Genomic DNA, 144,179 nt, shown 5'->3' with positions numbered 1-144,179 from the left:
GCGGGTATCTCAGCCATATGGAAAGGGGCGACCACTCGGTCCCCCCGAACGTATGGCAGAGTGCCTCGATCCCCCCGGGAAGCCATTTTGGGCGGGAGGCGCGTCTCGGCTGGTATGCCCGAAGCGGCGTAGCCGGGGCGCGCTTTTTCCCGCCCTAGAGTGGGCTGGCCTAGACACTGACGCGGCCGGCCACGCCCTCGGGGCAGGCAGGGGCGGGTTTACGCCCGCCCTGAAGATGGATAAAAAGGGACGCAAGACCAGAAGACATCCTCTTGTTCCTGTGCTCTGAAGCTGCACCTCCTCGCTGCACGTGAGCTCGAGACGGAACGAAAAGCCAATTTTGACCCACCCACCAGCCCCTGAGGACAGCCAGTTGTTTTAATAAAATTGATCAATTATTCTATTTCGTTTACAGGTTATTGTAGTGTTGTGTTGATGTTGAATGTGTAATAAAGATTGGTCTAATTTTACAAGTTTGTGATTAAAGAACTTCGGATGTAAGGTCCAGTTATAAACAGGCTTTTCGGTCATAGTGGCCAATGTAGTGTCGTTTAGTTAGCATTTGTCGTATTTATTTTGGTCGGGCGGTAAGGTCATGATCGGTGAGCACTAATTGGAAGATCCCTATGAGTGGGCGTCACCCAACACGGATGGGAGCGCTCGGGGGAGGTGGCCTTTGGCCCCTCAACGGGGAGGCGGTCCCTTCTAAGGATGGGTCGCCGAAAGAAGAGGAAAGGCGGTCAAGGCCCCTTCCTGTGTAGGAGGGGTTACAGCCCCCTCCTGGGGAATTTCCCGGGGCCAGTGACATCTGCGACGGCAGATGCGGTAAGTTGTGTGGGGTTGGGGGGAGGTCTACGATACCTTCTAGATACCTCACACGAGTCTTCGAACGACCTTTAACTGGCGTCGAGTTGATAAGTGCCCCCGTCAAGTCAAGGGAAATTGGTAGTAGTTGCACTCGAGTACGCCTCAGTGCTGTCGCCCCTCCCAAGTGGGGGGGGTATGTCTGGTTAGGGATCTTGACACCGGTTACGACCTTGCCGTTGGCCCTTAAACGTTAGGATGTACAATTTCAATATTTCAAGTAAATGTTTTGTAGGATGTTAGTTCGGCTAGGAGAACCTCTGTATTAGAGAATCTGTTAAGGTTAGCCAAACATCGCAATGTGGTATGAAATTGTACATTAATGTTTAAATGTTTCTAATTTTTTGTTTTAATAAATACGGCCGGGAGGGTCACTCCCTCCCACTTCCAAAAACTTCAAGAACTGTTTCCAGTTTCCCTCCTTTGGGGATTGTGTTGAGAGGGGGTGGCGGGTATCTCAGCCATATAGTCTATTGGCAAGAACAGATGTGAAAAACTTATAATCCGCATTTAAAATCGAAATAGGCCTATAAGACCCACAACTTGAGGCTGGTTTCCCTGGTTTCAAAATCAAAGTAATAGAAGCATCATTCCACGAATTAGGGAGAGACAGCCCTACCTGAAAGATCTGATTAAACAGCGAAGTTAAAGGAGGAACTATTATTGTCAGCAAGGTCAAATATAGCTCTGAAGGAAGGCCATCGGGACCAGATGCCTTACCCTTCTTGCTGTCTAAGATGGCACGGCTAACCTCTTCCTGCGTAATAGGTCTATCTAAGGTGGCTCTTTGTTCAGCTGAAAGAGAGGGGAGAGACACCCTATTTAACCAGTCGTCAACCTGACAAGCCTCAACATGTTTGTCCTCGTGATAGATGTTCTTAAAAAAATCACAAAAGGCACTTCTAATGTCAGCATCTGCTGAGTAAGTCGCCTGATCTACGTTGATTTGAGCTATGTTATTTCTAACTCGGTCAGTTTTGGCTTTCCAGGCCAGAAGCTTGCCGGCCCCCTCTCCATATTGAAAATGTGCTAGCTTACTTGCCTTCCATCTCTGAAGGACTCGAGTATTTAAAATTGAGCCCAGTTCTCCTTTTAGGGTAGATAACTCATCTTGCCAACGTTTCATAGTTTCCGGAGGAACAGCCGGATGTAACAAGATTCTCTTTTGCACCCTAGCCATATCAGATTCCAATAAGGTGACAGATTCTCTATAGATTTTGTTTTTATGTGAGACCTTGTTTGTTATTATGCCTCGCAAGGAGGCTTTAAATGTGTCCCAAACACACCCGGGGGAAGCGGACCCAATGTTGTTATCAAAAAAACTTTGTGCTTCAATTTTTAAAGCGGTAATTTCATCGGGAGCAATAAGTAATGAACGGTCAAATGACCAAACTTTAGGTGTTTTTTCCAGCAGCCCGCCCAGTTCTAGAGAGATGGCCGCATGATCGGAAAAATGGAATGGGAGATGAGAGATGTTTTGTACCTGTTTAACTAGTTGCTGACTGATTAAGATATAATCTATTCTCGACTGGTGGTGGTATTTATAGTTGTGAAATGAGACACCTTGTTGAAGCCCCGATCTTAATCTCCAAATATCTACATAGCCAAATTCCTTCATTTTGTCAAGTAAAAGGGCCCTTGTTTTTGAGGGGATTACTGATCTATTAGTAGGGGATTTATCCAGTATAGGGTCCAAAATTATATTGAAATCTCCAGCCAGTATCGTGGGCTCCGAATACGCAAGCAGGTGAGAAAATACCGTATTCAATACCGAGGGGTCATCATGGTTGGGACCGTAGTAACCTACTATTGTAATCGGAGCCCCTGCCACCGTCACAGAAACAATTACCCATCTACCTCCTGGATCTACGAGTTTATCAATTAACCTTGCTTTTAAAGATTTTTTGAAGAAGATCGCCACGCCTCTGGAGGTTAGAGATTGTGTAGTAGACACACAAAAATCTACCCATCTATTTTTTTTAACAACAGAGGTGATCTCAGTCTCTGTAAGATGGGTCTCTTGGAGTACAAGAATTTGAGCGTCTGAGTCTCGCAAATACTGCAATATTTTCCATTTTCTGGGACTAGTGCGTAGGCCATTTATATTCCAGGAGAGAATTCCTATCTTCTTCTCCATAGGAACATCCACCCCATCACCCCATAACCAGCACCCAGAGTAAAAGAACCCTTAGTATTAAAGCTAATGTATGCCATAGAATATATGGCTCTCCCCAACAAGGACATAAAAAGTAGAACTGAGCAAAAAATTAGGACTTTTTTAAGAAATTTTCCCCCCTGCCCCCCTCCCGTAAGCACCCCAGAACCCTCCCCCCACCCGTGGGAAACCCCTACTCTATCTATCTGGATATACCAGAAGATAGCACCCCTTCTGTGCTCCCGTCCTATCTGTATATAGACCTTTAATCATGGCCAAAAAGAGAGGAGGAGATAAAGAAAAAAACAATAAAACATAGGGCTATTTCAAGTGGAAGGGAAGGAGGATTATAGATATTAAATTTTATATTAAGTTTGTTAATTAATATATTGACATAACCAATTGTGCAAAAGTTTTTTCCCTTTTTTTTCTTTTTTTTTCTTTCTTTCTATTAATCCTTTCCTCTCCCCTTTTTTTTTTCTTTTCCATTTCTTTTCTTTTTTCCTTTTCTAAACCTCCTTCACCAACTCATGGTTTAAGCGATCTTACCTATCCCAAATATACAAATCTCCTGGGGACTAATAGATTAACTTGAAGAACCCTAGTTTTTATCTTTATCTTTTTCTCTGCCCAAGGACAGCAGGAGTTCATCAGCTGCCTGCACTGACCTGATGTTATGCATTGTGTTATTATGCATGACTTTCAAGGCCGCCGGAAAGACCAGATGGGCTACTGCCCCTAGGCTCCTGAAAGCTTCAAGCCTTCTACCAAACTCCCATTGTTTGTCTAGTGTTGCCCTCGAAAGGTCGGACCTAATTTGAAAGTTGAATCCCTTCCCGCTTAAGGATTTTTGCTTTAGTGCCAGACCTAATATAGATTCGTTGAGAGTATAGGTGTGGAAATGTATTAATATTTTCCTCGGCTTGGTTCTTTGAGGGTTCCTTCTGAAGGGATCTTCCACAGATTGATCTAGTTTCAAACAGTCTTTTAACAAATGAATGATATATTGCTTTATGTCGGACCCCTCACTGCCCTCTGGTACGTTAAGAATACGGAGGTTGCTTCGACGTGCGTTGTTCTCCAGTGACTCCAATCTTTCTGACAAAATCTGGTCCTCCTTCTTAAGCTTAACAATATCTGTCTTGGCTTCATCCAGATGCAATGAGAGACCCGACACTGTGTCTTCCAGACCTTCTGTTCTTGATGCAAGAGTGCCCACTTTCCTATCCAAGGCCTCGCAAAAATTCCGAATGTCCGATTGAATGGAAGCGGAGTCCTCAAAGCCTTTCTTAATGTCAACTGACAAAGATGAAAACATTGATTGCAAATAGGAGGTCAAAGCCGGATCAACCCCACTACCGATGTTAAAATCTGTAAGGGCTGTTGCCCCCCGCTGCCCATCTTCTTCTATAGGCGCATTTTTATTTGAGAGCCCAAGTTGCTGTGAAGCTAGGTGAGGTTCCAAATGAGATTCAAGCAGTGGTGTAGCTGAATATAATACTGGTGAAGGTGAAAGAGGTGCAAGAGTCAGTGACCCAGAGGGATGCAAGGGCTCCATCACCTGAGTAGTAGTCAAAGTTGGGGCTAAGGTGCCAACCTTAATGTTGACAGACCCCCCCTCAGTTTCAGCCATAATCGCTGCTCCATCTCCATCTTCAGACCCATTGTTACTAAGGGCACCTCCCTCTGCATTAACCATTATATCTTGCATCTCGTTTACTGTAGAGGAAGCTATTTCTTCAGTTTCAGGAGTAATTTCGAAAGTAGTTAGTAGAATAAGCCCCGGAGACTCTGATGAAGCCATTAGAAGAGGAATATCCTCGGAAAGCTGTTGGTCAGGGAGGTGCAAAATCTGTGGGACCGCCTTAAAATAGGACCGCAATGACGGTGTTATTTTGGATCCAGAGTTGGTTGCTGATTTGATGTTTTTAGTGCTCTTTTTAGCACTCTTTGCTGGTTAGGAGGTAAAGGCTCGCTTACCCTTAACTTCTCTGGATAAATATGAGGACAGTTTCTTCTTCTTTGAGAGGGCCCCCAACGCTATCTGACATGGAGCTTGAGACTGGTGGCTACTATTGCTACTACAGGGGTCAGGGCTTATGCTAGTCTCGAAGCCTATTCTCCCAGTGTTTTTAGTCTCTTCTCTACTGGGATCCGGTGCCCCCCTTGTGTCTACCTGCTTAAGATTAAATTTGAGAGAGTTTTCTAAGACTAGCAACAGACCAGGATCCTCCAACTCTCCGCATGATGACTCACAGCTTTTAACAACTTGACCCACCTGCTGACTCTGAGCCTCAAGTAGTGCAGGTAGTGCAGCTCTAGTCGTGCCTGCCACCTTCTCAAGATCTGTCTCGATATCTTCCTCTTCCTCCACCCTCCTCAGCCGCCCCTTACCGGTGCGTGAAAAGAAGCTGGAGCCGGAGTCAGAACCGGACTGCCCTGAGCCGCCTCGGGGTCCTGGGAGGAGGCTGCGGGTCCTTCTCCCACGACGGAGCTCCAGCGCTGCCGAGTGCCAATGCAGCAAGCCAGAAGCAGCCTGCCGCGTACCTTGCGTACTTAGAGCAAATATCGGCGCTTGCAATACCGGTTGCAATACCGGTGAAATCGTCAGCAGGCTCCGAGTTGTGGCCGGCTTGAATCCAGTCTGGAACAGCTGTTCGGGCTGAGGGAGTGGAAGAGGCGCGCCTGAAACGCCGTAAAACTCCGAGCAGGACCGGCACGCCCCATCAACGCACATGACCCTCTGTACTCGCGAGCTTCGCCGTGTAATTACACGAAGCAAAGAGAGCCTCCAAAAAGCCTCACAAGTTCATAAATTGTTCATAAATTGGGGGAGAACTTAGCTTGCAATCAAATCCGCCGCATATTGGGATGTATGAGAGCGTGCTAATGCCGGTAAACGAAAGACGAACGGGAACACAGATCGGAGCGCCGCAGCAGCTCAGCTAGCTGCCGCCATGTTTCCCACAACCGTTCATCAACATTACCCTGTCTTGAATATGGAAGGTTTTCTTGTTCCATTACCCACTCACACTCATGAAACATGTTATATCTTTTGCACTTGTTGGTTGATTATGATAAGCATGTAGGAGACTTGTGATTACAGTCATGTGATTCCCAAGGTTTGTGCTGGGACAATAATAATCGTGACTGACACACCTTTACAAGGTACTTTTCCTGTGACTTGCCTCTTTGTATTATCTTTTCCCTTGATGGTACATGATGGATTAGGCTTGAGAGTATCCCAGGAAGGATTCATTTGGGCACACTTTAGGTGTACTCCCTCTTCAGTTGGTAGGGATATAGGGGACAACCTATTCCGTTCTTTTAGGGATCCGACAGCCCTGACAAATGCCCCAGACCTCTTTGGCACTTTGTGTGTGCAGAGGGAGTCTTCGTTGAGCTCTGTTCTGTGTGGCTACGTTTCGGACGTGCTCTTGTGAAGGATCCTCCCACCTCCCACTTCTCACGCAGCGCTTCACTTCCGACCGCCGATTGCCGTATTCTGTCTCCCGTTTTGGACGCCGTCATCGAGAGCTGCACTGCCGGAGCTGCATTTAAGTTCTGCACCAGAGAGCACTTTAACTCGCGAAGCTCAGCGAGTTGGGGAATCAGCTCCTTTCATCTTTCCTTGGAAAAAAAAAAACCCCGCCATTAATGCGGTAGGGCGTGCTGTAGACCAGGAGCCTAGTAACGGGCGGTGTGGGAGCTGCGAGGCTGAGAGGCAGGCTTGTCCCAGCAGCAGCCACAAGGGGACAGAGTCTGAATATATCCTATTGAGAAGACGGAAAAGCGAATGCTGAGAGGCGCATTTTATTCTATGCAACTGGCAATGTCTGAAGACTTTAAGAAATGAAAGGGTAATTGGCACCCAGCTGCAAGATATAGTTATAGGCGGTGAAGTGCAGTTAACCAGAGTCCTTTTGGTCTAGAAGCAGACTGAGGGAAGTAGGCTGTATATTGAGAAGTGGTGGAGGCAAGAGTGCAGGCCCACAGAACAGAGGTAAGTGGAAAATATCTTTCTTCTATCCAATATTAATAACAAGGGAACAATAAAGTGCACAGGGGGACCTGGAGCTGTAGTGCACACAAAGGGTAGCCGGAACTCTAATGATAGTGAAGGAAAAGGACTTCTTAAAAGCAAATACCCCGGAGGAAGGAACAAAGAAGAAGCAGAAGTAATGGCCCCAGGAAAAACCAAAACCCGGAAAGTCACAAAAACCCCAAAGAAAGCAGGAAATAAAAGCCTTGAGATTGTGGATATGACTGATCTACCAAAGGGTTCGAACAATCAGCCGGGGGAGATGGTGACTTCCCTCGGAAATAAAACACCTGAGAGGGGGTCTAATTCTAATTCTAATTTAAAATACTTATAGAGCGCAGCATACACCTTGCGGTTTCTTGGCGCTGAAGGTTCAGTGGCTGAGGGGAAGGAAGACCGGGGAGGAAATTTAGGCGGGGAAAGCCTGGCTAAATAGGAAAGTTTTCAAGTCTCCACGGAAGGAGAGGTACAGAGTTGCGGAACGGAGGTTATCAGGGAGAGAATTCCAGAAGGAGGGGGCCAGAGTAGAGAAATTGGATCCACCCCACTTTTTGCGCGAGAAACGGGGGATCAGGAGAAGGGACTTGGAGGAGGACCGGAGATTTCTTGCGGGGACGTAGGGTTTGATAAGTGAAGTGATGAAAGCAGGGGCAGTGCCCTGACGGGCCTGGAAGACCATGCACCCGATTTTAAAGAGGGAACGTTGTTTCACAGGGAGCCAGTGGAGTTTCTTTAGGAGGGGGGTGGAGTGGTGATAACGTGGGAGGCCATATATCAGTCTGGCCACCTGGTTCTGGATGGTTTGGAGTCTACGCAAACTGTAGGCAGGGATGCCATGGAAAAGAGCGTTGGCGTAGTCCAAACGCGAGATTACCAGAGCGGCCATAATGGTCTTGAGAGCCTGAGGGGTGAAGAAGCGGGAGACAGAGCGGATGGTTCGAAGAGTGAGGAAACAGGAAGAGACCACGGAGCTGATGTGTGAGTGAAGAGTAAGCTGATTGTTCATTTTAACACCCAGTGTTTTGACAGTGGTGGAGGGGGAGGGTGCAGGGCCAAGGGAGGGGGGCCAGAAAGAAGAGTTCCAGGGGCTGGACGAACCACCAGTGAGAACCAACTCAGTTTTATCAGGGTTCAGTTTGAGATGGTTGTGATTCATCCAGTCCCTGATGAATGTCATAGTAGACTGGAAATTGGAGACCGAGAGAGAAGAGGGGGACAGATCAAAGATGAGCTGGAGGTCATCCGCGTAGTTGAAGACGGTGACCTCCAGCTGCTGGAGAGCAAAGATGAGAGGAAAGATATAGAGGTTGAAGAGAAGGGGGGAGAGAGAGGAACCCTGGGGAACACCGCAGGTGACAGGGAGGGGGGTGGAGGTGAAGTCGCCTAGACGGACCGCCTGGGTGCGGTCCCTCAGAAAGGAGGAGAGCCAGACAAGGGCTGATCCCCCGATGCCGGCCGCCTTGACACGGGTGAGTAGGATGGTATGGTCCACCGTGTCAAAGGCGGCGGAGAGATCGAGGAGGACCAGTGCCTGGTGGTTGTTGTCATCCATGCCCTTTCTGAGGTTGTCTAGGACGGCAACTACAACCGATTCTGTTGAGTGCCTGGGGCGGAATCCTGCCTGACGAGAAGCCAGCCCCCCATTAGCCTCGATGTGAGTGCTCAGAGCCGCGGTAACATGGCGTTCCATCACCTTGCCCAGAAAGGGCAGCAGGGAGATGGGGCGAAAGTTGGACGAGATGGAAGGGTCCGAGCCGGGTTTCTTCAGCAGGGGTACTATGGTGGCTGCTTTTAGTACCGGGGTCACCACACCCTGTGCCAAGGCGCTGTTGAGGAAGGCAATCGGGGGATCAGGGCAGCTAGAATAGATTTGCTGTAGGATGCGTGCGGGGCAGACATCCGCCGGGGACCCTGATTTAACTTTGGGGAGAATCGACAGAAAGGATTCCTGAGTGAGGGGAGGGATAACAGTGAAATGATTTTGTACTGGGGGGGGGGAAGGATCGACGAAGGTAGGCGAGGGTAAAGGGATATTGGCCTTGATATTAGTGATCTTGTCCACGAAGTAGTTGTTTAGTTGGTCGCAGAGAAGCTGGGAGGGAGGGATTTGGGGCGAGGCTCGATCTGAGAACGCCAGGTCGTTTACGATGTCGAAGATAGCCCTGGGTTTGTTGGCGGCCGACGTTATTTTCGTGGAGAAATAGTCGGTCTTTGCAGCTAGAATTGCTGATTTGTAATCAGCCAACAGTGTCAGAAAGTGGGTTTTTAATAACGGGCTGTAGTCCTTCCTCCACTGCCTCTCCGCCCTCCGGACGCTCAGTTTAAGTTCTTTTAGGTGGTCGTTGAACCATCTGTTAGAGTCCTTAAGCCGGCGGATGGAGATGCGTCGTAAGGGGGCCTCTGAGTCGCAAGCTCCAGCCAGCCAGGTGTTAATGGCCTTGGCCTGTGAGGCCGATGGTAAGCCGGAGAGGGGGGGGATGGAATTGTGAAGCAGGGAGGTCAGGGAGGGGAGATCCAGCCTGTTCCAGTTCCGCGCCCAGGTGTTTTTGGCAAGCGGGGTTTTGGGGGATGAGTTGTGGGGGATGGAGAAAGAGATGAGGGCATGATCGGACCAGGGGCAAGGAGAGACCGCCACCGAAGCCAGTGGGAGGTTAAGAGCCCAGACCTGATCAAGTGTGTGCCCGTGAGAATGAGTGGGGACAGAAATGTGTGGGACAAAGTTGAGGGAAGACAGAGATTCGGTAAATTCTTTAGAGGCGGAGCACTCGTGTGGATCTGAGGGCCAGTAATTAAAATCCCCCAGCACCAAGACCGAGGCAAAGTTGACCGCCAGATTTGCCAGCAGGTCTTGGAAGGCAGGTAGAAATGAAGGCGAGGGCTGAGGGGGGCGGTACATGAGGAGACAAGTGATGGGAGGGGCGGTCTGGAGGGAACGGACCACCAGGAAGTCGACAGGGGCCATAGGGGGAGAGGGAAGTGACTGGAAGTGCAGATCTGACCTAGTAATTAGCGCGACCCCACCGCCCGCCCTGCCGGCCGGTCGATCGGCACGTAGGGCCACGTAAGACGGTGGAAGGGTGGCCAGGAGAGCGGGAAGGGAGGAATCGCAATACCAGGTTTCGGTCAAGAGCAGTAGGTCAGGTTTCTCGGTGTCGAGTAGGACGAACAGCTCGTGGTGATGCTTGACCGCCGACCTGGTATTGAGTAGAATAGCGGACAGAGCTGGGGTGGAGGGGGGTGGGTCGGGGCAGGGGAGGCAGGGTGGCAGGGGAGATCGCGGCGGGGAATGCGGCGGTGCAGGGAGGGTGGGGGCAAGGCCCAGTGAATAGACGAGTCTACGGACAGAGTCCGGGAGTGGCCAGGTGCCTTGAAGGGCGATAAGGTCTTTGGAGGAGTATGATATAATTTGAGCATGGCGTCGTGCCCCTTGCCCCGTTCGGCCGCGGACGGGCGCAGACGGGCTTGACTTATGCGCGACTTCGGCGCGTAGTCGGCGCTCCCGCTGCGCTCGTCCGCTGCGCGTTCTGTATTGACACATTAATAGAGGCGGCCGTAAAGGCGGGAAGGGGGCGTGGCCTGGAGGTGGGCGTGGCCAGCCGGCAGGAGGGCGTCACGTGAGCGATGGATCCGCTGCACGGAGCCCTCGATGTGCAAAACAGCAGGTAGCAGCAAGGCAAAGTTTTAAAATCACAGATTACACAGTAAAACACAAAGCGTCTCCCGGCTTCCGCCTCAGGAGCAAAGAACCTAGTGAGCGCTCGGTAGCTGGCGCTTAAGAAGGGCGGGAAGGGGGCGTGGCCTGGAGGTGGGCGTGGCCAGCCGGCAGGAGGGCGTCACGTGAGCGATGGATCCGCTGCACGGAGCCCTCGATGTGCAAAACAGCAGGTAGCAGCAAGGCAAAGTTTTAAAATCACAGATTACACAGTAAAACACAAAGCGTCTCCCGGCTTCCGCCTCAGGAGCAAAGAACCTAGTGAGCGCTCGGTAGCTGGCGCTTAAGAAGGGCGGGAAGGGGGCGTGGCCTGGAGGTGGGCGTGGCCAGCCAGCAGGAGGGCGTCACGTGAGCGATGGATCCGCTGCACGGAGCCCTCGATGTGCAAAACAGCAGGTAGCAGCAAGGCAAAGTTTTAAAATCACAGATTACACAGTAAAACACAAAGCGTCTCCCGGCTTCCGCCTCAGGAGCAAAGAACCTAGTGAGCGCTCGGTAGCTGGCGCTTAAGAAGGGCGGGAAGGGGGCGTGGCCTGGAGGTGGGCGTGGCCAGCCGGCAGGAGGGCGTCACGTGAGCGATGGATCCGCTGCACGGAGCCCTCGATGTGCAAAACAGCAGGTAGCAGCAAGGCAAAGTTTTAAAATCACAGATTACACAGTAAAACACAAAGCGTCTCCCGGCTTCCGCCTCAGGAGCAAAGAACCTAGTGAGCGCTCGGTAGCTGGCGCTTAAGAAGGGCGGGAAGGGGGCGTGGCCTGGAGGTGGGCGTGGCCAGCCGGCAGGAGGGCGTCACGTGAGCGATGGATCCGCTGCACGGAGCCCTCGATGTGCAAAACAGCAGGTAGCAGCAAGGCAAAGTTTTAAAATCACAGATTACACAGTAAAACACAAAGCGTCTCCCGGCTTCCGCCTCAGGAGCAAAGAACCTAGTGAGCGCTCGGTAGCTGGCGCTTAAGAAGGGCGGGAAGGGGGCGTGGCCTGGAGGTGGGCGTGGCCAGCCGGCAGGAGGGCGTCACGTGAGCGATGGATCCGCTGCACGGAGCCCTCGATGTGCAAAACAGCAGGTAGCAGCAAGGCAAAGTTTTAAAATCACAGATTACACAGTAAAACACAAAGCGTCTCCCGGCTTCCGCCTCAGGAGCAAAGAACCTAGTGAGCGCTCGGTAGCTGGCGCTTAAGAAGGGCGGGAAGGGGGCGTGGCCTGGAGGTGGGCGTGGCCAGCCGGCAGGAGGGCGTCACGTGAGCGATGGATCCGCTGCACGGAGCCCTCGATGTGCAAAACAGCAGGTAGCAGCAAGGCAAAGTTTTAAAATCACAGATTACACAGTAAAACACAAAGCGTCTCCCGGCTTCCGCCTCAGGAGCAAAGAACCACTCCTTCGGGCGCATGCCAACAGAAAACTCTGACAACTTCTAAGACTGTATGTGCAAAAGGTGGCTCAGCAGTTTCAAAATCCATTAAAGACTTTATTGGCAAGCACTTTAAACCAAAGGAGAGGTCCGATAAGGAGATGAGTGTGATAGAGACTCCGCAAGTCATAGAGGACGTTGTAGCTATAAGTGCGGAGTCTTTGAACCAAACTAACTTTGATATCGCTGAAATGCCGATAGAACCACGTCTATCTTCCTCACCGCGGTTATTCCAGTCATTATCTATTTATGACAAGGAAATAGAGGTAGAGGAGGTAGAAAGAGAAAAACAGTGTAAATCCCTGGGTGAGGAAGACCTTGCCCGGAGGGTATTCAGTGTGAGTGGGAAAGCAAACCCGGGCACCCCCAAAGCCGCCCACTCAGAACTATCAGACCTTCCGCCTCATAGCTTGGAGGTTACAGGTTCCTCCAGTGTGTCTATGCTCGAGGTAATGTTGATGCTGCAGAAAACCTTGCAGGGTATTTTAGAAGTCTCTGTTCTAAACAATGAGATCTTAAAAACACAAAGTATACACTTCAGGAATGTAATTGGGGAACTGACACAGATCAAAAGTCTAATGCCCTCCCTAGTAAGATCAGTAGAAATACAGGAGGAAACAAATGTAGAGGGGGGGCGGGGTGGTAAGTGTGAGCAGTCCGAAGGAAGACAAACCTTCAGTATATATATCCCGATGTCCCATGATTATAAAGAGATACGGGGAAAGGAGGGCTATAAAACAATATATACGGGGACGAAGCAGGGAGAAAAAGGCTAGTCCCAAAAACCAATCCAGAAAGCTACAGGAGAAAGGAAAGGGAGTATCTTTAGATCAAAGGCCAAGTGTTAAGGTATTGGCCAGACACAAAAAAACTAACATTTGCAGAAATAGGAGCGAGTACCCATAGTCCTGAAGGACACTCAAGATGGGAATCAGGAAAAAGGAAATACCTAGGAGAAAAGGAGGATGGAAGCCATGAAGGGGGGTCAGAGTCGCCTGGAGTTGCAAGGCCTAGTAACCCAATCCTCGGGGTGAGGCGTAGGAACATAGGCAGAGAAGAAGTACCTTACCAAGGTAGAGAAGTAACGCCAGAGGAGAGTTCGCCAGATAACCGGCTAGTTAGTTAGGCCCTTAGATACCTGGCTATTTGTAGAACCCATAGGACAGGGAAAGGGGGGGGAAAGAGTTAAGAAACTAAACCCCCTAAATCGGTCCCAGCTCCTCTCTTCATTTGCAAAATGTCCCAGTCTAAGATACGTTAGTACAGAAGATCTAAAAGAAGTGGGGTTCCTAACAAACATCAAAGGGGAAGAAATAACAAAGGTTTTACTTCACTCGGCACTAATAAAAGTTGCAGTGGAAAAGGCAGAAGCAGAGTTGCAAAGGGAAGGAATTAGGCTAATAAAAAGAGAGGATGTGATGATGGATAAACATGGGAAATCTTTCCTTAGGAACCATGCGGGGCTGGGAGAACGGCAAATAAAAATGATCAACTCAGGACGCGGTATAAAAGAAGCCCTCAAAATCACTATAACCCCTAAAAATCCAGGATGGGAAGATATAGATGTTCTAGCCGGGAATAGATACAGAGAATTAGCCTATATAGATGGTGAATATGGCTGAGATACCCGCCACCCCCTCTCGACGCAATCCCCAAGGATGGGAAAACGGAAACAGTTCTGAACTTTTGGAAGGCGGGAGGGAGTGACCCTCCCGGCCGTATTTATTAAAATATGAAACAAAATCAAAACATTAAAATAACAGTTTCATATTATGTACAATTTCATTTCCACATTACGATGTTTGGCTAACCTTACATATTTCTAATACAAAGGTTCTCCTAGCCGAACTAACATCCTGCAAAACATTTAACTTGAAATTGTACATCCTAACGTTAAGGGCCAACGGCAAGGTCGTAACCGGTGTCAGATCCCTAAACCAGAATTACCCCCCCCACTTGGGAGGGGCGACCGCACAGAGGCTGTACCTCAAATGCATCTACCAATTTCCCTTGACTTGACGGGGGCCCCAATGAACTCGACGCCATTTAAAGGTCGTTCGAGGACTCGTGTGAGGTGTCTAGAAGGTAGCGTAAACCCCCTCCCCACCCCACACAACTTACCACATCTGCCGTCGCAGGTGTCCTGGCCCCGGGAAATTCCCCAGGAGGGGCCCGTAGCCCCTCCTATCAAGGAAGGGGCCTTGACCGCCTTTCCTTTTCTTTCGGCGGCCCACCCTTAGAAGGGACCGCCTCCCCGTTGAGGGGCCAATGGCCACCTCCCCCGGGCGCTCCCATCCGTAATGGGTGACGCCCCCACCATAGGGATCTTCCAATTACTGCTCACCGATCATGACCTTACCGCCCGACCAAAATAAATACGACAATTAACTAAATTACTAAATTAAAGACAACCATAACTACTTCACGTATGATTACTGATCGATACTAGTGCAAAACTTTATTTGAAAAAACATACTCTAGATGATCATTCTCTTTATTGCATACACAAATAACACGTCCATCATCGCAACCTGTAAGAAATAGAGTTACCACATCAAAACTTTATTTAAAAACCACTTGCTGTCTTCAGGGGCTGGTGGGTGGGTCAAAATCGGCTCTTCGTTCCGTCTCGAGCTCACGTGCAGCGGGGAGGTGCAGCTTCAGAGCACAGGAACAAGAGGATGCTTTCTTGGCTTGTTGCTCCTTTTATCCGTCTTTGGGCGGGCGTAAACCCGCCTCTGCCTGCCCCCCGGGGGCGTGGTCGGCGGCGTCAGCGTCTAGGACAACCCACTCCAGGGCGGGAAAAGGCGCGCCCCGGCTACGCCGCTTCGGGCATACCAGCAGAGACTCGCCTCCCGCCCAAGATGGCCTCCCGGGGGGATCGGGGTACTCCACCATACGTTCGGGGGGACCGAGTGGTCGCCCCTTTCCATATGGCTGAGATACCCGCCACCCCCTCTCGACGCAATCCCCAAGGATGGGAAAACGGAAACGGTGCTGAACTTTTGGAAGGCGGGAGGGAGTGACCCTCCCGGCCGTATTTTTTAAAATATGAAACAAAATCAAAACATTAAAATAACAGTTTCATATTATGTACAATTTCATTTCCACATTACGATGTTTGGCTAACCTTACCATATTTCTAATACAAAGGTTCCCCTAGCCGAACTAACATCCTGCAAAACATTTAACTTGAAATTGTACATACTAACGTTAAGGGCCAACGGCAAGGTCGTAACCGGTGTCAGATCCCTAAACCAGAATTACCCCCCCCCCCACTTGGGAGGGGCGACCGCACAGAGGCTGTACCTCAAATGCATCTACTAATTTCCCTTGACTTGACGGGGGCCCCAATGAACTCGACGCCATTTAAAGGTCGTTCGAGGACTCGTGTGAGGTGTCTAGAAGGTAGCGTAAACCCCCTCCCCACCCCACACAACTTACCACATCTGCCGTCGCAGGTGTCCTGGCCCCGGGAAATTCCCCAGGAGGGGCCCGTAGCCCCTCCTATCAAGGAAGGGGCCTTGACCGCCTTTCCTTTTCTTTCGGCGGCCCATCCTTAGAAGGGACCGCCTCCCCGTTGAGGGGCCAATGGCCACCTCCCCCGGGCGCTCCCATCCGTAATGGGTGACGCCCCCACCATAGGGATCTTCCAATTACTGTTCACCGATCATGACCTTACCGCCACAGGCCGGATAGTTGACCGGCTATCCGGACCCCCCACAACAACTCCTGCCTAAAGGTCATGTTCTAAACTCTTTAGCCAAGCTATGAGGTCTCCTATGAGTAACTCATTCCCCACCCGGGACAAATGGACCCCATCTCCCAAATACATACTGTCCCCCTTGATACAACCATGCGGAATAGAATGCAGTGTACTTGAACGAAACAATCTACCCAACTTGTTATTTACTTTCTTCACTGAGTGATTCAGAGCAGAAACCGAAATCGCCCCCCGCCACACTTTTCGTGGAATCATATGGGACCATGCAATTGTGCACCCTGGAACTCTTCTCGCCAACCAACTTACAGTGGAAAGCATTGCCTCGAGAAGCAGTCGTCTACCAGTGGTCACCAAATCATTACCCCCAAGATGGACTATGATTATCGACGGCGGTGACCTCGTCCGCCCTAACAAACCCTCCATAAAATTTTGAAACTGGTCAATACAGAGCCCGCCCCTTCCGTAGAAGGTCACCCTGTACCCGTATTCCCCAGCCACGTGAATCATGTCACCTGCTTTGAATACGTCCGCGGCACGCCTCACGTATGAGTGGCCCACGACCCACACCACTTTTTCCGCAGCCGGTGATGTTTGACCGCTGGTTCCCAGGTGTCGGGTCGACTGCACAGTCCGCCCCGCCTCGTAAGCTTGCGAAACTGTAAACCAAACAAAAACAAGAAGCGTGAGTACATGATAGCAGCTTCACAACATGTCCAACCGCACATACCTTTTGTAACAATTCGAGGACCAACGCCCCAAACGTTTCACTTTTTCTATACTCAGACCCCTGGCTGTAGCCTCAGTAGCAGCCCCTATCCGAAAGGAATGGGTCCCAAACTCGCCGGGGTTCAAGCCCGCGGCCAAAAGCGTCATTGCAAGCACCCGCTGGAACTGAAACCTCGTCAGTGGGGTGGCATCAGCGTGCCTCAACAAGGTCCCCCCCCCATGATGACGCCCTCTGCGCTAAATATTCCTCTAAGCAACCAACAGGGCACATGGGAGATCCGGGAATCCGATGTATTACTACACAATCCCCTATCGCACCCTGATCGGCCTTGGACCTGACAAACGAGACAGTCATTGTCTCCCTCTTTACCTGAATGTGCTCTCGGCACAGTCCCCCCACCGTATCCCGCTTGTTCTTCGCCACCAGTTCGCTTACCCGCATTGCCCCATGGAATGCTAACGCAAAGGCGGCCCGGAATAACACTGTTTCATACCAGGATGAACATGTCGTAGGGAGTACGGATAATAACAGGGCCAACCTATCCAGACCTATCGGGTGCCTCTCATCTACTCTGCGACCCTCAAGGCGTTGCCACCCCCGTAGCGCTTTCTGTACCACAAAAGACGCTGTCGGGTCCTGGATCCCATGAGCCCTTGCCATAAAGGAAATGGCGGCCCGATGCCTCTGGGCCGTAGCTACTGATTTGCCTGCCTGATGTAAAGACAGCAAGAATTTTACAACAAGCTCTTCCTGGCCCCAAAGCTCCCCCCTAGCAGAACCCAAAAAGGACCAATAGGAACGGAACGCCCCTTCATATGCCTTCCTTGTCCTGGGTGCTAAACTCTCTCCCACGAGGTTTTGTAGTTCGGGGCACCGAGAGACCAGAGAGCTTCGGGAAAGGGTGCCGCCACCGGGTCCGCTGTGGGCAGAAAACCCCAGAAGGCCTGCATACAGAAACGAGAAAGCGCATCAGCCGCTTGGTTCAGCACCCCTGGGACATGTCGCGCCCTAAAGATCACATTCAACTGCATACACAACAATACAATTTCTTTAAGCAGTCTCAGAATCCATTTGCAACGTGCTGCCTGACTATTGATACACTCAACCACAGTCATGTTATCAGACCAGAACACCACAGAGTGATCTCTGAACCCCTCAGGCCATGTTTTCAGGGCCACCAAAATAGGGAAGAGTTCGAGGAAAGCAATGTTACTTGTCAGCCCGCACTCGTGCCACCATGTCGGCCATTTCTGAGCCGACCATTGCGTACCGAATATGGCGCCAAAACCTATACTCCCCGCCGAATCAGTCCACAGCCCCAGCTCCTCGGAGGACACCACCGGCTTGTTCCAGACAATACGACCATTGAAATCCGCCAGGAATGCCAACCAAATGCGCATGTCCTGGCGAATCTCTGCCGAGAGCCTCGTGCGGTGATGTCCCTCCTTAAGGCCGACCATGGCTTGTGCAATCGAGCGGGAAAAGGGGCGGGCCATTGGGATTACTCTAAGGGCAAAATTCAACTGGCCCACCGTTTGTTGCAATTGATGCAGGTTCACTTTAGTCTCTCGAATACATGTTTCAAGGGATGCCCTGAATTTCAACACCTTCTCTTTGGGCAACCGAAAACAACCTTCCTCCGAGTCGAGCTCGATCCCCAGAAACTCGAGTGAAGTCGAGGGACCCACAGTCTTACCTGGTGCCAATGGCACGCCGAAGTGATTCATGATTTGGGTACATTTATCGAAAAACCCAACCTGTGCAACAACTGAGTTGTCTCCTGCAGATGATGGAGCACCTTCTCTGGCGACTCCGCTTTGATCAGCCAGTTGTCTAGATACAGAAACACATGTATCCCCGATCTCCTGAGATGAGCTGCCACCACCGCCATCACCTTGGTGAAGACTTGAGGCGCAGTAGTAAGACCAAACGGAAGAACCACAAACTGGTAGTGTTTTGACCCCACCGTAAAACGGAGATACTTTCTGTGCGACTTCAGGATGGGAATATGAAAATACGCATCCTGCAAGTCAATTGACACCATCCAGTCTTCTTCCAGCAGCGCTTGAAGAACCTGTTCAAGAGTGAGCATCTTGAAATTTGCCTGTTTCAGGTAAAGGTTCAAAATCCTGAGATCCAGGATAGGCCGAAGCCTGCCATCTTTCTTGGGGATCAGGAAATACCGGGAGTAGCACCCCTGACCACTTTCCTTCTCTGGAACCACCTCTATCGCACCTTTTTTGAAAAGAGCCAGGACTTCTTCCTGCAGGCGAAGCAGGTGGTCCTCCGAACAATAACCCTGGCAAGGAGGGTAATTGGGAGGGAATTCCCGGAAAGGAAGTGCATACCCATTCCCTACAAGATTGAGAACCCAAAGATCCGATGTAATTAATTCCCAATCTTGTAGGAAATGAGTAAGCCGACCCCCCACTGGGCCCACATGATCCGGAATGGCGGATCTAGGGCTGCTTTGCTGCATTGGCTGGGGGTTGGGAAGGAGAGGAGGAGGAGGAGGAGGAGGATTGACGACCTCTAGGGCGGGATCTTTGTCTTCCCCTGTACGACTTGTACAGCGTATTTTGTTGCTGCTGAGGCTGCTGCTGGGAAGGTCTGTAAGAGCGAAAAGAAGATCTTCCAAACCCCCTGAAGCGTTTACCAGTAGTTCCTCTGGACTGAAGACCCAAGGACTTTGCAGTAGCCCTACTGTCCTTAAAACGTTCCAAGGCAGCATCAGCCTTCTTCCCAAACAATCCTGAGCCATCAAAAGGCAAGTCCAACAAAGCAGACTGGACGTCCGCAGAGAACTCTGAAGACTTAAGCCAGGCGGCCCTCCTGGTGGCCACAGATGAACCCATGACCCTTGCCACCGAATCAGCAGTGTCCAGGCCACTCTGAATCACCTGTCTCGCAGCTGCTTGAGTGTCTGAAATCACCTCCTGAAAATCCTTCCGGTCATCTTCAGGAATTTTCGGAACTAGCTGCTTGACAGAATCCATCAAGGCATGGATATACCTCCCCATCAGGCACGTTGCATTGGTTGATTTTAGAACCATACTGGCTGATGAGAAGACCTTCCTGGCACCCTGATCTTGCTTCCTGGACTCCTTGTCCCCAGGAACCTGCGGAAAAGCTCCAGCAGACTTCTTAGAGCAAGCAGCCTGCACCATCAAACTCTCAGGCATGGGATGAATAGATAAAAATGCAGGGTCCTCAGGTGCCACTCTGTACCTCCTTGCAACTGTTCTTGAAACTGCAGGAGCAGACAAAGGCTTCTTCCAAACCTCATAGATGGACTCAGTCAAGGCCTCGTTGAAAGGTAACACAGGCTCAACTACTGACGAGGGAGAATGAAGAACCTCAGTCAAGATGTTAGGCTTATAGTCAGCAGTAGGAAGAGTAATGTTCAAAAGGCTTGCTGCTTTTTTAATAACAGTGTGATAAGGCACCACATCCTTTGATGGCACATTAGAAACTGAAGCCAACTCCCATTCAGGTGAAAGTTCAAGCCCACTGGCCTCACACAAATCCTCAAAAGGATCCTCAGAATCCCGTAACTCTCCTTCCTCAGTATCTGAATACTGATACCTATCTTCTTCCAGTAGTCTCTGAGCCCTTCTCCGAGACCTTTCCTTCGCAACCGAAGCCAACGGGTTCGGAATCGACTCCGACGGCGCGGATGCCGGCGTCGAACCCGACGTCGGACGAGGCTTCTCAGCTCGAGGTCGGACAGAATCTTGCCTCGGAGTCGTAGGCATCGGCGTCGATGTGACTGGCGTCGACGGAGTCGGCGTCGAGCGCTTCGGCGTCGACGACACCGGAGGTGTCGGAAAATGCCAATGCGGTGGTATAGCCGGCATAAAAGGCATGAAGGGCGCAGGGGCGTAAGCTTGGGGAACACCCAAGTTGAAAGCCATAGGACCCGTGGGAACAACAGGTGCACCAGACAGGAACATTGCCCTAGAGTAGACACCAAACATGGCGTTCAGAAACTGAGATGGATCCTGACCTGGAGCTGGAAACTCAGGATAAGAATCTCTTGGTCGTTCCTGAGGAGGCAGAGTCGAGACGACGTCAACCTCTTCAACGAGTCCTGGAACCGGGGTCGACGAACCCGCAGGCACCAGAGCCTCGACTTCACCAGCCCCCTTCTCCTCACCTTCATCCTCCTGACCAGAAGGATTGGATGGAACTGGAGAATGGACCTGCTCCTGTGACTCGGGCGAGCCCGGTTGTGAAGCCTCACCCACAGAGACATGCTCCGACTCCGAAACCACCTCTTTACTCAGGAGCTTAACCTGGGACTTCGGTCTCGAACCAGAGTCTTTTCCGGAATGATGACGTGACTCGTGGCCCCTCTTCTTGTGCTTCTTCCTTGAAGACTTCGAAGCGTGAGCTGAAGACGACTCCGAGCGTGACCTCGATCGAGACCTCGACCTCGACCTCGAACAATGAGTTCGAGACTTCGAAGATTTCTTTTCCTTCTTACTCTTAAGCTTAGCCACAAGCAGTTTCGCCTCTCTCTCTCTCAGCGCCTTCGAAGTCATCTTCTTGCAGCATGCACAGTCCTCGACGTCATGGTCGGAGCTTAAACACCAGACACAGCAGTCATGTGGATCGGTGATGGACATAGTCTTGCCACATTCGCCGCAAGCCTTGAAACCAGTCTTCTTCGACGACATCTCGAAGAATAAGAAGTTATACAGAATAACAGGTAAATAGCAACAAAGTTACTGAAAAGCTACAGCACGATCCCTGAAAACCGTTAGCGTCGACGACGCGGAAAAAAGGGAACTGATGTCATCACGCCGGCGTGGGCCTATTGTAGGCGTCGGTGACGTCAGCGGAGTCGCGAGCGGAGCCGTGTCTCTGTGACGTCCGCGTCCACGTCGGCGCGAAGCTACAAAAAGAATTTCCGAATGTTGCTGACGCAAGGGGGATATTCACAAGGTGAGGAATCCACACAGCAGATGTATCTATCAGAAGAAAACACATGATGCATAAACCTACATTCAGCGGTGTAAGGAAAGCAACTTTGTACATTATATATAACAACACATTCAAAGGTACCAGAACACAGGGTGCGCAAAACATACAACACACAGTACATTTCCGAGCACCCTAAGAAGCACATAAATCACAACAAAGTCTAGGTTGCGCCACTGCGCCAAAAACCTAAACGTAGCAGCTGCCCACTACTTGCTGGGCAGCTAAGGACAGGGACAGAACAGGGCCTAAACCCTGCAGCTGGCACTAAGTGCTGCGCAGCTGAGGAAGGCCAGGGTAGGGATGAAGGAGTGCGACTCACTCCCGAGTCCAAAGTACATGTGTCCCTAAAAGAAAGAAACCTAAACGGTGCAGCTGCCCACTAATTGCTGGCAGCTGGGAATCAAGAACTGCGGCATGGGCTCTCAGTAGCCCTTTAAATAAAGTGCGCAACAGGTTGGAGCCCTCTAGGCTCTCCAGATAAACATGTGTCTGGGAGCGCTCTGGCTCCTGAAATAATGTTGCGCCCCAGAAGGGGAAGAACTGGCCCCCTAACTACTGTGAAGCGCGCTGGCGCTTTAAACAAAATATGCCACCAAAGTAAATAGGCCCTTCGCCCCTCACGGGGACTCTATGACCAATGGTGGCTAGAAGGAAAGAGGACTTGCCCCCAGATCGGAGGAGCCACACGGGGCTCTAGAAATAAACTGGCCCCCAACGTGGGAGTGTTTTAGCTCGCACTCACTGGGGTTTTAGAGGATCTCTGCGGGTGCTGTCTCCTCCTCGTGGCTCTCTGCACTGTTGTAAGGCCCGGGATCGGCTGGAGAGCCCCCACTTCTCCTCAGGGCGGGGGACGATGCTTTTTCTTTCAGTAGTACGATGTTGGGGGCCGGTACGCTTGAAAGGGCCAAAGGTGCGATGCTGGTACGCTTCAGGCGTACGGCGCGTACTCCAGGATACTTGGCAGGTGCTGTGCGAGTCGTACTCGGCTGCTAGCTCCAAGCCGGTACAACGCGCAGGATCTCAGTGGGCATTCAAAGGGGTACGCTTTAGGCGGACGGTGCATTCGGGGCAGGTACGGGCCAAAGGTGCGATGCGCAAAATATGAACTACAGTGCCAATGCCTGTTTTTTAATTGTTTCAGAAAGAATTACCCCACCGGTTCCCGCTTCCCCTTCCCTTTGTAGATGTCCTGATGAAGACCCCGACAAAGGACTCAACATAGCCTATAGATAGGGGTCGAAACGTCAACTTTTCTTTTGGACTTCCGGCACATGCCCCCGATAATTTTGAATGTTGTATGTGACCGTCGAATGTCATTTGTGTATTAATTTCTAATGTACGCCTTTATTTTGGCTGGCTGTATCATAATCTCTATGACCTTTTTTGCAATATTGTAATTAGTCTTCACTTGAAACTTTGTGTACTTTTCCTTACCTTACACACCCTTGAGCACTTCTTTTCTCCCCCCCTTCCGCTTCCTTCCCTCCCATCTTGGGGTTGGTCAATTTTTGTGATTGTTAACTGACATTGTGTTTTGGTATTGTTGAATAAATGACAATACCGTAAAATCACCTTTCGTTATTTCTTTGAAAATTCCTGAAAATTTTAAGTGTATGTAGTTTTACAATACGCCTTCATTGCGGGGACACCCCTATATATGTACTAGCACAGAGGGGGCCGGCACGCCGGTATGGGCCCAAGGGTGCGGAGCTTTCAGGAGAGTTGAGGCGGCAATGCTACACGGAGAGGCCAGTAGGCCTCGTACAGGACAGCTCCTCTTTGGTGCCGCGCAGCCTCGGGGATGTCTCCTGGTCAAGGGTTGGTCCGGAGCGAAGCAGTCATGTAGAGGCGGCGCGGCGGCACCCCGCAGTGGGTACGGCATGTACCGGCGGATCAGTGGGTGCGGCGCGGCCTCAGTAATAATGTACAGTGCGAAGCAGTACGCTTTCAAGGTACGCACCGTACTAGCTTCACAAACGGACCCAGAGAGCTCGCAGCGGCTGTCAGGCGGTCAGTGCGGCTTCGGCCTTGTTGGGAGGTTGGAGCAGGGTGCCGGGCGGCCTCAGGGAGACACGGTGTGGCGGCAGCTGGGATCAGCGGGGACACACGGGGTCGGGCGGCCACAGCACGGCTCTAATCACCTCAGGGCGGATGATCTTTACAGGGCGCACTAAATGACAGCCTTCAGCGGGCCGTGAACTCAGTAAGCCCAGCAGCTTTGCTTGAAGAGGGGAAAGAGCCCAATGGTCCTGGGGCAAGGAAATGGAGCAACCAGCTCCTCAGCGAAGAAAAGTCCTCCAGGCATCCAGGATATCCAGGGGCTGGGAAGGGCCCAGGTAGGCAATCCTTTCTCTGGGCCCCAGCAGCAGCAGCACGCCCCTGGTAGTTTCAAGTATGAAAACAAGAACATTGAACATGAGGTCACAGCCTCCTTTTATACAGACAATTCCTTTGTCTAAAGGTGCAGGCAAGGGGCAAACCAGAAACAACTGGATCCTGAGCACTTTGTTTTTGCTCAGCCCCTCTGCCTGTTCACAGCATGGGTCAGGTACATCAGACACACCACAGGGGGTGGAGCCAGCATTGTGAGGGGAAAGCCCAGCCCTATTCAGGTCCCAGATGCAGCCCGTCTCTCACATCAGCATGTTAATCTTAACACTCACCACCGGGGCAGACCCATCCTGACTCCTGGAGCCAGGCTCACCAGCCAGCTCCAGCCAATCACATGCCAGACACAAATTAAACAAACATGCCGACTTCTAGAAGTGGCACTTCCACACTAGACACATTCACGCCGCACACATCATTGCGCAGCATTTAATCACACGAGTCCGCACATACCAAACTCGCACCTGCACTCCCCACGCATCAGGAACAACCAGGGACACACACATTCCCCATGCATTCCTAGGGGAGGGCAAGCCAATCTCACACATGCACTCAGGGAGCGCACGCACTTTACACTGCGCCACAGTGTCAAAGTGCGCAAAGACCAGCAATCACTATAATTATTTAATAATACCAGGCAAAAAGTTCAGGGGTGAACCTGCCAGAAGGACCAAGTCCAACAGGGTCAATCATCGATATAGGGTCCAGAGGGCACTTAACAACATGACAAGAAAATCTCTGGGGGTCGTACGCCTTATGACCTCCTGTTTGGTGTGAGAATGTGGGTACCAGACCTCGATAGTGTCAGCAAAGTGGAGGCTGAAACACCATTTAACATCAATGAATGTTTGGCTGTTTTACAGGAACTCAGTTAATTGCGGGTTTTACAAAGAAAGTAAAACGCACCACCACTGGGGAAGTAAAGGTAGGACCAGCAAGACCTGCTTGGGTCCACACGATTGATCAAGAAAGAATTTGGGCCTGTACCTGTCCTGGCTGTTGAAGGTACCAGTACTGTACTTCTTCCACCTATTGCAAACTGCTGAGCCAAAAGGTTTATCTCAATTGATCTGATCAAACCAGGCTATGTTGCCAATTCTCAACAGTAGGCCATGTGATCTCGGTAGCCGCCGCTCTCCACTCGCTGCCATGCAGGAAGTTCAGATGTAAGCTTTAATAATGACTGAAGACTCCACTCTCCAAAGAGAAGTTGTAAACAACAATGAAATTAGCCTTTTCCCTGTTGAAACAACTGCAACTGTACAATCAACGAGTACAGAAATCTCAATTAAAAAAAACTGACAACATTTATGTAAACATGCCACAGATCGAGCCATCTGTCAGTTTTGCAAAACCTGCAGAGCTGCAAAGAATTGACTGGACGATGTCTGGCTACTCTGGCTTCTTATACCTTGTTCACGCCCCCTTAGAGATGGGGTTTTTAAAGATGGTGTCTCTGCGTCGGCACATGGTTGGAAGATCTTGAGGGGATCACGAATTACTCCCGGACAGTCTGCAGTCCACTACTGCAAATCATTTATTTTCCTATTAGTGCGTAATGGCGCCAGAGTTACCTGGCTCCACCACCATAGGGAGTCATTTTGAGGTCAGGCTACCCTTAATGTGGTTATATCTGTTTTTTTTATTTGTCTCCTGTCTTTTAGTTTACCCCTGATGGGAACACAAATTACTTTTGGACAGTCTGCTGTCCACAGACACAAAAGCATTTCTTGCACGTAATCGCACTGGAGTTGCCTGACTAAGTCACCGTTGGGAGCCATTTTGAGGTCAGGCTACCCTTCATGTGATTATATGTGTTTTTAACTTTGTTACCTGTTCTTTCAGTTCATTTAAATTTACCAATTTTTGTCTCTGGTAGGGTAGCCTGCCAGGAGGGAGAAGAGTTGCTGGGCTTCAGTTTGCTTTTCTTCCCCCCTGTTCTCAGCATCCTTCGCCTTGACTACGCCCCCTTATAGGTGGGCATTTAAAGATATTGCCTCTGCGCAGCTGTGTAAATGCAAGCCTGTCTGCTCCTGTTCGTGCCTAGACACTGCCAGGGGGCAGGACCCTTGCTTGTGTGACCTCAGCTGTCACGCAATACTCTCCAGCAGTTCTGAGGATGTTAGCAGTCTTGCCCCACTGTGCCTGCCATCAGACTCTAGACTTGGGTTGCAGGAGCGGGCGTATGAGAGCTGTAGCTTTGAGTTCTCAGAGCCTCTACCAGCAGTCCTCAATGTAAGCACTGACTGGCAGTCAGAATCCACTTCCTAGCCCTTACCCAAAGCTTCCTTCTTCTCCTTAAACTGTCCCTCCTTAGTGAAACAAAAACTTAAAATATTGGATTTTATATGTTATCATGAGCATAATTATATCTTCCTAACTGAGACATGGCTCTAAGAAAACTGCGAGCCTGACATTTTTGTGGTATTTCCATCAGGTTATGGGCTAGTAAGGTTGGATAAGCAACTTAGCAAGGGGGGTATCGCTATTGTGTATAAACAGTCTCTGAAGTGTAGATTCAGCACAATAGGTATAGCTGGCTGTGAGGTGGCACTTTTCTCCCTGTTTTTCTCAAATATCCTCACCTTTTCAGGGATTTTAAATTCTCGGCCACCAGGGCAGGCTGACAGTTTTATATCTTCTCTACAAGATATTCTGCCCCACCAATCCTACACTATTCTACCTTCACTGTGGTTGGGAATGGTAATCTTCATTTTGATGATCTGAGGTGCCCTTTAGCTTCAGCTATGGCAGTAGACTTAGCTAATCTTCAAACCTCCAGCTGGTTTCTGAGCTCACTCACAAGTGTAGACATACGCTGGATCCTATTTTTCCAATCTTACAGACTTGGTGGTGAGGTGTCCCCTGTCACTGGTCTGGTCTGATCTTATGGGTATTCCCTTCTGAATGTCTCAGAACATCCCTTCCAAAGCTCCTTCTGGAGTGAAACGGAAAATTCTAGATGGGCTAAGGTTACCTCACCGATTCTTACTACAATACTGGCTGCAAACCGACCTATACTTGACTGCTGTTCCACTACAGCCAATAATCAGGTTGACAATTGGATCTAGGGAGCACTGGATTCCCTTGCACCTGTGGTGGAAAAAAGTGCTCACAGAACCAATTCTATGATTCATTGGCTCAATGAGGAGCTGGCCACACTCAAAAAAAGCTTTAAGCACTGTGAGTGCAAATGGCGTAGGTCTTTTGACCAGACAAGTATGAAGGCATATCGCTCTGCCCTAAACATCTATCACGGTCGCATCAGGCAGGCAAGTGTGAATTCTACTCTAATAAAATTGAGATGGCCCAAAGGTCTTCTAGCGAGATCTTTTCTATTGTTAAAGTATTAACATAGCTGGATCGAGTGTCTGCAATAACGTCATCATCTAAGGAGAGCTGCAACATACTGGCAGAGTTTTTCTCGAACAAAGCCACCACCATTTATACCTCCTTTTCAGAGGCAGCTGGAAATGTTCGCTAATGTGACACTGCCTGCTCCATTTCAAACCTATTGATGAGGCTGAGTTGAAAGGGTGCATGTCTTCTATCAAGTCAGGTTCTCCTTCTGACCCAGCCACCACTAGTATCCTGTAGCAAGGCACTATGGAACTTCTTCCTGTATTTAGGGAATTGCTTAGCAGCTCATTTGAAGCAGCCCGGGTACCTTCCAAGTGGAAGCATGCCTTTGTTGTTCCTGTGCTAAAAAGCCCTTTTTTGACCCTGCTAAGCCACAGAATTATAAGCCCATCTCCCGCCTTCCCCTCTTATCCAAAGTAGCTGAAAAATATATCAACCAGCAAGTGTTAGGTTTCATTGAAGAAAGGAAGAAATGGATCTTCTATATAGTACACAATCTGGTTTAAGCCTCCAATACAGCACCGAGTCGGTCCTTACGAGTCCATGCACCAGCGATGGACAATGGGGATACTGCAGCTGTACTGCCACTGGACCTAAGTGCGGCTTTTGACACAGTGTCCCATAGCTGTCTCGTGGATCGGTTATGGAGTTATAGTGTCGGCCATAAAGCCCTGAAGGGACTGGCATCTTTCCAGGAAAACCACACTTCCCAGATCTTCCAGAAGCCTTTCTGCTCCAAGGTCGTTCCTGTGCCTTAGGGAGTTCCAGACGGCTCCTCGTGTTTTACTTTGTACATCAGCCCCTATCAGACATCATTGTGGGACATGGCTTTGAAATAATATCCTATACCAATGACACTCAACTGATTGTCACCTCATTCCATAACTTAGCTGTTGCTGCCATGGCTTTGAGGGCCTGCTTGTCTGATGTATCCCACAGGATGAACCTTAACTGCTTAAAGTGAAACACATGCAAGACAGAGGTCCTGATTCTTGACAAGCAGACCTGGGATCTGGTCCTCATCCTAGTGGCCAGAATCATTGGTTCCTTTTCCTTAGCCTCTTCATGAAACCTTTAGTGTTTGATGATAGACTCACTTTTGAGAGTCAAATCACAGCATTAGCGGGCAAGTGTTATGACATTATTAGATCTCTAAAATGTGCTATCCATCTCCTACCATTTTTGATCTCTCAGGTGGACTACTGTAACATCTTATATCTGGGAGCATCCCAGACTAGGATCAAGAGACTCCAGTAAGTGCAGAACTCAGCGGCTGATCTCCTTTAAAGTTCTTTGCTATTGTTATGGGATCCAAAGGAAGGTTGGGCCCACATACATCCACTCTCTTCTCACTCAATATTCCCCTAGGAGGCACCTCAGGTCCTCGGAGTCCCCGGAATCATACTGCTCAGCGCTGGGACACTCCTTACAGGACAAGCTATGCGCTCTATAAAACATGTATTTATTAATATATATTTTTTGTCTACTTCATTTTAACAGCACCTCAACTATTTCACAGTAAACAGTAATGGTGGCAATTTCATTTCAAACAATCCAACAGCCAGACAATCAGAGCAATAGAAAGACTTGCAGGAGTTTCTCGCTCCCGCAGGGCATGAGGCTCATGGGAAATTAGGCCTCTTGAACAATCACGGAGCACCCTCAGAGTGTGACCGTCATCTTGATGCTCATAGCCATGAATGCCTTTTCTTTAACTGGTTGGACTTCTGATGTCCTGTACCAAACCAGGTATAGTTGACATAGCAAATAAATTATGTAAATGTATTTATTTAAATCACATCATCATTCCTAAGCATGTGTAGGTTAGATTCCACTTCTCTGGTCCTGTAAACTTGGCTAAGATCTGGTTGAGCCGTACAAGGCATGAAACATGTTGACATGTCGCGGAATGACCCGCGGACTCTCAGGAGCCCAACTGCCAAAATATACAATTATTTTTCATCCATAATATGTCAAAAAATACTGAACGGATTTACACCAAATCTGCGGAACAAGGTATTTTTTCCTGCTGAATTTGGTGTAATTCCATTCAACAGTTTTTTCTATCACCTCTCTTAAAGAAGTCTATGGAAAATACATGGAGATTTAGCATTTTGGGACCCCCCATTTTTGTTAACTCCCCCCCTTGTTGGAGACCCCAAAATGTTCCAGGAAGGAGCTAAGGTGAATCAACATTTTTGGGAATATGTCTTGAAAATTTTTCTAACAGGGCAAAAGTTATTAGCAAACCAAAAAAAGCTTGGTGTATGGAAAAACAGACCTACTGTTGTGCAGTTCCAACTAATCCGTAAGATCTGCTTATTGTTTGGACAACATAAACTAGGGGCCTGGTGCCAAGACTGATTCCGGACACCCTGCAAAATATGTTGGCTTATAGACCAGCTAGCTCACAATGTCACTGTAAACCCCCCTAACCTATCAGGGAGCTAATAGTTTCTGGCAACCACTCGCCATGACAACCCTGTCCCCTCAGGGATCATGGAGGAAACAGTACAGAACCTTATGCTCAGTCACTCGTACTCACTTATTCTCAGAGAAATTACAGAGAATACACAGTGGGATGTTTTCAATAAATTAATTGAACCAACTTTTTTCTTGCATAAAATACGTGTGCTGCAATGATTAATAGACATGAGGTAGATAAACATGACCACAAGAATCAAAAGCTTAAATAGTAGATCTAGTTTGACCATTGTGCTAAAGCAATGTATATATGCAGGCATATAAAACAAGGCAGTATACGAATCCTACTCTAAATGCACCTAGTGTGCAAGTCGGGGTAAAGCCAAGAATCCTCCCAAGGGGCGATCCAACCCCATTACTTGATGGGATAGAATGAATAACAATGTCTTGGTAACAAACTGTACACCCCTCACGAGCAAGATGTCAGACCGCTGCATGGTGATTTCTCAGCATGCAAGGACCTCTGTGTCAGTGGAAGTGTTTCCTCTATTAATCTATCAGGACAATCATCTTTTATAATAGAAAGCAGCCTTGCGGTGTGCATTTTGATTATTGATGTTATGGATATGTAGATAGCCCTGTTGCCCCAAGGATCAAGATAGTGATAGTGATCACATTGATACTTACTGAGAAATAAGACATTGTACATGATGTTCAGGGATTTGTGATAATGTTGTGCGAAGCTAGAAGTGTAAACAAGATTGGTTTTAGGGAAAATAATCCAAAGTTGTTGTGCACACAAATATGCGCAAAAGTTCACAGCTGAAAATGTTATCTGTGAAGACAATGTAAGAAATAGGCAACTTTGCTACAAGTGCCTAACCCGAGATTATAACACTCACTCCTCATACCAAGGGTCGATATCTAGAAATCTATCTAAAAAGCCACCAGACAATTTTAAAAATGTTAAAAAAACTAATCTTAAAGGTATCTTAAAAGTGGGCTTCACAATACATTTTTTATTTAAAAGTGATTTGAGATCCCAAGCCTTCAGAAAGCCATAGTGCCTAGAAAAAGAAAAAGCTGTTTTGTTCATTTGCAACATTTCTGTTGCCCACAACCACGGACGTTCCCAGAGGCGCACCTCATATGGAGCAAAGGTGATTCCATCCAGTTCCCATAGAAGCCACTGAGGGAAGGCGTTGTATCCCATAAGTTCTCTGCAAAGCCGTTGTTCACATCACTATGAGATGAAGCTTCCAAGGGTGGCTCTAAGAATGCAATCATCATCAATGGAATACCCTGGTGACAGCAATACACATGGGCCTTTAAGGGGTCCATCAGTATTTCAATGTCCGATGGTGCAACCAATTCTGATCTAAGATATATATACAGGAAGGATTTATGGCTGCAAAGCAGACAGCAGAAGACAGGTTGTTTGCAGTCAAGCCAGACAGGCCTGAACGATAAGAACATTTTTTATTTAGTTCTTGAAGCAGTGTACCATGCGCTCAAGGCAAAGCAGCACTAGCAGTGATGTCTACATTCAGAGTTGAACTGGGATGCCCATTGTGGGGCAGAAACAATTAAATTAGGAATCCCGCTGCAAGTAACAGAATAAGCTTCCCAACAAGAAGCATATGAAAGATAGTGTAACTCTGAAGGTCTTCTAAAAAGTACTAACAAAACCAGAGCCAATACATTTGAAAAGTGCAAAATTCCTTTTGTATCAGGTATTTTAAAGATACGATGGAACAGCTCCCCAAAATGCAGCGGGAGTTAGTGTGAAGTGGCGTCTGCATCTCAGACAAAAACCCTGCAACCTAGAGATCAAACGCCTCTATGGCTGAAGTTAAGACCACATCCTTTTGCAAAAAGCAGGGCTTTCAGTTTGCTCAAGAAATCAAATTTTATATTGGAAACATTTAGCAAAGCCCAAAGTGTTGCTTCCTTAACTGTGCGGGCAAGAGGAAACAGTACTTGTGTTCAGCAAGGGACTATGGAATTAACCGTCACCGGATAAGCGATGCCTGGTTCCATTATACAGCAACCTTGATCATTCAGCATCAAATAGCTCGCATTCGATATCAGCATGAACACAGGATAAATTACAGCAGCTGGGGTACCCTTCCGATTACAAGACAAGTTAGCTACTGAGGAATTGCATGCCTCGTGGAGAGAAATGTACTTGCAAACTCAGGAGCCGCTTTAAGCATCTTCTAAGTTTGCTAAGTCTGAGCAACTAAGAAAAACTTTTGTGTCCCCCTTCCTGCATCTAAACCTGAATGGTAATTCCCAACACTCATGCACATATCCTTCACTAGTGCTGCATATCTGCCTACCTGTTGGTATTGGAGACAATATTTGAATTGTAAAGTTGTGACCTGTAGGGTGATGTAACCATGGATTATCCAGTCAGTGGATAGTGTCTCAGCCATGGTGAAAGTCATTTGGTTTGATTTTGTAATGTGCAGCATGGTATATTTTGTATCTCTGTGCACCATTAATATCTGTATTTCTGTTAGATCATATGTTGAAAACAGATTTGTACTGCTGATATAATGCCATTGCACGTGACCAGAACGTAACGTTTGTAATGTCCAGCTCAGTATTACTATTGACCTTAATTGTGACTGCCCATGTTGTAATACAGTGGTACAAAAGGGAGTGTGATGGACGGAGGATCTGAACCAATCAAACACTCAAACCCAATAAACAGATCTTGTTTTAATCCATCACCGTTCTTTAGCCCACTCTGCCACCCCAGTTCAGACATGGCCATATGCAAATCAGTCTGACCCTGTGCCTCTTGGGAACAGTCCAGCCCAAACTGCCAAGCCATGCATTCCCTGGAACGGAATCAAGCTTCCTAGGAATGGTTTCTGGCATTACAGCTGTCTTCAGCCAGGCTTGCTTAAATCCAGTGGCAAAGTGAGCAAGGGACTCAACATCTGAGCATACCCTGCCAACTTATGGCAAACAAAGTGGTACAAAAGGGGGTGGTGATGGACAGAGCATCTGAACTAATCAAACAATCACACACAGTCAACAGATCTGGGTTTAATCCCTCACTGTCTTTAGCCCATTCTGCCACCCCAGTTCAGACATGGTCATATGCAAATCAGTCTGACCCTGTGTCTCATGGGAACAGTCCAGCCCGATGACCAAACCATGCCTTCCCTGTACGGGAATCAAGCTTCCTAGGACCGGTTTCTGGCATTACAGCTGTCTTCAGCCAGGCTTGCTTGAATCCAGTGGCAAAGTGAGCAAGGGACTCAACATCTGAGCATACCCTGCCAACTTATGGCGAACAAAGTGGTACAAAAGGGGGTGGTGATTGACGGAGCATCTGAACCAATCAAACACTCACACCCAATCAACAGATTTGGGTTTAATCCATCACTGTTCTTTAGCCCACTCTGCCACCCCAGTTCAGACATGGCCATATGCAAATCAGTCTGACCCTGTGCCTCATGGGAACATTCCAGCTCGAAATGCCAAGCCATGCCTTCCCTGGACCGGAATCAAGCTTCCTAGGTCCAGTTTCTGGCATTACAGCCTTCTTCAGCCAAGCTTGCTTGAATCCAGTAGCAAAGTGAGCAAGGAACTCAACGTCTGAGCATTCCCTGCCAACTTATGGCGAACAAAGTGGTACAAAAGGGGGTAGTGATGGACGGAGCATCTGAACCAATCAAACACTCACACCCAGTCAACAGATCTGGGTTTAATCCATCACCGTTCTTTAGCCCACTCTGCCACTCCAGTTCAGACATGGCCATATACAAATCAGTCTGACCCTGTGCCTCATGGGAACAGTCCAGCCCAAACTGCCAAGCATGCCTTCCCTGGACCGGAATCAAGCTTCCTAGGACCAGTTTCTGGCATTACAGCCGTCTTCAGCCAGGCTTGCTTGAATCCAGTGGCAAAGTAATCAAGGGACTTAACGACTGAGCATACCCTGCCAACTTATGGAGAACAAAGTGGTACAAAAGGGGGTCGTGATGGACGGAGCATCTGAACCAATCAAACACTCATACCCAGTCAACAGATCTGGGTTTAATCCATCACCATTCTTTAGCCCAATCTGCATATGGCCATGTCTGAACTGGGGTGGCAGAGTGGGCTAAAGAACGGTGGTGTATTAAACCCAGATCTGTTGACTGGGTGTGAGTGTTTGATTGGTTCAGATGCTCCGTCCATCACCACCCACTTTTGTACCGCTTTGTTTGCCATAAGTTGGCAGGGTATGCTCAGACGTGAGTACCTTTCTCACTTTGCCACTGGATTCAAGCAAGCCCAGCTGAAGACGGCTGAAATTCCAGAAACCGGTCCTAGGAAATTTGTTTCCGGTCCAGGGAAGGCATGGCTTGGCAGTTCAAGCTGGACTGTTCCCGTGAGGCACAGGGTCAGACTGATTTGCATATGGCCATGTCTGAACTGGGGTGGCAGAGTGGGCTAAAGAACGGTGTTCGCCATAAGATGGCAGGGTATGCTCGGACGTGAATCCCTTGCAAGCCTGGCTGAAGACGGCTGTAATGCCAAAAACCGGTCCTAGGAAGCTTGTTTCCGGTCCAGGGAAGGCATGGCTTGGCAGTTCGAGCTGGACTGTTCCCGTGAGGCACAGGGTCAGACTGATTTGCATATGGCCATGTCTGAACTGGGGTGGCAGAGTGGGCTAAAGAACGGTGATGGATTAAACCCAGATCTGTTGACTGGGTGTGAGTGTTGTATCGGTTCAGATGCTCCGTCCATCACCACCCCCTTTTGTACCGCATGTTGTAATACAGACATGTATTTGCTGTACTATGCCAACTGCGGAAGACACTATGTTGCCCAGTGAATACATTCTGGATGATAATGTGGTCAAACTTTTGTCAACCACAACCAAAGCCTTTTCTATTTTAAACATATATCAATCTTACGCAATCTCTCAGCAGCTTCCTGTTGAGAAATCTTCCTCAACTCATTGTATATTCCGTACAAAAACCGCTTTTGACGTGGTTCCAGGGACCTACAAAAAATCATTGAGATCCAAGATATCAGAAAGAAGCGAAAAGTGTTGTATTGCCTTGGAAAGTGTTGAAGTTTTTAGCCTTTTTATGCATAACTTCTCAATACTATATGATGCCACCACCCAGAGTGTTCTGTTTGTACATATTGCTGGTCAGGCCTATTGATCCTAAATCCTTCAGTGTTACCCAGGAATCTATGTTGACACCGGTTTGTGTCCACCGGCCATATCAAACAGCCCCTCCAATAGGATCCTGATGAATTAAAGGAACCATTATGTATCGTGATATCCATTGTATCCTCACTGAAGTTTGTTAACTACTGCCAATTCTCAATGCACAAGAATATGGTAATACACTGTGTTTCTTAAATCCTTTATTTTTGCTATACCAAGACATGAAGTTTGTTGCACTGTCTTGCTCAGGAAAATTATTTGATGTGGTATGAGTCAAAATCTAAATGAGGCCTCCGTTTTTTGAACCTGCCAATCTTTAGTCCCCCATGCAGATTTTATGTTGATGGTGTATTTCAAAAAGGCAAAACTCTGTATAGACAGTTGTGAAACAAACATATTTTTATTGCAGGTGTAGGTGAAAGTCTATAGTAATACGAAACTGGGTCTGATGTTTAAAAACCTGAAAAATAAGCAAATGTCTCTGCAAATGTCTTTGAAAAAAAAAACGTTTGCACTGAACTACACGGACACTTTTTGTTCCAACACCTAAAAATAGGAACAATACCTTAGGGACTCCAAGTGAAAAACGTACCGGGGGTCTTTACAGACGACCCAGTTTACAAAAAAGGTTTCAGTTTTATAGCCACAAAATGCAGTCGGGATTTGATGGTCCACACTGTTGAAACAGCCCAAAGGATTTGTGCAAAAGAAAAAGTCGAAATAGACGCTTTGACCAAGGCCATTAATGACAATCATAATAGCCAGGAGGCAAAGGATCTATTAGAAAAAATAGAGAAAGATCTTCGAACATTTAAGGATAGTACAATCAATTATAGAGTCAACAAATTTGAGAAAGACCTGAAATCCTTCAAAATAGAAACCGTATATCCATACTTAAGAGAAGACTATTACACTCAGCAGGAATCCCGCCGTGCCCTGTCCCAGTATCAGGGAAGATCAAAAAATCTTTTTTTGACATTTTCAGAAAGTTCATCTTCTGAGACTTCGGGTGATTCAGACCCAAGAGAAGGAACATCTAAACGCCAAAACCCTTTTTTATTTTAGAGAAAGGCGAAGGGAGAGGCAGAGTCAGGTTCAAACCCCAAGCGCAAACATGGGATATGAGAACCGGCAACAAAAATTATTACAAACAATAGAAGAGTCGTCCATCATTAATCTCTCCCCTAAAATACTAACTACCCATGAACGATCTGTCCTTGAACTTGGGATCAAATTTGTACCTAGTGTAAACACAGACATAGTCAATCTAAAAATAGAGGCACAAGATCTTTTCAGGAAGGTGAGATTAAAGGCTTTCTTTCATGAAAGGGAGAACAATAGAACTCCAGAACCATCTAATCTATCAAATAAGTCGTCTTTTACCCCTACATCCCAAATGGTACCTAAACAAATGTTGGCATTCGAGCAGGTCGTTCTTTCCTCACTTACGCAGTTAGGGAAACAAAAAAACTACCTCAAACAAAATATCACAAAAGACCAACAGTCAGCCATCAAACAACTCAGCACTGACACATCAATAGTGGTCAATCCGGCCGACAAGGGGGGAGCCCTAGTTTTGTGGCAAAAAGAAAAATATATTGATGAGGCAAACAGTCAGATTGGAAACACAGAATTGTACAGGAAGTTAACAGAAGACCCGACCTTGACAATTCAAAATGAAATCTAAATAAAATTAAAACAGGGATTGGATGACGGGATTTTGGGCCCGAAAGAATTCGAATACCTGAATAAGAAAAATCCTCAAACTCCGGTAATTTATTTTTTGCCGAAAGTTCATAAAAACCTGCTACATCCACCCGGAAGACCGATAGTCTCCGGGTGTGATTCCATTCTGGAACCGCTTGCCAAATATGTTGACGTCTTCCTGAAACTATTCATGTGTGAGGTGAAATCATATATAAAAGACACGACTGACTTCATCACTAAAATCGAAACCACACCGTTTGATGACAAAAATGAGTTGATGGTCACATTTGACGTCAACTCGTTATATACACAAGTTTCCCAGGAGGAAGGATTAGAAGCCATCGAATTTTTCCTAGAAACACAGCCCAGACCCCATAGAGTTCCAACCAGATTCATAATAAAACGGGCAAGCTTGGCACTCAGACGCAACTTCTTCAGATTCATGGACACCTTCTACATGCAAGTGAAGGGCACCGCCATGGGGTGTCCTTATGCCCCAGAAATGGCGGTGCTCTTCATGGCATTGTATGAAGAACGATTCATTTACCACCACAATCCATATAGCATACACATCATTAGATGGTATCGCTATATCGATGACATTTGGTGTCAGTGGAGAGGAACTGAGGTACAATTAATCGAATTTCATGAATGGCTGAATAACAGACACCCTGATATAAAATTTAGCATGACCAGCAGTAACACACGCTTAACATTTTTGGATGTGGATGTGTTCCAACAAGAAATTGAGTTAGTCACCACTTTATACCGCAAACAAACTGATAAGAACACCATTTTGCATTATCGAAGCTTCCATCCGCAAAGCCTGAAAGCCAACTTACCTTATAGTCAGTTGCTACGAGTAAGGCGCAATTGCTCGAGGAAAGAGGACTACACAATACATGCAGAAATACTGTGTGACCAACTGTCCAAATGAGGATACCCCAGAAAAATGCTGAAACACGCGACCAAACGTGCATGGTTCACGCCTAGGGAAGCGTTGTTAACAAAAAAGGACAAAGAGCCATTGGAACAACTGGTTTGTGTTACCACGTATGGTCCACTCACTAACAAATTTAAAGCTATAGTCTTGAAACATTGGCATTTATTGTCCAATTCAAACATTCCATTGCCAAAACCTATGTGTGCCTTAAAGAAGAATAAAAACATAGGGCAACAAATAATTCGAGCAGATTTGGGCATTCCCCAACCAAGAAGTGACTAACCCACATTGTGGAAGTTAGACCCGGTGAAAGGACACCACAAATGTGGTAATTACATTTCATGCACAAGTACTATTGAAGGTTCCTTTTTTGAACATGATACCATTAGATGGACCCACGTAGAGTTCACGAACTGCAAAAGTAAAAACGTAGTCTATGTAATTATCTGTCCATGCGATAAACTTTACATTGGCAAAGCTACACAACAAGTTTCACAAAGATTGGCTCAGCACAGATCTAGGATAAAACAAAAGGTTTTAAATGCACCAATGGTCCAACATTGTATAGACCTTGGTCACACAGAAAAAGAATTGAAGTGGTCAGTACTATTGAAAATCAAAGTCCCTCCAAGAGGAGGAAATGTAGAAGCACTGTTACTAAAAAGGGAGGCTTACCTAATTTTAAAATACGACTGCGTGGGGGATCTATGACAGAATTTCGACAGACAGAATTTCGACCTACACAAATATCGGCGTAATTATATCGATAGCAAAAATATCGACGCCCTATGTACAACATAAGTACCAAAATATCGAAAAAATAATATCGATGTCAAAAATATCGTTGTCAAATATATCGATTTTTTTTGGATTTAAAATAACATAAAAAATACTGTAAATAATACTTATTAATTACTTAAACATATTTAAATATATGTAATAATGGTAAAAAAAATAATAATACATATTTAATAAAAAAAATAATATTTAAAAATCATATATAATATATACTTACTTAACAATAATTACTATTCCCACTCCAGTGGGTGCAACAGTAGAGAAAACTGACCCTAAACCCTAAAAATACCCCTTTACCCAAAAACCTAAAACTGACCCTGAACCCTAAAAAATACCCCTTTACCCAAAAACCTAAAACTGACCCTGAACCCTAAAAAATACCCCTTTACCCAAAAACTGAAAACTGACCCTGAACCCTAAAAATACCCCTTTACCCAAAAACTGAAAACTGACCCTGAACCCTAAAAATACCCCTTCACCCAAAAACTGAAAACTGACCCTGAACCCTAAAAATACCCCTTTACCCAAAAACTGAAAACTGACCCTGAACCCTAAAAATACCCCTTTACCCAAAAACTGAAAACTGACCCTGAACCCAAAAATACCCCTTTACCCAAGAACTGAGAGCTGACCCTGAACCCTAAAAATACCCCTTTACCCAAAAACTAAAAACTGACCCTGAACCCTAAAAATACCGCTTTACCCAAAAACTGAAAACTGACCCTGAACCCTAAAAATACCCCTTTACCCAAGAACTGAAAACTGACCCTGAACCCTAAAAATACCCCTTTACCCAAAAACTGAAAACTGACCCTGAACCCTAAAAATACCCCTTTACCCAAAAACTGAAAACTGACCCTGAACACAAAAAATACTCCTTTACCCAAAATTAATTAATATTACAATTAAATTACTTCCCACCCTATTCCCCTATAAACCCAAAACCCGCTCCAGTAGTAAAGCATATAATTTAGTTAAAAATATACATAAATTATCAATTAATTATTCAATTAATCAATTAAAATAATTCATTGCCAATTAATATTTAATAGCAAAATAAATTAATCATTAAGAAATAATTATTTAATTACAAATAAATTACTTACCACCCTATTCCCCTATAAACCCACAACCCGCTCTGGTAGTAAAACATATTATTTACTTTTATATATTTTTTATTTATAAAAACATATTAAACACATATTATAACAATTAATTTAAATACTTAACTAAAATTTCTAACACATATTAGTAAATCGAAATTACTTACATCGATATATATGCTATCAATATAAGTAATTTCGATATTACTTACCTTAGGGTTGATATTCTGGCCATCGATATTCTGGACATCGATATTCTGTCCCATCGATATTAGCAACTCGATATTAGTGTAAGTCGAAATTAAAAATTCGATATTTTGACTGTGTACCCTGCGTGGGTGCTGGATTGAACGAACATACTGAATGCCAGAACCAGTAACTGGGCCGAATGTAACATAGACTACCGTAAAAACACTTGATACAACATTGTACGCTCTGGACTACATGTCCCAAAAGCACCAAGTCACATGTGCAAGTTTTAAACACCCTTGTGACCATAACATCCATTCACTCGAGGAACCTTGAAGCAGACAGCAGCGTTCCAAAATGACTCCGCAGGTAAATTGCCACACGCGCTTAAACCAGATAGAACTTAGAAACGTTGCACTTTAATCCCCAAAAATCACGTTCCGTTCATTTTTTTTAGCACTAACGGCTTCTACAGAACAATAAAGAAAAAAGAGTAACGCCCCGTTGAGCAAAAGCTTGGCGTCCGGCACGCTATGAAATCAAGTTCAAGTAAGTGCCAGATATCGCTACAAAACTTTAAAGAATGTAGGACGACATAATAAATGTCCCATTAAAACACAACTCACTTTGAACTTTGCAGCATAAATATCGCCCAAGCAAAAAGAGGTGGCGCCCCGTGTTTTGAAAAACCAGGTGCTCCACGTCTAAACGAACAGTAACAAGTAAGTGTCTGCTAATCCAGTAGCCTGCTGATCACCCCCACGTTTTTGTTCTTAAAAAACTCATTGGTAAAAAATGTTTTTTCATTTTACAGCCCTAGCGACAGTCGACTTAATAAACAGAAATATACAGATTAGATGAACGCACTGCCTGAAAACCACGTGAGTGAAGCGTACATTCATTTTTATAAAATAGCGCCATACAATGCCCTCGGGGAATAAATAGACGCTATATTACTGCTTTTATTGCAGAACACAGTGAGTCCTCCAAGAGTTCAGAGACACGATCAAGACAACTATTAATACGAAAACAAGGTAATAATAATGTAGATACTTACCTGAGTCAGTGACGCCACAGGTGAAGGTCCCAAACTAAAATATGCCCTTCACTTACATTTACACAGGTACCCAGCCCGAAGCCCTGAAGAAGAGCCTGACAAAGTAGAAGGACAGGCTCAGAAACGCGTCGGCTCATTACCCATTCGTCTTAAATCCGAATTGTTTTTGCGCATAAGGCTTTCTTTCAGAAAAATGAAATAGAATTGAATGTCAATGTAATGCTTGCCTTTGCGCCATTAGGCTAAATATTGAGCAATAGTTGCATCCTTGCGGCCTTATAGAAGTGGTGGACAGGGTACTTCCACAAAAAAGAAATTTGTTTGTTGAATGTTTTGTTAAAAATTGTTATGAATGTTGAATCTTTGTGTTTCATAGTACCAATTGTTTGTAGTACTTATAAATACAATTGTCTGTGTGTAAGACAGCAAGTAAACCTTCGGACTGTCACAATAATGTAAAAATTGTTTTACTGTTTTCCAACAATTTAAAAAAGATATACACTTAAGGATTAACAGCCTGATTCATGTACATGCCGTTTTGCGTGTCCCTAATAGCGAATCATAGCGAATCGCTATTGAGGACACGCAAAACGGCATTCATGTAGGAATTGCTACTTAAATAGCGATTCCTACATGTTCTTTATTTGCGAGTAGCAATTTGCTACTCGCAAATACTCCCCAATCATTCCTATGGGCCAAGAGGCCCATTGGAATGAATGGGGATTTGCGAGTAGCAATTTGCTACTCGCAACTGAGATAGCGATTTTAAGGGTGCCAGGGGTGTCCAAAGGACGCCCTGTAGCACCCCTAAAATGCACTTTTGGACAGGTGTTGCGCACACACATGTCCAAAGGACATGTGTGTGTGCTACATGCAACTTTGAATGATGCTTTTAAAAGCATTGTTCTGAGTTTTTGCTATTTACCGACAGGTCTGACCTGTCGGTAAATAGCGGCCCCAAAAGTCCAAAATCGCAATTTTGTTGTGTGTCATGAATAGCATTTGAGGAATCTCTATTAGAGATTCCTTAAATGCCATTCCACGCAAATATGCGAATTCTTACATAGCGATTTTTGCATTTGGTATCATGAATACCAAATGCAAAAATTGCACTCGCTAAGGGCCAGATTCTGAGAATCTGGCCCTTTGCGAGTGCAATTTACCTACATGAATCAGGCTGTAAATACCTTAGTGTACGATCCAGCTCTAAATAAAAAAGTTAGCAGAACAAAAACAGTGACCGGGTCCCCTTTTTCTTCTGAATCTTTGAAATACCTTTCGGCATTGTTAGGCAGTTTTCTGATTGTCTGCAATTATAACAGAATGTGGGGTTCTATATTTATGTAAAAAATGGTGACCATAATTCTGGAAACAGAACATGTCTCTAAACTTACTTGTACCATCATACAATTCATCATTAGAAAATGCAACTGACTGCTCTAAATCTGAAAGCAAATTATGTTCTGTTTCAATGTTCCAATCACAAGAGAAAGTATAAGAAGTGATGATATAATTTAAGGACATTTTGAACAAATATGGAATTTGCACTAATTTAGCAGGACCATATACATCATGCAATACCTGTCCTATATATAATTCTTTCAGGAACTGGAAACCTTGAAATGTTTGCCAGGGACAGGTCCCTTAACTCACGGTGTGATGTGTGGGGTGAGCCTTTTCAGGGGCCCACCAGTACAGGAGTTTGCCCTTCTTAAGTCCTTAGACTAACAAAACAGAGATTGGCACGGAAGCTGTAATATCAAAGGAAATAGATTTGTTACCCTCTCATGAGGGAGACTACATCAATATGGTACCCTCAGGCCACTGTATGAGTTAGTTCAAAGAGTACAGAAACCATGGTGTGGTGTGGCCCACTGGTTAGAGGCAGCAGACCCGGGAGCAGAGGATGGCCCGGGACCAGGGTTCAATTCCTGACGCGGCAGGGTTGTGGACCAGGGTCAGCGGACTCGATAATTCTCACCTCGGTGCCTACTCTAACTAGGGATCACACTCGGCAACTCTGGGCATTAGCTTGCCTCATCTCCACAACGGCCCCCCACATACCCCGGGGATGCCTGGTTTCACCTTGGAGATATACAGTAGGTCCCATCTCACAGGGAAAGCCAGGACGGGTTCCCCAGCGGTCTACTGCACAGAGATACTCCTTCGGGAGTCAATTCTAGCGCATTACAAACCCACAATTAATGTAACTTTTAATGGTGCTTATATACTGTGATAGTTGCAGTGTAAGCATGGAGGTTCAAAAATAGGCGTTACAAGTGTAAAAACGAATAGCATTTCACATGTAAGGGTACATGAGAATCACTTAGTCAACAGAGTGGGAGGAGTTACATAGTTGCTAACATCAGTTAAAATAGCCTGACAGTTATGTCTGTAACAGGTGCATTCTAGCAGCTACAGGCCTTTCTGAGCATGCACAGTGCTAAAGGAGTTAACTATAGTTGATGACTCAAGCAGAATACAAGGGCAGGCAATAGTGAAGATGGGAGGAGCACATGGCGAGCACATGGCTAACTAAAATGGCTGCCATAACAAAATGGCTTCAGCTTATGCTAAAAGTAATTTCTGCGATTTCCACAGATGATGTAAGAGGTTTAAGAACCACATATATAAGATGTACTGCAGAGCGTTCTGGGAGATAAAGTGCATTCAGAAGCAGGAAAAAGACAGACACTAAACCAGTCCAGAGAACCAGGAAAAGTAATCTAACTGTAATCCAGAGATATATCCATGGAACAACAAAGTATATTTTTTCAGCCAAAGATAGAAAGTATACATTTGTATCTTGAAAGGGAGAGCAAGAGCTAGCAGTTCAGGTTCATTGGAATCTGATGAAAAATTGTCATTATGCACCAAGTAGCCAGATGCCGTCCGGCCTATTCTTGGCAGCCCAACAAGTTTTGCAGAACTGGCAGATGACTCGATCCATTGCATGGTTATATAGACGTTGTCAGTTTGTCGAATCGAGATTTCTGTACCTGTTGACTGAATAGTTGTAGTTGTTTCAACTGGGAGAAGTGACACTTTATTGTTGTTTACAAATTCTCGTTGGAGAATAGAATCTTCATTTGTAATTAAAAGCTTCCATCTGAACTTCCTGCACGTTAGTGAGAGGAGAACGGCAGCTACCCAGGAATCCATGTGGCCTACTTTTGAGAATCGGCTAGTGTGGTTTGATCAGATCAATCAGGACAAACATTTTGTCTTGGCGGCCAGCAAGGGGCAGAAGAAGTACAGTTCTTGTACCTTCAACAGCCAGGCAGGTACAGGCAGTCTGAGATGGCCCAAATTCTTTCTTGTCTACTAGCTTTTCTCTGACAAAATCCCCAATCATCTGGACCCAGGCAGGTCTTACCGGGACTACCTCCACTTCCCTATGTTTGGTATGCTTTACTCGGATGTTGCATTGTAAAGCCCATAAATCACTGAGTTCCGGCAAAACAGCCAAATGTTCATTGATGTCAAACGGTGTTTCAGCCACCAATTTGCTGACATTATCGAGGTCTGGTACCCACATTCCCACACCAAACAGGACTTCATAAGGTGTACAAACCCCCAGGGATTTTCTTGGTATGTTGTTAAGTGCCCTCTGGACTAAGTCTGGGTGGTGAATTCTGTTCCGCTCGCAGAGTTTTCCACACTCCGCATTAGGCGGAGCTTCCGGAGTTCTGAAAAACTCTGCGGAGCGGAGTTTTTTCCTCTCTTGCGTTCATCAACATCAAGTTGGCAAGCACTAGTGAGGAAAATCCACCTACCGGCGAGATTTTTCCTCGTTCGCGATTGTCAAAATCAATTTGGTGAGTGCAAGCGTGGAAATTCTACTTCCTGGTGAGATTTCTCAATGTGGGCAGGTAGATTTCTTATTGCGAGCTTGCATTGAAAAAGCTGCTGCTCGAGTAAAAACCTCCTAGAACGACACAAAAGAAGCAGCGCCAGCTTGCGCTTTGCACGATGCCATTCAAGATGATTGCACAGTGCGAAAAACACCTGGCACTGACAATCACCGTGAACTGCATTAATCTAAAGAAACTCCGCCACTCGCGGAGCTCCGCGTAGTGCAGCAGAGTTTTTTGTGCATTTTGCGGAGTTCAGCGGAACTCCGCTAACTCCGCCCAGGGTTACTCCGGACCCCATATATCTGATTGACCCAACAACCACTAGAGCCTAATACCCTAGCTGTCAAGGATTGCTTTAAGTCATGGTTATTCCTCTCAACACCGAATTTCCAGCTGGATTGAACAGGGAGGCCACACCTAAACTTCCCATGTCTTCCTTGTAAGTCTGAGAGCTAAACTCTGGACACTGGTCAGAATGTAGTGTGCCAATTGCGTATGTGCCGATATAGAATTGCAAGTCCTGTATAACAGGAGGAGTGTCAGCCAAGCACTGTGGCCAAACCCACAGGAATCTGGAGCATGAATCCACTGACACCAATATGTACTTGAAAGCCCCATCTGATTGTGAGGACCCTCAATTGTCCAAATAAACACAAGCCAAAGGCTTTTCTGATATCAATAGAGATGTCTGTTCTGAACATGCTACTTTGGAGCCTTTCATCTGCTGACAGATATCACATTTAAGGACAAAGTACTTGGTCTGTTTTGATAGACATGGCCACAAATAGTGGTGCTTCACTAATGAAACTATAGCAGTGATCCCTGGGTGAGCAGAACCAAGTCCCTCATGTGCTGCTAGTATTAGTCCTAATCTACAATCAATGTTTGGTATAAACCTATCCCCCACTCTTGGAATCTGAGCATATGGAATGTTCTGTGTGTCTAACTTGTTGGAGTACTTAAATGGAAAGCCATTTTGCAGGCGGTCTGTTGCGCGTGGCATTAACCATCACCACAGTTGTTCTGTCTATCCTTGTACTTGAGCGAATGATTGTATCAACGCAGCAGTACAAACTGTTGCCTTGGATGCTTCATCTACCATCGAATTCCCATAAACATGAAAGCCAACACGTTCATGACTCAATGTATGAATTACATGAGCCCCTAGCAGGGTCTCTTCCAGCTTTGCCACTGGTTCCCAAAGCATCCTGTACTTTACTGTGTAACCTATGGAGTCCCAAAATCCATTATGGCCCTAACAGTGTAAATATTCATTATAGGACTAGACACAATAACATTAATCACACACAATTAGTGTGGGAAATTTACGATCTGTATTTTGTAGTGCCAGTATCAGAGCTTTTAGTTTTTCCAGCTGCACCGTACAGTCCCCTAGGGAATGAATGTGCGCATTCTCAGGACGGGACTTTCTGTCATGCACGCGCCCTTTTGCAATTGCACATGCCACAGATTATTGATGTTCTGACCCTACGGCCGGCTGAGCAGGACCATTTTATAAATCATACATTCATATAGATCTAGAGGCATGATTTAATTCGGCAGAGAATATCCTTGTTTGTACTGCAAGAATGCTTGTGTTCAATGTAGAGTAACATATGTAATATACATCTGTTCTAGTGAGAGAGTAAGTCCATTAAATCCATCATGGATGCAATGTTTTATAATTCAGGATGCTTGCATTTGTAACAACCCCTAGGGTGGGTAACGGGGCCACGGCAATTATGTTTTTCCCCTGAGCCAGTGCTCAATAAAGCAGTATGTACTGCTATGAGGGTGCAAAACACTTTTTAGCGTTTATGTACAAATGTGATTTGCAGCATGCTATAGGGACGGTATCACCCTCATTGAAAGTGATATATGCATACCTGGTTGGTCCAGCAACCACATGGATAATCAGGTTGGTTGTGTTGACACCGGTCTGTAAATGTTTAGAAGTTATCATATCATTTTGTTCGGAACGTAGAATATCTCTTTGTTCCTATGCCCTGAACAATCGGGTCTAACTAAATTGTAGAAAGGTTTCCCACTTTCTTTGTAATCAAAAATATATATCTTGCCAAAATGCAAAAATCCTAAAATGGATTGTAGTATTTTCAGAGTTGTTGCAGGTAGGAAAGGTGAAAATTTTTCTACAAAATTGTGCTGCCAGGCTTTTGGCTTCACTTGACAATTCATACCCTAGAAATAGGACACTGAGGTGGGCACTTTTTTTTTTAATTAAATTTGTATCCCAGGTGTGCAAACCTAAGAATGATGTGGTTCACCCTAGACAAGTGTTCTATTAATTCATCATCTGTCAGATAGATGTCATCGACATAGGACCACGCCTCTTCATCAAAATGTTGAAGTAACTGTTACCCTTGCTGAAAACAGCCGGGGGCTTTTCTTATACCCAGGTAGTAATTGACAAACTGGCATTGAGAACCTAGCGCTGAGAATGATTTCAAACATCTGCTCCGAGGCACTATATTTTGGCAGAAAAATCCATTGGAGATATCTAGTGTTGTTTTGTATATTTTCCACATGATGTTATTCATTAGTGTGGCATAATGCACATTCTGTACTGCAAAGGTGCATGTGGATGCATTCAAGGTGTTATGCTGTTGCTGTTGCTGTAAAGACGGGTGTGTGGATGCTATTTCGAGTGAACAGAGACTCGCCTGCAATCAGTGACGACCACCGTGCCTGGCCGCTTCCACCCGCCGGTTCCTCCCTGCTGTGACGCTAAGAACAACAGCGACGCAGGTCGAAGGAACTCGCCTTCCCAGGGGGCACTGCTACCGCGCATTGGAGCGCGTCACCACCCAGCGCCAGGCGGCGCTACAAAGTGGGGCTCCGACCAACCAGTGGGGTGTTATGCTGTTGCTGTAAAGACGGGTGTGTGGATGCTATTTCGAGTGAACAGAGACTCGCCTGCAATCAGTGATGACCCCCGTGCCTGGCCGCTTCCACCCGCCGGTTCCTCCCTGCTGTGACGCTAAGAACAACAGCGACACAGGTCGAAGGAACTCGCCTTCCCAGGGGGCACTGCTACCGCGCACTGCAGCGCGTCACCACCAAGCGCCAGGCGGCGCTACAAAGCGGGGCTCCGACCAACCAGTGGGGTGTTATTCTGCTGCTGTAAAGACGGGTGTGTGGATGCTATTTCGAGTGAACAGAGACTCGCCTGCAATCAGTGACGACCCCCGTGCCTGGCCGCTTCCACCCGCCGGTTCCTCCCTGCTGTGACGCTAAGAACAACAGCGACGCAGGTCGAAGGAACTCGCCTTCCCAGGGGGCACTGCTACCGCGCATTGGAGTCCGTCACCACCCAGCGCCAGGCGGCGCTACAAAGCGGGGCTCCGACCGCAACGCGGGATGCCCGGGGCGAAGCCCGGGCAAAGGGGGGCCCTCTTAGGCCCTCAGAGGCCGGAAGAGGCTGGGCTGGGTCCGAAGTCCTAGTCAATTTTCAGAGTAAGTAGTGATCCATCTATTATCCCATCTATTGTTAAACTGCACGATGGCTACAGCTGCTGCTAGCTCTGCTATTGCCGGCTTGGATAAAAATGGGAGCATACTAAATCGAACTCTGGATGACTACTTCTCTAAAGTAGCGCCTGAGGGCAACAAAGAACTACTACTTGCTGAGCGGCGGGCGGATCGGCGCCGCTCAATTGAACGTATTAAAAATAGGACATTGTCTGAGCCCATTATCTCTGTTACCCTGGACAACGAAATGAATAGTATTCTGACAGACAATATATCTCCAACAGCCAGTGTGCCCCTACTACTTAAGGAATGCCTAGCTCCCGCTATTTCACCCACGCAAACCCAGCCAGAGTCACAAATTGAGGCACATGATCTTCCTAGTATACCTAACTCTGTTAAAACCATGATTTCCCCCACAATCAGGCCGGGCAAGGTAGTAAGAGGAAAAAACCAGAGGCCATTGCCACACAAAATACATGGGCCCCCACCTTCCAGAAGGAGACGGAAGAAAATGGACCCAAACAAGCCTAAACTAAGCCATACTGAATTCGGGAAGAAGCCCAACTCTGTTACTACTATGACTCTGGGAAAGCCTGTTAGTAAACAAGCAACAGCAACTGCCTCAACCCCTCCAACACTCGTGATACCATCCTCCCCATTAGTTACAGTGCCTGACATCATCCACATTCCAATGGAAGAAGGTTCGCAGCCAGCTTCTCCGAAAACTCTGTGGAGACTATAGAAATGATTGTGCGAACTTACATGCTAGCCTTATCTGAAAGACTTAAGGGAGTGGAGTTAAGGTTGGGGAAAATTGAGCTGGACTTGGCAGCTCTTGGGCAATTGGATAGGCCATTAAGGTCTCAGAATGCGTCACAGCCCCAAAAAGCTTTAACTTCAATGTACACCCCCCTAATTGAAGGAGCAGCTGTAAAATCTACTAACTCCACTATTGATAATAACCAAGCAGTAGCCATTTCAGCTGCCCCTAACCACCCAACTACAGGTGTTTCATCTGTTAGTAAATCTTCCAATAATTCTAAATCAAAACAGCTAAAAACACCTATGAGTAGACCAACTATAACATCTAATTGTACTGATATTTTAGCTAATACCCAGGCTAGGGAACCAAACATCCCCCCGAATAGACCCTTAAGAGCCGAAGAGACTGAGACTAGCCTTGTAAGAGGGGGACAGGGAAGGAGACCACCTATGGAACTTCCGCCGGAAGCCTTACCGTATGTGGTGGTACTCACTGGGGTCCCTGAGCTGACAAGCGGTAAGCGGGAAGGTTACTTTCAACTAAAAAAATAAGATAATGCACTGGTTGTCATTGTACAGACCCAAAGCTAATCATGTAAATGGCGAAATAGTCCACGTTCACCGTCTGTCTTGGCTGGGTGGAAGAACAAAAGACATAGGGGGTGACATTGTAGTTGTAAACTTCAGGGACAGAAACGCGGTCCAATACATTTTGAGCTGGCCCTATGGCAATGAAAATAACTGTATAGTGCCACGCCCATTGACCTATTTCTACCCAAGATCCACTGTATTTCCCCCCCAACATTTAACCAACAATATCCCCTTCAACGCCCACTTTTCAAATATGGAAACAGCTAGGAACCCCGCCTATTTGCATCAACTAGTTCCACTTCCTGTGATGCATGGGTGGAACACCATACCAACTAGGCACAACTTAGGAGGAAATGGAAAAATGCCCCATCTCATCCCATTCACTCCCCTAGAATTATCAAATAGGTTTGAGGCATTCAGTGGCTTGGAGGAGTGCGATTGATGTTTAAAGAGTATGGAAGATAACAGGGGTATTGAAAATGTCTCACGTATTTTGGGGTGTACTGTGGAAAAAGGATTTAGTCGTCTGAAGCCAGGTTCACGCACTGTTGTAACATGTGATGAAACATATAGTAGCTTGCCTGTTGCTTTACCTGTAGCGTCTCGTGGGACAAATGAGGGTTCTCTTTTGTTATCACCCGCCTCAAGTCAAAAAAGTAGAGATGCTGGGGGGAATGAAAATGTGTCATGTACCTTGGGATATCATCATGAAAAAAAAGGTAATAGCTGTCCTAAGGTGGACTTACGTCCCGTTGTTATAGGTGCCGATGAAGTCAATAGGAGCTTGCCAGTTGTTTTACCTGTTGTGCCCCACGATTCGAATGAGGGATCTCCCTTGTTTACACTTGTCTCATGGAATATTGCAGGGGTGCGTGCGAAATTAAGTGACCCTGACTGGAATGCATACATGAACACCTTTGACATCTGTGTATTACAGGAAACATGGGCTACAGTACTAATGCACAGGGTTGGTTACAAAACCTACCAAATAGAGGCTGTGCCTTCCCTAAGAGGTCGCGCATCCGGAGGCCTACTAGTATGGGTCAATGTTTCCATTAAATTAGGTATTAAAATGATTAACACTGACTCTCCAGACATTCTTTGTCTGGAAGTAACGACAGTGGATAATAGGGCGTTTTACCTTCTTAATGTATATAACAGTCCCCAGTCTTCCCACAAGGAATCCTTATGTATAGGGAAGTTAGAGTCACTTATGGATTCATTAAAAACAGAGGCAAGTGTTATTCTATGTGGGGATCTGAATTGTAATTTTGAACCAATCACAGGGATAGCCCAATTGCTTGAAGAGGAGGACACTGCCAATGGAATACCTGCCCTGAACGAGAATAGTATGGTGGCCGGTACTGCATTGGCTTTACAGATTACAAGGTTCTTGACTTCACATGGCCTGAGAGCATGTAACGGCCGTATGCCATCTGACAGCCCGAAAGCCCCCACTTTCAAGAGACGTGATTACGGAAGTAACTTAGACTATGTTATCGTCTCCTTTGACCTTTGGCCCTTCACAGTAGACCTAAAGGTCAAAGAGAGATACGAAAGTGACCATTGCCCTCTGGAAATGAGCTTTTTACTAAGCATGTTAACGGGGCTTGATATCTCGGAGGGAGGCCATAGCCTAGCATCCTCATCCACAATTGACAAATGTGTCCTTAGTAACAATCGTAGGGCGGTTAAATGGGCCTTCGTATTAGAAAAAGAGGACTTATTGGCCAATATTTACTGCACTTTTGCAGATACCCTGGACTCATATTGTCCCCATAGCTGTGACCCTAAAGAATTTATCGATTTACATAAGTCCCTTTTCAGCAAATTATTAGAAATTCTTACAAAAAAACCTAAAAAAGGTGTAGGCAGGACTAATGAAAAATCCACAGGCAAACCTTGGTATAACAACGAATGCCGTCTTGCCAAAACTGCACTGATTAATGCTGTTAAAGGGGAAGGTCCGTTAGAAATTAGAGATAAAAGGAAGGCTTATAACAAAATAATATTAAGAGCGAAATCCTCATGGGATGAGGAAATATGGCTCAGTATGTTAACAGCCGCTAAAAACAAGGACCAGAGACAATTCTGGGAACTGGCAGCCAAGGAAAATAAACGGGAGAAAGGCTCCAGGGAGGTTTACTTAGATGAGGATACTTGGGTTAAGCACTTTACGTCATTGTATGCAGCAAAAATTCCAACTGATGCTGCAACAGACGTACCCTCGGTCATAATACCAGCTAACACCCACCCGGTAGTCTTCACTATACAAGAAACAGAGACAGCAATTACTACAGTAAAGAAAGGGAAGGCGCCAGGGCTTGATAGAATTCCTGGTGACCTGTATCTGTATAATATTGATGTTTGGTCACCCTATTTAAACCATCTATTTAATATAGTTGCGGCTAGCGACCACATTCCGGACACATGGAATGGCGCAGAAATTATCACCATTTTTGAAAAAGGGGACCGTGGCGATCCAGCAAATTACCGCCCCATTAGCCTTTTAGATATTACGCAGAAGATATATGCCAGGCATATTTTAAATCGAATAGATTCATGGTTGGAGGAGGAGTCAATTTTATCTAAATATCAGGCGGGATTTAGGAATAAAACAAGTACTATTGACCAAGTATTTAGGCTATGCTGCTTGTACTGGAAATATGTCATCATCCGCAAAGGTCACCTGTATGTGACCTTTGTAGACCTACGAGCAGCATTTGACCGAATTCCACGTGACCTACTCTGGGAAATTCTGAATAGGCAAGGACTGCCAGGCGAATTACTAAAACTTGTAATGGGTTTGCATCAGGAGAACTACGCTAAGGTAAGGTGGGGCCCAAATGGGGAACTCACAGACCCGATCCCCATAAAAAGGGGAGTGCGCCAGGGCTGCGTTCTGGCCCCCACGCTTTTCTCCCTTTACGTAAATGATATTGCAACCTACATGGAAAATTGCGACAACGACTCGCCCCGACTGGGAGGGGAACGTGTTGCGTCCCTCCTTTTCACGGACGACACAATTTTAATTTCGCAAACGCCACGCGGTCTACAGATCCTATTAGACAGGTTCTAACAGTACTGTATCCATAAAGGATTAGAAATTAATATAAAAAAAAACAAAATACATGGCACTAAACCCGCACAAAACTTTTAAAAGGAATTTAATGTTAAATGGGCAAAAATTAGACTACGAGCACAGTTTTACCTACCTGGGGGTCTTGATAGACTCTGTAATGGGATGGGGCCCACAATTGGAAAAATCAAAATTGGTGTTCAAACAAAACTGTTTTCCAATAACACAGAGGTATAATAAAAGTGTGAACAAGGCAGTCACTCCAGCAATAGAGCTTTTTAGATACAAGGTACAATCTGCCTCTTTGTATGGGGCGGAAATCTGGGGGCCAGTATGTAAAAAAACTTTTGAAGTACTGGAGAATAAATTCATTATGGGACTACTAAAAGTTCCAACCAATACCCCATTGATACCCTTATTCCTTGACCTAAATATTAAACACACAGATCAGCATGCTATATTGAGACCATTGCTGTTGTGGGTCAGACTATGGACAACCTTGGAATTATCTGACTATAAAAATGGGTTGAAGGAAGTACTTGAGCTTGATAGAGACAGTAAGATTTTTTGGTTTAAGCATGTAAAAAACTGGCTAATCAAGCTCGGATTAACACACTTTTGGAACGAGCCTGGATCTCTAAACTCAGCCTCCAAGAAAATTGTTAAATTATCTTTTTGGTCATATGTGAGCCACGATTCTGTGTATACAAGAACACACGGTCCTCTCACAGAAAAATTTCTTTTGGTAAAAAATGAGGCATCTTTCGAACAATTTCTTGATGAAATCCAGCCTCCATTGGCCAAATCCCTATATCTAAAACTTAGGTATGGAACGCTGAGGATAAAGGTAACTGAGAAAAGATGGGGAAAGACAGATAAAGACCATTGTAGCTTGTGCACCAATTATCAAAGGGAGGATATCTTTCACATATTGTTTTTTTGCCCTAGTTACGGCAAGGCAAGGAAAAGATGGATAGTCCCCTTGTGCCGTAACATTGGCTCTACTTCCCACAGGGAAGCTGGCAGGATCCTAAGTACGGACACCAGCAAAGTAATTGTGTTCGGAATTAGTAAATTTCTATTGTCCGCTTATTTTACCAGAAGGAAATTATCCCTTTCACTTTAACTATGAAAAACTGTTCATCTGGACTTTTCTTAACCATGAATAACGCCTAGGCATTGTACCTTTTTAACCATTGGCTGTTACAAATTAATTTAATGTCTTTTTAACTTTTCTACTGTTTTTAAATATTTTAATATTTATTTGACTCTGTGCCAAACCCGAAACTGTAAATTTATGTGTCCAAATATGATAAAATGTAATTTAATGTGTCCAAATATGATGAAATGTAGATGCAATGTAGTTTACATATTAGGGTGCTCATTATAATGAATGAATTGAAGGTTTCTATACTGTTGTATATTTTACTATGTACTGTATATTTTATTGTTATCTTTTATGTTGCAATGCAACGAAATAAAGATTGAACTTGAACTTGAGCATTCAAATGTCTACAATCTAAGACTAGATGATATGAATTATCTGGTTTCCTTACAGGAAGCAAGGGATTGTTCATAGGTCAGATGCAATTCTCTATAATCCCTTGTGTTCAAGTTGATCTAGGATCTCCCTGACTTGTTCTTTGCTTCATGTATAATTGGGTATTGCCTCTGTGGTTGAAGAAACTGATTTTAATGGGATTTCATGAGGAGGTGACTCATCTTCTCATCTAACAAGATTGCGATAAACTACAGGAGATAGCACAAACTCCCACTCCTGGGAAATCCATTACAAAATCAGATTGCCAATCCTTTTTGGCCAAAAGAACACCATGACCATACTTCAGGTTCTCCCGAAAGAGACCCTTCACTTGCCTTGGCACGCCCGTCTCCAATTGGAGAGTTATTTCACATAAACTATGTAGGACACTTACCCTTGTATCAGATGTTTCCATTGTGATATGTTCACTCAGCGCTGCTACCACCAGAAAGTCCATCATGTTCTGTTGAGCTATTGTGACTTCTGCCTTGCTGTCCAGCATTGTCACTGCCCACTCCTCTTCAGAAGCAGAGTCCTCAGTATCCTGGGCATTTCTAATTTTATGTAACCCTAGGCATAGTTCGCGTAGTAGCCCTATGCGTAGCTACGCAAAGGGCACTACGCAAGCTACGCATAGCTTCGCGAACTGCGGAGTGCACTGTGCAAAATGCTGTTTGCACTGATTGCACAGTGCCAAATGCTTGTCCGCACTGTGCAACCATTGCAAACCTCATCTTGCACAGTGCAAGCGGTCGTTTTCTGCCGCTCGAGTAGATTTGTACTCGAGCAGCAGCTTTCTCAACGCCAGCATACGTGGCCACTCGCAGTGAGAAACCTGACCTCCCCGCGTTGAGAATCTTGCCAGGAGGTTTATTTTCCACGCTCGTGATCGCCAACTTGATGTTGCTGATCGTGAACGAGGAAAAAGTCTAGCCAGGATGTTATTTTGCTCGCTCTCGGTCGCCAACTTGACATTGAGGGCCACAAGCAAGCAAAAAATGCCCTCTACACTTTTTTGCACTGTGCTACATGCAATTCGCATGTAGTTGTGCAAACTACGCAAACTACATGAGCATAGCATAGTCCTACGCCCAGGGTTAATTTTAAGCCTGGCTACCTTCCTTTTAGATTGAGGTTTTGAAATCGTCTGTCTGTCTTACTGTTTTATGATGTTGTCCGAAGAGCAATGTGTCTCCCTTTTTGGCTTGACTCGCTCTTCCGATTTGTACTCTGACCATCTGTCTCTCTCTGAACATTTTTGGATGACTCCTGAAAGGAACGAGAGGAATGTGTATCAGTATCCTGATACCTGTTAGGTTGTCTACTGTCACAGTATCTATCATTGTATTTTCTCTCGGTGTGTTCCTGCTGAGGAGACTCACCCAGTGACTGTGTTTTATTTTGTTTATTTTTTTGCTTATTATTCCATTTCTACTTTGAAGAGTCAGTGCTTGCTTTGAGTTATCCTTTCAGAATTACTCTTAACTTTTGGTTTCCCAGGTGTGGCTCCCAGATTACTCTCTACCAAGTGATGCATAGGTATCCTCGATAATCTTACCCAATTCTTGCTCCTGCAGTGCACAATCGAATTCCCTCAGGCATTGGTGGATAGTCATTGCAGCTGCCTCCCCTTTTATGTTACTTAACATAATGGCTAAATTGCCCATCAGCTTTATTCCTAGATCTAGGGCATTCTCTGCCCTGTACTCATTCTGTATTTGTTTCAGATCATCTGGTATACCTGCTATTGAAGGTGTACCATGTGTTCTTGTATAAACGGCAGCGAAGATCGTACACCAAGTGACACATTCTTCTATTGGGGGACAAGCAAATTGTTGGTATTCTGTGCTTTTCCTGCGGGCCCGTATGGGAAAAAACTGCTTCAAGCTCTGTTGTTTTTTGTGCTATCAATATCTGGATTTGCTCCCGGCTGGTGGGACTTTTTCCCATAATGGCGTTCAGTTTTTGTGGGCTAATACCTGTAGTAACCATAAGTGGCTGAACAGCCCTTGCAGGTTGAACTGTTAATGTTCTCATTATATATTATGTGAGATTTCTGTACATTTTTACTTGTTCTTTATAGAGTGTATGCATTCTGGCTACTATTAAGGCAGCTATGTCTGGATGCAGTGAATATGAAGCTAGGACTGGCCAGCTCGCTCCTTCTCTGCTGAGCAGACTGAGTCTCACTTTTTCTGTGGTATCTGGTAGGGCACCTTCAAACCAATTAATGTGCTCTTGGTAAGTTTACAGGACTTCTAACTCCATGTATTGAAAGTAATCTGGTATTTCAATTTTAATGTATTTATGAAACAAACGTGTGTGAATTAGCAGCTGGGAAATTAATCCAAGAATAGAGTACCTCTGTGATGAATGCTTCGTGTGCCCCAAACACGAAGTTAACGCATCCACCAGTTGCCAGGCTACGTTGTAATAATTTCATTGTAACAACCTGCATACAATTTTCTGAAATATTTAGTGCAATTTCCTCTTCTTCAAATTCCTCAACTTGTTCGGTCATCATCAGAGAAGAAGTTTAAAAAATATTTATAGAGATATGGTATGCACAGTGTGGGAACTTCTAATACTCCAAGGTTGAATAACCTACAGCCAATACGTAAGGCGTACCCACTCAGCTGAGGCTGATTTTTTTCCCTTCCCAATTTGGACGTCTTCAGTTTAAATGTGAGTTGGGGTCTTTGAGAAACCATGACTGAACTACTCGGTTTTGACTATTAAGTACGATCCTAACCAACGTTGTGGTGCCATGTCATATTGTTCCTACTAATCCATAGGATGTGTAGTGTTGGACAACAGAAACTAGGGGTCCTGGTGCAAGGTTTATTCCGGACACAACTGCAAAATATGTTGGCCTATAGACCAGCTAGCTCACAGTGTCACTGTAAGTCCCCCTAAACTATCAGGGAGCAAATGGTTTCTGGCAACCACTGAGCATGACAACCTTGCACCCTACGAGATCATGGAAATGGTACAGAACCTTTCGCTCAGTCACTCGTACTCACTTAGTCTCAGAGAAATATACAGAGAATACACAGTAGGATGTTTTCAATACATTTATTGAATCAACATTATTCTTGAATAAAATATGTGTGCTGCAATGATTATTAGACAGAAGCAAATAAACATGATTACAAGCACCAAAAGCATAAATACTAGATAGAGTTCTACCATTGTGCTAAAGCAATGCATATATGCAGGCATATAAAACAAGCCAGTAATCGAGAGTACTCCTATGATGCAAATCCTACTTTAGGTGTACCTAGCGTTTATGTAGGTGTAAAGCCAAGAATCCCCCCAAGAGACGATACAACCCCATTACCTGATGGGATAGATGAAGGACCCTGTCTTGGTCATGAACTGGACACTCCTCACGAGATGTCAGACCTCTGCATGGTGATTTCTCAGAATGCAAGGACCTATGTGTCAGTGGAAGTTCATCCTCTACCAATCTTTCAAAATACTCAACTTTTATAATAGAAAACAGCCTTGCTATCTGAGTATAGATTAGTGATGCTATGGCTATGTAGATAGCCCTGTCAGCCCGCAGAGGAAGATAGTGATGACATTTGTGCGAAACAAGACCTTGTACTTGATGTTCAAGGTGTTGCTATACTGTTGTGTGAAGCTAGATGTGTAAACAAGTTTAGTTTCAGGGAAACTAAACCAACATTGCCGTGCACGCAATTATGGAAAGGGGCGACCATTCGGTCCCCCCGAACGTATGGTGGAGGACCCCGATCCCCCCGGGAGGCCATCTTGGGCGGGAGGCGAGTCTCGGCTGGTATGCCCGAAGCGGCGTAGCCGGGGCGCGCCTTTTTCCCGCCCTGGAGTGGGTTGTCCTAGGCACTGACGCGGACGGCCACGCCCTCGGAGGCAGGCGGAGGCGGGTTTACGCCCGCCCGAAGACGGATAAAAGGAGCAGCAAGTCAAGGAAGCATCCTCTTGTTCCTGTGCTCTGAAGCTGCACCTCCCCGCTGCACGTGAGCTCGAGACGGAACGAAGAGCCAATTTTGAGCGTTGTAATCTTTCTCTTTGTTTTACAGATATCTTCGCTTGGGAATGCCGGGCAAGAAGGTCGGAAAGCGGGTCGGGACCGATCAGATGCTCCGCATGCTCATAAAGGAGGTAGCCGATTTGAAGAAGCAGATGGCGGCTAAGAATGGGGAGGGAGGACCGAAGCGAGTCATCGGACCAGCTTAGCCAGGAGTAGTCCCTGGCGGGAGAGGCAAGAGGTCCAAAAGGGGGGCACTTGGGGGGGAAACCCCAGTTCCCGAAACTCCACTTGAGGAGACAACCTCGGTTCCGAAGGAGGGGCATCCGATCCCCGTGGTGGTCACCCCCGTGAACGGGGAAGATATGCCTCCCGAGTTGGCGGCGCAATTAGCAGCGTGGTTGGGAAAAGATAGTGAGGGCACCACGGCTGACGACGCCCGGGCAGTATTGAGACAACTGCGGGAATCTAGAGAGGCTGTGAAGGCACCATCTTCTGTTCCTCCGCAGGTTCCGGCGGCTGAAGATGCAGCAGGCCCAAGCTCGGCAGCAAATGCAGCATCTAGTTCAGGTAAGCGGCCATTGCCGATTGCGGGGGAGGGGTCTGTACCTTCACGAAGGGAGAAAGTGGCCCAGCATGTTCCACTGGAAATTAAGGAAAAGATTTGGGCGAATAAGTATGTGAACATATTTTCTTTACTTACCGACCATTACGAGATGGAGCATGTGAAGAGCCAAAAGGAGCTCATGCATCCGAGTGTTTGGTGCGCAAAAATGGCTGCCTTTAAGGTTGACGAAAGCATAGGTACTTGGGGCAGAGCGTGGGGCATGTTTACTTCCATCATGGGTGAGCGCAGGCCCGAATTGTTGACCGAGTTGCCTATTTACCAGTCACGTATCATGGAGTATTCTCTGGCGTACGAGGGCAATCAGTGGTTCTGTTATGACAATATTTTTAGAAAAGCTAAAGAGCATGACCCAGCTCTAACATGGGATTGTTTCGACTCCATCTCGTGGCAGAAAATGGAGAGTTCAGGAATGTTAAAAGTGCCTTTGTCAGGGAGTAACGGGGGTGAATCGTCCCGCCAATCCTCTGGGACACCCTTTCGGACGGGTGCAGGTAACGAGCACCACTCGAAATCGAGTGGCAACGCAGGTAAAAAGGGGTTTGTTGGAATTTTAACAGGGGAAAATGTACGAGGCCCCAGGGGTCATGCAAGTTTAGACATGAATGTGGAGGGTGTGGGCAGTCTTCCCATCCTGAGTCCATGTGCAGAGCCAAGACGGGTGATAACGGTGGTAGGGGAAGCGCCAAACAGGTCTGAAATAGTCCGAGGGGCGCCTCTACCTACCCCGATTGATACCATGGCAATGATTCCTTGGCTCAACGAATACCCGGATCATGCTTCCGCTGGGGTGTTGCGGGACGGGTTTTCATATGGTTTCCGCATCCCAGTGGGGGATTTTCAGGGTGTAGCACACTGTAACAACCAACTGTCAGTCTTGCAGCATACGGCGGTGGTACAGGTAAAGATTGGGAAAGAGGTGACTCGGGGTCGTGTCGCCGGTCCATTTGATTTGCCACCGGTTGCTAACTTTGTTTGTTCCCCTCTAGGGGTGGTCCCCAAGAAGGACCCGGGTGAGTTTAGGCTAATACATAACTTGTCAGCCCCACGTGGTCTTTCCGTGAATGATGCGATAGACCCGGAAGTGTGTTCGGTGCGGTACGCATCTTTCGATGAGGCCGTCGCCATGCTGAATCGCCTGGGGCCCGGGGCGCTGATGGCAAAATCAGACATCGAGTCAGCGTTCCGGTTGCTCCCGGTGCACCCAGACGATCAGCGTCTCCTTGGTTTTATGTTTCAGGGTCGCTATTACATGGATAGATGTATGCCGATGGGGTGCTCTATATCCTGTGCCTATTTTGAAAAATTCAGTTGTTTTCTGCAATGGGTATTCACAAGGAAGACGGGTTTTCAGCATGTTATGCATTATCTCGATGACTTTCTGTTCTTGGGGGCAGCCGGGGATCCTGAATGTGGACAGGCCTTACATGAATTCTGTGTCTTAATGAACCATTTTGGTGTGCCATTGGCGCCAGGTAAGACTGTGGGTCCCTCAACTTTGCTCGAGTTTCTCGGGATCGAGCTCGACTCGGAAGAAGGTTGTTTTAGATTACCCAGTGTAAAAGTGTTAAAATTCAGGACATCCCTTGAAACATGTATTCGTGCGACGAAAGTAAATTTACATCAATTGCATCAAGTGGTGGGCCAGTTGAATTTTGCCCTGAGAGTAATGCCAATGGCCCGTCCCTTTTCCCGCTCGATTGCACAAGCCATGGTCGGCCTGAAGGAAGGACATCACCGCACGAGGCTCTCGGCAGAGGTTCGCCAGGACATGCGCATTTGGTTGGCATTTCTGGCGGATTTCAATGGTCGAATTGTCTGGAACAAACCGGCGGTGTCCTCCGAGGAGCTGGGGCTTTGGACAGATTCGGCGGGGAGTATAGGTTTTGGTGCCATATTTGGTACACAATGGTCGGCTCAAAAGTGGCCGTCATGGTGGCACGAGTGCGGGCTGACGAGTAACATTGCTTTTCTTGAACTCTTCCCTATTTTGGTGGCCTTGAAAACATGGCCGGAGGGGTTTCGGGATCACTCTGTGGTGTTCTGGTCTGATAACATGACTGTGGTTGAGTGTATCAATAGTCAGGCAGCACGTTGCAAATGGATTCTGAGACTGCTCAAAGAAATTGTGTTATTGTGTATGCAGTTGAATGTGCTCTTTAGGGCAAGACATGTCCCGGGGGTACTGAACCAGGCGGCTGATGCGCTTTCTCGTTTCCGTATGCAGGCCTTCTGGGGTTTTCTGCCCACAGCGGACCCGGTGGCGGCACCCTTTCCCGAAGCTCTCTGGTCTCTCGGTGCCCCGAACTACAAAACCTCGTGGGAGAGAGTTTAGCACCCAGGACAAGGAAGGCATATGAAGGGGCGTTCCGTTCCTATTGGTCCTTTTTGGGTTCTGCTGGGGGGGAGCTTTGGGGACAGGAAGAGCCTGTCGTAAAATTGTTGCTGTCTTTACATCAGGCAGGCAAATCAGTAGCTACGGCCCAGAGGCATCGGGCCACCATTTCCTTTATGGCAAAGGCTCATGGGATCCAGGACCCGACAGCGTCTTTCGTGGTGCAGAAAGCGCTACGTGGGTGGCAACGCCTTGAGGGTCGCAGAGTAGATGAGAGGCACCCGATAGGTTTGGATAGGCTGGCCCTGTTATTGTCCGTACTCCCTGCAACGTGTTCATCCCAGTATGAAACAGTGTTATTCCGAGCCGCATTTGCGCTGGCATTCCATGGGGCTATGCGGGTAAGCGAACTAGTGGCGAAGAACAAGCAGGATACGATGGGGGGACTGTGCCAGGAGCACGTTCAGGTCATGGTGGAGACGATGACTGTCTCGTTTGTCAGGTCCAAAACCGATCAGGGCGCGGTTGGGGACTGCATAATCATTCAGAGGATTCCCGGGTCTTCCTTGTGCCCTGTTGTTTGCGTGGAGGAATATTTAGCGCAGAGGGTGGCATCATGGGGGGGGACCTTGTTGAGACACGCTGACGCCACCCCACTGACGAGGTTTCAGTTCCAGCGGGTGCTTGCGATGTCAATTTCGGCCGCGGGCTTGAACCCCAGCGAGTTCGGGACCCATTCCTTTCGGATAGGGGCTGCTACTGAGGCTACAGCCAGGGGTCTGAGTGTTGAGAAAGTAAAACGTTTGGGGCGTTGGTCCTCGAACTGTTACAAAAGGTATGTGCGGTTGCACATGTTGTGAAGCTGTAATGATGTACTCACGCTTCCTGTTTTTGTTTGGTTTTCAGTTGCGCAAGCTTACGAGGCGGGGCGGACTGTGCAGTCGACCCGACACCTGGGGACCAGCGGTCAGACATCACCGGCTGCGAAAAAGGAGGTGTGGGTCGTGGGCCACTCATACGTGAGGCGGGCCGCGGACGTACTCGAAGCAGGTGACATGATTCACATGGCTGGGGAATACGGGTACAGGGTGACCTTCTACGGAAGGGGCGGGCTCTGTATTGACCAGTTTCAATCCTTTTTCGAGGTTTGTTAGGGCGGACAAGGTCACCGCCGTCTATAATCATAGTCCATCTTGGGGGCAACGATTTGGTGGCCACTGGTAGACGACTTCTTCTCGAGGCAGTGCTCTCCACAGTAAGTTGGTTGGCAAGAAGAGTTCCAGGGTGCACAATTGCATGGTCCCATATGATTCCACGGAAAGTGTGGCGGGGGGCTATTTCGGTTTCTGCTCTGAATCACTCAGTAAAGAAAGTAAATAACAAATTGGGTAGATTGTTTCGTTCAAGTACACTGCATTCTGTTCCGCATGGTTGTATCAAGGAGGACAGTATGTATTTGGGGGATGGGGTTCATTTGTCCCGGGTGGGCAATGAGTTACTCATAGGTGACCTCATAGCTTGGCTAAAGAGTTTAAACCATGACCTTTAGGCAGGATTTGTTGTGGGGGGTCCGGATAGCCGGTCAACTATCCGGCCTGTGGCGGTAAGGTCATGATCGGTGAGCAGTAATTGGAAGATCCCTATGGGGGGGCGTCACCCATTACGGATGGGAGCGCTCGGGGGAGGTGGCCATTGGCCCCTCAACGGGGAGGCGGTCCCTTCTAAGGATGGGCCGCCGGAAGGAAAGGAAAGGCGGTCAAGGCCCCTTCCTGGATAGGAGGGGCTACGGGCCCTCCTGGGGAATTTCCCGGGGCCAGGACATCTGCGACGGCAGATGGGGTAAGTTGTGTGGGGTTTGGGAGGGGGTTTACGCTACCTTTTAGACACCTCACACGAGTCCTCGGACGACCGTTAAATGGCGTCGAGTTCATTGGGGCCCCCGTCAAGTCAAAGGGAAATTGGTAGATGCACTTGAGGTACGCCTCTGTGCGGTCGCTCCCCTCACAAGTGAGGGGGGTATTTCTGGTTTAGGGATCTGACACCGGTTACGACCTTGCCGTTGGCCCTTAACGTTAGGATGTACAATTTCAAGTCAAATGTTTTTAGGATGTTAGTTCGGCTAGGAGAACCTTTGTATTAGAGATCTGTTAAGGTTAGCCAAACATCGTAATGTGGAAATGAAATTGTACATAATATGAAACTGTTATTTTAATGTTTTAATTTTGTTTCATATTTTAATAAATACGGCCGGGAGGGTCACTCCCTCCCGCCTTCCAAAAGTTCAGAACCGTTTCCCGTTTCCCATCCTTGGGGTTTGTGTCGAGAGGGGGTGGCGGGTATCTCAGCCATATGGAAAGGGCGACCATTCGGTCCCCCCGAACGTATGGTGGAGGACCCCGATCCCCCCGGGAGGCCATCTTGGGCGGGAGGCGAGTCTCGGCTGGTATGCCCGAAGCGGCGTAGCCGGGGCGCGCCTTTTCCCCACCCTGGAGTGGGTTGTCCTAGGCGCTGACGCGGACGGCCACGCCCTCGGAGGCAGGCGGAGGCGGGTTTACGCCCGCCCGAAGACGGATAAAAGGAGCAGCAAGTCAAGAAAGCATCCTCTTGTTCCTGTGCTCTGAAGCTGCACCTCCCCGCTGCACGTGAGCTCGAGACGGAACGAAGAGCCAATTTTGACCCACCCACCAGCCCCTGAAGACAGCAAGTTGTTTCTAAATAAAGTTTGAACGTGTTAACCGTATTTCTTACAGGTTGGGATGAGTGTTGTGTTATTTCGAGTATGCAATAAAGGAGAATGCTCATTCACAGTATGTTTGTTTTAAATAAAGTAATATTGCACTAGTGTTGATCAGTAATCACACGTAACTAGTTATGATCACCTTCTTTGTTTTTCATTAGTAATTTTAGCCATTTGTCGTATTTATTTTGGTCGGGCGGTAAGGTCATAATCGGTGAGCAGTAATTGGAAGATCCCTATGGGGGGGCGTCACCCATTACGGATGGGAGCGCTCGGGGGAGGTGGCCATTGGCCCCTCAACGGGGAGGCGGTCCCTTCTAAGGATGGGCCACCAGAAGGAAAGGAAAGGCGGTCAAGGCCCCTTCCTGGATAGGAGGGGCTACGGGCCCTCCTGGGGAATTTCCCGGGGCCAGGACATCTGCGACGGCAGATGGGGTAAGTTGTGTGGGGTTTGGGAGGGGGTTTACGCTACCTTTTAGACACCTCACACGAGTCCTCGGACGACCGTTAAATGGCGTCGAGTTCATTGGGGCCCCTGTCAAGTCAAAGGGAAATTGGTAGATGCACTTGAGGTACGCCTCTGTGCGGTCGCTCCCCTCACAAGTGAGGGGGGTATTTCTGGTTTAGGGATCTGACACCGGTTACGACCTTGCCGTTGGCCCTTAACGTTAGGATGTACAATTTCAAGTCAAATGTTTTGTAGGATGTTAGTTCGGCTAGGAGAACCTTTGTATTAGAGATCTGTTAAGGTTAGCCAAACATCGTAATGTGGAAATGAAATTGTACATAATATGAAACTGTTATTTTAATGTTTTAATTTTGTTTCATATTTTAATAAATACGGCCGGGAGGGTCACTCCCTCCCGCCTTCCAAAAGTTCAGAACCGTTTCCGGTTTCCCATCCTTGGGGTTTGTGTCGAGAGGGGGTGGCGGGTATCTCAGCCATATGTGCACAAGGTCACAGCTGAAAATTTTATTTTTGAGGACAATGTAAGAAATAAGCTGCTCCACTACATAGGCCTAACCTGGGAATATAACACTGCCTATAACTAACTAGTGACAACCGCTACTAAGAGAAAGAGAGATATCTTCCCCTCTCCCCATAATCCAAAAAAAGAGCACAGCACTCACAACAGCCGCTTCAGCCATTTATTGTGCCAGGTAGTGCAAATGTACAGATTACCAGTGTCAACGCTTTATGGCGAAAAATGCCTTCTTCTTGACGATGGCTGCCATGATGTGTATCAATAAGTGCAAAGTGCAGAGACATAAATGACAGACTTTCCCTTCGTGACTAGGGAAGTGCAATCTTGTGTTGTGCAAAATGTTGTTTGAACGCAACCATTACAGTTAAAAACATATCAACTACGGTACATCTCATCCAATTAATCGATTTAAAATATTATATTCTTATTAGAGGGACAAGATACATTCAACAAAATATTCATATAAAAAACTGCAATTCAATATTCTAAATGCTACTTGCCCAGCGTGTCAGGGGCAGTGCCATCATTTAAATTGCAAAATATTGTTAGGAACACATGGATTACAATTTAAAATCACGATAGTTATACTAAATTTCATAAAACTCCGCCCTAGGAAGGACTAGGTCTATACATTTTGTCTTCTGTGACTTGATTTATTTTGCATGTTGGTCATAGACCACTGTGTGGGCTCATGCCCTGTTGCAAGGATTTCTGTTCATACACAGAACTGTGCACAGAGACCTAGGACATTAGTGAATTGTGGTGTACCAGAAACTCACCTCAGTACCTAAAAAACCCCAACCAGCTAGCATCAGTGTCACATTAGCTCATCATCCTATAGCAAAGTAACCAATGATTAGACAACCTAGAACATGCGACTTAGGACCATCTCAGGAATGGTGGGAAGTGAGAACACTCTTTTGTTATACTCTCATACCAGTCCACAGCAGGAGTAAAAAAAGAGACACAGTAAGGTTAAAATGTATATTTTAACAACGTGATCTCATGCACAGTATTTTAATCAACAGAAGCAGACATATGATTAAAAATAATATGGTCAACATGGTTACAACTCCATAAAATACAAAAGGAGGATTCATATTGCAATGATAGTGCAAACAGGTGATATAGCGCCTAGTTTTAACACCCTCCCTATAAAGGAACTATGTATTCTACACTAAAGAGGGTCACTTGAGCTTGTTTTTGGGGGCCCCATTACCTTTCCGCTCAGTAAGTGTAAATTACATCAGCATCAGCAAGTCTATCTGCATCCCTGGAATCTTCCAAGTCAGTGAAATTATGGCAAGTGTGCTATTATAAAGGCGCCAGAATCTTGCTTGGCTCACAGCTGCCAAATTGTTGTGTCTAGAATGTGTTACACGGACATGCCGATAAATAGGCTCATATGTTATGATAACCTTGACGGCACAGCACTCACTGTACAGATTGGGGGCACGATGTATGTCTAGAGATGTCGAAAAACAAACCTTTTCTCATGTATAGACATTTACAAATACAACTTGCAAAAACAACTATGCAGTGTCGTGCAAAAAGCAGCAAAAGGTAAAATGGCATTAAAACTTCTAATAAGCCATGCTAACATAACATGCACTCAAAAAGAGGCCCTCAACCATACTACATGTGACAATGTTGGTCATGGACCGCTGTATGGGCTCATGCCCGAAATAGAAAAACAAGTTCAAAAAAGGTAATACTTGTTAATTATATCACTTAAGGTACCTGTTTATTTTTCAAGCCTAGTGTTTATTATTATAAAATACCTGATATGAAATTGATTCATATTTAACAATTTGGATTTAGTTGGTGACATCAGTCTAATGTTTCTCTATATGAGGCCTCCCTTTAGAATTAACAAACCGTCTTTATAGATTAAAGATGTATTATATATACAAAGCATTTCAAATAAGCTCTGTCTTTAACAGGACCTAGCTAAGTAATACTAGCCAGTCATGAATGAGTCGGATATTAGAAAACTCACAAGATATTGATCATTTGCACGAGTTGATGTGCTCAAGCTAAAAACAAAGGTATGAATACAATGTAACTCTGATCTCGCTTAATGTAACTTGAAGCAGAACTCTCCCTTTCACTTTGCTATATGAAAAATGTTCCCTAATTAAAATCCCACAATAGTACCAGAGCTCTATAATATCTGATCTAATAATTCATTTTATCATATACGATACAGAATGCCGGATGGGATCTCAATATATTAGCAATGCTAGGATATACTTGCATCTAACCGTGAAAGGAAAGACTTGCCTAAAGATATGTTCCGGTTGTGATTTTCTCACAACAAAGTGAGCCAAGTGAGCCATTTGTTTTTAGCCTGTCTCTGAATAGGTTTAAAACAAAGCAAAAAGATAGGAACTTCGGAAGATATTCTGAAACACGGAGGGCAATGGGTGTTGTACTGCATGAATATTGGGTCTTAATTCAGCACAAGAAAAGTTTGGTTGTTGTAACCTGCATGGATATTTACAATGTGTTTGACATAAACAATGGTGTGTTTTATACCTATGTGGTACTTGGTACACACGGAGTCTGGCATATAAGAATTGGATTGTATATTAAGAAAAGGTAATTGTCAGTTATATTTGAACAATACATGATTGATGTTTTTCCCCCAACATTATGATTCATGATTTGTGTAACTATGAATTTTTCATATTGTAATAAGATATTTTGTATTAAAAAATGTTTTGTATTTATGTGTATTATGTAGCACTGAAGAAGTCCATGATGATGAAACACGGTGGCTCCTGTTTTTTTAAGAAGAAATTAATAAATCAAATGCTTCGACCTAGGTTTCATTATAGTCTTTAAATTTTCATATGCTTTATAGACAGACTGGCTCATTTGTGTCATTACTGTTATAAATGGAAAAGGTTTTCTTGTGCTGAACGATTTTAAACTAAAATGAGACATATATTGGTTAAAACCTTTTGTAGTGTACAAAATATCTGAATTTACATCACTTGCCGAAGCATCCTGCATCAATTTATTCACCTCTGCTAACCTTTGTCTTCTTAGATTATCAAACTGTATTGAAAAGGTGTTACCCCGACCTCTAGTCAAAATATTCTCTGTGCAACTGCTAAGCCTTTTTTACCTTTAATAGCTTCCTCGTACTTGTCAAGAGTAATTTTCATTTCCTGCTTCATCTGTCCCACACATCCTTTATGTTCCTCCTTCTCCAACATCTCATTCACTTTTCTTGCTTCTTTGAAAATCAACCCCCTCTCAGTTTCCACATATTTTATCAAAATGTTCATCATTATGAATGAGCTCTGTGTATTCAATTCTACCCATTATTTCAGCAGATCAGGATGTGGATTCTCATTGCTGGAAGAGGTTATCCTTTTATAACTGACAAATGTATTTCTTTTTTTGATTTCAAATCATTTTTATTGAAATTTCAAGAAAAAACAAGAACATAGATGTACACAAACAGAAAATCGCAGCTACAATTGCGATAGTAAATGATAATAACAAATAAATAACTAAATAAATGGAAATAGAGAGAAAAACAAAGGGCGAAGGAATTGCAGAAAGGGAACAAATTCAAGTGGCATTAGGAATCGAAATTTGCCTAGCATAGTAACGGTAAGTTTCAATTCTATTAAGGACACGGAGGCGAGGATTATGCTTTTCTCTCTTCGCTGTTTATTTCACAAAAGCACATAGCAGCCAGAAAAGCAACTTATTTTCTTTGCAAAATATATGTGTCAAGCACCCAACACGGGTTAAACATATCAAACATGAGAAAAAACACATGGGATAAAGCACAACTCCCATCAGTCCAAGAACCATAGTCCTTTCATAGTGTCCATGATGTTAAGGTAGGGCGTCCATCTTATGCTCCCATCCTCTTTCGTCGCGCGAGACACACCATCTCAACCTCGGTCCTGTTTCGCCTCGTTACCTAGTAGTAAAAACAACCACAGCATCAGCAGCGTAAGGTCCACTGGACGGTAATGAAGTCAGACAATGCAATGCAAAATGAAAACCATTACAAATCAACAAAATTGCTTACTTACACCAATACGGAGAGGGAAAAGTCCGTAGGAATAGGGTGGGATAATCCTCGCCTCCGTGTCCTTAACAGAATTGAAACTTACCGTTACTATGCTAGGCAAATTTCGATTCTATGTCAGGACCGGAGGCTTCAGATTATGCTTGTTTAAAGCTGACTGACCACCAGACTCGCAATATCCACCACTGGTTTAAATTAAAACCATTTGAACGTGGAGTCTGAGGACCCATCCGAAGCACGCATTAGGTCTCCTAACGCGCTCCCAAGGAGAACGCCTTCGATGCCATGGCTCCTCTGGCCGAATGTGCTCCAAACTGCTTGGTATCGATACCTGCTTCCTGCAGCACCCACCCCACCCAGCGGGCTATGGTGGGGGAAGACACCGCTTTATGCGGTTTATGTAAAGCAATCAAGAGTTGCCGTTCGCCTGGAGGATGAAGTTCCAATGTCGCATCTTCATACGCTTTCAAACACTGAACCACACAAAGCTTGGGAACGTCCGCAAAGGCTGGATAAGATATAGATCTCGTCGCGGACTTAGTACGACGACCCACCGTAAAGGTAACCCCATCCGGGGAAAACACTCTCTCTGATATGTCCAAAGCTCCGACGTCAGACAATCTGCGACAAGATATCAGGCACAAGAGCATGGCTAATTTCGCAGATAGTTCCTTCAAAGAGAGGTATCTGTTCTGCTGCCACGACAGAAAGAGATTCAGAACCACATTAACATCCCAAAGCATGGACTATCTCGGCTCCGGGGGCAGACTAAGGCGTACCCCCCGAAGGAGTCTAAAAACCAAAGGGTGTTCCCCTACCGGATTACCATCCAACGGTTCGTGTGCAGCCGAAATCGTTGACCGTATAGCATTGATGGTCCGGTATGCCAGGCCACTAGCCGCCAGCTCCGCCAGGAAGTTCAGAATGTGAACGACGCCTGCGACCAGGGGATCCAGATCCCGTCGAACACACCAATGAACCCACCTGGACCAAGTTGACCGGTATCTCTTTGTGGTACTATTAGCCCACGCCTTTGACAGGAAGGATTCCGCTGAGCCTGAAAGTCCCGGGAGCGACCAGCGTCTCCGGAAAGTCTCCACGCCATGAGGCGGAGGGAGCCCTGCGTTATCAGGTGATGCGGATTCCCGTCCGGATTGAGAAGAAGGTGAGGGAGCTGGGGGAGTAGGATTAGAGAATCCCAAGAAAGTTCCAGAAGAACTGGAAACCACACTTGCGATCTCCACCATGGCGTCACCATCACCACTTCTGCCTGCTAGCAGCGAAGAAGGGTCGCCGACCTCATTATCATGGAAAAAGGAGGAAAGGCATAGGGCCGCCCCTGGCTCCAGTCCTGGAGGAACGCATCCGTCGCCTCCGCCAGGGGGTCCGGCCTCCAACTGAAGAACCTTGGTAGCTGGAAATTGAGGCGAGATGCAAAGAGGTCTACCCAGAACGGGCCCCATATGGTGTGTAACCACTGGAACACCCGCATGTCCAGTTTCCACAGACTCGAGTCCCTCAGGTATCTCGAGTGCAAATCCGCCACCTGGTTGGCTCGACCTGGCAGGTATTCCGCGGTCACTGACACTTGTTGGGCGAGACAATAATCCCAGAAATCTTTCCCCAGGTTCGCCAGGGCCTTGGACCAAGAGCCGCCCAGATGGTTGACATAGCGGACCGCCGAAACGTTGTCCATTCTCAGAAGGATGCACGACGTTGCTGTGTCCTTGATCCAACAACGAACCGCAAAAGAGCCTGCGAGAAGCTCCAGGCAATTGATATGGAGTTGCTGCTCCTCGGATGACCAGCCTCCGCCTGTGGAGAAAACGCCGCAACGGGCGCCCCAGCCTGATCGGCTGGCGTCTGAATCTATGATCAAATCCGGCACCGAACCGAAAATAGCTCGACCGTTCCAGGCCTCCATATGGGTGAGCCAGCATGACATCTCCTCCTTCACCTCGCCGAATAGTGGAACCGACTGGTCGTAGGACAGGCCCCGTCTGAGGTGATACGCTTTGAGGCGTTGAAGGGCCCGATAATGCAGTGGACCCGGGAAGATCGCTTGGATGGAGGATGAGAGGAGGCCTACAATCCTGGCGATCTAACGTGTGAGACTTGGAGATTGTCTGTCGTAACTCGTGTTTTATTTTGGCCATCTTCCGCGTCGGGAGACTCAAAGTGGCCAGTACCGAGTCCACTTGGAACCCCAAAAACACCATCTGCTGGGAAGGTGTCAAAACAGACTTGTCCTGATTGACGATGAACCCTAGGCCTTGCAGTAAGGCTATCGTTTGATTGAGCTGAAGGGTCAATTTGCTTGAACATTGCGCCATCAGGAGGATGTCGTCCAGGTAGACAATCATCCGAATGCCCTGACTCCGAAGGACCTCCACCACTGGCCGCAACAGTTTGGTGAAACACCACAGGGCCGAGGAGAGCCCGAAAGGGAGGACCGTGCACTCGTAAACCTGCTCCCACCAGAGGAATTGAAGTAATTGCCTGTGTGGCGGGTGGATTGGAACCACCAAGTAAGCATCTTTGAGGTCCAGGCGGACCATCCAGTCATTGGTCAGTAGTATGTCCCTCAAAAGATGGATGCCTTCCATATTGAAGTGGTTGTAGCCTAACCAACCATTGAACTCCCGGAGATTTATCACCAGTCTTTTTCCCCCGTCCGTTTTTTCCACTAGGAAAATATTGCTGAGAAACCTGCAGGATGCCTTGTCGATCAACATATGGCCCCTTTCCGGCATAGCGACGAGACCTCCTCGTCGATCAACCGGGCATCCTCGCGGTTCTGACCGCCACGGCCGGTCGTGAGGCCCCTACCACGACCGGCCCCCCTGGAAAAACGTTGGCGAAATACCCTTTTAATGGTGGATTGGGCCTTATCCAGGGACGAGAAGGTGGAGACGAACTTTCCCAGTTCTTTTATGAAAGGGTCACCAAAAAGACCGCCATGTGCGACCGCACCTGCCTCCGAGGAGGCCTAATCGCCTAATTTGGGATCCAATTTGATCAACAAGGAGCATCTACGCTCAGTTGAAAGGGCGCAATTAGCGTTCCCCAAAAAGATCACCGCTCTCTGCGCCCAATTGGATAGGACCTCCGGGGAAATGGCGGAACCTGAGAACTTGGCTTCCTCCGCCATATCGAGGATCTTGGTTAAAGGAACTATTGTATCCAACAATTTATCTTGGCACGAACGCCACGAGCGATCAATGCCCTTGCGGGGATCTTTGACGAACTTGGCCATAAAGGTGGCCATTTTTCCGTCCAACTCTGGGGTCAAGGCTACTTTGCCCTCCAGCGTAGGCCGCGGACACTCTCCCCATAGGCAAGCCCGTGCCTCCTTCTCCAGTGGCTTACGTAGAAGACCCGCCACGAACTTCACGACTTTGTCGCCCCGCGCCCAGGCCGCCGACCTCGTATTAATTATATCGTCCGGGTCTAGCATCCCTGAAGCATCGTGGGGTAACTCAGTCGCTGATCCGGACGGACGCCACGAGCGCACCGAATCGCCATCGTCATCGTCGGTGTCCGCTTGGGAGAGCCCTCCCGGTGACGAAGGGTCTGTCGCAGTCGACGCTGAGGAAACCGGGTTCGGGAGCGACCCCGAGGGCCTGGGTCCGGTCACCTTAGCAAGGAACGCGTCCCTGAGGCGTTCAAAGGCGTCCTTATCCACGCCCTGAGAGGGCCCCGAACCACCGTCCTTACACGCTCTTTTAGATGCGGGGGGTTTACCTCAGCAGAGGAGGGGGAAGCCCCTTGCGCAATGGGGGCCAATTTCGCACACTCCTCAACTATACGGGCCGAGAGTCTATCCTCCATCGGGCCCACAATCTCCTGAACACATCTATTGATGGACTGGTCAACAGCCTCGTAGAATTCATCGTCCTCCTCCACGTAGAAACCCTCTGCCATGGTCAAGGTCGAGGTTAGGGGGAGGATTTAGGGACTGGCTTGAGGTACCAGTAGGTATGGGCCAGCCCGAGGCTAGCAAGGATTTTTGAATCTGGGAGTCCAGAAAGTAAGAGGCAGCACCCCTCTGATAGCGCGCAGGCCCTCTTAGACAAGACCTGGCCCTCTTCCGCCTCCCAAGTGCGCTCGAAGAAAGCTGCTGCAAAAAAAACGCCGTTCAACGGCCAGTGCTGAGAGTTCAGCCAACAGGCGTCAGTAGCGGTAACCCGCTGGTACAAACCCTATAAGGGGCGTCAAGAAGTAACCGGGCAATACAACCCGGGATCGGGCATCACGGTGAGGCGGTAATCAAAGGCTCCGACACTGTCGTTCTGCTCAGCGCGACTCCCGTCAGGGGAAATCGCGCCGAGGAGAACGAGACGCGGCGGCGCCCCCTAGCGGCAATGCATGCGAGCCGCAACCCCGGGAACAATCGCGTCAGGGGCGAAAAACGTCCCCGCAACAAAGTAGGAAAAATTACGGGACTCTGTGGGAGAAAAACACACACCTGGAAAACCCATATTGAAGAGTCCCCGTTTAACACAAGAAACAATCACACAGTGCCATCCCATGTGTTTTTTCTCATGTTTGATATGTTCAACCCGTGTTGGGTGCTTGACACATATATTTTGCAAAGAAAATAAGTTGCTTTTCTGGCTGCTATGTGCTTTTGTGAAATAAACAGCGAAGAGAGAAAAGCATAATCTGAAGCCTCCGGTCCTGACATAGAATTGCGAACAGGTTAATCATGAACGTTTTTCATTTTTGACATTACTATGTAAGTAAACCGTAAGGTCGTATGTTAGGCACATAATTGAAGACCTAAAAGTTTGCATAGGATGTGTTGTAAGGATATCATGATGGAACGTCCAGTCTTGTAATTTAGTAAACATAGACATATGTCCTATGTACAGACTTATTGTCAAAACATCAAGAAACAAGTAATTCTCGCCAAACCTCCACATCACATCCGCATTTTATCATTATAGGGACATAGGGCCCGCTTCACAGAACTAACTTAAGACAAAGTCCTAAAGTTACTACCATTTTGGTATTCACAGAAGGCACTTACTCATTTTGGTATTCACAGAAGGCACTTACTCATTGATGAGTAAGTGCCTTCTGTGAATACCAAAATGTTGAATCATTTGATTCAGGGAGGATCAAACTTGAATGAAAAGGCGTCAAGGAACTTCCATAGCTTCCTATTTGAAGGACGTTAGGGTTAACAGTGTAGAGAAATATTATCCACTGTTCTGAGAAAGGACAGCCATTCCTGCTATTTTCTGAAGGGGGCTTCTTTGAAGTTCTTCCAATTATTGAGTATTATTTTGCCGGCTTGTGTGAGCATAAGGTCCAACAGGTAGCGGTCAGTCCCAGACAAAAGTGTTGGGTCTAAAAATCCCAGAAGGATGTAAAAGAATTCCCTGGGAGGGACAATGTTAAATGTTTTGTTTCTGCACTTGTAAATATTATCCCAATATGTTTGTACAATGGGGAAGTGGAAGGGCATGTGAGCTAGATCACCGACATATGCTTTACAGTTACATGTAGCATGTAGGGCTCTGGTTGAGGTTAAGTTTGAAGATCCTTTCAAGGGTCCAATATGTTCTATTAATTAGCATGAGTTTTGTCTGGGATAAAATGGGAGAGATTTTGTTTGTAAAGGGAGCTTTATGTATCTTGCACCAGTCAAAGGGAACATTTCTCGTGTTAGGGTCAGCTTCCCATTTTGTTACATTGATTAGTTGTGATTTACGTGGATTTGGTGTCAGTAGTTTGTACATTTTAGACACCATGTGGTCTGCATTCAGTAAATGGGATATTCTAGGGAGGATTGACAGGCTGGAGGGTAGTAATGAGTTTGATGTGAGCTGTGCCTTTAGTTTCAGGAATTCATAAAAATCTAAGGGTCCAGGCCATACCTTGACTGAAGTTCGGAAAAGGGGGAGAGAAGTGTCCCTGTAAAGAGGTCTTTGACTAGGTTCATGCCATTTTTTGACCAATTTTCCCAGAATAACATTTCTTTATCTATTTTTAGGGAAGGGTTGTGCCGTAGAGAAGCTAAGCTGGATTTCGTTAACTTTACCGCTGACATTTGGTTTAGTCGTAGTAGGGCTCTTCACGTATTTTGAATAATATATTTAGAATGAGCGATGGTAGAGGTATCTATGGTTAAGAGAGCGAACAGAGGGATTCCCTTGATGAGTGATCTTTCTATGTCCACCCACACTGGGATATAGCCTGGGTCAGTTACCAGCCAGTTGTCTCCTTGCTTGCAACGGCATGCCGTTTGAAAGTTCCTAAAATTCGGAAGGGCCAAGCCCCCTTTTTCTTTGGATAGTTAATTTTTTTTCATGGAAATTCTGGGTCTCTTGCCTTGCCATAGGAACGAGTTGAAGGTCTTGTCTATCTTGGACAAGAACTCATTAGAGAGTGGAGAATTGTTTAAGGAGGGCATTCTCATTGACCTGTAGGGTGGTGATTAAGTCTCTGGTAAAGTCCAAGCCTAGATATTTGATACACTTTGTTTGCCATATAAGGCCCAAGTTGCCAATTATTTCTTTGCCGCTGATATTGTTGAGCAACTTTACCTCAGTCTTTTCCTTATCAAGCTTGTACCCTGATACTGCGGAAAAGTCAGCAATTGAGGACATTAGGGCTGTTATCGTAGACTCAGCATTTTCAGAGATAACTAATACATTGTCAGCGTATGCCATTATTTTAACAATATTGTTGTTGAAATGTATACCTGTGATCTCATTCTTGTTCTGTAGGTGATAAAGGAACAGTTCTATAGCTAGTAGGAATGAGGTAGGTGAGAGTGGGCGGCCCTATCTAGTTCCCTTCTCTAGTTTAAAAGAAGTGGGGAGGCTGCTACCTGCTCTTACTCTGGCAGATGGGTTAAAATACAGTGCCATCACCATTCGAATAAAATTGACTCCCAAATTACATTTTTCGAGTGTCTCTTTGATATAGGACCAATCTATTTTATCGAAAGCCTTTTCGGCATCTAAAGTGATTGCCACTGTGGGGGAGTCTGTTAGTTTGGCTTTCTCCAGGGCATGGCATAAAATTTGGGTGTTGTCACTCAAAAGTCAGTTTTTCAGAAATCCCACTTGTGATGGGTGAATAAGATTGGATATGAATTTTTGAAGAAGCTTAACAAGTACCATAACATACATTTTGCAGTCAATGTTTATCAGGGATATAGTACTGTAATTTTTCAGTAATGATTGGGTCCTTCCCATCTTTGGGTAGCACAGCTATAATAGCTTCTGCAGATGTACCGTTTATCTGGCCCGATTCACTATATTGGCTGAACATGTTTAGAAGAGGGGGAATCAAGAGAGTAGCAAATGTCTTGTAGAATTTTGTATTGAACCCGCCAGGGCCAGGCCCTTTCCCTAATATGAGGGATTTTATTGCATCCTCAATTTCTTTTGCTTTTATTGGGCTATTAATTACTTCCTTGTCCTGTTCCAAGAGAGCCAGCAGATTATAGTTGCTTAGATATTCACAAGCTTTGGCGGTGCTTAGGTCAGGGCTTTTATTGTACAGTGAATGCTGGAGACAGCAGTGACCAGAGGGGGTGCCGGGGACAGCAGTAGCCAGAGGGGAGAGAACAGCAGTGACTGTGAGGCTGGTGGACAGCAGTGACCAGGTGGTCAGGGAAAAAGAGTGGCCAGGGGGCAGGGATAGCAGTGACCAGGGGCCGGGACATCAGTGACTGTGAGACTAGTGGACAGCAGTGACCAGGTGGCCAGGGAAAAAGAGTGGCAAGGTAGCCGGGGATAGCAGTGACCAGGGGCTGGGACATCAGTGACTGTGAGACTAGTGGAAGCAATGACCAGGGGGCAGGAGACAGCAGTGATTGGGTGACCAGTGGACAGCAAAGACCAGGGGACTTAAGATAGCAGTGAACAGTGGTCAAGGGACAGTTGTGGTCGGTGGAGGGGCTAGGGACAACACTTGCTGGAGGAGGGTAGAAAGTGGAAGCGGGGAAAGTACTGATCGGACCTGGTGGGACAGGGACAAGAGTAACAGGGAATGCTGGAGACAGCAGTGACAGGAGGGGGTGCTGGTGACAGCAGTAGCCAGAGGAGAGAGAATAGCATTAACTGTGAGGCTGGTGGACAGCAGTGACCAGGTGGCCAGGGAAAAGAGTGGCCAGGGGGCCTGGGATAGCTGTGACCAGGGGCTGGGACATTAGTGACTGTGAGACTAGTGGACAGCAATGACCAGACGGCAGCAGACAGCAGTGATTGGGTGACCAATGGACAGCAAAGACCAGGGGGCTTAAGACAGCAGTGGGCAGAGACAGCAGTGGTCAGGTGGAGGGGCCAGGGACAGCCGTGGTTGGGCGGAGGAACCAGTAACAGCAGTTGCTGGAGGGGGGTAGAAAGTGGATGCGGGGAAAGTAGTGATCGGACTTGGTGAACTGGGTACAGGAGTAACAGGGAATGCAGGAGACAGCAGTGACCAAGGGGGGGGGGGTTGCCGAGGACAGCAGTAGCCAGAGGGGCGAGAACAGCATTAACTGTGAGGCTGGTGAGAGCAGTGACCAGGTAACCAGGGAAAAAGATTGGCCGGGGGCCGGGGATAGCAGTGACTGTGAGACTAGTGGACAGCAGTGAGCCGGTGGCCAGGGGTCCGGAGATAGCAGTGACCAGGGGCTGGGACATCAGTGACTGTGAGACTAGAGGAAAGCAATGACCAGGGGGCAGGAGACATCAGTGATTGGGTGACCAGTGGACATCAAAGACCAGGGGGCTTAAGACAACGGTTACCAGTGGGCTAGGGACAGCAGTAACCAGGGGCCAGAGACAGCAGGGGCCAGGGACAGAAGTGAGCGTTGGTCGAGAGACAGCAGTGATGGTGTGACTGAGGGTCAGCTCTGACCCGCTATTTAGAGGATAGTTGTGACCTTGGGGGGGGCACGGACAGAAGTGAACGAGGGCTGGGACATCAGTGACAGGTGGCCAGAGACAGCATTGGCCATTTAGTCAGTGGATAGCAGTGACCAGGGGGCTGGAGCCAGAAGTAATCAGGGAGTCGAGAACAGTAGTGACTGGGGAACAAAGCGGCAGCAGTGACCTGGGGTGGGGTCATAGACTGTAAAGAGTGGAAACACGGACTGCTGACAAGGGAGACAGTGACTGCTGAGGAAGGGGCCAGAGCGGAACCGAGCCAACAGGAATGGTAGTCGGGGCAGTAAACAGACAGGAGGCAGAGAGGCAGGTGCAAAAGTTGGTGGATACACATGGAAAGATGAGACATGAAAACATAAGGAGAGAAGCTGAGGTCGAGAAGGTAAAGCAATCGTTGGAGAGAGGTGGAGGGGTGATCTGTGTACATGTCAAAAGAGAGTAAATCAGCTAGAAAAGACAAAGTGTTGGGGATGGAGGGAAACAAGAAGTGCGCATTCCATTCTGTCCACAGGATCATATAGTTCCCTTATCTGTATGTGAGAGTGTACCTCTCAGAGGGCAGGGCAAGGGCACAAGAGTAAACAGCGGAGGAACTTTTGTGTCCTATTGTATTATAGCATTTCTATAGCGCTTAACATGCCTATGTGGTATTCCTTCATCTTAGAGGCAGGAGTATTTGTCTGAGGGGTCTAGGTCACCTCAACAGGTCTATATTGATAACCTACAAACTACAAGCTATACACATCGCTAAAGACCCATGTTATATTCTTATTTTCTGATCTATCTCTTTAAGAAGTGTCATTAGGGTCGCATTCCATTGCATGCGACATGTTTTCATTTAATGATGTTCTGCATTCCACATACTTGTGGAACTGTTATGTTAGATGGTAAAAGTTCAGTTGATGCTGGACTTTGATGCTGAAGGATGTTCACCGTGCTGCCATTAAAGTTTCATCTTATTTTTTACTTCAAATGACTTATTATTCAACATAATATGGCGACGAGGGTGGGATCCCCACTAGCAGCACGGAATTTAGTGGTATTTGAACCCATTTATTTCTATTTCATGGAAATTACTTAGTATGTACTCTCTGATTTTTTTTAAATGTACTTTGATTGTACCTGCGGCAGTTTTTAAGCTTTGTAGTGCTCTGATTGCACCTGCGGCTGTACCCTCCGTGTATTTTTATTCAGTATTTTCACCTATTTGTTTTACTATTTCTAACCGGACTTTGTACCACCGCCAAATTGATTTGTTTTCGATTGTTTTATGCTCTTGTGGATTTCCGATATTTTACTGACTTTCGCTTTGCTTTCTTTCATTTCGTAGAGATTTCGTTTACATTCGCTATTTTTAAAACAAATACCTGCATTCCGAACGTTTGGCTTGCGCTGCATTCTGAACGCATCTCCGCCTTCTGAACTTGCCTACTCTGTGATGACGCATAGCGTTCAATACGTCTACATGCGTTTGCGTCCTGCACGTTTACTACGTCACGCGAATGGCAGCCATTTTGAGTAGTTAACTTTGATTGCCATGGTAACGCGATCTTCGGATTTTCTCTGATACTAAGGCGCTATTCTTTGTATTTTTAACGGAATCTCTTTGACGCTTAAAAGTAAGTTTGTTTTATAGTACTGTGGACATCTTAGTACTGTGGAAATCTTTTATCTTTATAAAAATGGAAGAATATTTACGTTCATTTAAATTTATTTTCAAACCGGTTAAAGACATTATTATTTATTTATTATTGTTATAGAAGACACAACACAACACAGTTTTATTAATAATGCAATTTGATCCTCCTGCGAAGTTTTTGCAAGTAAAGGGCGATCCACCCATGCCCTGGACAAGGTGGAAAGAAGAATTCATAACATATATGAGAGCTATCGATCGTCCCCATACCCGCTCTAAACCCGGCTTGGAAATCGGATAAAATATTGTTCTCTTCCACACACTGTACTTGTGTCCTCGTGTACCGACCCCCTTCATCCACTCAAACGTTCCTCCCCAGTTTTCAAGACCTAATGGCGACTCTGGTGGTCAACCACTCTTCCATCATAGTCCTGGGAGATTTTAACTTCTGGCCCTCCGACCCCGCGGAATGCGCATCGTCCAATGAGTTCTCAGAATCCCTTCAGTCGCTTAACTTTACATCAGTTGTCAATGTCCCCACACACAGGCTGGGACACATTTTGGACCAAATCTGGCAACGTGATTGTCCGGTCACTTCTCTTTCTATTTCCCCGTGTCCATGGTCAGATCATTCACTGATCATCTTTTCCCTATCCCCTTTTCCACCACCTAAGCCCGCTCCTGCGAGAAATGTCTGGGCGCGCTCATGGAACCGCGTTGATATCGAAGCTTTATCGACTCTCCTTTCCTCTTCTACCCCCCATCTGACCGTGCTGCCTTCCTCTGGTCAGGTAGAAGCTATCATCAACTGGCTGCGGGCCGGGTGCGGTACTATCGCTCCTTTAAAACGCATCGCTACCAAACGCCCTAAAGATGCAAACTGATGGTTCTCAGATGACCTAAAGATCCAAAAACTCACTCTTCGCCAAGCTGAACGACAATGGAGACGGAACTACTGCCCTACTGCTAAAACCCGGTATATTGAACTTCTTACTCAATATAAGAAAGCCATACTAGACACTAAGAAAACATATTTCTCCTCCAAAATCCAACTTGCGGAGAACTAGCCAAGAGAAATTTTCTCTATTATCCAAGACCTTGCCTTTTCCGACAGAGCCTCACTCAAACCATCACCTTCTCAACCACTATGCGACTCCCTTAATCATTTCTTCATAGACAAAATCAGCAAAATTAAAACTAAAATTCCACCTCCATCCCCGGCCTTTACTGAGCCCTGCCGTCCTCCAGCTACTGCACATTTGGTTTCTTTTCCCCCCCTCTCGACCGACGCATTTCTCTCCATTCTTCCGTTGGTCAAGTCTGGCTCCTCGCTGGACCCCTGCCCTGCCTACATTCTAAAGCAAATCTACACCAACAACCCCTCACCACCTTTAATGCTCCTTAACAGCTCGCTGGCTCAGGGCATTGTTACCCCTGCTCTCAAATCGGCAGTGATCGTTCCGATCCTAAAAAAACCTGCAGCGGATCCCTCCGACCCAGTCAACTACCGCCCCATATCCCTTTTGCCTTTCCTGGCAAAGGTATTGGAACGGCACGTGGTAAAAACTCTGAGCAAGTTCGTGGAGAGTCATGGGGTTTTGCCCTCAAGACAGGCCGGCTTCCGCCCATCCCACTCAACTGAGTCTGTTATAACATCGGTTCTGGATAACCTCCGACAAGGATTGGACACCAATCAACATCAGGCCCTGATCCTCTTATATCTTTCCGCCGCATTCGACACGGTGGACCACACCATCTTACTGTCACATGTCGAGGCGGCGGGAATCGGAGGAACAGCCCTACTATGGTTATCCTCTTTCTTGAGTGGTCGGACTCAGGCGGTTCGCCTGGGAGAGTTCTCTGCGGAATTTCAACCCATCCAGTGCGGTGTCCCCCAGGGTTCCTCTTTATCCCCCCTCTTATTTAACCTTTACATCGCCCCCCTTATCTTTGCTTTACAGCAACTGGAGTTCTCTGTGTACAACTACGCAGATGATCTCCAGCTCATTTTCTCCCTTTCCTCTTCCCCTGAGTCCATGTCCAATGTTCAGTCCATCGTGACTTTCATCCAGGACTGGATGAATTTCAACCACCTGAAACTCAACCCCGATAAAACGGAGTTGGTGTTGACAGGTGGTTGCTCCAGTCCCTGGTCCTCCTCTTTCTGGCCCCCCTCATTAGGTCCCCCTCCCACTCCTGTCTCTTCAGTTAAAACCCTTGGATTCAAAATCAATAACCAGCTCTCCCTACATTCCCAAGTCTCTGCTGTGGTTTCCTCAGCCTTCCTCTCTCTCAGGACAATCCGCAGAGTCTCACGATTCTTTGCCCCAGATGCGCTCAAGCTAATTCTCCTGGCCATGGTAACATCTCGCCTAGACTATGGCAACGTCCTCTACCATGGCATGCCCGATTACCTTATGAGGCGCCTCCAATTGGTTCAAAACCAAGCAGCTTGGCTGGTTTTTAACCTCTCTAAATCACATCATGTAACTCCCCTTCTCTTCTCCCTGCACTGGCTCCCTGTCCGGCAGCGCGTCTTATTCAAGCTCGGCTGCACCATCTTTAAAGCCCGGACAGGTTCTGCCCCCTTCTTCATCAACTCGGCCATTCAAACCTACACTCCCTCACGAGACCTCCGATCCTCCTCCCACCACCTCCTTGTGGTTCCCCGCTTCAAATGGAAGAAGTGGGGTGGTTCCAAGTTTGCTACAGCGGGCCCAGCCTTTTGGAACTCTCTCCAAATTTCTCTCAGATCCTGCACTCAGTACCCCCTCTTTCGTAGAGACCTCAAGACCTTCCTATTCACCCAAGCCTTCCCATCTTGAATGCTTGCCTTTCCCCCTCTCCTACTCGCCGAGTAGCAGTTGCCAGTTTAGCGCCAAGAAACCGCCAGGTGTACGAGCGCTTAATAAATCCCTTAAATTCAAATACTGTAGGAGCCTACCTAGGACCACTTTACCTGCCACCTTTTGTGTGGAATCCAGGAGGCTTATGGGACGATAATTAGAGGGGTCATCCTGACTTCCTCTCTTAAAGATTGGTACGACCTCTGCACCCCTCCATGAATCTGGGAGGTCTAGACCAGCCAGGCCACCGTTCAACACTGAGGCAATGAGTCTCCCCCATTCATCCACATTAACACGAAGCAAGTCCCCAGGGAGACCATCTGGGCCCGCAGCCTTATTGGGAACCAAGCCATTGATCGCCCCTTCTACTTCCTTGTGCGTGAATAAAACTACCTCTCTGAGCTCAGTGTTGCTCGGGAAGTGCTGCTCCACCTCAATAGGCCCTGGAGCCGCGGCCATAGAGTAGAGCTTTGAGAAATGGTCAAACCATACATCCTCTGGTATATTGCATGTAATAAGAGAGTCTGTAGGTTTGTCCCTCATTCTTATTAGATCCCAAAAGCCCTTAGAATCTTTCCTCGAGCTGGCGACCAGTAGATCTTGCCAGAACCGGTTCTCATGCTCGGCCTCTGCCTTTGCTAGAGTCTTTTGATAAGTACACCTAGCGGAGCTAATCTGGGGGCCATCCTTGGCTTTCACCGCCGTCACCAACTCCCTCTTGGCAACACTACAGGCCTGGGTAAACCAGCCCATATTGCGCGTGTGATTACCATAAGTCTTACTCCTGGCGCCTGAAGAATGAACCACAAACAAATCGCCTAATGCTTTTGTTGTTTCAGAAAACAACTTGGAAACTTCAGGGTGGGAGGCTTCAAGGGTGACTAGCCGCAATGCGGTGTTAGACATAATTAATTTGGCACCCTGAATCTTGTCTTCATTAGCCGCAAAGGTGTTCCATTTTAGTCATCCGCCACAGTTGGTAGGGATAACTTTGTGCGTTGTTTTCCTAGCAGAATGGCATTGTGCCAAGGGAGAGTCCATCCATAAGGTGGACAGTGACAGGGATAGAGGATTATGGTCACTAGGAGACGTTGATAGGACCTCCATATCTATTAAGTGGGGCCAAAGGGTATAATTCAATAAAATAAAATCAATACGTGAAGAGTGCCCTACTCTATTATACGTATGAGCTCCTGCCTGGTCTGAGGTCGATCTACCATTAGTGGCCCTGAGGCTGTGCTACAGGCAGAGAGCATTAAGATCAATAGCAGGGAGGGGATACCTCGTCTGGCATCATCCTCCCCAGTGCCCAGTATATCCTCCGTAGCAAGGGGTTCAAATATGCAGTTGAAATCGCCTGCTAATAATACTAAGGAATCTGGTGCACAGGAACTAAGGCCCTCCTCAATGCCCGTAAGAGAGAGTGTGGAAGACCCACCACTTGAGCCTCTAACATAAATGTTAAAGATTTCAAGCCTTCTCCCCCCACGTGGACCTCTAGCTGTGATTCTCTGCAAATCTGAAGATTTACTAGCTATAGACCTAAAGGAAAGACCTAGAGAAATACTTGCCCAAATTAGGAGGCCGCCGGAAGGACGGCCTTTCCCTCCAGGTGCTTGGATCGCAGGGACAAAATAGGTGGTAAAGCCCACTTTATAGTGTGGTTCTACGGTCCAAGTTTCTTGAAACAGACACAACCCGAAGGAATCAACAAATGTGTTCCAATCGGGTAGGTCTATATTGCGTGCAAGGCCAGCTATGTTCCAGCTAAGCAACTTTAGGGCTTTGCCACCAACTCCCTCAATATCCAGCACACAATCGACAGTGGAGGGGGATAAAGCAATATTCGGGGCATTAGCCAGGGGCAAAGCTAGCTGTTCCTTCCCTGTTGATTCCACAAGTCGCTCAGTGAGTTCTCCCCCTATCGGGAATGTTGGCCGCTCAATGTAGGTGCTAGATGCAGATATTGCGCCCCGAGTATCTAGAGCATGGAGAGATGACTTAGTGCCGGGGAATCCCTCTGGATGCTGCAAGTTTATTTCATACAGCTCCCTAAGAAAGGGGGTACCCTTAGGGTTCTCATCAGCTGGTACAAGTTGGTTCACAAAATAAAGAATGTAATTTTTGCAAGAGAAGCGTCATTTTAGTAACATGTGAGGAGACAAACGTGCTCAAAGTTTTATTAAGGGTTCTGTTTCGTTAATATCAGAAGAAAATGTAAATGTTATTAATGATGTTGATTGACAAACCAATATGGGTTTTGTAGTATCCATTGTTGATGACCAAGCAATGCTGCATTTTAAATCACTTAACTGTATTTTCAAGGTATATGAAAGGGAATTGTCACTTATGGTAGATTCAGGTTCACCATGGACTATTATAACACAAGAATATTTTAACAATACATTAGCTAATTCTGAAATGTTAAGTGAGATGAAAGAGTCTGATATTATTGCCAAGAATTTTTCTGGTACGAAAATTGATATAATTGGTTTCTTTCAGGTTGTAATTCAATTTAAGAATAGGAAAGCTGACATAAAATTGTACATTTCCCTCAAGGGTGTTAATGTTTTAGGATGGCTCGATCAATGGAAATTAGGAATCCAGTTAAATCCACGTGCCAAAAATCCCATTTCTATTTGTGATGAAAGTTTAATGGGTACTGTTTCTGTTATTAATCCATCTATTTTGGCAAACATTACAAATGATGAAAGAGGTTCTAATCTTATCAAATGTTTCAATTCCGTTTTCAGTGAGAAGTTAGGCAAACTTAAGAACTTTTCACATAGTATTGTCCTCAAGAGAAATCACACACCAATAGTACAAAAACTTAGAGGTGTTCCCATCAATATCAGGGAAGAACTTAAAGGCATGTTGAAAGACTTACTTGATGAGGGAATTATTGAACAATAGAATCATCGGAATGGGTTTCTCCCATAGTTTTGTTAAAAAAACCTGATCAAAAATTGAGACTGTGTGTTGATTTAAGAGCACTGAATGCCAATATTGTAATTGATTGCCATCCTTTGCCTAATATTAATGAATTAGTGTCAATGTTAGAAGGGGCAAAAAAAATTCAACTTTAGATTTAGGATCAGCCTACCACCAAATTGAATTAACAGAAGCTTCTAGGAAACTCACAGCATTCATAACACCTCAAGGTTTACTCCAATATATTCGCATGTCGTTCGGCCTTGCGTCAGCGGCATCTGTCTTTCAAGGAACTATGGGCCAGATGTAGGTAAGTAACATTTACCGAATCTTAATTACCGAAAATTACCGAATTTTACCGATTCTGTAATTAAGATTCGGTAAATGTGAGGGGTTGGTATGTAGGGAATCCAGATGTTCCCTTTTACCGAATCGGTAAAATTCGGTATTTACCGATTCGGTAAATACCGAATCGGTAAAGCCTATTGATTCCTATGGGCTTCAAAGCCCATAGGAATCAATAGGCTTTACCGATTCGGTATTTACCGAATCGGTAAATACCGAATTTCACAAGGGTGCAGGGGGTGTCACTTTGACACCCCCTGGCACCCCCTAAACAGGCGTGGGTGCCATGTGGCAGACCTGCCCTTAGGGCAGGTCTGCCTGTCACATGGCATAGGTGTGCATGCACACATGTGCATGCACACCGGAATCGGTATTTTACCATGGATTTGTTTTCCATGGTAAAATACCGATTCTGTAAGCCATGTGCAGGAGGTACATTGCCTACCTACATTGCATTTTCAGTAATTTTACCGAATTGGTAAATATTACCGAATCAGTAATTATTTTACCGATTCGGTACATATTACCGAATCGGTAAATTTACCGATTCGGTAATGATACCGATTCGGTAAAATTACCGAAAATGTGCCCCTACATCTCAATAGCCCTTTACCGATCGGAAAAGGCCGAAAATCGGTATTTTCGGCCGATTCCGATCGGTAAAGGGCTACCTACATCTGGCCCTTTGTTTCATATTTTCAGGGATCTTGACATGTTTGTTAAATGTTTTCAGGACGACATTTTAGTCTTTTCAAAAGATGTTAGTGAACATAAGACCCATTTACAAGTAGTATGCAAAAGATTGGAATCAAATGGTTTAACGTTGAAAGCACATAAATGCAAATTGTTCCAAGAGTCAGTGGAATATTTAGGACATACTCTATCAGGGGATGGCGTTATTCCCAAGAAGTCGAATGTAGATGCGATTACTTAAGCTCCCGCTCCAACAAATAGACACCAGCTGTTGTCATTTGCGGGGATGTGTGAATATTACAGCAAGTTTGTTTTAAAATTTGCTACCAAAATGGAACCCCTAAGGAAATTGTTGAGGCAAGGGAAAGAGTTTATGTGGTCTAAGGCACAACAACAAGCTTTTGAGACAATCAAAAATGATATCATACATTCAACTACACTTAGACCGTTTCGTATGAACAAGGAATGTATAATTACGGTAGATGCAAGTTTGTATGGCTTAGGTAGTGTATTGTCACAGAGAGAAGGTAGTAATGAGTGGACCGTAGCCTTTGCATCTAGAACTATCAATGAGTGTGAGAGAAAATATGCTGTAATAGAAAGGGAACTTCTTGCTTGTGTTTGGGCGATTGAGCATTTTAGACTGTATGTATGGGGTTCAAAGTTTACTCTTAGGACAGACCACAAACCGTTAGTTAATATATTATCTGTGGGTGGTGGATGGAATGCTACAGCTAGGATTGCCAGACTTTCCTCAAGGTTGCAGGAATACAATTTTGTTACCATTTTTGTGCCTGGCAAAAAGAATGTTACGGCTGATTGTTTATCGCGTCTTCCGTGTGCGCAAGATGTAGTTAGTGTGTTAAATGAAGGAGATTTTGTGGTAACTGTTCAAGATGTTTTACAAGATAAATTTCAAGATATTTCTGAATCACTGTGGTTGGATTGTGTACAGAAAGATACGAAGTGGGAAGAACTCAAGAGTTATATTAGTGAAGGATGGCCAAGAAAGGATAAGATTGGAGCAGAGTTGTTACCATTATACAATGTGGAAGAGGAATTGGAGTTGGAATCTGGTTTAATTTTTAAGTCTGGTAAGTGTGTTCCTCCGGAGGGGATGCATGATATTATACTTAAGGTGGCACACAGGACTCATCCTGGCATATCTTCTATGAAGCGTTTAGTTAGGTCGTATTTCTGGTGGCCTGGTGTTGATAGGTTCATTGACAGAATTGTCAGAGAATGTCAGGAGTGTGCATCTAGTGATAGGATGTTGAAGACTGTTACTCCACCTCTCAAAACAGTAAAATGGCCATCTGAACCGTTGGAGAAGGTTGCATTTGATATTTCCGGGGCCTTCCATATGTCACCAGAGTCTTCACGGTACGCTTTGGTTATGATAGACTATCATTTCAAGTGGCCGGAGGTGAAGTTTGTTCCTAAGGCTACCACCGAAGCTGTCATTGTGTTTTTCAAAGAAATTTTTACTAGAGAAGGCTGCCCTTCAACAATGGTCACTGATAACGGTGTACAGTTAACGTCTGTGGAAATGTCTGAATTTCTTAAAGAATGCAATATTGTTCACAGGTTAACTTCTTTATACGAACCACATGAGAATGGGCAAGTGGAGAGATTTATTCGGGTGCTGAAGAATTTTATTGTAGAATCTATCAAATGTGAGAAAAATTGGGTAAGTGCGTTAAGAGAGAGGTTGTGGATCTATCGCATTACGCCCCACTCCACTACAGAGGTGAGTCCTTTTAAACTTTTCAAGGGTCGCAACCCGGCTTCCAATGTCTTACCATGGTGGTTAAAGGAGAAATATAACAATGTTTCAGTACTTTCATGTTAAGGAAAGTATTACTTTATTATTATTATTAAGGGTAGCTTATAAAGCGCTTGGTTACGCCAAAGCGTGTCCCCGCGCTGCAACTGAAGAACTCTGACCGAGGTGGAGACCAGTGATCCGTTATCTGGCGAACAGGTGTGTTTTTAGGTTCTTGCGGAAGCTGGATTCGGATGAATCCAGACGGAGATGGAGAGGGAGGGAATTCCAGCTTTTCGCTGCCAGATAGCGGAAGGAGCGTCCGCCCATACGGGCTCTTTTGACCCTAGGAACCTTAAGTAGGCCCTCATATGAGGAGCGCAGCTCGCGTGCAGGTGTATACCTTGTCACTAAGTTCTGGAGTGGAATAGGGGATTTCTTAGCCAGGATGCGGTGGCATGTACAGAGGGCTTTGAATTCCACTCTGCTTCTTACTGGCAACCAGTGGAGGGTTTTGAGAGCGGCTTTGGTGTCTGAACGTTTAGGGATTTTTAGGATGAGACGGGCTGCCACGTTCTGTATTACCTGAAGGCGATTCATGGCTTTGCAGGTGGTACCCAGGTAAAGTAGGTTGCCGTAGTCTAGGCGTGATGTCACAAGGGCGTGTACCAGTGTTTTCCGTGCTGACATAGGAAGGAGGTCAAGAACCTTCCTTATGGTTTTTAGGATACCAAAACAGACGCCTGCAACTCGGTCTATTTGGGGTCCAAAAGATAGGTCAGCGTCGAGCCATACGCCTAGGTTTTTTACTCCCTGGCGGGGTATGGGAGCTTCATCCAGACATGGAGGCCACCACGCCGATGACCAAACAGATGGGTCCCCCCCCACAACGAGCACCTCGGTCTTACTGATGTGGCCAAACGTGTGGAAGACAAGCAGTTGAAAACAAAATTATGGTATGATAAGAAATGGAATGCAAAAGAACAATTTTTTCAGGTGGGAGAATGGGTTAGAATTCTTAAACCACAGGGGTTAGTAAGTTTAGTGATCCCATTCAAATAAAAAAAGTGTTTACTAACAGTGTCATGACTCAAGATGGTAGAATGTGGAATAAGGGAAGATTAGCCAAATGTTCCAAAGGTCATGATGTTCACAATGTTGGCCCTGACAAAACTATGACTGTTGACAAAAAAGACTCTGTAGCTTATAGAGTCAAAGATGCTAAACGTGTTATCAGTTTACCCAAGAGATATTCTGACTAGGTGTAATATTGTACATTTTTTCTTTCTAATGTTGTTCCTTTTTATTCTATGTTTTGTTCTTTTGTGGAAAAGGGAGATGTGTTATATTCTTATTTTCTGATCTATCTCTTTAAGAAGTGTCATTAGGGTCGCATGCCATTGCATGTGACATGTTTTCATTTAATGATGTTCTGCATTCCACATGCTTGTGGAACTGTTATGTTAGATGGTAAAAGTTCAGTTGATGCTGGACTTTGATGCTGAAGGATGTTCACCGTGCTGCCATTAAAGTTTCATCTTATTTTTTCCTTCAAAAGACTGATTATTCAACAACCCACAAGACAAATTAAACGAAAACTAAATATATAAGTTAGTTGTGACTTAAGATTGTGAATCAAAGTACGATTTTAAGTTCTTCATTTTAAATATGCCTGCAAGATAAATCGTTTTCTTTGATGCATTTTTATTTTTTAGTAATCTTTCAATATAGTTAACTTGATATAATGATTCATAGATTAGGACCAGCCTACATGTGTTTATCCTCCTGTGGAGTTTATGCCTGGGCTTTTTCACGGCCAAAGAAAAGAGAAAATAATGCTTAGTCATGAAAGAAAAAATCTGTTTGACGGTCTGAAAAACTGGACTTGAATATTACAACTCTCTTGGACTCCTACTTTGTGTGCACCATCCCCACCTATAAGAATTTGTATCTGCCTCGACAGTGGAGCTTCTCTGCCGCTAGCTCCGGATGTTCTTTGGGCACAGTGTCTTACAGACTTGCCGTGACTCGAAATTTAAGTGCAAAGCCCTGGTCAGCTGCAGTTGTGTTGTTTTGAATCAATCTTCGACTATGGGCCAATATCCAAGTCAGAATGTAGATGAAGAGTCAGCCTCCTACATAATATGTCTCCAAGTACTAACAGGTACTTAACCTCATCTACGCATAGCATTTACAGCATCTAACTGGGAAAAAAAAGATAGTGATGGGGGAAGGCTTGAATTAATTTTAGCCACTGGTTGGTTCTCAGCCTGGGCCATCTGCAGGATTGCACAGTGCCAGTCAAGAGTGGCACAGTGAGCATGAAAACGGTGGAAAGAATGTAAACCACAGTAATGACCAGGATGCACATGCTGCTTCGGATTAAGCTTTATATCTAGCTTGCTGCCATGCCATGTCTAACTCGTAAAATACATTTCCTTCCATGCCTACCCCTGTCTTCTCAGGCCCCTCCTCTGCCCTCCGGGCCCTGCTGGCAGACAGCTACTCTTAGGGGACACTTTTCCGGGGATGGCATCTGACATTCCAGAGATGCGTCTAAAATCTTCCTTGGAGCATGGAATGTAACAAGCGGCCTCTGGGCAGGGAGCAGTGGCAGTGGAGGCGGTTTCAATGGAGGCAGGCTTGTTGCAGCACTGACCTTGGGATGCTGACAACCGGTAATAGGGTATGTGGAAGGAGGCAAAGGAAAGCAGCAGAGGGTTTGTGATCTTAAAGAGGGAGAGGGGTGTCTCCTTGCTTCTGCACTGACCTAGGGAGACTGTGAGATGCAGACTTGCTAAATGAGGGCCCCCCACACCCTTTTATTTCTGATCCAGGAACATTGTCTGAGTGAGAGATGAATAGTAGAGAGAGTGGGAGAAAGGGAGAGAGACAGAAAGCGTGAGGTGTGGTGGGCAGGCCTGCGGTGATCCAGTAGGCACATGAAGGCTGTGACACACTCACACATCCTGTCTCTCCGCATCAAGGGCCTTCCAACACCACCTGACAACCCCTCCCCCCCCAAAGGGAATGCTAAAAGCAAGAGTGCGGTTTAGTTGCGTAGATTGGATACAGGGATAAATAAATGACTGCCAAATGAAATTCTCCATCAATGCAGAATGAGAGGATGTGGTGTAAAAGCCGGAGTGTAATAGTATAGAATGTGGTAGATCAAAGTAACAGCTGGAACTCAGCAAATAGTGAACAAAATCCACAAAAGATTAAGGGTGTTTCCAATATGAGTGTACAATTTGAACTCCCTGTAAAGGAGTGCACGAGTGATATTCCACAATAGGTCAATGGCAAAGTCCTGGGTCAGGATCTGTTTTTTCGTTAGTAGTATGCAGTGATAATTCCAACCCGCATATGGGCTCTAAGGGGGTCATCCGTTGTTTTTAATCGCTCGAGCGGACACGCTGTTCATGAACGGGGGACTCCTAAAGGATAATTGGACTGGCGAAAGCCACCTTGACGATACTGGAGCCATAATTAAACAAACAATTTACACGGATTAAAAATAACGGATGACCCCCGTAGAACCCATATGCGGGTTGGAATTATCACTGCATACTACTAACGAAAAAACAGATCTGGAAATAGCCTTAAAAAAGTCGTGGGTTACATTCCCATATACGACGAAACACGTGTCGCTGTATGAGAGTTTCCAGTAAACGGAAATGAATTTGAACCTGAATTACAAGAACAAGAAATCATCTTTAATGTATTGGGACAATTGGTGGAAACACTGGCATATATAGCAATACTGTAATTTATGTGTGCTAATGAGCATTGCTATTCCTCATACCCCATCTTGTTTAAAATCAGGCATATGTTTCCTGCCGTTTCTAGGAATTTTAATTGTTGTCTGAAATTACACACCGCTCCACGTGTGTATACTTCGTGGAAATCCGTAGTCGCAACACTGGTCAACTTCTAGAAACCGATGTTTACTTTTGTGCAGCTCTATTTAGCGGTATCGGTACAAAAGGGGGTCTTTAGGCATAGGCTTAGCCACAGTGCCATCCATACCGAGATAGAAAGGGACAAAGTCTTTTGCCATTTCTACACCAAAGTCTTTAAGCATAGGATTAGTAGAGTGTCATCCACACAGGGCTGTAAAATGACACAAGCATTTTACCACTCCAGGTACAGTATTACAGCTTTGAATTGGTAAAATATCAGCCAAGCCAACCCAAAATTAATAAAAGCAACCCCAGACAGTTGTTTCACCATCATTATAGCTCTTTAGACAGGTTTAGCATTGTCCAGACACAGTGGAGCGCCAAATATAAGTCAAAACAATACCCGTCCAGCCATATAGTGATGCATAAAGTGTGCAAAAAATAAGCAGAGAACTCTGGGCAATTCACAAGATTAGGTTGAGAGAAGGTCCTGCATAGAACACCCTACAACAAAAGCAAAACTCTGCTTTTCTATCAAAGTCTTTAAGCATAGGATTAGCACAGTGCCATCCATGTCGATATAGAAAGGGACAAAGTCTTTTGCCATTTCTTGGCGTAGATGGCACTGTGTTAATCCTATGCCTAAAGACTTTGCTAATGAAATTCATAATTTATGTGTCACTCTATACCTGAAAGGGCATTGTTTTGACTTATATAGGGTGTTGTTTAGACTTGTACTAGGTGCTTCCTTGTGTCTAGACAAAGATAAACCTCTTTGAAGAGTTATAATGGCAGCAAAATACGTGCCAGGTGTTGCTTTTATGTATTTCAGGTTGGATTGGTTTGTATTTTACCAATTTAAAGCTGTGTACCGTGGCTGAAGTGGTATAGGGCTTTTGTCATGTTTTACAGCTCGGCATAGATGGCACTGTGCCAATTCTATGTTTAAAGACTTTGTCCCTTTCTATCTTGTCATGGATGGACCTATCTACGGCCTTCGACCATTTGTCGGAGTATGGAGTTGAGGGCAAGGCATAGATGCTGATAAAAGCATCCTTAACTGATAGAACACTAACAGTGTCCTTAGGGAAGTTCTACTTCAAACCTTTTTCTTTACCGTGTGGAGTGCGATCTTCCCTTAGCCCTGTCCTCTTTAATGTTTATGTTGCGCTGTTGGCCCCCATGATCAGATCCTATGGATTCAGTTTTACTTCATATGCAGACACACAAATTGTAGAGTCACTGCTACTGGGACAAAAAGTAGGGATGAGCAAGAAGTTTCATGACTGCATGGGAGCAGTCAAAACTTGGAAGACACAGAATTGCCTAAAATTAAACTCAGGCAAAACTGAGATCCTCATGTTCGGAAATAAGGCCAACTTCTGGACCCTCGACTGATGGCCATCAGATCTGGGGCACCCTCCCTAAACCTTCGAGGAAGGCAACAAATCTTGGTGTTACGGTGGATGATAGACTGAGCTTTCAGGACCAGATAAACACCAAGACCTCGGCCACCTTTCACTCCCTTAAACTGCGTAAAAACATCAAACCTTTTCTGCCGAAAGACAGCTTACGAACAGTCATCTCATCCCTTATTTTATCTCAACTTGATTATTGTAATGGGCTCTACCTGAATATCCAAGAGCGGTACTTAAATAAATTGCAGACTCTGCAAAATGCGGCAGCAAGACTTGTGACAAGTACTCCCAAATTTGTATCCGTTGCCAAGGAAATTAAAAGATGACACTGGCTGCCGATTAGGAAACGGGTGCATTTTAAGTCTCTATGTATTGTCTTCAAGGAGGCTACCAAACAACCTGGAACTCCGTGATTAGATGCCATACCGCTGAATAGCGGTACAAAAGGGGGTGGTAATGGACGGAGCATCTGAACCAATCAAACACTCACACCCAGTCAAAGGATTTAATCCATCACGTTCTTTAGCCCACTCTGCCACCCCAGTTCAGACATTGCTATATGCAACTGAGTCTGACCCTGTGCCTCATGGGAACAGTCCAGCCCGAACTGCCAAGCCTCCGAGGACCAGTTTCTGGCATTCCAGCTGTCTTCAGCCCGGCTTGCTTGAATCCAGTGGCAAACTGAGCAAGGGACTCACGTCTGAGCATACCCTCCCACACTTACGGCGGCCAAAAGCGGTACAAAAGGGGGTGGTAATGGACGGAGCATCTGTACCAATCAAACACTCACACCCAGTCAAAGGATCTAGGTTTAATCCATCACCGTTCTTTAGCTCACTCTGCCACCCCAGTTCAGACATGGCTATATGCAAAATCAGTCTGACCCTGTGCCTCATGGGAACAGTCCAGCCCGAACTGCCAAGTCATGCCTTTCCTGGACCGGAAACAAGCTTCCGAGGACCGGTTTCTGGCATTCCAGCCGTCTTCAGCCCGGCTTGCTTGAATCCAGTGGCAAAGTGAGCAAGGGACTCACATCTGAGCATATCCTGCCACACTTATGGCGGCCAAAACCCCCACAGTCATAGGCAAATCAGTCTTGAACCTGTTCCTCATGGAAATAGTCCAGCCCGAGCAGCCAAACCAGGTCTTCCCTAGATCGGAAACAACCATCCTGGGACCGGGATCTTGGTAACACCTCTCAGCAGCCAGGTTAGTTCAAATCCAGTGGCAAAGTGAGTCAGGGTCCTACGTCTGGGCATACCCTGCCATCATCGTTCTTTAATTCACTTCGCCACCCCAGTTCAGTCCCATTCATATGCAAATCAGTCTTGAACCTGTTCCTCATGGAAACAGACCAGCCCGCGCTGCCAAGCCAGGTCTTCCCGGGATCGGAAACAAGCATCCTGGGACCGGTTTCAGGGTAACACCCCTCAGCAGCCAGGTTAGCTTGAATCCAGTGTCAAAGTGAGCCAGGGACCCACGCCTGGGCATACCCTGCCATCTTGAGGCAAACAAAGCAAACACAATAAGACAATGGATGGAGCTCTGAAACTTTTCATACTCTCACTCCCTGTCACAGATCTTGGTTGCATCCATCATCTTTCTTTAGCTGACTTCGCCATCCCAGTTCAGACTCGGCCATATCCAAAGCAATCTTGACCCTCTTTTTCATGGGTAGAGTCAAGCCCGAACTGCCAAGCATCCTGGGATCGGTTTCGGGGTAACGCCCCCTCATCAGCCATGTTAGCTTGGATCCAGTGGCAATGTTTGCAAAGGAACTCATGTCTGGGCATACCCTGTCAACTTAGGGCAAACAAAGCAAACACAAGGAGATGATGAACGGAACGCTGAAACCTTTCTTACACTCAATCCCAGTCACAGATCTGGGTTGACTCTATCATCATTCTTTAGCTCCCTCTGCAACCCCAGTTCAGACCTGACATATGCAAATCAGTCTTGGCCATGTTCCCCATGGGAATAGTCCAGCCCGAACTGCCAAGCCAGGACTTTCCTGGACCGGAAACAAGCATCCTGGGACCGGTTTCGTGGTAACACCCCAATACCCCTAAAACCAGCAACACACACCTACAATCTAACTAACATAACAGATTATTACATAATTTACATAATGAATAATCAGTTACATAATTAATAAAACATGTCAAATTAATTGTTAATTATTACCTGATTTGCTTCCTACCCTTTATCTCTACACAACATAGTAACCCACACCCAAAATATAATAAATTAAATCAGTATTACAAAATATACATAATAATATCAATCACATACTTACTTTAAAATTAATAATTCATTCATTATTACTTAATAAACTTCACATCCTCTCCCCTATACACCCAAAAACCTGCCTAGACACTCCAAATTGCTATTAACAATTCAATTAAAATTTCTAAATCGTTGGAAATTACAAATTATATGAAGACAATACACTAATACAAATAAAAACACATGCAATCAATATGTCAACCAAAACACATTAAAATACTTACAAGTCAATAATCTTTACAACTATAATTATAATTTTTTTATTCTTTTTATTGAGCATATCTGTGGATACAGTTTAACGAACAAGTACAGCATACACATTGTGTGTTCACAGCTCCCTGGGAACTGGTGAACAAGATCAAATTTAAGAAGCCATGCATCCTACAGTCGGTGCCTTTCCGATCTTAGTCCTTGATGGCAGCATAATATTAGCTGGTTTTAGTGAGCATGGCTGCGAGGTGCACCACATAAATACTGCATATAACATAGAATAACAAGGGAGGGGAGGGGGATAATCAGGGGTTAGTAGCCACTCCCTTCTTGTCGTGCCAGATGGACATGTACATCTATTTACATTATTGTTTGATCTATATGTCTAGTGCTATTCCTCAGCGCCTAGGGCATGAATATGGAGGGGCCCTACATCTTCCGCGTATAGTCGCAGGTAAGCCTGCAGCAGCTCCCACATGTCTCTAGGTCAGGTTTTGGTAAGCATAAGGCCCCAGTATGCTTACAGCTGCTCTTGGCAGATCGCCAAATATGTGAGTCAGTCCTCTATGTTGGACCTGACGTCTACCCCAGCACATTGCTATGAGTCTTTTGGCAGGCTACAGGAGCATGGCAGTCAGTTTTCTTCGGCCCACTGCAGACCCTTCACATACCCCAATAGCACAACCAGGGGGTATCATTATATTTGCCTCAAATATGGATTCCCATTATTGGTGAATGCCTGGGCATTCCTAGATGAGGTGGAGTAAGGTTGGTTCGGGGGATCTGCAAAGCCGGCAGCATGCAACAAGCTTCAGACCAATTTTATGAAGCCATTCAGGTGACCTTTACAGTCTATGAAGAAATTTAAAATGAATAACGTGGAGTCAATAATTGGGGGTCAATGCTCTTGCCTGGGCGCAGTGGGAGGTCCACTGTTCAGGCATGTTTGATATGCCAAGCTAGACCTCCCATTCCCGCTGGAATCTCAGAGTACATATGGGCGCTGTAAGCTGCATATCAAGTTCGAAAGCACTCTAGCACATCAAACGTGGGTGGTAAAGCCTGGGAAGGATGTAATATACGTATGCAGTTCTGCTCGCAGTTGGTAGTAGGTCATTTGTAGGTCAAATTAGATAGTTCTGACTCTCTGCTGAGAGACCTGCTGTAATCAGTCCTGGTGCATCAAGCCCATCCCCTTTCTGGCCATTGCTTTTCATTTGTCTATGTCAGTGATCTTTAAAAATCCTTGCTTGCTAGGGGTCAGTCCTGCCTCTTTGTCCTCCTTTCTCTCTTCTGTTCCTCCCACAGAGCTGGGGCTTAGTCCATTCTCATTCCGCTATTGTTCTTTATCTTTTGTTGAGGCACTATTTTTTTCTTGGTTTCCTGCTCTGTTACTGTTTGTCTGTGTTTAGTTTCAACACCTTCTCTGCTTACATTCATATATAGCACTCTTCCTCCCACCTCCACTTAATGCCACAGTTGTGTTACTGCCACCTTTTTTACTGCTGCCCCCCCAACTGTGGCTCCTGCTCCTTTGCTTTTATTTTTTTTTATTAGGCTTTTCGATCTCTATGGGCAGTTGGGCTTTTTCTAGTAGGATATTTGCTTATTTTGGGCTTCTCTTTGAGAGAGATTGGGCTTGTTCTTTATGTATGGCCTGCAAAGGGTTTATATCCGCCCCCTCTCTTTCCTGCCTTTTAAGTGGTTCCTGTTCAGGCCACTTACTTTTCCTCCAGAACTATTGACTGGACCATATTTTCTTCATTGACCAATACTTGTTTTATGTGCATGTGGTTAAGGTGGCCTACTTTAAAAGAAGCTACATTTCTATGTTCTATTCCTCTAAACCATAGCCTCAAGCTTGCAGCACACTGCCTGTTGTCTACTGTGTCATATTGCTAAGCTGGGGTTTACTTCAGTCTTAATTCACAGCTCTGCCAAGCAATCATCTACCACTGCAACACTTAACTTACAAAGTGTCCAGGAATATGTATGTGAAAGGCATTCAAAACTCTGCACTTTCCAGTCGTTCATTTAAATACCATGTTGTGTCAGTTATAGACCAGCCATCAAGCATCCTCTGGCTTCCAAACCATCCTTCAGCAGACATGTTACAAAAGAGCTGCCATGTCTGACTGCCACGTACCGCCAGCAAAATTAGATGCTGAACAATGAAGAAGTAGGTTTTTTTCTGGAGCTGTGACAGATAGAAAATATAATTTTATTTTCGCGCTATTAATTTGAAGATTCATTGGTGGCCATAATATAACATGAGCAGAATTATCCGCTTAAATGAGTAACATGCTTATCCGGCTGAGCCACGAACTGGTGACATATGTTACTGAGAGGGTACCTGCACGCTGATGGGTAATTCTGTGTAATGCTTGTAAAGGGAAGTGCAAGTCAAGAGGCGAGTGTCACTAGTGGCGGCTGGTTGCATTTGAAAGTGGTGAGCTCTAAACGTTTGGGATGAGTAGCTGTGGCGAGCGAGCGTAGCGAGCAATCATGCTGTCATAAGGGGGCTTAAGGGGGATCTTCCCCGGGAAAATTTTGAAAAAAGTGGAAAACTGGTGCATTTTCAAGCAAATTTGAGAAAGCAAAAAGGTTAGTAACGCAATTGTGAAATTTAAACTATGACATCAATAAAGAGATTTTATTTGACAATGACGTAGGTATCTGTTTATTGAGTATAAAAAGAAAATTGTGTATGTGCGTGTCTCAGCGTTGTATATTGCTGTCATTTCAGAAAGACTAGCTTTGCTCATAGTTTAACACCTTGGCTGCTAGGTGTTTTCCCCTCCTGTGCTGACTTTTGATTATTTCCATTCTTTCATGACGAGCTCAGCTCGTCACCAGCACAGCTCAACCGTGCATCATGACGAGCTGAGCTCGTCATGAGCATGGAAAGGGTTAATGAAATGACCAGTCTGTTAATTTGTTTACTGTTTATTTACGGTCTGATTTACTGCCTTCATGGCACTGTAAACCACCTTAGAGTGCTTGAGGGTTATGGAGAAAGGCAAACACATAGAAATTTGTAATCAACGCCATTGGTCGCCACTGGCACCCACGGTCAGAAACAAAGAGCGAGGTGACTGTAAATCGACCCCTATAGGTTCTTCCTGGGGGTAAATGTCCATGAAAAGATGAAGTATACTCTATATTGGTAAACCACTAAGTATGGATTAAGGTTGACATAATCACTGTTGTTTGTAACCTAATTGTACACGGGTGCGTATTTTGTAACTGGATGATCGCACAGCAACCTAATATATGTCTAGCACATATAATTGCTTGATTGTGCATGCCAGACATGTGCTACTCACTGGCGAACCTAGTACAGTTAAGGTTGTGTGTGCCACGCTGATGTCACCAGAGCCAATCACAAAATGGAGGAAAATTGCAGAACATTAGTAAGACATTAAAAATGAATTTGCATTTGCATAACTTCGGCTTCACTCATAACCCAAGGGTAGAGCATTTTCTATTGTTTCCCTCCTAGCCAGTGATTATGAAAATGCTCTTTCAAAAAGGTACCTTAGAATGGGAAACAACCTTTACAATGCTACTTTTACATCGCACTAACATTACAATGCAGTCATTACATCGCAACATCATTTACATCGCATGCCATTACAACCCAACCATTACATCGCATGTCACTACAACTCATACCATTACAACGCATGCCATTACAACGCAGTCATTACAACGCATAACATTGCAATGCATACCATTACAACGCATAGTACCCTTACACTATGCAACACTTACCCTACTGTTGCTCACCCTGGAGTTAGAATAGTAATGTTTACCCCTATACTATCCAACACTTACCCTACTGTTGCACCCCCTGGAGTTAGAATAGTATTTTTTATCCCTGAACTATCCAATACATACCATAAATGCAATGTAATGGTATGCATTGTAATGGTATGCATTGTAAAGGTAGTATGCGATGTAATGGAATGCGTTGTAAAGGTAGCTTCTTAAAATGCGATGTCGTGTCATGCGACGTAATGGAATGCGTTGTAAAAGATGTTGCTATGTGAAAAATGTGTTGTAGAGGCATGCGTTGTAAAAGTATGTGTTGTAACGTCATACATCCCCTTAAAATGGATGATTAGCATAGGAATTTCAGCAAATAGCATTTTCACATCAGCTGCCAGGCTTTCTAGCAACATGACGCTCTCCAAATGCAAATTAGATATCTATTGGGACTTCCGGCCATCAGCGTGGTTAAGAGAAGTAGTGAGCAGGGTGTGTATAACATCAGTGCGATTAATGTTTTGTTTTGTTCCTTATGCCTAATAAGAAGAAAACCCAGTTTGAAGTGCTGAACAGCTTATTGAATGAAACAACATGACATTTCACAAGCACAATACTCAAACACACATTACACCCTTACACCGTACAACTAACTCAACAGCAATGAAGTCTTCCCTCATAAACTGCAGGGCTCCATTCTACTTGGGCCAGGATCTAAGATACTCTTTAACGAGCTGGGATGCAGAAAAAGAAATTACAGCCTTGTCATAGGCGTTGAGTTTCTGTTCAAGACTGGCCCCAATTTATGGACCTCGAATTTGGTACTCTGTCCATATTGGTAAATTTCTTATGAGGCAGCTGTTGCTGGTTTACCCCTTGTGGGGTCGGCCATTTGTAGAGTAGTCCTTTAGCCACCCTAGAAAAAGCGTGCCTGCCCACTGGCAAATAGGCAACGCAGGAAATAATCAATCTAAAAGAGGACTGTATGGATACATGCTAACCTTTTCTTGAAGTTCACAAAGAGTTAATTACATTTCCTGTAGTGTTTTGTGCTGTCTTCATAAAATTTAAGAACCCTTTTAATGTCCAGTTCGCAATGAGATTACTTCACCAATAACATAGGGTCCCTAAAGAACACTGGTAAAGTGACTGATTCATCTGAAATTCCTATACCACTTTAGGAAGGAAGGGAGGAAAGAATGAATGAATAGTCATAATTTCTCTAGCCAAATCAAAAACCGTATAGTGTGCTTACACGTGCATCTCGCTGCCCCCCGCCCCCCCCTGAAAAGATTCTTAAAGGAATAAACAAAAGCAATTATTGTGGTTTAACCAAGGGCAAAGCATTTTATTCATATAGTCACATTGCATCAGTGAGAATGATAGCCATAGTAAAGCATACATTATTGTTATTAGTTCACAAACCGAAGATCAGCAAAAGACATTATTGTTGTGAAATACAAGCCATAAAATCAGCAATCAAGCTCAAATATTGAGCAAGCAATACAACAGTTGTCTACACCGATCAGAGCACAACACTTCGGAATGCAAAGTGCCAGCAGGCCCCTTTCCATATTCAACACCCATGCCTCCAACATAGGGCATCCGGGGCATACCTTAGTGGAAACTTCCCCTCTATCACTTAGGGGTATGGGCAATACCTGCAGTTCCACATACTCCAGGGCACCCCATAGCAGTCCGTCCCTGCTGGAGTACCTGTCAACAGGTAAAACCCCCCCAAAAACATTAAATTCCAGGCATCCCTGGGGTAGGGCAAGAAGGCCCAGGACCTCCAGCAGGTCAGTCCCCCTCCTGCCTGCCCAGCGCCCATACAAAACAACACCCCTTCAAAGTGTAAATCAGTCCAAATTTTGGGCAGCCCACTTTTCCTGCTGCAATACATTCCGCCACAGGGCGAAGAGGTCACTGGCGTTCTCGCCCTCCCCCCAGCAACCGGTGGTGGACCTCCTTGACAGCCCCAAAGATAATGCAACTGCTGATGCCTCCATCATTGTTGCAGTCTACCCCTAGAGAAGAGACAGATCAGGAACATAACATGTGCCTGGGGCTGATGGACACCTGCTTTGGCTATGCAAAGTACCCTACTTGCTGAGTTTGCTGAGCCAAGGAAGCCTTGCAACTTGAAAGAGGCTGCTCTCTATGTGTAAGCTGGCGCTCTGTCCCTCCATGGGCAAGATTCCTCGCTCCCTATAATAATGAAGTTCTTGTTGCATCCGGTATACCGCACCGGATTTAACAACTGTAGATGACACCTCTCTACCGCCTCCACCACAAATTACTCTTACAAGTCTTTTCAACATTCTATTCCTTGCCAAGCTAGCTGCCCCTTACATGTACTGCCTGCACTGTTGTGGTCTGGCCTTATGCGAGGCAGGACGTGGAGAAATTCCCAAACATCCGCATTGCCTAGTAAGTCTTCCTCATTGACTCAAAGACATTCACTGTTCAGCAGATTATATTATGAAGCCCCAATCTATACCAAGCATCGACTTGAAGGCATTGACTGATCAGCAGACTAGACTCTGATGCCCTGATATATATATAAAGCCTCTGGTAAACTGACCGGCAATTATGCTAACTTAACTACCATGGTGACCATTGTAGGGTAACACAGGTGGGGCCCTAACATCACCATTGCAGGATGCCATATATTCAGATCCAAAACAGCTACAGCCTGTCCTCACAGCTGCTGGATTCAAACTTCCGGGGGACCCTTATCATAAGACATACATTACACAACTAGGCTCGTTCGATAGACATGTAAGAGCATACAGGAGACTGTCCTCCTTGTCCCATTAAAATATGCAAAATGGCACATGCTTCATATGGTTGGGATACCCGACACCCCCTCTCAACACAATCCCCAAGAATGGGAAGACGGAAACGGTTCTGAACTTTTGGAAGGCGGGAGGGAGTTACCCTCCCGGCCGTATTTATTAAAATATGAAACAAAATTAAAACATTAAAATAACAGTTTCATATCATGTACAATTTCATTTACACATTACGATGTTCTTGGCTAACCTTAACACATCTCTAATACAAAGGTTCTCCTAGCCGATACTAACATCCTGTAAATGCATTTCTCAAAATTGAAATTGTACATCCTAACATTACGGGCCAATGGCAAGGTCGTAACCGGTGTCAGATCCCTAATACCAGAACTCCCCCCTCACCTGTGAGGGGCGGGCGCAGAGAGGACTGTACCTCTGTGCCAACTTCCGATTTCCCTTGTCTTAACGGGGGCCCCTGTTTACTCTACGCCATCTTAGTGGTCGTCCGTGGACTCGTGTGAGGTGTCTAGAAGGTAGCGTAGACCCCCCCTCCCACCCCACACTGCTTACCACATCTGCTGTCGCAGATGTCCTGGCCCCGGGAAATTCCCAGGAGGGGCCCGTAGCCCCTCCTCCCCAGGGAGGGGCCTTGACCGCTTCCCTTTCGGCGTCCCCATCCTTAGAAGGGGACCGCCTCCCCGTTTGAGGGGCCAATGGCCGCCTCCCCCCGGGCGCTCCCATCCATAATGGGTGACGCCCCACCTCTAGGGATCTTCCAATTACTGCTCACCGAACATGACCTTACCGCCCGACCAAAAATAAATACGACATTTTAAACCAAGAGAGAATACAACAAAGAATTATACTGAGCAATTCAAAGTATAACTTCTACTAGGCACTACATTTAACTCTGCTGCAATTACTTTGTCGAAATACATGCTGAAAGATCAACCACTTTATTACATATCAAATTCATCAACTTTATTCACAACAACCTGTAAAAGAAACAGTATCATGTCACTCGACTTTATTCAAAACAAATCGCTGTCATCAGGGGCTGGTGGGTGGGTCAAAATTGGCTCTTCGTTCCGTCTCGAGCTCACGTGCAACGGGGAGGTGCAGCTTCAGAGCACAGGAACAAGAGGATGCTTCCTTGGCTTGTTGCTCCTTTTATCCTTCTTCGGGCGGGCGTGTACCCTCCTCCAATCCGCCTACGGGGCGTGGCCAACGGCGTAGGTGTCTAGGACAGCCCCCTCTTGGGCGGGAAAAGGAGCGCCCCGGCTACGCCGCTTCGGGCATACCAGCCGAGACTCGCCTCCCGCCCAAAATGGCTTCCCGGGGGGATCGGGGTACTCCACCATACGTTCGGGGGGACCGAGCGGTCGCCCCTTTCCATATGGTTGGGATACCCGACACCCCCTCTCAACACAATCCCCAAGAATGGGAAGACGGAAACGGTTCTGAACTTTTGGAAGGCGGGAGGGAGTTACCCTCCCGACCGTATTTATTAAAATATGAAACAAAATTAAAACATTAAAATAACTGTTTCATATCATGTACAATTTCATTTACACATTACGATGTTCTTGGCTAACCTTAACACATCTCTAATACAAAGGTTCTCCTAGCCGATACTAACATCCTGTAAATGCATTTCTCAAAATTGAAATTGTACATCCTAACATTACAGGCCAACGGCAAGGTCGTAACCGGTGTCAGATCCCTAATACCAGAACTCCCCCCTCACCTGTGAGGGGCGGGCGCACAGAGGACTGTACCTCTGTGCCAACTTCCGATTTCCCTTGTCTTAACGGGGGCCCCTGTTTACTCGACGCCATCTTAGTGGTCGTCCGAGGACTCGTGTGAGGTGTCTAGAAGGTAGCGTAGACCCCCCTCCCACCCCACACTGCTTACCACATCTGCCGTCGCAGATGTCCTGGCCCCGGGAAATTCCCAGGAGGGGCCCGTAGCCCCTCCTCCCCAGGGAGGGGCCTTGACCGCCTTCCCTTTCGGCGTCCCCATCCTTAGAAGGGGACCGCCTCCCCGTTTGAGGTATATTTTACAGAACAGAGGACCCTAGTAATTAGAGATCAACTGAATGATAGACATATACTAAATAGTATATATGACTACTGTCCAGCCGGACAGAGTTTTTTATTTTTCAATTTTTCAAATTAAGTGTGTAAGTATAACAGTTATACAAAAGTGGGCACAACCTGTGACCCACAAAGGACAAGACAAAACATATGACAGAACAATTATGTAAAAAGCGCACAAACGCGGTCTGTACTAGTAATCCATTTTACAGACAAGAATTAAATCATAGCAACCCATTGCTTAACATAATATGTGAATTGAAAAAACATATGGTGCAATATGGTCCCGTTTGAGGGGCCAATGGCCGCCTCCCCCCGGGCGCTCCCATCCCTAATGGGTGACGCCCCACCTCTAGGGATCTTCCAATTACTGCTCACCGATCATGACCTTACCGCCACAGGCCGGATAGTTGACCGGCTATCGGGACCCCCCACAAAAAATCCTACTTAAAGGTCATGGCTGCACAAACTCTTTAACCAAGCTACGAAGTCTCCTATGAGTAAAGCATTCCCCTCCCAGGACAAATGGACCCCATCCTCTAGGTACATATGGTCCCCCCTGATACATCCATGAGGAATAGAATGCAATGTACATGTACGGAACAACCTACCAAGTTTGTTATTCACTTTCTTTACCGACTGATTTAAAGCTGGCACAGAAATAGCCCCCCGCCACACCTTCCGGGGAATCATGTGGAACCATGCAATCGTGCACCCCGGAACCCTTCTCGCCAACCAACTTACTGTGGATAAGATTAATTCGAGAAGTACTCATCGACCCGTGGTCACCAAATCATTGCCCCCAAGATGCACTATGATTACAGATGGCGGTGACCTTGTCCGCCCTAACAGACCCTCCATAAAATCTTGAAACCGGTCAATACAGAGCCCGCCCCTTCCGTAGAAGGTCACCCTGCACCCGTATTCCCCAGCCATGTGAATCATGTCACCTGCTTTGAATACGTCTGCGGCACGCCTCACGTATGAGTGGCCGACGACCCACACCACTCTTCCCTCAGCCGGTGATCTTTGACCGCTGGTCCCCAGGTGTCGGGTCAACTGCACAGTCCGCCCCGCAAAGCCTGCTCGCGAAACTGAAAACCAACCAGAAAACAAGAAGCGTGAGTGCATGACATTAGCTTCACAACATGTGCAACCGCACATACCTCTTACAACAATTTGAGGACCAACGCCCCAACTGTTTCACTTTATCCACACTCAAACCCCTGGCTGTAGCTTCTGTAGCAGCACCTATCCGGAATGAGTGGGTCCCAAAATCGCCCGGGTTCAATCCCGCTGCCGCGATTGCCATTGTCAACACCCGCTGAAACTGAAACCTGGTCAGTGGGGTGGCGTCGGTATGTCTCAGCAAGCTCCCCCCCCATGATGCCGCCCTCTGCGCTAAATACTCCTCCACGCATTTCACCAGGCACATGGGAGACCCTGGAATCCGCTGGACTACCACGCTGTCCCCGATCACTCCCTGATCGCTCTTGGATCTGGCAATTGAGACTACCATTGTCTCCCCCTTAATTTGAATGTGTTCTCGACACAGACCTCCCCCCGTATCCTGCTTGTTCCTCGCTACCAGTTCGCTTACCCGCATAGCCCCATGGAATGCTAATGCAAAAGCGGCCCGGAACAGCACTGTCTCTGATTGAGATGAACATGTCGCAGGAAGTACGGACATTAACAGGGACAACCTTTCCAAACCTATCGGGTGCCTCTCATCCACTCTGCGACCCTCAAGGCGTTGCCACCCACGCAGTGCCTTCTGTACCAGAAAGGACGATGTGGGGTCCTGGATGCCATGAGCCCGTGCCATGAAAGAAATGGCGGCCCGGTGCCTATTGGCTGTAGCCACTGATTTGCCTGCCTGATGTAAACATACCAGAAATTTCAGGACATACTCTTCCTGCCCCCAGTGCTCCCCCCTAGCTGGACCCAAAAAGGACCAATAAGAACGGAACGCCCCTTCATATGCCTTCCTTGTCCTGGGTGCTAGACTCTCTCCCACGAGGTTTTGTAATCCGGGGCACCGAGAGACCAGAGAGCTTTGGGAAATGGTGCCGCCACCGAGTCCGCTGAGGGCAGAAAACCCCGGAAGGCCTGCATATGGGAACGAGAGAGTGCATCAGCTGCCTGGTTTAGTACCCCTGGCACGTGTCTTGCCCTAAAGTGGACGTTTAGTCTCATACATAGCAGGACAATTTCCTTCAGTAATCTCAAAAACCATTTGCAGCGTGCTGCCTGACTATTGATACACTCAACCACGGTCATATTATCAGACCAGAACACCATAGAGCGATCACGAAACCCCTCTGGCCAAGTTTCCAAAGCCACCAGAATGGGGAACAGCTCCAGAAACCCAATGTTACCAGTGAGTCCATTATCGTGCCACCAATCAGGCCAGGTTCGTGCCGACCATTGATTGCCGAATATGGCACCAAAACCTACACTCCCCGCCGAGTCGGTCCACAACCCCAGTTCTTCCGAGGAAACTGGTGGATCGGTCCACACAACTCGACCGTTGAAATCCGCCAGAAATGCCAGCCATATGAGGATATCCTGGCGAACCTCAGTTGACAGTCTTGTGCGGTGGTGCCCTTCCCTGAGGCCCACCATGGCTTGTGCGATAGAACGGGAAAAGGGGCGAGCCATCGGTATTACTCTCAGGGTAAAGTTAAGCTGACCCACAGCCTGTTGTAATTGATGGAGAGTTACTTTTCTTTCGCCGAGACAAGTTTTTAGCGAGGCCCTGAATTTCATCACCTTCTCTTTGGGCAAGCGGAAGCACCCCTCTACAGAATCAAGCTCAATTCCAAGAAACTCGAGTGTAGTAGATGGCCCTACCGTCTTACTGGGTGCCAGCGGCACGCCAAACTCCTCCATCAGATTACAGAATTCCCTCAAGGCCTGTGCACATTCCGTGTCCCCGGCTGCCCCCAGAAACAGAAAATCATCAAGATAATGCATAACATGCGTAAAGCCCGTGGCTCTTGTGAACGCCCATTGCAAAAAACTACTAAATTTCTCAAAATACGCACAAGAGATGGAGCAACCCATTGGCATACATTTATCCATGTAATAGCGTCCCTGAAACATAAAACCTAGGAGACGCTGATCATCTGGGTGTACCGGGAGCAATCGGAACGCTGACTCGATATCTGATTTAGCCATCAGTGCTCCGGGCGATTCAAAATGGCGACAGCCTTATCAAAGGATGCGTACCGCACCGAACAAACTCCTGGGTCAATCGCATCGTTCACCGAAAGGCCCCTAGGAGCTGACAAATTATGTATTAACCTGAACTCCCCTGGGTCCTTTTTGGGGACCACTCCCAAAGGTGAACAAACAAAATTGCCAACTGGTGGTATGTCATATGGTCCAGCAACCCGACCTCGGGCCACTTCTTTACCAATCTTTGCCTGTACCACCGCTGCATTCTGTTGAACCGATAGTTGGTTCTTACATTGTGCTTCCCCTCGAAAATCCCCCGCCGGGATGCGGAAACCATATGAGAAACCGTCTCGCAACACCCCGGCAGAGATATGATCAGGGTATTCGTTCAGCCAAGGGATCAGTGCCATGATATCAACCGGGGTAGGTAATGACGCCCCTTGGTCTACTTTAGACCTGTTTGGCGCCTCCTCTACCTCCCGTATCACCAGTCTTGGCTCTGCACGTACTCTCGGGGTGCGAGGACTGTCCGCACCCTGCACACTCATGCCTGAACCTGCAAGAACCTTGTGGCCTGGAACACTTGCCTCTGTTAAAGCTCCAGCAGACCCCTTTCTTACCCGAGTTGCCATTATTCTTTGTGTTCTGATCACTGCTTGTACCCGCCCGAAAGGGCGCCCCCAAAGAATGGCGGGAAGGCTCAACCCCGTTTCCGCCTAAAGATGGCGACTTCGCCGTGCTCGACCTCTCAATTTTTTGCCAGGAAATGGAGTCGAAACAATCCCACGTCAGGGATGAGTCGTGCTCCTTGGACTTACGGAATATGCTATCATAACAACACCATTGATTGCCCCCGTATGTTTCATAAAATTCCATGATACGTGTCTGATAAACGGCTAATTCCACCAATAATTCGGGCCTACGTTCCCCCATAATTGCAGTGAACATCCAAAACGCTCTGGCCCAATTGGCGATCGTTTCATCTACTCTGAAACCCGCCATCTTTGCGCGCCATACACTAGGATGCAAAAACTCTTTCTGGTTTTTTACATGCTCAATCTCATAGTGATCGGTCAACAAGGAAAACATGTTCACATATTTATCCGCCCAAATCCTCTCTTTCACATCAATCGGGATATGTTGAACGACTTTTTCCCTCCTTGAGGGTACCAATCCCTCCCCCGCCATTGGCAATGGCTGCTTACCTGAACCGGTAGCTGTGACCGTTGTCGCTGCCGACCCAACGCCCGATACTGGTTGTTCCACGGGAGCCTGCGGGGAAACAAGAGGACAGGGTGCCTTCACAGCATCTTTCGATTGCCGCAACTGCTTCATTATCGACCTGGCTTCCTCAGCCGTGGCCCCCTCATTCTCTCTGCCCAACCATGCCGCCAACTGGGCAGCCAGCTCAGGAGGCATATCTTCCTCGTTCACAGGAGTGACCACCACAGGGATCGGTTGTCCCGCGTTCGGGACCGGAACTGGGGCCTCGATCGGGGTGACCGGGTTCGCTGGAGGTGATTCGGGAACCGGGGCCTCCCCACCCGATGCCCCCTTCTTGGCCCTTCTACCTCTCCCGTTAGGGACTACTCCCGGCAATGCTGGTCCGATGACTCTCTTTGGTCCACCCGCACCATTCATTGCCGCCATCTGCTTCTTCATGTCCGCCATGTCCTTTATCAGCATACGAAGCATCTGGTTGGTTCCGACCCTCTTTCCGACCTTCTTGCCAGGCATCGTCCACGGATACTCCTCAAGGCCTAGGTCAGGAAGCTTCGAACTCGCTGAAAGAAGAAACACAAAATTAAATTCCCAAAATAGGCTCTTCGTTCCGTCTCGAGCTCACGTGCAACGGGGAGGTGCAGCTTCAGAGCACAGGAACAAGAGGATGCTTCCTTGGCTTGTTGCTCCTTTTATCCTTCTTCGAGCGGGCGTGTACCCTCCTCCAATCCGCCTACGGGGCGTGGCCAACGGCGTAGGTGTCTAGGACAGCCCCCTCTTGGGCGGGAAAAGGCGCGCCCCGGCTACGCCGCTTCGGGCATACCAGCCGAGACTCGCCTCCCGCCCAAAATGGCTTCCCGGGGGGATCGGGGTACTCCACCATACGTTCGGGGGGACCGAGCGGTCGCCCCTTTCCATGATTTACTCCTGGGAATGCCCTTGTTGCATAATTTGGACTTTTTGCAGGCATAATTCAATGACTCCTGCTACATCATTGGCCTCGCTGTATTGCGTCCATCAAAGGCTCCCGATATGGCAATGACCCAGGCTTCAGTGCATCCCACACCTGCAGACGCCCAGAGGACCCAAAGAGAGCCACTCTTTTCCTGCCATAAGCCATTCACTCGCCTTGCTCCGACCCAGCCCTATAGTTAGATGTCAACATGGATGTGCAAGTGAAACAAGGTAGATGATCTCCCTGCTGAACAAAGTGTGATGCTTCCAGCCAACAGGAATTAGACAAGAGTAACAAAGGTTGCCTTAAGTAGCTTGTCGCCAGGGCACCTGTCCCTGTGTGAAGAAATGTGGCTTGCAATACCGTCCACATCTTCTTCCTCTTTGAAAAAACTGTTGACCTTGCCATTGGCAAAAGCTTTTCAAGCATACTCTAAAGAACAGAAGATCTTATTATCGCTAGGATGCCAGGCCCTCTGGGGCTTAACTATGCACTTTCTGTCTACTTACTTTTGGGGAAATAGTCATCCTTGTCACTAGTAGGAGGGTTTGCCTGAACTTACTCTAAGTCAACCCGACGAACAGCTGATCTGGGTGCTGCATGGCACGCGAAACACATGACACTCCGGGAAACATGGTGGCCTTGTGCCATCCTCTGTAACATGGCGGAGTCTTTAGATACTTAAAGGTACACCTGAAATGGTGTCATAGGAATACCCGGCCCTGAAGTGGCTAAAATTAGAAAATGCTGCCCCGTCTGAACTGCAGAATGCCTCGGAGCCCACTTTAGACTTTCCTCTCTTACTGGATGGTACCAAATATTACCTGGCACATACAACCCTCTACCTAACACAGGATACATCTGACATACCTGACCTGCATCATGCTCAAGGAAGTTAATAGTGGAAACATACCCCCAAAAGGGGGGAGATCTTCTCGCACACCATACACAGCAGATGGTATTCCTGTAAAACTATTCTCTGGAACCTGCTCAGGGTGCCTCTATCAAATTACTGGTTACTGGCATACTGCATGTTTTTTGTCAGGGCAGGAGCTGGCTACCTTATGGGAATTCCGTACCAACTGTACAACCCACTCACTTCACCTTGGGATGAATAAGAAGGAGATCAACAGATTACTTGAGAGACAGCAAATGGCTTCAATTGATGAAGTGAAGTTGGACCAGACAGAGGACTCAGTGCCAATGCAGTTGCACCAAAATCAATAGAGTTGGTGTGATACCGAAATTGACGGCCAATCATGGAAACCTGCAGATCGGGAGTCTAGAAGGGGGTTCCCCACAAGATCTCCCATAAACATAGGCAACAAATGTGAAACTGAGCGCCTGACCGATAGAAATGATGATGTCTGTGCAGCCCCCTGCGATGACACTTGCGTGTATCAATGCAGTAAGATACAGCTTAATAGCAGTTACCAGTTCAACAGGCCGCTTAGATGCTGTAGCTGTGCGTGGCCCCTGTGTTGTGGCCATGCTGGCAAGACATGTACACTGGAGCGCCGAGGCCTGCTAAATACCTCTTGCTAACAACTATAATTCTGGTTGCCTTACCTATAACAACCAAAAGACAGTGCGTAAACCTGAAACATCTCACCTGTGCATGCTGGCACCTCGTGTTTCTTCTAGAGCTCTCACCACACAATGTCTCTGCTGACTATCCCATTCCGGATCTTCAGGTACATCTTCCTGCAACCATCTTGCTGTCATTGTGGTGTGGTTCACCTCCCAGTTATCATAGTTATAGATACCATGCCATAATAAGTAAACACAGACACAGATGATCAGTGCTTCTATGCATTTGACAAACGGATAGAGTTCACATGCCAGCCCAATTGTTTACATCATGAAACTGTCCTCCCCTTATAGCCCATTCCCAGAGGCACAACTAGAGTCAAATTTCAGAGGGGGGGGGATTGCTACTAAACATTTCAGGGGGGGGGTGATTCTTCCAGCAATATGAAGAGTGGAGATGCCGGGGCTTTAAGAAGGGGTGAAAACACAACAAAGCCTCGTTAGCAAGTAAATGATCTTTTAACCCGTTAAGTGCTGCCGTCAGCCGTTGAATGTTCAGAGCACTACCTGGCTGGTGCTGCACACGTTCAACGGCCGACGCAGCCCGCCCATTTTTTAAAACGGCCACACTGCCGCAAAATCGCGGCAGCGGCTAATGGGTTAAAGATATTAACCGCTACGAACAAGAATGCTCACCACAACTGAGCAGCGCCTAATACTATGAGAAGCTTGACCCTGACCCAACAGAACAACTCCTTACACACACCAGGATCATGGTAAATGAGGAGGCCACCGAGTGTTGGATTTCCCCTCAATAAGCAGCTTTCCTGGTAAACCAAATCCCAAGATGCCTTATTTCTACCTGCTCCCCAAGATTCATAAGGGCCATGTCCCTCCACCTGGACGTCCAATGGTCTCGGGTTTAGGCTCCCTGCTTGAACTTCTCAGCCAGTTCAGCAATTTCTTTCTACACCCCCTGGTCCTGGCTACTCCTGCTGTAGTGTAGTTGCTATATTCCCAATAGGCTCTGCACATGAGAAGTGTGGCTCACTGGTTAGAGGAGGCAGACCTGGAAGCAGAGGTCAGCCCGGGACCAGGGTTCAATTCCCGGCTCGGCGGGTCTTGAGTCCTAAAATGTCCACGGACTCGACAATTCCCGCTCCGGTGCCTACTCGATTCATGAGTTCACACTCTGCAACTCTGGGCAATAGCTTGCTTAATCTCCACAACGGCCGTTCGCGGTGGGATACCTGGCTTTCACCTTGTGGATACCCTGCCGTGGTTATCTCACAGGGGAATACCAGGATGGGTTCCCTAAGCAAGCGCTTAGATACCGGGTCGGTGATTTGCGCTATATAAATACATGTACATTTACATTTACATTGGAATAGTGTATCCTGTAGTGTAGACGTAGGACTGAAGCCAAATAGGTCTCTACCAAATATGCTAGACTTAATTGTGAGTGCCAGCTAGCTCAGAGGTCTCTAGAAACTTTCTCGAATACAGAAGGGATTAGTTTCTGACAACCGCATACAAATGACAACTTTGTTTCCCAAGAGTAAGAAATGTATCTCTAGAGTCGCGGAAACAATAGATAGTTATTTCACTCAGTCAATCGTGCATGCTTTGTTTCACCAGAGGTGCAGAGAAATAGAGAGACGGGCGTTTTCAATAAAATTTATTGAACAATCTTCTTTCTCATGAAAATGAACTGCTACAATCGTAATACTGGTTGCAAAGTATAATGCGTACAGTACAAAGAGTATTATAAAATAATACTGTAAAAGCATGATATGGTTTCTAAGCCATAAAATACATAGAATACATACATTAATAAATAAAGACTAAAAAGTACTCAACTGGTGCTTCTAAAATACGCTTACCCCGGTGTACCTAACCTAGGCCTAGTACAAGGGAAGAAGTAAATGAGGTGTAGTTTAGTTTCAGTATTCTTTTGCCAAGAACCTAATCCAAGAATTCTCTAAGGGTCTAATCAGCTCCGTACCTTGGTTTAGAATGTAGGAGGTCTGGTATCTCTCTCTCAGGACTCGACTTCCCAACAACCCGCAAGGGTAGGTTGGAAACACTGGAGCTCGATTTCTCGGCTGGAGAAAGGACAGCGTCTCTCAGTGCGTCAGCTGGAGGGTCGGCTTCTTTCTGGGCTTTTGCTGCAGCAGGGAGCGTTGGGCAAGTAGATAGTCGAACTGCTCCTAACCACTGTGTGTCTGTTTGGGCAAGTGTGGACATATTTATACCTTGAAGGTGCCGAGTTTGACGTAAGGTTGGACATAATAACGTCATCAAAGACTTAGTTCTTTGAAAAGTCCATGACTTCTTGGATAAGTCAATATTCATGCAGGGGGAAGTCCCTGACTGCTGAAGGCGGGTTTTTCCAAGAAATCATTGTAGATTTTCAGTGGAAGTAGCCAAGCTGTATTAGGACTACTTAAGCTACTTAAGCTATGTCCTAATATGGTTATGATTTCTATGCCTATATAAGGATACGCTATTTTATACCTATATAAGGGCATGAAACAAGAAAATTACACTAGGGTCCTAAAACACTATACAACACTACACACTTAAGGACACACAGGACATTATTAATCTGATCCAAGAGATCAATGATGACAACACTGAAGAAATCAACCTCCTCCTCACACTCGAGTGTTGAAGCATTATATACCAACATTCCCCAGGATGCCACCATCAAGGTAGTGGGGAATCTACTACGGGAGGCGGACTTCCCCACCTATACGCCGGCTGACTTTCTCCTTTATTGCATCACCATTGTAATCAAACATTTACAGGACCACTACCTACCACCAAGTACAAGGCACCTCTATGGGTAGTACTTTGCGCCTAGTCTGGCGGGGCTGTACAAGTCACATTTTGAAGCCACACACATCTTTATGGACACCAACCCATTCCAGGAACACCTTATTACTTGGAAGAGATACATCAACAATGTTCTCATCCTGTGGAGAGGCACGTAAGAGACCTGCGTAAAGTTCCATGACTGGATAAACAACTTGAACCCCATCTACGCTTTACCAAGATGTTATCCAATAAGGCGATCCCTTTCCTGGACTTACTGATCACTTTGGAGAATAGATACCTACATACGCAGATATTTAGGAAGGCTACAGATTGTAACAGCCTCCTCAGCTTCAAGAGCTACCATCCCAAGGCACTCAGGGAGAATCTACCTTATGGCCAGTTTCTCAGGATCCGGCGCAACTGCAGCAACATCTACGATTTTGACACACAATCCAACTCACTCGCCAGGAGCCTGAATGAGAGGGACTACCCAGGAGACATCATCCGGAAGGTCAAGAAATGTGCTAGAAATTCCAACCGGCAGGGACTACTTGAAACCAGGAAAGTCCCAGACGAGTCATGTCATCACCTGCGTCAAGACCTTTACCCCGCTGTCTAACAAAATAAAGAACATTATCAAACACAACTGGAGGATCTTCAACACTGGCTCAATCAATATTGAGCAGACCAGATTTGCCTTCAAGTGCACAGCTAACCTACGAGATCAACCGGTTAACACACAACCACGGCCCATGGAGAAACCCCAGGACACCACTGTGGAACCTGCCCCCTGTATCAGAACATTACCCATGTGGTTCATGTAGTGCCTGTTGCTCCACCACAGCAATCAGTTGAATATTCCAACCTTCGGATTGGTGTCGAAGGGAGGAAAATCTCTCACAGTCATAGGCTCAACAGCATGGAATAAACTCCCACCTGAACTTCGCTAGATTACATCCGAGTCTCAGTTTAGAAAAGCACTTAAAACCTAAATTTTTGGTGCATCGGACACACTCTGCAAAACTCTGATTTGATTGCCTATCTTTTACTGTTAGCAGTTAACCAGCTCCATGTTCCAACTCTGGTTTCCATCTTAGCGCAAAGATGCTCCTCGGAGTTATAGTTGTGCTATATAAATATACCTTTACATTACATTACATTACATTACTAGACACATCAAAACTCTCCAGATGGAGGATTTCTCTTATGAACAATGTGCAAATACCAATTGCAACACCAAGAATTGCGTATATATGATCAAGTGCCCCTGTCAACTCAGATACATTGGGATGACAACTCGATCCATAAAGACCAGGATCAGTGAGCACAAGAGCACCATCTGTTGCGGTCGGACGGCAACCAAGATGACAAACCTCTTCATCAAAAAGGACACTCCTGTGAGGAGATACAGTGGATCATCCAAGAGGCTAATCAGACATGGAGCAATACTTCACTCCTGAGATGTGAGCAACGCTGGGTTCATTACCTTCGTACACACACAAGAGACCTTAATTATGAGATACCCTGGGTTGAACTGTAACACTCTCTGCACTGACTATGTTAGTCACTGATCTCTACAAAACAAACACCCCGCCTTCCCAGCACCTGAGATCTAGGATTTGATACTGCCTGACTGTCCAATTCTTTGTGGTTTCACAATAGTCACTGCATCTCGGCTTTTTCTAGTCAGGGGGTCAACACTGCATACCCCCCCCTCTACACCTTTTCCATAAGCTTACCTTTTCCTTATGGCATCTATGGGGATTGCCCTCGTTCTTACACCGCGCTCCTCCCTATGTACCAGCATCATGCCATTTTCCCTCTTATGTTATCTACACAGTGGGATCCTCTAACCGGCTGTGTATCATATGACTTTCTTTAGCACATTGCATGTAGTGGACATCATTCCCTTATATATTTCTTTTTATGCCTTAACTCCCTTTTTTGCACGCATTGCAGCTTAATTTTGAGAATAGGCATACCTCATTCCCGTGGCAACCGCAACAGGTAGCCTCCCCTGGGTATCGACCACAACATGCAGGTCTAAGCTAGTAAGTTCTGACAGGTTTAAGGTAGTAGTTCTCTTACTTCGGCCAGGCACAGTCTGCAGGGACACCAACCCTGCACCCCTGTGCATGGGCAGCTCTTCACTCCACGAAGAGGCATTCCGGAAGGGGGAGCCACTCAACCACCAGCACAGCTACTATATCTGGGCCACTTTCACCGCGGCCAGACAACATGGGAGCCGGCATCAGGACGGGTAGGTGCTGAAAGCCAGCACTCTAGCGGAAACTGTAAGTAGATTTCTGAGACAAATGCTGCCCAGCTCGCACAGAAAGTCTTTGATATACTATTGTTGTGGCATGAGTGTACTGCTCTTATTCTGTGTCCTTCTCTCACATTTTCCTTCCGTTAGCCAGTTAGGGTGTGGGTCTACCTATGCTCTAGCCCATGAAGCAATTCTCCACACGACTCTAGGTAAGGGCATTATCTCCCCTTACTGTCCACTAACAGCAATGCAGCAGTGTTTCAATTATATTTGTATATGCAGTACTGCTGGTTGAGCACTTGACTAGCGTGCGCTGGCCCTACGGGATGGGCATTCTTTCCAGGGCACAATTCCAATACCAGCAACGCGAAGGTGATTTTATCATGTTATTTTGAATACTCAGCATCACTGGATCAGTGCGTAACGTGCGTGCTTTGACATTCTAGTCACTGCGCTTTCTCACATAGAGGGGTTGCTTCTTGGGTGCCGGCATTACCGCAAACGTGATCGCCAGCTCTCTGGCGTAACCTGTTGCTGGCCTGCTGTGCAAACCTTGACAGCCACCACTGTGAGAACCAGTCCCATGGTATAAAGCACAGTCAGCCTCTTGTCTTTATGCGCCAGGTGCGCGCTTTTATATACTTTGAGGAGACACACAATGACGCCTCTGATATATGTTTCATGTGTGTCCTTTGTTGCTTTTTCTGTTTCCTTCTATTTCTAGGTCACATCAGGAGCGATTCATTTATCCAGCTGTAGCCTCACTGTTTCACAGTCTTGGCCCGCCCTGATCTCACAGAGGGTCTTAATCCCACCACTCACTAGCACTTCCACACCACAGCTTGTTTTCGGTCCTGATGAAGCGCCACTGTTCCTCGTGACCAACCAGGCGCCAAACATGTCGACCTTTTAGTTACCGGGCACATTACGCCCAGTGGAGTAACGCCTGACCTTTGGGTTTTTTACTCTACCAAGGGTACCATCACAATAAATATACCCTATTTGATAACCCCGAGCCAGTTTTAACTTTCACTCACACTCTTACCCCTCATATAAGACTCACTCCACATACTCATACTCATCTGACGGCTGTTCTCAAAAGATCTCCGCCAAAGTGACCCTTTGGGGGACCAGTAGGGCATTGCAGCGCCGGCCCGTCAAGAAGCAAATACCCGATGATGAAGCATGACATCCTTCGGGGTGTGTGAGGGCAACAAGAGACAAGACTTGCTCTTGCCTCAGAACAGTGGGTCCTAGACCTAGGATCACTCTTTTGCTTGTTTTTGTCTTCTTTTTTCCCTTTGGTGAGTGGGTGACCTTTGGCACCCCTACCTTCGGAACAGTGACCCCCTTTTTGATTTGACGATATGTCTTTATTGGGCCAGGGTCAACCTGGCAATGTGTCGACCGCCCTGTTCCTAAGGATTTGATAAGGGTTTCAGTGTAGTCTGACCTACATAGAATTTATTTTGAGTGCTCCAAGCGATAGGGCGGCATTATTAAATTACTGAAAATATATTCCTACCTTTGTGGACAGTTGTGCTCTTCAAAAGCTTAGGGTCTTTGTGACCCTTGTGCACTACTGCGATTACACAATCTTTTAAGAAGCAGGCGCCACTTGGAATCTTAAAACGTTGTTGACGTTTTTTCTTTTAAGGCTGAATCGGTTTTAGAAAAAATAAATGCAAACATTTGAAAGCAAAGTGGTTGCAGAACAGGCTTTGCTGTGTCATCTATTGTTTAAGCACCTTTTGTGTCAACAACATTTATTTTCATCACACAAGAACAGAACACTGTTGGTAAGTAGAACCCTTGGAAGAGCCATAAATCCAGTGTAGAGCAAAGTAGCCTGACCACAGATTTACTTGCCTTGTTGTTTGTGTTTTCTGAAAATGTGTAGGCTTTGCTAATTCAAACTGTTTTCTAAGTAAACTGCAGTGCAAAGCCTCAGATATGTTTTGTCACAGCCCACCCTTCAGCCAAGACCGCGATTCTTACTGATGGGCATCTCTATCAATTGTACATCATGTGCAATAAGCGCCGGGATCCAGATGTGTTGATAAGCAACCTGCTGCACATGCAGCACAATGTAGGATGCACGGTGGAGAGAAAAGAGACGGATCCTTTGTCTTACCATGTCAAATATAACACTTCCAATACCTTAATAATTAATCAGGAAAAGACTGAGGTTTTGATATTCGGCAGCTGCAAGAACAAGAAACGCTTAAGGTGGTACATTGGGCCTGCAAAGATCAAGACAACGACAAAATATAATTACCTGGGGGTCTGGTTTAGCGAGTCCTCTAGACTAGCAGCCCACCTAGCCGCCTTGAAAAAGAGAGCAGGCGCTATAACATACTCCTTGAACCGACTCAATCAGTCCCTGAGTAGTCCTACTGCATAACCCATTCTGAAGGTGATTAAAGCCACTCTTCTCCCAGCCTTAAACTATGGGCATCAGGCCTTCCCTGGCGCATGCTCGGCTAGTCTTGATCTTGCCCAAGTTTCCATTTACAAAAAAATCTTTCATCTTACAATCTTCATTCATAGGGCAAGACTACGACTGGAGCTTGACCTTCAAAGACAATCTATTTATTGCGAGGCTGACACCCTGAAATACTTTATAAGGACATTGAAAGCCTCAGATAACACTTTAAAAGCCCGGCTAAAAGAAACTTTTGCTAGTCCGGGAAATCCATGGAATCGACAAGTTACAACGGCTATAAAATCGCTAGAGATCGATAATTCATTACTAACCTCAGACACTATTCCATACACAGTCTGGAAATAGGCTATCAATAAGCAGGTCAAACAAATCTCCCATCGGATGAACTCCAAGGCTTTAAAAACATCAACAGTCTTGCTCCCCCTGAACAACTCATACCTCCTTGGGGCAGCTCAATCCTATCTCCTGGAAAATTTAAATGCAGTGGCTAGGAAAAACATAATGTTCATGCGTCTCCTAGGTCTGCATTCAATCGCCTTTAACCGATGAGTTCCAACAAGTGAGGAGGGGGCATGCAGACTGTGCAATTATCAGACTGAATCATGGCTGCATCTCCTGTGCTGCTGTCCTGTCCTGGACGCCCCCAGAAGACTTCTCTTAAAACCGTTATACTTAAAACGGGGCATCCGGTCTTGTTGGGAAGCATCGGCCCGGTGCTTTACTTCCTCAGACACCCAAGTGCTTGCAAGGATTGGAAAATTTGTGAGACTTTTGGACAACCTATTTTTACCCTCCATGGTCCCTGTGCTTCCAGCTCTCCCCCCCCCCCCCCAAAACTCATCACAGACTTTTTCTGCCCCCTTATGTAGTACTCCCGCATCAATCTATTTTCCTTTAGGTCCTGCTCTGTTTAGTGATTATACTGGCACCTACAAGATTGTTTTTAACATGTACAGGATTTTAAATTTCTATTGTCTTTTTCAGGTTTTGCTTTCTACACATGATAACTGTGCTAATGTTTATATTTTATAGCTATGGTTTTAATTAACTGCGCTAATTCAATAAAACCTTCATACCTTCAAACCATGCCTTATGCAGTGCAGCACCACAGCGTCCCCCAGATGACGTCACGAGTGCCGCACCCTCTTCATGGTAACATATGAAGGACTACCTTGCCTGCTCCTGCCCATGAAGTGACTAAGGGCGCCCCACTTCTATTTGCCGGGGGCACCTGGTCCATCACTGATAAAACCGGACTTTCCCACAGTCATGCCTGGCAAGACTCGCGGGCGAGGGGGGGAGTTTGCACTGGCTCGCGGGTGGAGGGGTTAGTTTAATTTAAAAAAAGTTAAACACTTATCTTAATGGGTCACATGCCCCCTCAGCTGCTGGCAGGGTACTGCGTTTTCATGCTGAACAGGAAGCAGCCACAGGCAGCCTCCCTCCCTTACACAAAGCCAATCAAAGTGCTGCAATAGCAGCGTTGTGATTGGTGCGGACAGCGCCCTGCCGGGTGCCTATGCGAAGGCCTTTTCCTCCTACATAGCAAAAATTCAGAGTCCACATGACTGGTTTGGTCGGGCCTCTCAGTCAAGGCCCACATTATTGGGCAAGCCACTCCTCTCTGAGCTGCCCACGCATCTGCCTCCAACCAGGCATACCATTCTGCTTTCTCGCAGTGCGAGAAGCAGAAACATAAAATGGTATTTAAAATACCATTTTATGTTTCTGCTTCTCGCACTACGAGAAAGCATTGGGGGGATGCTCTTCAGTCCTAATGTAGGAACTTGGTGGTTGGTTAAATTTAGACGGATTTACTACCAATACATATGAGCAGTATGTTAAGGTGTCTGTAAAACACAAGTACTTAAATTATGAAAAATAAAAGCTTTTTCCTTTTTATCTGACTCTTCTATTAATGTAAATATTCCAGTTAGATCGTAGGTGTGTCTGAAAAAATAACATCATTGACAGTATATCAGCCCTTCCAGCGTTTCTAAACTGCATCCTGGACGAAGTAAAGCAATTGACTGGAGGCAGAGATGGCAAGATCCAGGAACAGAATCAACTGAAGCGCACAGGATCAAATTTTGTCACAACAAACAAAAAAGTGCAGGCACCTGGGGACAATTGAATGACAGGTAGCAGTGAGGTAAACCTCTGTGCAGTATCAAACTTTCTTTTGACTGATCAAGCTTTAACATCTACGGAAAAGAGCCCAATAACATTGTTGCAGAGTCCTCAAGTTGGGTGTGACTCAATCGATCCAGCTGACCACTAGCAAGCCCCCAGGCCATCAATACTAGACTTACAACATTCCAAAACCAATCATCAATCATCTCATCCACTCAGTAAGGAAAAGAAACGTCAACAAAAACTACAGTTGATTGATTGATTGATTGAAGGCTTTATTTTGATATAAAAGAATATCATAAAAGCATAATACAATGGATTAAAAACAATATTTACAAGCACATTCAATTTGCATGGTAAAAGCATTGTAAGAGCAGTTAAGACAAATATTAAATTGACAAAGCAAGCCTTTTTAAACGAATTACCAAGACCATTTTAGGAACTTGGATACACCACAAACAAACAAAGTACGTGTGTCGGACATTAAAATACGTAAGGCCACTTTGTGTTGCCGAGTGCCCAAGTGACTGCATAGTGGTTTAAGCCACCGCCGCCTCGGCGCTAGGTAGGCCGGACATTCAAAAAATAGGTGGGCAACCGACTAAACACGCATTAGACATGTCGCGCAGAGAGGAGATCGCTGATAGGAAGTTTTCCAACGTGCTAACAGTTCATTTACAGGAAGCGTCCCTATTCTAAATTTAAAATACAGGGCACGATCTAGGGGGTTGGATATAGTATCGAGGTACAGTTCATAAGCCACCACATCCTTGATTTGCAATGTTTAGAGTCCGTAGAATTTTTGCAAGAAAGTCCAAATCCAAGTCAATACAGTTTCTTTAGGACGGCTTTGGTGGGGGGGCAGTCCTAGACCCCCACGCCTCACCAAGACCAATATCCCCAAGCAACTGTTTCACGTCCCTCAACCACTTGATCTTAGACCAGCCATCCATTAGCATCACCTCTGACAGAGCTTCTGCATATGAAGCCAGCTCAGGCACACGCCACAGGCGCGCCCAGAGTAGCAAGGGGCGGAGTTGGGCTTGGTCCTTAATCGATCTGCATCCCAGGTCCATTAAAATGGGTACAGTAGGGGTGCTCTGCGGGAGGGCCATCAAGTCCTTCAAAAATTTACACTCTGATCTAGCTAGGGCTTCAAGGTTACACGTGCCCCACAGCTCCGCCCCTTACAAAGCAGCACTAACCCCTCTTGCTTTATAGATCTCCACTACTGGGGCGATAGGTTTAGTTGAGGAGGAGCGTTGAATCCCTTAAATTCTACCCATTTTATAAACCATTAGACAATAAGTAAGTCTCAAGTTCTAGTTCAAATAATCACGATCAGCAAGTTACCTCTGTGAACCCAACACTAAATTTCCAACAGCTCACAACCACATCCCAACTGGTACATCATTCTTCTTCTTCCCTTTAAGGAGTTCTTCATCAACCCCCTGTGATACGGAAGCTATTGCAGAATCAAAAGGGACCTCAATTGGAATGGAAAAAACAAATTATCAAAAACAGGTAGACATAAATTCAACAACTGATTTGATCACTTTAACTCAACATTTCACACACTATCAACCTCAGAACCCCATACATACTTTTGAAAACAAATGCTTAAAGGTAACTATCAGAAATGGACCATGGTCATCCGGGGAACTCACAGTTAACCAGCCTGACGACCAAGAACACCATTTGCACAAACCAGGAACAGCTTCAAGTCCACCAACAGAAATACTTGACCCAGACGAGCGGCTACTCAGGAACAGGGAGCTACCTGCAACCCTAAGAATGCCAAGATTGTGCTGGTACCCAAATTCATGTTGAAAGGATAGCATGATATCCTTAACAGGAGTAACATAATCAAACTACTAAAAGGAACACTGAGGTTTGACACACTGGTATGCGAAAACATAAAGTCCATTGAATTTCTCCCTCCAAGAGGGACACAGCTTTCAGAAGCAACACTGGCAACATATAAATTATCCACTTGGGCTTAAGCCTTTCTATCCAGCAAAGATACTTTTTGGTCATGGGGAATTAAAATGTACCCATATCATAAACCAGGCTATCCAATTGTGTTAGCAAACCAATTAGCCATGCAGTCAAATTCCTGCCGGACACTGGAAGGAGACAGAACCAAGCCATACTCAATCTTAAAAAATGCTGAAGGCTATGTGTTGGACTTGGCCCTTTTTGCAGGGTCCTCCTGGAACTTTTTGCCTTCCTCCTGTATTTTGTCTGGCCTGTTTATGTTGGTTTTATGACTCTGGGCACTTTACCACTGCTGATCAGTGCTAAAGTGCATATGCTCTCCCTATGGTAAATTGATGTATGGATTAATGACTCCATGAGTGGCTGATTTGGTTTACTTGTCAGACCCTAGTAAAGTGCACTGAGTATGCCCGGGGCTTGTAAACCAAATACTGATGGTGGGCTTGTAAAAGTGTGTCTCAGGTCTGCCATTGCAGAACATGTGTTCAGACTGCCACTGCCATTTTAACTGGGCAAGTGCACCCACTTACCAGTCCCCAAACCTTCCATTTTCTGCATATTAGTCACCCATATGGTAGGCCCAGGGACAGAGTGCTTTGTAGGTAAAAGGTACGACATGCCCTGGTGTGTGTGGTATGTCCTAATAGTGAATTACAACCATTTTCGTTTTTCACTATTGCAAGGCTGCCTGTTCCCCATAGGCCAGAATGGGAAGTTTGATTATTACATCTTACAATCCTAACTGACTCAAGGAACTAGTTAGAAATTTGAGATTAGTATGCCTGAACTCAGAATGATCAAATACATTTTTTTTGTGAAATTGGTTTTAACATTCTGTGTTTGGAAATACCACTTTTATAAAGTATGTATTTTCTTGTCTAACCATCCAAGCCTGCCTCTGCTAGGTTGTGTATTCCTTGTCTGGCGTTTGAGTGAAAGGGGCTGGGGGTTCCAGGAGACAGGGTGAGTCAGCACAGGGCATAATAGAGAGATCCGCATACAGATGGGAGGGTGGAGTTGATTCTGGGACCTGAATAGGGCTGTGCCTTCCGTCCACAATGCTGGCTCCACCTCCTGTGGTGCGTCTGATGTCCCTGGCCTACACTGTGAAAGGAAAGAAGAAGTATTGTCAACAAAGTCTCCAGGACTGATCAGAACTGGTTTGGACTAGGCAAAGGCCTCATTGCCTTCAGAAAACAAAGAGAAAATGTGTATAAAAAAGGGACCTAGACCCCAGAACTTTAGATTTCTTTTGGGAAACAAGAAGAAACCTTTGCTGAGGAGAGGAACCAGAGAGACTGAAGAGAGACTATCCCTAAGCGTGAGGGATTAGCCTGCAGTGGTTGCCTGACTGCCAAAGAGAGGAGAAAGGACTTTTGTGCTGCTTTCATTCAACATGTGAAGTATCTCCATGGGCTTGAGATAGAGCTTGCCTCCTGCTGAAATCTCAGGGACAACAGACTTCTCCCACCAGCTCCCCAAGAGTTCTTTGGAAGTGCCTGCAGTTGTGTTGGGCTTTCTGAGGCACTGTGTGTTGCAAGAAGCTGGAACCGTGTCTCACGAAGAAGAAGATGGTCGTCGAACTGCCACTCGCTTCACAACACGAAAGTGCCTCGCATCGCCGGAGAAGAGGATCGATGTCGCACCAGACGCCGCCACATCATCGGAGAAGCGTGTCGCCGCCTTAGCCGGTGTCGTTGCATCGCTGGGAAAGCGCGTCACTGTTGCAGCTGTCGCATCATTGCCTAAGCGCCTCACATCACTGGAGAAGAGGATCGACGTCGTACCAGACGCCGCCGCATCACCGGGAAGCGTGTTGCAGGGCCTGTAGCGGCTCAGAAAAATCATTGAGTCACCGCACGGCCATCCGGCATGCGCGCATCATGTCGCATCAAGGAGAAGACGCCATTTTTTTCATTCCACTGGATCTTCATCGCAGCACGGCGTTGTGAGCCGCATCGCCACGAAAGCGCATCACCTACCCACGCCGAGAAATACTGACGCATCCCCTACTCATCAGTAGGGACCTGACGCATCACCTTTCTGGCATGTAAGGAACCGCGCATCACCTTCCCGGCAACACTTTAGTTGTATAGCGTTACTTATCCTAAGGCACATTGACTCAAAGTGTCGCATTTTTACATCTTAAGAGAACTGAGCAATTTCTACCATTTTTAAAGTACAGTATTGTGGATTTTGTCGTTTTTGGTCTTGTGTTAAGTCTGTATATACAAATACTTATTTTTATACTACAACTTGTGTGGTGTCTACCTGTAGTGTTGTCACTGTCAAAGCAAGCTTTATTCGATTTCATGTAAAATCATAAAAGCACATATTATAGAAAAACTATTTTCAGCCTATACAATCGAAAAAAAAGCCAGTATACAGATAGTTAATTGTCAATTAAATGTTTAGGTCACTTTGAACTAAAATATTTCAAAACAACAATAATTCTAAAAAGGCAATATTAGATAAAACAATTTATATTAGTTAAAAAGCCTCACATTGTGTTCCCAGATTTGATCACTGATTTTAAAAAACTGGTTACTGCAAGGAAAACATATTCTTCTTCTACTTTTTGCAGCTTTGTATAAGCTGCAAGACAGGTCTGTATCCCCCAGTTTTTAAGAATAGGTAATAATATTATTGGGCCTAATGAAGAACGCTTGTTGTATTGCTGGTACTCCAAAGACAGACGCCTCTCTGCAATGGAGATTTCGTGTTCCAGATTGCAAACAGCCTTAGTGAGATAAGCGTCCAAGGTCCCTCTCACCCCCTTCCCCTCGTGCAATTTATTCCCCTTGCCCAATTTGGTAGACATTTTGTAATAGTTCTGGCGTGTATTTCACAAAACAAGAGGCCCTAGTTCGGGTATTGGGCCCAATAGCCGCTATGTCTTAATTAATAACCCCCATACTATGTTAGTAGTCCTGGAAGTCCTGGCTGGTAAGTCCAAGAGGGGTGGTCGAGCCCAGCCTTCTCCGGGCATGGACGGGCGTATACGGGCCCGCCCTTGGCCCGGGCTTTGCCCAGCGCCGTCCCACGCACGTCCCGCGATGCGGAGGGAGCGCCGTTTATTTTATGCACCTCCCGGGCGCGTAAATGGGTGGAGGTGGCGGGCTTAGGAAGCAAAGTCCTCTGGGGGCTGTAGTCCCGCCGCACGGCGGCCGCATGATCTTCCGGTGCAACAGCGGGGGGGACCGGCGAACACCAGCGGTCTTGAGGGAGCTCGAATGCTGAAAGCGCAGGTCCTGGAAAGTTTCTGCCCGCAATGAAAATATAGGTTTCCCGCTCCCCCAAGGGAGCGCCGTTGATTTATGCACCTCCCGGGCGCGGAAAAGGGGGGAGGTGGGGGAGGTGGGCTGAGAGTAGCCCAGCTAGGCCCCAGTACAGTGAGGAGGGTGTAGGGGTTTACTACCTGTCTCAGTGGAGCGGGAGTGAGTGTGTGACCGAGAGTCCCAAAGCGCCCGAAGCCCTGCTGCAGAGCCTGGATGGTTTCTTTAGAGAACACCAGGATGGGAACCTAAGCTTACCTGTTAGTTTACTTGAGGGAGATCTCCTAGTGTGTAGGGGACCTGGGGCATCTGTACGCGGAGCTTCTATGGTTCTAGAGTCTGGCAGTACCGCTCCAGTAGGGAGGGTACAGGAGTCCAGTGCAAGGAGTGATTGGGGAATAGCATGTGAGTCCCCAGAAGTCCTGGAGTGCCAGGCAAATATTCCACTAAAGGTTTTAGACCAGAGGTTGGAAGGCCAGGTTCAGGATCAGCCTGACCTGAAGGGTGGGACTACTGTAATCAGTGTCCTGACCAGTTCTTCTTCCAGAGGTACCGCTCCGGTTGGGAGGGAGCAACACTCTGGAAGGGGGTGCAGAGGGTGGGAGAGCCCACCTCTGAACCCGGTGCAACCTGAGGAGTTAAACCCCAGGTTGAGAGAATGGTGTTTGGAGGGTACCCCTCGCAGGAGGAGGAGGAACCCTAGGAGAAGAGGTAGGGGGAGGAGAGCCTTCCCTGAGACTCCTGGTCCGCCTAAGGTTGTAGACCCTAGGCTGGAGAACCAATGGCAGTCTAGCCCTGTCTTGCAGACAGGAAGGGTGGAGAATGACTATTATGTGCCAGGGGTTACAACCCCCCAAACTGTGAGTAGGCAGGAACCCGTGGCACCTGGGTGGCCTAGGGCCTGGTCCTGGCCGAGGACAGCTGGAGAGTACCAGTGGGGTAGCCCAGTTAGTCTCTGCAGTAGTTTTAGAAGGAACCCCAGGGGTTCACTGTGGCGTAGAACAGGAGGGTGTCCCTGCAGTTGCGGGCCCGCGTCCGCCCTTTATCGCCTCAAGCAGGGAAGCCCATCACGGTGGTGATTGGTGTGCCCTGCGTTTTGGCTGGAAGAGGGTTGTGTTGGACTTGGCCCTTCTGGCAGGTTCACCCCTAATCATTTTGCTTTTAGTATGTGATCTGTGTTAGGGATTTTTGGGTCTCTGCGCACTTTTCCCTGTGTCCCAGAGAAAAGTGCGTGCATGTAGTGAGGCTGGCCTGCCCTCCCATAGGAATGCAAGGGGAATGTGTGGGTCCATGTTAATTCCTGATGTGTGGGGAGTGCAGGCTCGAGTTTGGTATGTGCGAACTCGTGAGAGTGAATGCTGCGCGATGATATATGCGGCATGTATGTGTCTAGTGTGGAAGTGTCACTTCTAGACATTGGTGTGTGTGTGCAGTGAGGGTGCTGGAGTGTGATTGGCTGGAGCTGGCTGGCAAGCCTGGCTCCAGGAAGTCTGGATGAGTCTGCCCAGTGGTGAGTGGAGAGATTAGCAGGAGTGATGTGAGGGAGGGCTGCACCTGGTTCCTGAATAGGGCTGGGCTTTCCCCACACAATGCAAGCTCCGCCCCCTGTGGTGCGTCTAACGACCCTAGCCTCCCTAGTCAATAGAGTGAGGGGCTGAGCACATCAAGGGTGCTCCAAAACCAGCTGCGACTGGTTTCTCCCCCACCCGGCACCCTGAGACAAAGGATTTTACAGTATAAGAAGGGGTTGTGTCCCCTTACATGTTGTTCTGTTCCGGGATCCTGCCTGAGGGGGCTGCTGCTGTTGCTGGGGCCAGGAGGACCGCCACTTCGATTGTCTCCCTGCCTGGAGACTCAGTGAGCTGGCTCTGGGCCCAGTCTTGCCCCCCTGCCTGCCTACAGACTCTTGCTGGACTTTTTGGTGCCTTTAGCGCTGGGAGCGCTTCCCTTTCACTGCTGGCGCTGAGGAGCGCTTTACTTTGCTTATAGCACTGGTAGCGCTTATATTTTTCCCCCGAGCGCTTAGTAGCGCTTTCATGCCACTTCCGAGTGCCCACCTTGGTTTATCCTTCATTTAAAAGAACAGCCGGTGCCCACCCGGCCTTTGCCCCGAATCTCAGCCGCAAGCACCGTGACTGAGAGAGTGCAGCCGCTGACGTCACCTGGGGAGCCGCGCCTCCATTGGTTAAGGCTGCGGGAGGCTCGCCGGGCAACTCGCACTGCGATTGGCCGCCTTCCTGAGAGGCAGGAAGCACTGCAGGACCCGGCACACCGTTCGCTCTGCACCGGAGCACAGGAGAAGTCCGGCCGCGAGGATCCCCGAGTGAAGGGAAAGCCCCGCAGCCCGTGAGGAGAGCCACCCCAGCAGCTGAGTAGCAGGAGGAGCCCCCCCCTACAGGAAGCCGGTGAGTGGGGACGCAGAGGAGAAGGGAGGGGCGCCGGGACACATTGTCGGTGTCTGCCCCCCCCAGTAGCGCGATCTTGTGCTTGTTGTTGTTGTACGTTGTTGTTGTAAAGCCACGAGGGTTTCAGGGGCATTTTCTAATGATTTCGAGCCCACGAGGGCTCCGGGGGCCATTATCCTTTTAAGTCCCCAGGAGGGAGACTCCAGCAAAGCGGCGCCACCATTGCCCAGAACCCCGAGAGGCTCAGAAGCGCCAGATGTGTATTGAGAGCCCAGAAGAGGCTTGAGGGGGCATTTCTTTGTTTAGAGCCCCGAGGCTCCTACCTTGCCCCCCCCCTTTTGTTCTAGAGCCCTGAGAGAGGCTCACAGCCCATATTTGTTTTACGAGCCCAGAGAGGCTTGAGGTGCCATTGCTTTGCAGAGCCTAGCGAGGCTCTTGGGGGACACGAGTGTAGTTGGTCAGAGCCCTGAGGCTCCCATGCTGTGTTTCGCCCCATCATTGTTCTTGAGCCCACAAGGCTCCAACATTGGCCCATCAGTATTTTCAACTGCCCAGCACTTCGTGGGCAGTTGCCACATTTGGGTTTGTTGTTTGCTGCCTGCGCAGCCTGCCCTGACATTTTGGACTAAGGGCATCTCAGCCCTTGCGAGGCAAGTTGGCCTGCGGGACAGTGCTAGTGTTGTGCCATGTGCACCTTGCGCATTTATGGTTTATCTGCTAATATGATTCTTGCGCATTTATGATTTAGTTGCTAATGTGACTTCCTGTGCAATTGTTATTACCTTTGCTAAATGTGACCTGCTTAGGTGATTGTTTTATGCTTCTTTACCTTTGCTAAATGTGACCTGCTTAGGTGATTGTTTTATGCTTCTTTACCTTTGCTAAATGTGACCTGCTTAGGTGATTGTTTTTATGCTTCTTTCCCTTTGCTGAATGTGACCTGCTTAGGTGATTGTTTTGCCTTCTATAGGTCCTGATAATAAGGTCCTAGTTCCCTGCGTGATTTTCCTAAGGTGCCTAGGGTTGCGTAGGAGGTATTTACCCTTTACCAGTAATTACTGGTTGTGTGCTACATGTACTATTTTAGTGCTACAGTCATTATATGTCCATGTGCTCAGTGTTATACCTACAAGTATTATTACTCCTACAAAGTGCTAATTACAACAAGTGCTAATTCTAAAAGTGCCTACCCCTGACAGTGGTCCATGTGGCCCTGTCCTGTACATAATCCCCTGTAAATTCTGCCTGTGCCTGTTGGCGCATTGTAAAGTGTGTGTTTATTTAATTTGTTTTTGCTATAATACAAAGGCTATTTTTTTATATAACCTTGTGTGGAGTTTCCTTTGTGGTGGGTCTTGGGTGTTGTTGCTGGGTGCACGCGCAAATGCTTTACACATCGCCTCCGAGATTAGCTTTGCTGCTCGCGTCACGTTACCTAGAGGGTGAACAGGGGTTATCTTGGTGTGTAACTCCCTTGCCCTGGCTTGGGAATGGTGATCCCTGACTGACTTTGGCACAAGCCTAGGCCAGCCGGGGGTCCCGTTTCTAACATTGGTGGCAAGCGATGCGGATTGGACTTGCGTTTGCGCTGTACCACAGTGGCGACAGGCCACACTACAAAGCTCTGCATTTTTAGATAACCATATTTTGGGGATTATGTTTTTTTTGGTTAAGTCTAGTATTTCTTCTCCTGAAAGGTGTCATTTTGTAATTGTGTCCAGTACAGTTGTTCCCCGCCCTGCTCCCAGAGATTGGTACCTGTGTCGCTTATGGTCAGGTTGAGAAATCAGGGGTGGTAGAAACTGCCTTACCAGTCCGAGGGGAGGGTGTGTGTGAATGAGTGGTGTGTTACACTGGACAGAGGAGTGCGAGTTCTCCAAGATAGGGAGCTTGCTGAATTTTTTAAATTGTGTACTCCTGTTAAGCTCAGACCCCGAGGTTCCCTGTGTCAAACTCTCCTTGAGAACGTCCGCCAAAATGGAGCCTGCTTTTGATCTCTGTGTTTTTCTTAGATACAGCAGGTTAGAGCTGGTCAGATTCTGTTAAGAGGGAGGCATGACCCCATAGGTAGGCAGTCCCTTGCTGGGTCCAGTGTCAGTACTCTTTACACATCGCCTCCGAGATTAGCCTTGCTGCTTGCGTCACGTTACCGAGAGGGTGAGCAGGGGTTATCTTGGTCTGTAACTCCCTTGCCCTGACTTGGGAAAGGTGATCCCTGACTGACTTTGGCGCGAGCCTTGGCCGGCCGGGGATCCCGTTTCTAACAATGATGCAATAACGCAACGTAAACTGGCGGCCAACCAAGATATACCTCCCTACCATCTACGTGCACGTATGAGGGTTTTTTATGAGATTCACCCAGCACCATAAAAGTAGTTACAAGTGATCCATTCTCCTCAATTGATTTTTGCACTCTCTATGGTCACGAGGATCCGGATGGGCGACAGGGAGCATAAGATCTCCCTATACGCAGATGATGTGCTCCTTTTTTTAACTTATCCGTGGCTATCTCTTCCTCTTCTGATGGCAGAGGTTGAGGCTTTCAGTGTGGCGTCAGGATTCAAAATTAACTTGAAAAAGATCCAGGCTTTGAGCCTCACACTACCAGCTGCGGATCGCCACCAACTATCACTAGACTTTCCATTCTCTTGGGCTGATACCGATATCATCTACCTGGGGCTCCAGGTTTTTTCTACCAATGCGAAGACTACTCACGTGAACTATACGGCAGCACTGACCAAGGTCTGCCTCAAATTAAACAATTGCAAAAAACACGCCCTCTCCTGGCTGGGCAAGATTGCGGCCTTCAAAAACGATTCTGCCCCGTCTGCTCTACATCATGCAGATGCTCCCCCTATGTCCGCCACCCACGATACTGGCTCAAATGCAGCAACTCATCAACAACTTCATTAGGGGGGGAATCGTGCATGGCCCGCCATCTCACGTACCTGAGGCAGTACGAGGGCGGCCTTGGAGTCCCCCATCTCGGGCTCTACTACAAAGCGACGCAATTAGGATGGATGTTCAAATGGTACCAACAAGAGTCGGAAAAAAATTGGTGTTTCATAGATAGGGGGTGGCAGGGATCCAAATCTGGAAGGTTGCATGGGTTCTCAGATGTCACCGGCCACTGGGTGCGTACATCTCCTTAGTCTTGCGTGCCACTATGCAGGTGTGGGACAGAGTCCAAAAGAAGTGTCAGTTGTCCTCGGTTATCTCACCGTCGACCCACTTCATTGGGAACCCAGACTTCCCCCCCCCGGCCCTCGTGGGAAACTCGTACTTGAAATGGCAAGAAGCAAACTGTAAGCGTATCGGTAACCTCTTTGATGAGCGGGGAATCCTGGATTTCCCCAGATTGGTGACCCATTATGGGATTCCCATGGAAGTGTACTGGCATTACTTGATGCTGTGCCATTGGGTCACTCTGCCACTGGTCCATTCGCATGCAGTTTGCTCCTCATGAAATTTTAAATTTGGTACATCACTCGCACCTCCAACAAATGTCTTTTGTCAGATATTTATGAATTTCTCAACGGGGCACGAATGCAGGCCAAATCCCCAGTGCAGTGTAGGTGGGAGGCGGAGCTGGGTCGGGAGTTCTCCCCCAACCCAAGGAGTGGGCTGATATTATTCACAGGGCCCGGGCATCATCGTGTAGTACCGCAGGGAAATAAATGCTCCTGAAAATTGCACACTATTGGTATAACACCCTGGTTAGGGCCGCTAAATGGAAACGCCATAGCAGCGATCTCTGTTGGCACAAATGCAGGCAGGAAGGTACATTGTCCCATATTCTCTGCCATTATCTTACGATACAGGCATTTTGGGAGACTGTTCTGCCCGTAATTGATCAGAAAAGTTACAGTGATGACTTGGTGGCTGGCAGCGGTTCCGTATGTGTAGGCGCGCCATGTTTTGAAATGTAATATAGGAGCAAACGTATGGTTAGCATCATGGCGCATGGCGAAAGCACGTGGTAGCACGGGCCAGAAAATACATTAAAAAAAGGTGAAAAGGGCAAGCCATATTGGATGATGCCATTACAGTCACTATGTACAATGCTAATAGCGTGAGGAAAGATGAGCAAGGTAAAATATATTCTAGCCCATACAATGGGCTCAGGATCAAGACTAATACAACAACTGATGGTTTGTCGTGACTGAAAAGAAGCAAGGGGCCATGAAATCAAAGCCTCATCACATATGTGAGACATGAACATGCCAAGTAAGTCTCTGTGCAAATGAGCGCCATATCCAAAAACATGACATGTGTTGGATAAATATCCCTGTTTATGCTAAGATCTCATAAAATTTAGGAAGTAATGAAATCTGTTTATAAGAAAAAAAGATTGAAAGACATGAACTGGTAACACCGTCTTTATCCATAAACTATTAATTGAGATGAACCAAAGGCATTGGTAATAAAACAATACAGTCTGTGTGGTTCAACAAGCAAAATCAAAAAGAGGGGCAGTGTCAACCAATTAGGTATGACACCCAATCTTATGTGTCCTATACCAACAATTAAACAGGTATCAAGTCAAGTACAGCGGTAGGTAAGCTAAATGGTATCTTTGGAAACATCCGCTACAGTATCATTGCGAGGACTGTACGTATAATAAAAAAGAGGACAGCATTTACAGGACAAAAATATTATAGAAGGGTGACAAGTAGGAAAAGCTGGATATCATATGTGGAGTAGACACATTGGGGACTCTTTGAAACATGTGGCATCCATATACAATAAAAATTACTTTATGAGTTGTTTTCTATAACACAAATTAGTGTTTTCTTATATGTCTCCAAAGTTAACATATATTAAAACATAATTTCATATGTAGACGATATGAATACATTTTTATTGAGTTGGTTTGAGATTATTCATGTAATAACAGGTAAACTAAGGGTAATTTACACCAAAAAATAATCCAACTCCCCATCTGTATTGTGACCTTTAAGTGTGGCTGCGCATACCATTTTCTTTTGTGGATACTCTACATTATTTAGTGAGGTGAGATTATATTGATTCATCAATTCTGTATTTATTATTGTTTTCTTTTCTGTATGATCAGGCACTTTATTTCTGAGCCAGGACCTTTAATACCTTAAGGGATTTTCTTATCCTTTGATTCACTCGCTCTTTCCTTTTATACCTGAATACGCTCATAGGGCCCGATTCACAGAACTAATTTAAGACAAAATCCTAAACTTACTACCATTTTGGTATTCACAGAAGGTACTTACTCATTTTGGTATTCACATACGGCACTTACTCATTTCGGTATTCACAGAAGTTAGTACTCTTAACTTTAGGACTCCTAAATGCCTTCTGTGAATACCAAAAGTCTTAAAGGTAGGATTTTTCTCAATTTAGTATGATGTTTTTGAACTAGGGGAGGGGTCTAAATTGATACATGGTATTTAAGGGTGTTACTTTCCTAAACACGTCATGTGATCAAGGCTGGGGAAACCCGGCTGAAACGCGTCATGTTGTGTACGGCTAAATAAACTGCACTTTAAATTCTAACCTCTCCGTGTTGGTCCGTTCCTGGTGTGTGGCGATTTGCATTTCATGAAGATGGACTGCGCTTTCCTTCCAGGATTTGGTTTCCATATATATATATATATATATATATATATATATATATATATATAAATATATATATATATATATATATATACATAATTCAAAAGAGTTGTCCTCTTAGTGAAAGCCTCAAGACACCAAGCAATTTCTTGATGGTTATTTATTGGGAGAGGTGCAGCTGCCACGTGCAAACAAAGCATCCAAGATTCAAGTCAATTTGCCGACGCGTTTCGTGCGGAGCACGCACTTCTTCCTGGGCTGACTCAATGAATGGCACAAGCAGGTCAGGGCACCTGTATTTCTCTTCCCCAACACGCCCATGTGGGCGGAGACAAAAACGTTGCCTGCTGGTTGATTTGTATTGATGCGGCTAGTCCGGTCGCAGCGGAAGCCCTGCTGTTTCTACAGTCTGTATGCTGACGCCAATCAACGTCGGCATTTGGAGGCACTAAGAGCGGGGAGGAGAGTCAGTTGGTGTCGCTGCCCCCATGCAAGCTTCCATCAACCCACTGGGGCTTTTTGAACAATTTACAGAATGATTACCGGCAAGCAATCCACTGGGATAACACTGTCAGGTACTACAATTACCAGCAGGCAACGTGTTTGTCTCCGCCCACATGGGCGTGTTGGGGAAGTGAAATACAGGTGCCCTGACCTGCTTGCTCCATTCATTGAGTCAGCCCAGAAAGAAGTGTGTGCTCCGCACGAAACGCGTCGGCAAATTGACTTGAATCTTGGATGCTTTGTTTGCACGTGGCAGCTGCAGCTCTCCCAATAAATAACCATCAAGAAATTGCTTGGTGTCTTGAGGTTTTCACTAAGAGGACAACTCTTTTGATTTGTATTGATGCGGCTAGTCCGGTCGCGGTGGAAGCCCTGCTGTTTCTACAGTCTGTATGCTGACGCCAATCGACGTCGGCATTTGGAGGCACTAAGAGCGGGGAGGCGAGTCAGATGGTGTCGCTGCCCCCATGCAGGCTTCCAGCAACCCACTGGGGCTTTTTGAATAATTTACAGAATGATTACCGGCAAGCAATCCACTGGGATAACACTGTCAGGCACTACAGTTACCAGCAGGCAACGTGTTTGTCTCCGCCCACATGGGCTTGTTGGGGAAGTGAAATACAGGTGCCCTGACCTGCTTGCGCCATTCATTGAGTCAGTCCAGGAAGAAGTGCGTGCTCCGCACGAAACGCGTCGGCAAATTGGCTTTCACTAAGAGGACAACTCTTTTAAAATACCCCCTGTATCCCAAAAGACAAACCTACCCCTGAACTCTTAAAATACCCTGTATCCCAAACCCCAAACATATCCCTGAACCCTAAAAACACCCCTGTACCCCAAAACCCAAACCTATCCCTAAACCCTAAATTACCCCTGTACCCCAAAAACCAAACCTACCCCTGAACCCTAAAAATACTCCTGTACCCCAAAACCCAAACCTAGCCCTGAACCCTAAAATACCCCTGTACCCCAAAACCCAAACCTAGCCCTGAACCCTAAAATCCCCTGTACCGCAAAACCCAAACCTAGCCCTGAAACCTGAAAGACCCCTGTACCCCAAAACCCAGACCTACCCCTGAACCCTAAAAATACCCCCGTACCCCCAAACCCAAACCTACCCCTGAACCCTAAAAGAACCCTGTACCCCAAAACCCAAACCTATCCTTGAACCCTAAATTACCCCTGAACCATACAAATACCCCTGTACCGTAAAACCCAAACCTACCCCTAAACCCTAAAAATACCCCTGTAACCCAAACCTATCCCTGAACCCTAAAAATACCCATGTACCCCAAAACCTAAAACTATCCCTGAACCCTAAATTACCCCGGTACCCCAAAACCCAAACCCACCCCTGAACCCTAAAAATACCCCTGTACCCCAAAACCCAAACCAAGCCCTGAACCCTAAATTACTCCTGGACACCAAAACCTAAACCTACCCCTGAACCCTAAAAATACACCTTCACCCCAAAACCCAAACCTAGCCCTGAACCCTAAAAATACCCCTGTACCCCAAAACCCAAACCTACCCCTAAACCCTAAACTACCCCTGTACCCCAAAACCCAAACCTACCGCTGAACCCTAAAAATACCCCTGTACCCTAAAACTTAAACCTATCCCTAAACCCTAAATATACCCCTGTACCCAAAAACCCAAACCTAGCCCTGAACCCTAAAAATACCCCTGTACCCCAAAACCCAAACCTACCCCTTAACCCTAAAATACCCCTGTACCCCAAAACCCAAACCTACCCCTGAACTCTAAAATACCGCTGTACCCCAAAACTCAAACCTAGCCCTAACCCTAAAAGAAACCTGTACCCCAAAACCCAAACTTAGCCCTGAACCCTAAAATACCCAGTTCCACAAAACCCAAACTTAGCCCAGAACCCTAAAAAACCCATGTACCCAAAAACCCAAACCTAGCCCTGAACCCTAAAAATACCCCTGTACCCCAAAACCCAAACTTAGCCCTGAACCCTAAAAATACCCCTGTACCCCAAAACCCACACCTATCCCCAAACCCTAAAAATACCCCTGTACCCATAACCCAAAACTATATCTGAACCCTTAAAATACCCAAACACCCCAAAAGATATACCTCAGTACCGCAAAACATTTACCCCTATACCCATACTTACCTTATCCTAACATATAAATAAAAGACATGCTTTTACCATTCATGCATTTACAACAAATTTGTAAATATATATGTAGTAAATGCATATAAAATGTAATGCCATACGTTATAATGGCGTTGTGGAGTCATGGTACTTTCGAAATAAAAGTATGCGGAGTGATGGAATGTGGGAAGAAAGTTGCGGAATAATGGGTGTTTACCATGCTTATGTGTGTGATTTTATGATTCCGTTTTTTGTATTGTTTTTATCACTCTTTGTGATTTGAATGAAGAAGATTCAAGAACTTATTTTGTTCTCCCAAATATTTTTTTTTGGGGCAGCTTTCGTTTCAAAGAACATTATGTTCGAAGCCATATGTCTGGTCTATTTGTTATGAACCATCATGGCAAAGGCAGTTGGTGTATTCTAATGCGACTAGCATTTATTTAGCCTGTAAGTTTAACAATTAGTTGTTATGGAGACCTCACCTAGATCAATACCCCCTGGCATAAAAGGAATAGTCAGTGGCGAATATATGTCCACGCCACCACAGCTAGAGTTGCGGTCTGTGTCCGGTTTGTCCCCTGTAACAGCGCAATGTGTGCAGACCTGCGCTTGTGATAAGAGTATTCAGCATATCGGCATCAGGGTGTATTCCTACCACTCATGTTCCAGGAGATAACATTATTTTGTGACATATGTGACAAATAAGACCAGATTGAGGCCAAATTTGTGGTCGTGCAATGTGGGTCAAGGCATGTGCAGTGCTCAATGATAATGACGGGCAAGGAAGGGCAGGACCTCTCGGGCAGCATGGTGTTACTGTGGGGAAGGAAAATATGCCCAATTTTACTTCCAACAGTTTGCTACCTCTCAAAGAATGGAGTTGCGATCCCTTTAGTTAAGTACGCAGAACAGGAAAGGTCTAGGGTTGACACTGGGTGGCAGTCGGTGGGCTGGCACATGGTGGGCTCTTTAAAAAGTGAAGAATGAAGAGTGCTCCTCCTCATTGAACAGATTATGAGTCCATGTTTCAGCATAAGTCATCGCGTCCAAACCATCCTACCCCTCCAAAATACAAACAATGCATATGTTGTTCCTCCTAGAATGATCCCCAGTGTCCTTTGCCCTACACCCCAGTGTGTGCACTTGATCTAACAGGGCCTGAATTATTGTTGCTTATTCGTGGCCAGTTGAAGCTCAGCCAGCATTTGCTAACACCTTATACATTGTCCACTAATTTTTGATGGTCAATATGTAATAGGGTAAAATCTGCTGTTACTTTGTCAATTCTGCCTTGAAGCAATGTGTGAGCCTGCTTCAGGGTGGTATCTACCTATTCCACAGCTTGGAGTACAGTGTCCAAGTTGGCGCCAAAGGAATCAGCAGAGACCATTTGCCCTGCCATAGTGTGGTCTTCAGCCTGCTGCTCCATGATTGATGGTAGTTGTGATGTCACCTGTTGAGTTCTTGAGCATAGACGGCCCATAGGTGTGTGTTGTTTGTTAAGTGTCAGAGGGTCACATCAAGGTGGCTCACTCCTGAGGGTATCCCTCTATTAGTATGCTGAGAGGCTCCCATGGATATATATATGTTGATCTCCTGGATCTGGGTCAAGAGCCATTAGGGGTTCCCCCAACACCAGCACCCAAGCCGTGGAATGATGATGGCGTTGTCTCAGGATTAGGTCCGCTTGCATGCCCCTTAGGTGGTGGGGAGCACTGCAGCACGAGGAGCCTGTGAAGTTTCTAAAGAGTTCAAACAGTCGAGGTCGCCGGGGGAGCTGTGCACCTAAGGTCCATTTTGAATGCACCAGCAAGGTCCCAGCATGGTGCAGCACAAGCAGCCCTGTTCCCTTGATGGCCACCGGCCTCTCTGATTACCAATAGTGCAACGATGTAGGCAGCCAGGTGGTGTGTTACTATCCCTGCCGTTAGCACCATGTACTCTTCCAAACAAAGGAAGGATCTTACATCATCTTTGGACTTGGAGTTGAAGCGTCAATAGGAGTGGAAGCGTCAATAACTGCTTGTACCAATGAAGGTTTCGGTTTTAAACCAGACTCATCAATAATTTGTCCTGAGCATGTAACGCTTTTTTCGGCAAACTTACATTTCTTAAATTCAATAGTAAGCCCTTTGCTCTCAAGAATGGAAAATGCTTTCATTCATTTCGCATCGTGTTCTTCTTTACCTTTACCAATACTAATACGTCGTCTTGAAAGAACAACAAATTCTTCTCTTTACCACCCAAATTGTACATTATTCTTTGGAATATGGCCGCAGCTGAAGCAAGTCCAAAGGGAATGTGTTTGTATTGAAAACAACCATTTGGAGTGATGAATGCCGTGTAACATCTTAAATCAGGTGTTAAGGAGACTTGATGATATGCTGAAGACAGATCGATGATGGAGAACCACTGAGCTCCCTTCGACATAGTAACCATCTCATTAATTTTTGGAAGAGGGAATTTGTCAATTTTTATATTATTATTTAGGTAGCACAAATCCACACATAACCTGATTTTTCCTTTACTGCGTCTAGCAATAACGACCGGAGAAATCCAATCTGAAACTTCAACAGGCTCAATTATACACAAAACTTGCTAGCTTCTCTAACTCTTTTGTCAACTCTTCACGTACAGCAATGGGTACATTCCTAGCTTCAATAATTTTAGGACAGGCTTTTAAGCGGATCTTGTGTTCAAAATCAATTAAATTCCCAAGAGTTTTACTGAATACCTTTGGCCCTTTCTTTTTAACCTCATCTGCAAGAGATGTACCATCATCAAGAATTAGGACTTGTTCTTTCCTATTTGGGTCTAAAATTATGTGCAACTCCTTTTGGTCCCGCCAACCTAAAATTGAAGGACCTTTTTTTGCTATGTATAATTTCCTGTGTGAACGTCTATGCTTGAAATTGAAAGTAAACTAACGGTAACCTAAAATATAAATTATTTCACTACCAAACCCTTCAGGGTTAATATCAGATTTTAGCAAATAATGACCTACTGTGTCCACAAATGTACTATCTCAAATATCGTCATTAATGTTTGTATATGGGGACCTGGAGTCAGCATACATATTTAACCCAACACCCCTAATAATCGTCCAACATTCAGGTTTACCTGTGCAATAGGGTTTAGTTATTTTAAGGATACGTTTTTCTTTGACATCCATCACAAAATTGGACATGTCATTATCTTCCTCTAACTCTTCAGTATTGATGTGATCTTCATTGAAATATTTCACTCGCTTCTTTCTCCTACAAACCTTGGTTTAGTGACCCGTAATACCATAATTTCAACATTTCACATTCATAGCAGGAAAAATGTTACTGTGAGCTAGATGTTCCTTACTATCGCATCTATAACACTTTTAACCTTCTTGCTTGTTTTTTAACTTACCTCATAGAGCAGGTGACAGAGATATAGGCGACAGCGAAAGCATGTGTCAGGAAAAATAATAACATAGGTGAGAGGCCGCTGCTGACTACCGGGGTGAGAGCTGAGCCGAAGGGTCAGGGACTACACCCACCAGGCTCCCCCGCATCGTCCATGTTGCTTCCTGCCTGACGCTGCTGAATCCTGAGCCTGGAGGCGGTAACATTTAAAGCTGTAATCCCGCTTTTTGTGATGCTATTGACTACTGGGTGAGAGCTGAGCCGAAGCGTGAGGGACTACACCCCCCAGGCTCCCTTGAATCGTCCACGTTGCTTCCTGCCTCACGCTGCTGGTTCGTGTGCCTGGAGGCGTATAAATTAAAAGCTATTATCCCGTTTTTTGTGCCGCTGCTGACTACCGGGGTGAGAGGTGAGTCGAAGGTTGAGGGACTACACCCCCCAGGCTCCCCTGCATCATCCACGTTGCTTCCTGCCTCACGCTGCTGGTTCCTGCCCCTGGAGGCGCATACATTAAAAGCTGTTATCCCACTGCGCAGGTCCATCCACGCCCGTCGGAGCTCGGGGGAGGCTGGGCTGGCCCTGCTCCCCCCTTACATCTACAACATAATTACGGTATTGTCATTTTCCTCCCAGTTTACCTTTCTCTACATTTATTTCCTCTAAGTTACATACATGGCTGAAAAAAAGGGCCGAAAAGGATAAAAACGGGGGTGGGTTGGAGCTACATTGGACTTCTTCTTAGTAAAAGTGGCCAGCGTCCTCTCGCATGAGATAGAGCTGACCGAAAGACGCTTATCCATGGACCTGACACCATCCATCCTGGGGTTGCCTATAGGATCTCTTAATGAACCCCCTCTGGAGGAGCTTGCACCGCCCCCTAAACTACATCCGTTTTGGCACAAATCCATACTAGATCCTCCCCCCAAATCTCAATAAGGAAATCATACCAACGAGGGGAATGATCTTTTACCCCTGAGTGTTTCTTCAAGGCACCCCTCGCCAAATCCACCAGCTAAATGCACTAGAGCAAGAGGTGCTGTTACCAAAGTTAAAACCAAACACCCTAAAACCACTTGTGCACCTAAAGCTAAAGGTCCTCAGCCATGGGTGTCTCCAACTAACCTCAGGACACAGGTATCTTCGAAGCCTCCTAACATTGCAGGGACCAAATTAGACCCAGATGACTTTCTCTGGTCAAAAGTGACTCTAAGAATAAATAACACAATGCTCCCTATTTAGCCAAACTGATGCAAATCGAACTGCGCCTGGCTGAGTTAGAGTCCCAAAACCGTTCACTGCTTGCCCAGGCGTTCTTGACAAATAACCACCCCTCGGAAGCATCTCTAACTAGAGGCCCAACACAGTCAAAAGAAGCAGAGGGGTGACTGTTCTTCCAATAATCCTGTGCACGAAGTCCATGCTTCTGGATGACACCTCTAGTGTTGCAGCACAGCTCCCAAATGCAAGGGCAATCTTTAATTTGCCAGTGAGCACCCAGAACTGCCAAGGGAACATAGTGCGCTACCCAACTTCAGACAATATGGAAGAAAGTGGGGTCAACAACCCAGCAGAACCTTTCTATAGCTGTAACTCTGGCAGATGCAATTTGTTCTTCACAACTAGAAAAGGCAGCTGCCATTGCCCCAGTAGAAGTTAGTGTACCATAAAGTCCATGTACTATACCACCATGGAGAAGTGTGGCTCACTGGTTAGAGGAGGCAGACCTGGAAGCAGAGGTCAGCCCGGGACCAGGGTTCAATTCCCGGCTCGGCATGGTCTTGAGTCCTAAAATGTCCATGGACTCGACAATTCTCGCTCCAGTGCCTACTCGATTCCCAGGTTCACACTCTGCGACTCTGGGCAATAGCTTGCTTAATCTCCACAACAGCCCCTCGCGGCGGGATGCCTGGCTTTCACCTTGCGGATCAATGTGAACAACAAGGACCCCCTGTTTAATTACTGGGTTTGTAATGCAGGGAAATGACAGTGTGAAAAAAGGTGAAACATTCGATAATACAACTAGGGGGGAGACCAGTATGTAAAGCACACAAATCAATTAAAAATATAACAAGTACCAATTTATTAATAAAAATACATTCTCCAAAGTTTATACAAGAACATATTCATTACAATGTTAAAAACACACAAAAATATGTATGGCTAAAATAATTGTTACACAATATCACAGGAATTTAGTTAAAACAAAGGTGGCATATTGTTTGCCACCTTTGTTTTAACTAAATTCCTGTGATATTGTGTAACAATTATTTTAGCCATACATATTTTTGTGTGTTTTTAACATTGTAATGAATATGTTCTTATATAAACTTTGGAGAATGTATTTTTATTAATAAATTGGTACTTGTTATATTTTTAATTGATTTGTGTGCTTTACATACTGGTCTCCCCCCTAGTTGTATTATCGAATGTTTCACCTTTTTTCACACTTTCACCTTGCGGATACCCTGCCAGGGTTATCTCACAGGGGAATACCAGGATGGGTTCCCTAAGCAAGCGCTTAGAGACCGGTTGGTGATTTGCGCTATATAAATTCCTGTACATTTACATTTACATTTCACAAGAATGTCTCTGTAGATGTAACTCCTTCGCCAAGTATCCAGGAGCATAGTTCTTTATCCCACATGATTGATCTAGAGGGAGTTAAGTACTTGTATGATATCCTGGAATGTGGCAGGCATAGCCTCTAAAATAGGGAATTCAAGCTGGCTAAATGAGTGACAATCTATGGAGAATATAGCCTTCCAGGAGACTTGGTCTAAAGACCCAGTTTTCTTTACGGGGATTCGTAACTTTCACTCCCCGTCAATTTTAACATATTCTGGATGGCCGAAGGGGGGCCTCCTAACATTAGTTTCAAATACTTTACCTATTAAAGTTAAGCAGGTTGGCCCCATACATAAATTCAAAGAATGCTGCGCCTTTCCTAGAAAAGGGTGGTGAAAAGGGAGTTAGGTATGAGTCACGTAATGCAGAGGATGTTATTGGGGTAAAGAAGAATTACCCTTGGGCATCCATTTTGTTGGATTTAGTGCCCTCACACACCTTTTCAGATGTCATGCTTCATCATTTGGGCCTGCTCTTCTTTGGGTCAGCGGTGGAATACCCAACGGGCAACACCTCAAAGAGGGGCTCTTTAGCGGAGATCTTTTTCCAACTGCCATATGGATGAAGTGCAGGTGTGGGGTCAGAGAGGGCTGGAGACGTGTAGGGGTGGTTTAAAATAAAGCTAAGGGTACCAAGGAACAATTTATTCTGGCGGTCCCCTGCTTTCATTAAACAAGCACTGGCGTTGCCAATAGGTCTCGCAGTAGGAAAGTTGGAGCTATTACAATTGCAAATAACAATGCCTTTTATTTTTATTTTGCATGTTAAAAACATAAAGGGCTTTGTCATTTACAAAACCAATATCTCCAACTTTCCTACTGCGAGATCTATTGTGCACTGCACAGTGTGTGTGAAAGTGGCACTGCGTGGGTGTGAGTGGCTTTTTGTGAGTGTCGTTGCGTGGGTGAGTGGCGTTGCATGTGTGAGTGTTGTTGCATGGGTGAGTGGCGTTGCGTGTGTGAGTGGCATTGCGTGTGTGAGTTGCGTTGCGTGTGTGATTGGCATTGCATGGGTGAGTGTGGCGTTGCGTGTGTGAGAGTGGGCTTGCGTGGGTGTGAGTGGCGTTGTGTGTCTGAAAGTGGTGCTGTGTGGGTAAAAGTGGCACTGCGTGGGTGTGAGTGGCGTTGCGTGTGTGAGTGGTGTTGCGTGTGTGAGTGGTGTTGCGTGTGTTAGTGGCTTTGCGTGCGTGATTGGCGTTGCGTGTGTGAGTGGCGTTGTGTGTGTGAGTTGCGTTGCGTGTGTGATTGGCATTGCATGGGTGAGTGTGGCGTTGCGTGTG

This window comes from Lissotriton vulgaris, chromosome 11 (genome assembly GCF_964263255.1).
Source record: "Lissotriton vulgaris chromosome 11, aLisVul1.2, whole genome shotgun sequence".
NCBI lineage: Eukaryota > Metazoa > Chordata > Amphibia > Caudata > Salamandridae > Lissotriton > Lissotriton vulgaris.
The sequence above is the reverse complement of the archived record's forward strand: the minus strand, read 5'-3'. Positions refer to the sequence as shown.